Consider the following 144,179-nt stretch of genomic DNA (forward strand, 5'->3'; position numbering starts at 1 on the left):
TTTTTGGTGTTTCCTAGTCGTATCCTATTATTTTTTATGGTCTGTATTGATCCTTGTGCATGTTCTTGAAGATCTTTTGGGTCCGGTGATATTCTTTTTGTTATGTGGTATTTTTGGTGGTGTATTGTGTTGTGGTTGATCTTAGTGAGATTTTTGGTCATGGTGCACATTTTAAGAGTTGATTTAGGTCCATGATATGTTTTTTATGACATTATATTGGTGTGGTGGATGATTTATGTATTGTGTGATGTAATTTTGTAATTGAGGGTTGAGGGTTTGCTTGACCTTGTAGTCAAGGTTGATGAATTGTATAAATAGGTGTTATATTCATGTATTTTGGTGGTCGATGTTGTATTTGCATTATCAGAGAGTGGTGTATGTTTACATAAGTGAATATTATCCTTCTATATGATGTATTGAGATGAGATTATTATAGGACTGACAAATGAGCTTGACCGAAACTGTCATCAGACATTAGCAGATGCTATCTTTGTAGTTCATGTAATCCAGATTGTAGTCCAAATATTATTGTAAGGTAGGAACATTTCCTAAGGGTTGGAGCCTTCTAGGTCATTGTATTTTGAGCAGTGAGCTCTAGGTAGTGTGCCTAAATGCATGTGCATTTCCCATTGTAATATTTACACATACTATTGCAGAGTATTATCTCATTGTGGTTAGGTTCCTATCATGGTTTTTCCTTTACACATACTATTGTAGAGTATTATCTCATTGTGGTTAGGTTCCTATCATGGTTTTTCCTTTAACCAGGTTTTTCACATCAAAAATATTGGTGCAATGTGTGTTGTTTTTATTGTGTTTATCTTTACTCTTGGTGATGTTGATCAAATTTGAGATTATTCTTAATTTGTTTAATCCAATGAAAATTGATTCATCCCCCTCTCAGTTTTCCTTCATTGTTGTTGCCAACAATTGGTATCAGAGACAGATCCTTTGGAAGAAGCTTAAGCACTTGAGGAGATCCGGGATGACAACTTTTGTGTTCAAGGAGAGTCTAAGATTTGATGGAAGAAATTACACTATATGGAAGGACTAGATGGAAGTTATCTTGAAGTGTTTTGGAGATGAGTATTGGAAGATTACAAATAATTTTTACAATGTTCTTCAGAATGGACCGGTTAATGCTATTGAGATCAAGGATGTTGAACATAACATAAGAGCTAAGGAAGCATTGTTGAGTGTCTTGACCGATTCAAAGATGAATAAGGTGATGGGTTTTCAGACAACACATGATATTTGGGAGACGTTAGAGACCTTGTATGAAGGAGATGCACAAGTCAAAGTAGCTAAGTTTCAAAGTTTGAAAGGGAAGTATGAGGCATTCAAAATGGGAGACGATGAAAACATAACATATTTTATGGCTAAGGTGAATTAGCTTGTCGTGAACATCATATGTGCCAGTGGAAATCTTGAAGAAGATGAGATCATTTCTAAGGTGTTGAGGTCATTGCCTCTTGCTTACAAGCATAAAGTAGCTACTATTGATGAAATACGGAGTGTGACTACTGTGACTAGAGACATGTTGGTTGGTAATCTTGCTGCATTTGAGTTGAGTCAATTTGGAGAATCAAATGGTAAATATGAGATTGCATTCAAAGCCTCTATATCCAAGAAGCAGAAGAACAATCCCCAAGAAAGTTCATGTTGGGTATCTAGATTTGAAAGAGAAAAGAGAGAGATGGAAGAGAAAGAAAGAGAATTGGGTGATCTTGAAACCCTTATTGCTTGGAGATTGTCTAAGGGAGATGATAAGTATGATGGAAAGTTACCCTTGAAATGTGGTGCAGTCACCATTCTGGAGGGACCTCAAAGAGATCAATCTGGACAAGGCCGCAAGAGTAAACCCAACAAAAATAAGACGATATGATGGAGGCAATGCATAACTGAATGAATTATATCATGAAAATTGATTACAGACAACCCATAACATCGGTATTACAAGATTCAGCTCAGTGGCCTTCTACATACATGCTCAAATACATAATTGGTCAACTCGAGACCTCTAATTCTGAGGATCTATCTCTATCTTCTATCTCCTTAATTTCTAATGCTCAATTACAGTGATTTATACAATCCAAGGGGATCCGGTTGGCCAAAAGGGGATGAAATGCTGAAGAACAAGATCAAACATGTAAAATCAATAGGTCGACCTCCGCCAAAGATAATCCTCCATAAAATCCAAAGGATGAAGTGAGGATCAAAGAGAAGGTCAACCACATGTGAAGGAACATTGAAATCAATGAATTGGGCTTCACAAGCTATGAAAAGGATCTCATAGATTGACCAATGCAAATAGGTCCAAGCAGTTATGGTGCCAAAAAACTATCTCAGAATCCAAAATCAATTACTTGCCGGAAAATGATGCAACCGATATGTGGTTAAAGAATAAGGAAGATGATCATGTCCTCAAGCAAAATCTAGCTCCACAAGATCCGATGAGCCAATTTAAGAAAATACTGAAAGAAATGCTAAAACTACAGAACAAATAGAAAATAAGTATTTTTGGTTGATGCAAGATTGCAAAGAACCAGGGATGCTCCTACATGAGACATCTAAGGTTGTTGGATAAAAAGTGAGTCCCTCACTTTTTTGGGGTCAGAGGAAAACCAAGGTAGTCCACCTCTACCTGATAAATTCAAGATAAGTCTTCAACTAGTTTGCCCTTCCATTTCACAAGATACTCTATGTATTGACTGCTCCAAGAACTATTCCCTATCCTTTTGTCCAAAATATCTTCAATCTCTTCTGCTTCCTTCAAGGGCAACTATTTCTCTAGCTTCTAAATACTATCTTCACTAAATTCTAATTCATGATACTGGTGTAGATCTGCAATGTTGAATATAGGTGAAATATGCAAGCTATCTAGTAACTCCACTTCATATGTATTTCTAGAATTGAGCTTCCTCAAGATCTTACAAGGTCCAAACTTCTTCATCTATAAATTTTTATACGTTCAAACTGGAAATCTTTATTTTCATAGATATACCATCACTTCATCACTAGATATAAATTCCTTGTGTCTCCGTTTCTCATCTGATTTCTCCTTATACTTGTTGTTCATATCCTCCAAATATTGTTTAACCTGAATATGTAAGGCTTCCATGTGTTCTCCAAACTCTTTTGCTTCTGCACTCCTCTTATCTTCATTATTGATATCTCTCAATTATTATATACCTCTAGGGTGTACTTCGGTAACAATCTCAAAAGGTGTTCTTCTGGTACTCTTGTTAACTGAATTATTTTAAGAAAACTTTTCTTTTGAAAGAATCAAATCCCAACTTCTGGTTTACTCTCTGACTAAGCATCTCAACAAATTTCCTAAGCTCCTGTTTACTACCTTTGTCTGTCCATTGGTCTATGGGTGAATAGTAGAACAAAATTTTAAATCTGTCTTCATCTTCTTCTAAATTTTTTCCCAAAAATAACCAGGAAACTTAGTATCTATATCTAAAACTATGCTTCTAGGCAATCCATGCAATCTCACTACCTCCTTGAAAAATAAGTCAGCTACATGTACTGCATCTGACGTCTTCTTACAAGGTATGAAATGAGCCATCTTCAAGAATCTATCCACCACCACAAATATAGAATCATTTCCTCTTTGTGTCTTAGGCAATCCAAGTATGAAATACATGCTTATGTCTTCCCAAGGTTTCTCCGGTACTGTCAAAGGTTTATACAATCCCACATTCTGACTATTGCCTTTTGCAACTTGATTAAATCTACAACTCTACACAAATTTCCTAACATCATTATGAATTTGAGGCCAAAAGTAATGTTCACTCACCAATGCTACTATTTTATCAACACTAAAGTATCCGGCTAATCCTCCACTATGTTTCTTCTTTATCAAATTCTCCCTCATAGAACTCATAGGTATACACAACTAAACTCCTCTGAATAACATCCCATCCTGAATGAAATAATCCAACCACTTGCCTATATCTATGATAACCAGTTCTTTACATGCTCTGTAAGCTTCTGCAAAATCCGGGTCATCATTATACAAGGTCTTCAACTCCTCAAACCCTAATACTATCACTTCCATCTCTATCAATAAGTTCCTCCTTCTACTCAATGCATCAACAACTTTGTTTGGATTCCCACTTCTATGCTTCAAGACAAAGGTGTAACTCTACAAAAACTCTACCCATCTCATATGTCTCTGATTCAACTTACTTTGACTATTTAAATACTATAATGCTTGATGATCAACATAAAACACAAATTCCGTAGACAAAAGGTAATGTCTCCACTTCTTCACAGCTTGAACTATGGCATTAAATTCCTGATCATACACTGAATATCTCCTCCTACCATCATTCAACTTATTACTGAAATAAGCTACTGCTCTCCCTTCTTGACTCAACATGGTTTCAATTGCATTCCCACTTGCATCACAGTCCACTTGAAATTTTTTGTTGAAATCTGGTAAAGTTAACACAGTATTCTCAATGACCTTCTACATCAACAATTCAAAATTTTATTTTCTCTAGTGGTCCACTTGAATTCCATCCCATCTCCCCTCATTGTCTTAGTCATAGGACTACAAAATGAACTGAAATTTCTGATGAACTTCTGGTAGAAACTAGCCAATCCATGAAATGATCTTACATCTCCAATGCTTTCCAATTTAGGTCATTCAACAATTGATTTTACCTTCTTAGGATCCATCTTCCGTCGATCCACAGATATTATAAATCCCAAATAGACTAACTCTTCCTTCATGAAAGTACACTTCTTAAGATTTATCAGCAACTTCTCTTCTTCTCTTCTCAAGAACCAGAAGATATTGAAGATATTTTGGACACAAGGATTGAGTGTAGTACCCAGAGCAGTTAGTACATGGAGTATCTTGTGAAATGGAAGGGCAAACTAGTTGAAGACTCATCTTAGATTTCTTAGGCAGAGGTTGAATAGATTGGTTTTCCTCTGACCCCAGCAAAGTGAGGGACTCACTTTTTTTCCAATAACTTTGGATGTCTGATGCATGAGCATCCCCAATTCTTAGAAATCTTGCATCAACCAAAAACATTTTTTTTTTGTTTGTTTTGCGGTTTTAGCATTTATTTCTATATTTTCCTGCATTGGCTCAGTGGATATTTTGGAGCTGGATTTTTCTCGAGGATATGATCATCTTCATTATTCCTAAACCATGGAGCATTTGGATAATTTTTAAGCAAGTTATCAATTTCGGATTCCGAGACAATCTTTTGGCACCAAACCCGCTTGGACCTATTTGCATTGGTGAATCTACTGGATCCTTTCCATAGCTTGCAGAGCCTATTTCATTCATTTCAATGTTCATTGGCATGTGGAGAACCTTCCCTTTGATTTGCACTTCATCCTTAGGATTTTTCAGATGAATGTCTTTGGTGGAGGCCGACCTGTTGGTTTTGCATGTTTGATCTTTTTATTAGGCATTTGATCCCATTTTGGTCGACTGGATCCCCTTGGATCATATAAATCATTGTAATTGAGTATTATAAATTAAGGAGATAGAAGATAGAGATAGATCCTTAGAATTAGAGGTTTGGAGTTGACCAATTCTCTATTTGAGCATGTATGTAGCAGGCTAGTGAGCCGAATCTTATAATCTGGATGTTACCAATTATCTATAATCAGTTTTCATGATCTAATTCATTTAGTTATGCATTGCCTCCATCATATCCTCTTGTTTCCATTGTGTTTACTCTTTCTTCTTGGTCTAGATTAATCTTTTTGAGGTCCCTCCTAACCGATGACTGCACCAGATCTCATAGAGACAGGTAATCCGGATATTGCTGGTGCTAGTGGCAAAGTTCAAGAGATAGACAATCTGAATAATCAGAAGACTCCAAGGTATGTATGACTGAATCATTTAGAAAATCAGATTAGTGGTGATAAGAATAAAGGTGTGATGACTAGGAGAAGGATTGTTTATGAAGAGATATGTTTGATTTCAAAGATTGAGCTTAAAGATTTTGCAAAAGCATGTAAAGATGAAAATTGGATAAAAGCTATGGAAAAAGAAGTTAATCAGATTGAGAAGAATAACACTTGGGAACTTGTTCTGAGACCTAAAGACAAAAATTTTATTGCCACTAAATGGGTGTTCCGAAATAAACTAAATGAAGCTAGTGAAGTTTTAGAAACAAAGAAAGTTTGGTATGTAAAGGGTGTTCTCAGATGGAAGGTATTGACTATGAGGAGACTCATGCTCCAGTAGCTAGAATTAAAGTTTTTAGATTGCTGCTTGTATATGTTGTTTACAAGAATTTCAAGGTGTATCAGATGGATGTTAAGTCAACTTTTTTGAATGGTGATTTGGAAGAGGAAGTCTACATTGAGCAACTGGATGAATTTTCATTATCAGATGAAGGAGATATGGTATGCAAGTTTAAGAAATAGTTGTATGGATTAAAGCAAGCCCCTAGAGCTTGGCATGCTAGATTGGATAAGTATTTGTTGAAGTTGAGATTCTGTAAAAGTACTGCTAATAGTAATTTATACTTTAATGTTGATAATGATAACATGTTAACTATTGAAGTCTGTTAATGATATCATTTTGGAGGAGATGATGATTTGAGTATGAAATTCTCTGATGATATGCAAAAGGAATTTGAGATGTCTATGGTGGGAAATGAAATTCTTCTTAGGATTGCAGATTACTCAGACCAATAAAGGTAGCTTCACTTCTCAATCTAAGTATGTGAAGGAGTTATTGAAGAAGTTTGCATTAGATGATTCAAAACCTATTGGAACTCTTATGGTGGCTAGATGCAAGTTGTCTAAAAATAATGAATCTCAAAAAGTTAATTAGACTTTGTATAGATCTTTAGTTGGTGGATTGTTGTACTTAACTTGGGCTAGACCAGACATCATGCATGTTGTTTTTCTTTGTGCTAGATTTCAATTTGATCCTAAAGAGACTCATGTTGCTGTTGTAAAGAGGATTCACAGATACTTGAAGGAGACTATTGACTATGAATTGTGGTATCCGAAGAATGATGATTTCCTATTATGTGCCTATAGTGATGCTGATTGGGAAGGTGATGTTGATGACTGTAAGAGAACTACCTGTGGAACTTTCTTTTGGGGGAAGAAGTTGATTTCATGGTCCAACAAGAAGAAATATGCTATATCTCTATCTACTACTAAATTTGAATACATTGTTTTTGCTAGCAACTATACTCAGGTAGTTTGGATGAAGTAGATGCTAGAGGATATTAGAGTTGTTTATGATGAGCCTATTGTTATATATCGTGATAATACCTATTGTTATATATTGTGATAATTCAAGTGCTATAAATATTTCTAAGAATCTGGTACTGCATTCTAAAAAAAAGCATGTATCAATAAAGTATCATTTCTTGAGGGAGAAAGTGAGTAATGAAGAAGTCAGATTGGAATATGTATCTACAAAGGATTAAATTGCGGATATTTTTACTAAGCCATTGCCTATAGATACATTTATCTATTTGAGAGACACATTAGGAATCTCTGACCCTCCTGATGAGAATTATATGCATGGCATTGCATCAATCAGATGGACTTCAGAGTCTTATCTTCTAATCTGTGTTTATGAGTTGGTGTTGCTACTTAGACAAACTAGTCAGACACTAATTCAGATGACCACTTGTGAGTTTATCCTAAGGAGGAGAGATTGTACTTCTTATAGGGAGATATTATCCTTTAAAGGGGAAGAGAAACATGATTTGTATTCTATATTTGGCATTTCTCTCAAAGAAGGAGAGAAGCATGTAAAAAACTATTTTATCTTTGGGGGAGTTTGTTTGAGTTTGTTGGTATTGATTCACTCATTTTCATTGATTTTTTTTGATATTCATATCTTTCCATCAATGCCAAAGGGAGAGATTGTTGGATATTGTTGCTACTAGGATATGTTGTTGTCATTGATGTCAACATACTTCTATGTTTTTGTGTTGCAGAGAGTTATCTGTTGATCCCGTGTTTGTAGTGAGTTAATTTGGTTAGTTTATCTATTTGGGATTTTCAATCAACTAGATATACTTCATTCTTTATTTATTTCATGATGATATATGGTAATTTGATTGAGTTGTGGATTCAGGTATGAAGATTGTTCATATGTGCTCTGTAGTTGGCAGAGTCTAGTATTTGATTCGTTAGGCTCCGATATGACTATATCTTTGATTGCAGATTTGGAACAATGTTTTGGATGTTTAAGTATATCTTTATTTAATATGGTTCATGATTTGGTGCTCTGCAAGTTATCTTTTTAGTCTAAATTTCTATTGATAAGTGTTCTTGAGTGTTAGCATGATGATCAATGAATATTTGATTAAGTGGTGTTGTTTCAGCTATTGCGGATGGTTCTAATGAGCTTGTTGGTGTTTGCTAGTCATGTCCTATTTTTTTATGGTTTGCATTGATCCTAGTGTCTGTTCTTGAAGATATTTTGGGTCCAGTGATATTCTTCTTGTTATGTGGTATTTTTGGTGGTGTATCATGTTGCAGTTGATGTTGGAGATGTTTTTGGTGGTGGTGTGCATTTGAGGAGTTTATTTAGGTCCAAGCTATGTTGTTGACGACATTATATTGGTTTGGTGGATGATTTATGTATCATGTGATGTATTTTTATAATTGAGGGTTCAGGGTTTGGCTGACCTTGTAGTCAAGACTGATGAATTGTATAAATAGGTGTTATATTCATGTATTTTGGGGGTCTATGTTGTGTCTATATTATCAAAGAGTGGTGTAGTGAGAAAATATTGTTGCAAGGTAGACAAATGAGCTTAACTAAAACTTTCATCAGACATTAGCAGATGCTATCTTTGTAGTTCATGTAATCCAGATTGTAGTCCAAATACTATTGTAGGGTAATTAACCTTCCCTGAGGGTTGGAGCTTCCTTTTGGGTCATTGTATTTTGAGCAGTGTGTTGGCATTATGTGAACCGGTATGAGGACATAATGACATTGTATGTTGTCATTGATGTCAATATGCTGAAGAGGTGAGAACCGACATATGAGAGAACTGGTATAACACTGTGAACCGGCATGTGTACCAAAGTGAAGCGGTGTGCTTGTTCAAAGGTGAACTAGAACATGGTTATGGGAATCGACACATGGAAGTGTTGTATGACTACCAGTTGGTAGTCTCAACTTTAGGGTTTCCGGTTGAAGTGCTTCAAGCCTGTGTGGCTCAATCGGTGACTTTGTGTGATGAGTTAGCATGATAGCAAAGAACATATCATGTTGCCACGTAAGCCTTGTGTGCATGAAGGATCTTTCATGAAGAAGATTGTTCCTATCTACCTCAGGAATGTGCAAAGTCTGTAAAATGGTGATAACGTGTGATGGGTTATCAGCCATCATGAAATCGGTGGAAAATAAACGATGGAGATTAATGTAGTGTGCTCAATGATCAGGATTGAACCGTCTGAATTCCTTAACCTAATAGGTTTAGGGTTTAGGGTTTATGCTACCGACCTAACTGTTTTCCTATAAGGTCAATTTTGTGACTCTTTCTAGGGTTGTTGGCAAAAGTTGTGTGTGTGTATCCAAGAGAAGGGATACATGATTCTTACTAGACCAAAAGGAGAGAAGTAATACCTGCAAAGTGTAAGTGCAGAAGGTGAAGAGGAGCTTAAGTGGATCTGCATTGGCATTGAGTGTTGTTACCAGATCATTGTAATTCCTGTTGATCTCTAACCACCTCAACAGTTGGAAAATCCCTTAACAGGGTAGCCTTAACCGGCTTGCTGTAAATCCTTTAATAGAGTAATTCAAAGATGTTGAGTTTGAAATCCTTTAGCTATTGAGTTCTTGAAAAACTCTAACAAGGTAACCTTTAACAGGGTTTAACCCTTAACCAGGTATTGTAGCCATCCCTTAATCGGGTGATCTCTAATAGTATTGGTTCCTAGCACAACCTATTGTAATGTCTCTAACCAGACAAGGCTTCTAACATAGCAAACTTCTAAAGAGTTCAAAAATAGCTTGTGGGTATTCATCCCCATCATGGTTTTTCCCAGTTGGGTTTCCACATGAAAAATATGTGTGTCATGTGTGATGCTTTTATCTTGTGATTCTTTGCTATTGTCTATCAAGCATATGATGGTTCTGTGTTTTATGCTTGTGAATAAAACATGTTGAACTAGTTGTTATTATGATCTGATGATAGATTACCTGTTTATGTATAAGGGTAAAATGGTAGTGTAATCTTGAGTTGAGTGAAAAGCTAAGTGAGTAACTAGTTAATGCTTGTCTCAGTCATTCTTAGCTTTACTAGTTGCACTCTGTTTCAAACTAGTGTCACTGTTTGCTAGTCATTTGAAGTGTCTGCCATCAAACTAGTTTAGGACTATATTTTTGTCTGTATCGATTCACCCCCCCTCTCAGTACTGGGTTAGTACTATTTGTTCATCATTGAGTTATCATTTGGTATCAGAGCTCCTTCAGGTCCTCTGTGTTATAGGCTTAACTGCTTGAGGTAAAGATCCCAATCAAATGATGAAGAGGGAAGGTCCAAAGTTTAACAAAGAAAATTTCAGTATATGGAAAGATACAATGAAGATATTCATTAGAAGCATGGGTGCTCAACACTGGAGCTATGTTGAGAATGCCTATGTTTCCCCTACCGGTACTCTCACCAATGACCAGAAGAGAGAGATGCAGGAGAATGGGCAAGTCATGGAAGCCCTAATTAGTAGTTTATCTGAAATTGAGTTTATTGATGTCCAAGATAAGGTAAATCCCAAAGATGTATGGGATACTCTTGAAAATATCTATGGTGATGATGAGCATGTAAAACAAGATAAGGAAGAAAGCCTTAGAGGGAAGTTTGAAGATATGTGAATGGTTGAAGGTGAGACCATACAACAGTATGCAATAAGAATCAAAACTATTGTTGGAGATATCAAAAGTGCAAGTGGTAAAATAGAAGATTCCACTATGGTAAGCAAAGTCCTGAGATCCCTATTGCTGGTCTATGCAATAACGGTTGCTTCTATTCAAGAGTTGAGATCAATAGACAAGACTAATGTATCCCTAGACTCCATCATAGCAAAGTCGATAGCCTATGAGCTAAATAGTTTCGATGGCAGTGTTCAAAAGACTGAATCAGCTTTTAAAGCTTCTGCTATACCATCTACAAAAGGAAAATAAGCTAGCACTAGTGGTGAACCAAGACAGAGAAGAGAAATAGATGATGAGGAGATTTTGATGGCATTTGAAGCTCTCCTTGCTAGGAAACTTCCTAAAGGAACTGGAAAATACAAAGGTAAGCTACCTTTGAAATGCTTTTCTTGCAACCGGATAGGACACATTATTGTAATCTATCCTAATGGAGACAACAAGGACAAACTGGAAAGGTTTAAGAAATTCAAAGGAGGAAACCAGAGAAACTATTTTGTGGCAGTAGATGAAGGTGTCATAGATGAAGAATTAGAGGATGAAGAAAATGAAGATATTGTGTTTGTTGTTGTCAAAGAAGATGTGTCATACAAGAAGGCTCTTGTCTCCCGGTTTGATAATTCCAATGAGTGGATCATTGACAGTGGCTGTTCTCACCATATGACTAGTGACCAGAGCAAGTTTCTATCCTTGGAGGAGTATGATGGTGGTGTGGTTCGCTTTGGCAATGATGCACCATGCATGGTCAAGGGCAGAGGGTCCATTTCTCTGAATGGAAAGACTAGTGCCGATAATGTGTACTAGGTTGATGGTCTCGACACAACCTTCTAAGTGTTGCCCAACTGAATGACAGTGGGCTCTCTTTGGAATTCAAGAATGGGGTTTGTAGAATCAAAGGAAAGAATGGTGAATTGGTGGCCAAAGGCATGCAAGCCAAAGGTAACTTATCTCATCTGAATGCAAATATAACTACATTTCTTATGGCTAAATTTGATGATAGCTAGATATGGCATAGGAGACTTTGCCATGTAAACTTTGATAACATTGTGATGGCTAGTAAGATCAAGTCAGTTAGAGGGTTGCCGGTGTTAAGCAAACTGGATAATACCTTGTGCAGAGAGTGTTAATTGGGGAAAACATCTTCCTCAACCTTTAAAGGTAAATCTTTCACTGCTAACAATTTGCTTGATCTTGTGCATACTGATTTGTGTGGTCCTATGAAAACTAGAAGTGTGCAGGGTGATAGGTACTTCATGATTCTCATTGATGACTGCTCAAGAATGATGTGGGTCACATTCTTGAAAGACAAGTCCGCAGCCTTTGTAAAGTTCAAATCTTATAGAGCCTTAGTGGAGAAGGAAAGTGGTAAAAGGATCAAATGCCTGAGAACTGATCAAGGAGGGGAATTCACTTCCAGTGAATTCAACAAGTACTGTGAAGAACATGGCATCAAGAGGCAACTGTCTGCCCCCCAGAATCCACAGCAGAATGGCCTAGCAGAGAGGAATAACTAGACTATGGTTGAAGTAGCTAGAACCATGTTGATTCAAGGAAAGGTAGCTCACACCTTTTGGAGAGAAGCGGTGAGCACTGTAGTCTACACAATGAACTGGGTACTCATCAAGAAAGGTAAGGATAAAACTCCTTATGAGTATTGGACTGGTAAGACACTTGTGGTTAGCTACTTTAAGTGTTTGGTAGTTACATCAAGAGGAGTGAACACCAGAGCAAATTTGATGTGAAATGTGATGAGGGAATATTCCTAGGATATTCCACCAAGAGAAAAGCTCTCGAGTGTTTCAACAATAGGACTCAGAGAATTATGGAAAGCATCAATGTAAGAGTTGATGAAACCTCTGAGAAAACTAAGGAAACTGATAGTGAGCAAGCGGTAAATGAACCGGTTGCAACCTTCTGGGAACCGGTTGTTAGTCAACCAAGTACCAGTAATGGTGTTCCTACACCGACAGATGTAGATGTGGATACTAATGGAGATGAGGATGAAGAAGAAAAGCAAGAGGAATCTGTCAAGACCATTCCTTGGTATGTCAAGCTGATTCATGATCCTAAGCAGATCATAGGAGATAAGGATGTAGGAATCCTTACAAGAAGAAAAGTCAGAGAAAACTCATGTATGATCTTTGAATTTGAGCCTAAAACATTCAAAGAGGCACATAAAGATGAAGACTAGATCAAGGCAATGGAAGAGGAACTTGACCAGATAGAGAAAAATGGTACATGGTCCTTGGTACCCAGACCGGAGCACAAAAATGTCATTGGTACCAAATCGGTCTTTAGAAATAAACTGAATGAGGATGGCACAGTGATTAGAAACAAAGCCAGACTGGTGTGCAAAGGATATGTCCAAGAAGAAGGAGAAGACTATGGAGAAACCTTTGCTCCTGTAGCTAGATTGGAAGGAGTTCGTATGCTTCTTGCATATGCAGCTTTTAAAAACTTCATAGTATACCGAATGGATGTACAATCTGCATTCCTAAATGGTGTACTTGAAGAGGAGGTGTATATAGAGCAACCAGATGGGTTTTCCCTATCTGAAGATAGTGACATGGTATGTAGGCTACATAAAGCCTTATATGGCCTAAAGCAAGCACCTAGAGCATGGTATGAACGTCTACATTCCCATCTTGTGAAGATTGGATTTGAAAGAACAAGTGAAGATAGCAATATCTACTTGAAGTTTGAAGGAGATTAGATCCTTATCTGTGAGGTATTTGTTGATGACATTGTCTTTGGTGGAGATGACAAGATGAGTCATGAGTTTGCAGATGAGATGAAGAAAGAGTTTGAGATGTCACTCATAGGGGAGATTAAGTTCTTCATTGGACTGCAAATCTAGCAGATGAGAGATGGAATCTTTATCACTCAGTCCAAGTATGTCAAAGAGGTGTTGAAGACCTTTGACATGGAAGATAGAAAATTGGTTGGTACACCGATGGTGACCAGTTGTAAACTATCCAAAGAGGATGACTCAGCATTGGTTGATGAGAAGGAATACCGATCAATGATTGGTAAATTGCATTATGTAGTGCATAGGAAACCGGATATTGCACATGTACTTGGCATTACTGCAAGGTTCCAAAAAAGTCCAAGAGAATCCCACTTGGTTGCAGTCTTGTGGATTCTTAGGTATTTGAAGGGAACTGTTGACTATGAATTGTGGTATCCATATAGCAAGGATTTCAACTTGAAAGTGTTCACAGATGCTGATTGGGCTAGTAATGTAGATGACTGGAAGAGCACAACCAGTGGTGCATTCTTCCTTGGTGGTAGACTAGTCTCATGGATGAGTAAGAAGTAGAGTTGTATCTCTCAGTCTATAGCTGAAGCAGAGTATGTTGCAGCTTTCATGAACTGCACTTAGACAATTTGGATGAAGCATGTATTAAATGGCTTCAAAGTTCCTATATCTAAACCGGTAAGTATATTTTGTGACAATACTAGTGCAATTAATATCTCCAAGAATCTGGTTTTGCATTCTAGAACCAAGCACTTTGAGCTTAAGTATCATTTCTTAAAGGAAAAGGTTCAGAACAAAGAGATTGCACTGGAACATGTTTCTAGTAAGGAGCAGTTAGCAGACATATTCACCAAGCCTCTCCCAAAGACTACATTTATGTACTTAAGAGTTGAATTAGGGGTGTTGCCCCTTCAGGAGGTAAACTAAAAGCATATGCTCCACATCAATCAGGTATTGCATAGTCAAATTTATTTTGGATTGATGTGTTGAAGGATGCTACTCCTCAGGGGGAGCAGCATAATGGAATAGGGAAGCTTGTGCCTCCACTTTCGCATTGTTGTCAAAGGGGGAGAAGATGTGAAGTGGAGAAGATATCTGTAGAAATTTGGGGAGAAGATGTGAAGTAGAGAGATATCTTTGTATATTTCCATCAATGCCAAAGGGGGAGATTGTCGACATTGTGTGAACCGGTATGAGGACATAATGACATTGTATGTTGTCATTGATGTCAATATGTTGAAGAGGTGAGAACCAAAATATGAGAGAATCGGTATAACACTGTGAACCGACATGTGTGCCAAAGTGATGCAGTGTGCTTGTTCAAAGGTGAACCGACACATGGAAGCGTTGTATGACTACTGGTTGGTAGTCTCAACTTTAGGGTTTTCGATTGAAGTACTTCAAGCCTGTAAGGCTCAACTGGTGACTTTGTGTGATGAGTTAGCATGATAACAAAGAATAGATCGTGTTGCCATGTAAGCCTTGTGTGCGTGAAGGATCTTGCATGAAGAAGATTGTTCCTATCTACCTCGGGAATGTGTGAAGTCTGTAAAACAGTGATAACATGTGACGGGTTATCAGCCGCCATGAAATCGATGGAAAATGAACAGTGGAGATTAATGCAGTGTGCTCAATGGTCAGGATTGAACCATTTGAAATCCTTAACCTAATAGGTTTAGGGTTTAGGGTTTAGGGTTTATGCTACCAACCTAACTATTTTCCTATAAGGTCAATGTTGTGACTCTTTCTAGGGTTGTTGGAAAAAGTTGTGTGTGTGTGTCCAAGAGAAGGGATACGTGATTCTTGCCAAACCAAAAGGAGAGAAGTGATACCTGTAGAGTGTGAGTGCATAAGGTGAAGAGGAGCTTAAGCAGACCTGCATTGGCATTGAATGTTGTTACTAGATCATTGTAATACCTGTTGATCTCTAACCTCCTCAACTGTTGGAAAATCCCTTAATAGGGTAGCCTTAACCAACTTGCTGTAAATCCTTTCACAGGGTAATTCAAACCTATTGAGTTCAAAATCCTTTAGCTATTGAGTTCTTGAAATACTCTAACAAGGTAATCTTTAACAGGGTTTAACCCTTAACTGGGTATTGTAGCCATCCCTTAACCGGGTCATCTCTAACAAGATCAGTTCTTAGCAGAACCTATTGTAATGTCTCTAACTGGACAAGGCTTCTAACAGAGCGGACTTCTAAAGAGTTCAAAAATAGCTTGTGGGTATTCATCCCCACCGTGGTTTTTCCCAGTTGGGTTTCCACGTGAAAAATATGTGTTTCATGTGTGATGCTTTTATCTTGTGATGCTTTGCTATTATCTATCAAGCATATGATGGTTCTATGTTTTATGCCTATCAATAAAACATGTTGAACTAGCTCTTATTATGATTTGATGATAGATTACCTATTTATGCATAAGGGTAAAATGGTAGTGTAATCTTGAGTTGAGTGAAACACTAAGTGAGTAATCAGTTAATGCTTGTCTCAGTCATTCTTAGCTTTACTGGTTGCACTCTGTTTCAAACCAGTGTCACTGTTTGCCAGTCATTTGAAGTGTCTGCCGTCAGAATAGTTTAGGACTGTATTTTTGTTTGTACTGATTCACCCCCCCCACCTCTTAGTACCGGGTTAGTACTATCAATTCATCATTGAGTTATCATAGTGAGCTTTAAGCAGTGTGCTTGAATGCATGTGCATTCCCTAGTGAATATTTACACATACTACTACAGAGTATTATGTCAGTGTGGGTAGGTTCCCACCGTGGTTTTTCCCTTAACCAGTTTTTCCACATCATAAATATTGGTAAGATGTGTGTTTTTGTTATTGTATTTATCTTTACTCTTGGTCTAGTTAATCAGATATGAGATTGTGCTTAATTTATTTAATCTAGTGAAAACCGATTCACCCCCATCCCCTCACTCTAAGTTTTCCTTTATTGTTGTTTCCAACACCCATATGGATATAGGTTCTCCTTTGTCATGTTAAGAGGAAGTAGATAGAAGAAGGTACAATGAAGGAAATGATAGCCCCACCTAGATTATGTCAGAGGTTAAGGAGATAATAAAAATTAGTGGGACCTCTCATGTTTTAGGCTTATTAGGGTTTAGGCAGATCCAAATAAAATAAAAATTAACAATTATATGAAGATACAAACACAAATAAAAGTTCCTTAGGGGCTATGCCCCCAAACCCTTGCTTTCTCAACGGTTCTTCCTCTGAACCCCTGCTCTCGGGGGCTAGTGTATAGTAGTAGCTTGATCAGTCACCAGATATCAACTATAGCCCACCTAGAGACTCATCAGAATCCATACCAAATAATCTCCCACTAGGAGACTGATCCTGGATGACATTGCTAAACTTTCAACTTGCACTGGATAAAACCGTTGGACTCAGATGTTCCTTAATTCCATGATGTTCAATCAAGAATGGCTAGAAAAACTGAGGAAGAAATCAACTTTTCTCCTGGGACTACCTTCATGAACATATCTGTAGGATTGTCACTTGTGTCAATCTTCTTAAGCCATAACTGGCCATCCTCCAAAATAGACTATATGAAGTGGTACCTAAGATGAATGTGTTTTGTCCTCGAATGAAAAGCATAATTATTTGCAAGATGAATGGAACTATGGCTATTAGTATATAATGGGCTATCCTACTACATTTGGCCCAATTCCTCTTGAAAATATTGTCAACAATTCATCTCCTTGCTAGCTTTAGTAGTAGCTACATAGTCAACTTCAGTAGTTGAAAGTACAACAACCTTTTGCAGTCTAGAAATCTAATTAAGTGTAGTTCCCCCTATAGTAAAAACATACCCTATAGTAATCCTCCTTGTATTGGTATCACCTGTCAGATCAGAGTCAACATATCCTCGTAGAGAAGCATTTGATCCTTTGAATCATAACGCCTTGCTAGAAGTACCTCTGAAATACTCGAGAATCCAATTGACAACATTCCAAAGTTCCATTCCTAGATTGCTCATATACCTTCTCACAAATCCCACTGCATGTGCAATATTTGGCTATGTGCATACCATCAGATACATCAAACTACCAACAGCTGATGAATATGGGATATTAAACAATTTATGTGCATCTTCCTATGTCTTTAGACACATCTCCTTAGTCCATTTGAAATTACTAGCCAAAGGTGTAGCAACTACTTTTGCATTTTGCATGTTAAATATTTTTTGATGCATTCTTTATATAATCACTTTGGGAAAAAGTTAATGTTCTATTTTTCCTGTCCCATGAAATCCTCATACCAAGGATTTGCTTGGTTGCACCCAAATCCTTCATAGCAAATGAATTTTCTAATTTTTGTTTAAGTTCGTTTATATGTTGCATGTTAGACCCAGCAACAAGCGTGTCATCAACATAAAGTAATAGGATAATATAATTGTCATTATCCAATCTCTTAAAATAGAAACGATGATCAGAATGACATTTGTGGTAACCTTGTTCAACAATGAAACTATCAATTTCAAATACTATTGTCGAGGTGCCTGCTTTAGGCCATATAAACTCTTAGATTCAACCTGCACACTAACTCCTCCTTACCTTTGACCTCATATCCCCGTGATTGCTGCATGTATCTATTTCCTCCTCCAAATCCCCATGGATAAAAATTCTTTTAACATATAGTTGTTCAAGATGCAAGTCTTATGTAGCCACAAGACTTAGAAGAGCTCTAATTGAAGTTATTTTTACAGCTGGAGAAAATATTTTATCAAAATATATACCCTTTCTCTATGCATAACCTTTATCCAAGAGTTTGGCCTTATATTTTTTTGTCCTCCATCCTCCTCCTTTAGCCTATAAACCCATTTATTTGGCAAGGCTCTTTTTCCTACAAGTAATGGGACTAAGTCCCAAGTGTGATTCTTCATCAAAGAATCTATTTCCTATTTCATGCCTAGCACCCACTGCTATTTGGAATCCACTTGCATTGCTTCTTCATATCTTTCTGGTTCACCAAAATTAGTTAATAAAATAGAATACAAAGAAGGAGAAAATATTTCAGGAGGCCAACTTAACCTCGTAGAACGTCTAATACTTGCACAAATTTGTGGGATATTTTATTATTGTTGACCATAAGGTATGAATGGAATTTTACTTTTAGGAATCTCACCTAGCATCACATATTCCTTTTTGACCTATCCATCCTTCCTTTCATGTATTTGTTCTTTATACATGACCCTCTCATTGAATATAACATCTCTACTTCTAAATATTTTCTGATTTTCAAAATCCCATATTCATTAACCAAAGTCATCCATTCCATATCCAATGAAGGTAAATTTTTTAGATTTATCATCAAGCTTACTTCTATTTTCTTTATCAACATGGACAAAAGATTCACAACCAAAGGCTTTTAGAACAGAATAATTTACCTTTTTACCAATCCATGCCTCCTCTGGAATTCCACCATCCAAAGGATTTGAAGGTCCTATGTTTATCAAACAAACAACAATATGTACAACATCTACCAAAAATTGTAGGGTTAGTCCAACATACAATCTCATACTCCTTGTACGCTCCATGATGGTCCTATTAATTCTTTCAAACACAACATTTTCTTGTCGGGTTCTTGGAACTATTTTCTACCTTTAGATTCCATTGAAAGAAGAGCAATCTTCAAATGCTTTTCTGCAATACTCACCTGTATTATCAAATCTAAGACACTTCAAAATTTTTCCTATCTCATTCTCAACCAAAGATTCTCATTTCTTATAAGTTTCAAAAACATTTGATTTCTGTTTTAGGAAATATACCCATATTTTCCTAGTTGCATCATCTATAAAAATATCATAATAACAAGAGCCACCAAGAGATGATACCTAAGATGGTTCCCATACATCTGAATGCACAAACTATAATTTCTCACTCTTCTTATCTTTCCCAACCTTGAGAATCTAACTCTTTTCTATTTACCATAGACATAATTTTCATAGAATTCTAAATCAATCTGCTTCAATCCTGGCAACAAATTTTTAGAGTGAAGGATTTTCATCCCTTTCTCACTCATGTGCCCAAGTCTATGGTGCCACAATTTTTCATTTGTCATTGCAACATCTATTGTAGCTATCCCTGCAACAACTTTTTCTGTAGTAGCTAAGGTAGAATAGGTATTACTAGCACACAACTACAATGTTCCTACCTTTGCACCTTTAGCTACTACTAATGCACCTTTAGTGACCTTGTAGACATTGTCTATAAAGGTAACTATGAAGCCTTCACTGCCTAGTTGTCCTTTAGAAATTAAATTTCTTTTTAAATTAGGAACATGCCTTACCTCATGCAACAACCAATCATTTCCATTCTGAAACTTCATCTTTATGTTGCCTTTTCTAACAATCTGACTGGGCTCATAATCACTCAAATATACTTGTCCAAAATCACCTTGAATATAATGTAGAAAATATTTTTTATGGGGTGTGGCATGAAATCAAGGCCCTGAATCTATTACCCAAGAATCATTAACATTATCTAAACACATAATCAAGGCATCTTGTGAAGTATTACTTGCAACATTATCTTACTTATTGTCATCTTCATTTCCATCTCCTTGTTTGTTTTTCCTAGACCAACAATCTTAGTTTAAATGTTCTAGCTTTTTGCAGTACCGACAATCCTTTCTTCCTCTAGATTGAGAGCATCCGTTCTTTGACTTCCATCATGACTTCTCATGCCCAAGGCTTTTCCCCCTTTCCTTTGATCTTCCCTTATTCTCTACATTCAAAACAATGACGGATGATGTTGATGTCTCACTTGTGCTTTTCCATCGCATTTCCTCTCTTAGGATAACACTAACAACATCATCAAATTTCAAAGTATTTGAACCACAGACAGAGTTACTTGTAGCCGTAACCAAGCTATTCCATCTTTCTAGCAAATAACATAAAATTAATAGACCCCTAACATCCTCATCAAAGTGAACTTTAAAAAAATTCAATTGGCTAGTAACTGTATTAAATTCATTTAAATGATCTACTATGGATCCTCATAAGAAATACCTTATTCAAAGTTGGGGGTTTCTCATACAATTTAGCCAGTTCCACCATTAGATATAAAGTCATTATTTCTTTTGATATATTGAATATTGTAGACAACACAAGGCACAAGCGAATGGTTCCCAGTGCCTTTATGTCCAGAATATCCCAATCTTCATCTGACATTGTAGTCAATTTCTTTGACTTTCTTTCCAATGGCCGCCATAGATCCTTTTGATACAAGTAATCCTCCATCTGCATTTTCCATAACTGATATTTTGGTTGTTGAACTTTTTGACCTTGAATTTTGTTTCTTCTATTGCTCGCACTCAAATTTGAAAGTCCTTGCCAATTTACAAAAATACACAGCTCTGATACCAATTGTTAGGGTTTAGGAAGATCTAGAGAAAATACAAATTAACAATTATATGTAGATACAAATACAAAAACCCTGAACCTCGACAAGGATACATAACGAGTGTACATTACTAGCATGATCAGTCAGCACATATCAATAAGGCTTACAACATAAAACACTAAAAAAGGGACCTATATTGAAGCTTTTAAACATGGGTTGTAAGAAAGACTAGGAAAAGGTAAAATTAATTGGGGAATCCTTGGTGCAATCAAGGTTAGTGAAGTCCATTGACTCTCACTTTTCGCAGAATCAAAACTTATTGTGCTATCTTGGAATGTTAGAGGTATGAATAACATCCCTAGACAAAAGACTCAAAAATGATTGTGCTATCTTGGAATGTTAGAGGTATGAACTACATCCCTATACAAAAGGATATTCGAGATCTAATTAAGTATCATTTTCTTGATAGTATCTTTATCTAAGAAACTAAATTGTCTGCAGAGGGATTATTGGATAAAGTTGGACTAGGATTTGGCCTTCCAGCTTTTGTCAATGTGTGGAGGGCCATGGAAGTTCTAGTGCTATGGTATGTTTTTGGGATCCAAGAAAGGTTACTCCCCTCTGGTGGATTTGGAGTTGGTCATCCATTACTATGGTTGCATCCTTCTTGGATTCAGGTTAAATTTTTTTATTTACTAATTTTAATGCTCCCACAGATTTTGTGGGCAAGTTGAAGCTTTGGGAGCATATTAAATTTGTATGTTCTCTTGAACCCTTTCTTCCCTAGATTTTGGTTTGGGACTCTAATGTTGTATTTAGTTTGGAGGAAAAAAGAGGAGGGATCATTAGGGTGGATCCTTCTTTTAATGTCCTTTGAGCTGGTATATATATCCTGAATATTATTGATGTCAAAACAAGTAATGGGGTCTTCACGTAGAACAACACGAGATGTGGATTTGATCCTATCTCTAAAAGGCTTGATAGGTTTCTATTCTCATTTTATTGGTTGGCTGATAGTTAGAAAATCAACTCGGAGATCTTGGACTGGAAAGGCTCAGATCATTGGCTGATCAAATTTTTAGTAACTTCCTACAATGCCTCAAAGAACCCAACCTTTAAGTTCTAGTTCATGTGGCTTCATGATCCCTCTCTTTAAGACTTGATGACTAGTTAGTTGTATGAAAGAAGACCTACTCATGGTAGGGCCATGTACTCTTTTGTTAAAAGATTATAGTATGTGAAATATACACTTAGAAGTGGAATAACCATCTGTTTAGAAACTTTCACCTTAGCAAGAGAGCATCTCGGGACCGATTAGATGATATCAATCACTTGATTAGAGACCAATAAGTCACTCGGGAGCTAATTAGGGAAGAGGCCCTAGAAGTTAAGGATTTGGAGGAGTGTGATCTCATGGAAGAGATCTTTTAAAATAAGAAATCTCTTATTGATTGGCTCCAAGAGGGTGATACAAATACTACCTTCTTTCATAGTTTTGTTAAATCTAGGAGAAACGACAACTACATTTTGTCTCTTGTCTTTTCAACTGGAGTTCATCTCTGCTCTATTAAAGAAATATCTTGTGAGGCTTCTTATTACTTTTTGCTTTGTTTACTGAGGATTCTCTTGACGCAGATCAAGGTGTTGATGTTATTTTAGATTGTATTTCCTCTTTTAGTTTCTAATGAGGTGAATAAGGAACGTCTTCACCCTATCTCTCTTGAAGAATTAGAAGGCGTAGTTTTTCATATGAACAAGGGTAAGGCCCCAAGTCATGATGGGTTCCCTATTGAATTCTTTCAAGAATTATGAGAGATCATTAAGTGGGATCTCTTAGAGGTGGTTCAAGAATTTCAGAGGAATAAACAGATGTTAAAAGCCTTGAACTCCACTTTTTTGGATCTTATTCTCAAAAAAGAGGATGCAAATAGTCTTGATCAGTTTCATCCCATTACTTTATGTAATGTGATTTACAAGATTATCACCAAGTTGATTGTAGAAAGGCTTAAGCCTTTCCTGAAGACTTTGATTTCAGAAGAGTAGGGTGGATTTTTTCACTGGAAGAAAAATTATGGATGGGATTGCGATTGCTACAAAAGTTATTCATTCTATGGTGACCTCTAAGGAAAAGGCCATGTTCATTAAACTAGATATTGGGAAGGCTTATGTCAGAGTCAAATGGTCTTTTTTTTGCAAAATTCTCTTAATTTTTGGATTCAATGGGGATTGGGTTAATTGAGACATGAGTTGTATTACTTATGTTTTCCTGTTAGTTCTCCTTAATGGAGAATATTCTAGATTGTTTAGTGCCTCAAGGGGCCTTAGACAAGGGGATCCCCTTTCCCCATATTTATTTATCATCATGGCTGAGGGGCCAGACAAATTTATTAAGTCTCATGCTAGAATGGGAATTCTTCAGGGCTAGACTTCATGCAATAGTATACCCCCATATTCTCATATCCAGTTTGTTGATGACACAGATTTGATGTCCTTGGTCAGAATCAATGAAGCGGACAATTTTAAAATAACTTTAGATGATTACATGTCTACCTTTGGGGAAACAATTAATGAGGCCAATTCTTTTTTTTTTATACTCCTAGGCTTATCCAGAGTAGAAGTGCATGCATTCTTCAATTTTACATTATTTCTCTCCCTTTGATTTATATTGGGGTTCCTCTTGGAGTTTTCTCTCAATACATTTTGTACAAGGGTTATCCATTAGAATTATAGTTGTCTCTCCTCTTCCAAAAGGGTGAATCTCTTGAAGTCTATGGTTCAGGCTTTGCCTATCTGTAGAAGTTTTATGTAAATTCCCCCTACTAGTTATGTTAAAATTTTTGATGATCTTTCTCACCAATTTCTCTCGTCTGGTAACCTTGTCTTTTTCTAAGTGGAGTTTGGTGAGATGGGAAGCTATGTGAAGGACAAATATTTAGGGAGGTTTGGGGCTCTGGTCTATTGGCTTGATCACTTGTCATTTATCTACTAAATTGTATTGGAGGTGGTGCACCTACCAATACAAGGACTAGGCTAAAATACTTAATTAGAAAAATCTTGGTGGAATTAGTGAATTGTATGTGAATAATTTTATTAAGGGTGGTAAGGGGTCCATGATTTGGGAGACTCTCAAGAAAGGGGCCAAGCTCATCAAGGTCAATCTTTTTTGGATTTTCAATAAAGGATTTGATGCCCTTTTCTAGAATGTTTTTTGGGATGTTCATTCCCCAATCGTCTCCAACTACCATCATTTTTGTTCTCTTAGAAATATCTTGACTAATGTTGGATGGGAAAAAGTGGAGGATTTTAAGACTACTAAAGTTAAAGGTCAGTTAGAGGTGACTTGTTGGAATGACCCACAAGAATGGTCTCTTAGATGCACTATGAAAGAGTTCCAAGAGTTAGTTAATATCTTAGCTAGTAGGCCTTGTTGCTCCCTCAAGAGTATGGATATTCTTGCATGGGGTCTAAATTCAAAAGGAAAATATACTATGGCCTCAAGTTGCTTGGATTTAGATAGATAAATCTATGGATAGATTGAGGAGCCTTCAGGCAAGTAAGTATGGAACAGGTTCTCTTGGCCTAAATTGGATTTCCTCCTTTGGTTGGTGGCCCAAAATAAGTTTCTCACTTGGGAGAGTTTGATGAAAAGGGGTTTTCAGGGCCATTATTTCTATGTTATATGTAAGACTAGTGAGGAATGTACTTCACACCTCTTCTTTTAGTATCCTTATACTTTAGAGGTTTGGAATTTTAGGTGGGAGGCATGGAGCCACTCTTGTGTGAATGCAACTTCTCTTATGGATTTTTGCAATAGTTTGGGATGCCCTCCATGAAAGGCTCCTTTTATTCAAATTGCTTGGATTGTGGGTCCCTCCATCATTATCTAGAATCTCTATATTGAGAGGAATTAAAGGATTTTTTAGGATTCAAGAATGGAGAGTAAGAACATATGGCTTCAAATTTTTAGTAAGCTTCAAGAGACTATTTTGGCTAAATGTGATATCTCTGAGATTGCAGATGCTAGTGATGTGGTGGTTTTTAGATATCTTAATTTGGTTGCCACTGGCTTGAGTTCCCCTAATGGTAGAAGAGGTAGATAGGCCAAACAAAAGATTCAAAGAGTTGGTCATTGACTTCCTCCTCATGAGATTTTTTCTGAAGATCAATACAAATGGATCTTCTAAAGTGAACCTAGGACATGCAAGTATCGAGGGAATTGGTAGAGGCAGTGATGACATGGTTTCTTTCTTTTTCTCCTCTGATAAGGGTTATCATAATAATAATATTATAGAGGATCTTTCAATTCTTTAATTTGTGGAGAGAGGGTCCTCCCTTGGATGGAAAAGTATTAATTAGTGAATCTGATTCATAGGTGGTGGTTGATATGTTGAAGGAGGATAAATTGGATGGTGTTAATTGGCATTTTGTCTTGGTTGCTAGATAGTTTTTGCAGGTTTTCTCCTTCTTACAACACATTTCTTTCAGGCATATCCCCCATGAGTGGAATAGAGTGGCTGAGTGTTTGGGTAAATGGGCCTCAAAGAATCTTGATAGGTAGGAGGTGGATGATTGGCAGCTATTAACCCCAAATTATGTGGTGACATTAGAGAACTTAACTATGGAGGATACTTGAATGTAACATTTGGGGTTACTTTGAGTTCTTTCTCTTGGTTGTATGGTGGTTGTGGCTTTCTTTGGGCCTTTGGTTGGCTATTGCCTTGTTATTTTGAAATGTTTATTCTATTCAATAAAATTTTTACCCCTATTCGTTCAAAAAAAAGAAAAAATTGAAAAAAAAAAGAAATAAACATATACCATAATACAACATAATTATTTTAATATATAATTTCAAACATTCTTGTTAGAGTAATTGGGTCTTTACTTGATTAATTAAACATTATTTGTTTAATTCTTTAAGTTTCCAATTATCTTTTTACACTTAAGCTAACATTAGGTGCATATAATTAATTATTTTAATTAATTATTATGTGCAAGCCTAGGGTTTTCCGTTTTTAGGGTTTCTTGACCTATTAGAGGTTACTTTTTCTTTTCATTGTATTATCTTTTCACAATACTTTTTCTAGTGAATTGGAGCTCTCTTGTTTGGAGAATATTTTTTCTTGTGTTTTTCTTTTTCTTCATATTTTGCTTCATTGCTTCTCCTTGTAACAGGTTATTTGGCTTGTAGAAGATCTTTAGGCTACTGTGGGGTTGTATTTCTCAAAACTCCTATATGGTATCAGAGCATAGATCTGCAGCTACCTGTTCCTATTTTTTGAGAATTTTGCATTTGAAGCAGATCTGGGGGTTTAGGCATTTTTTGTGTGCTTAGGGTTAAGGTTTTTTTTCTGAGCACTTTGGGCCTAAACGGACCTCACCATCGTGCTTAGAAGACCCAAAAACCCCTATAGTCATATAAAATTTGTCCATTTTTGACCCCTGAGCATCTGGGTGATTTTTTTCTCCAAGCCAGGCCATACAGCCCTGGCACGCAAATCAAGAAAAAAAATTTGCAAAAAAAAAAAATTGCCTTTTTATGACATGCAGGCTGAATTGTTTTGATTTTAAAAAACAATTTACAACAAAAAATCAAACAAATAAAAAAAAAAGCATTCAAAAAAAAAAATTTATTAACACAATTTTTAGGGTATCGGACCTGACAGTCTGGTGCTGTACGGCCTGTCAAGCCGGCCCCACTCGGCGCCGCAGGCCTCCGGCTCTAGCTCCAACAACGCCCGTCGGATTTTGCTTTCCCTTCGGCACTGCCCGCCCGTGAAGTCCTCGCCGCCAGTCGAAACCTCCCTTCGGCGCTGCCCGCCCGTGAAGTCCCCACCGTCGGCCAAAACCTCCCTCTGGCAATAGCCCACTCGTGAAGTCCTCACCGCTGACCGCTGCTCCGTCTCCCACTGGCGACTTTCCCTCCGCTTCGGCCGCCACTCCGACCATCGCTCCTGCCCCACCGGCGAGCCACTGCCGCCAAGCTAAGCTTTTCTCCGCCAGGCTGAGCTCCACTCCGCTCCGCTTCCACTCCGCTCCGCTTCACCCCAGCACTTCCTGCACTCGGCCTGAGCACCACCTCCGCCCGGAGCACCACCAACCCCTCCTCTCTAGTCTTTTTGAGAGGGGGTTGGTTTTTTGGGCCTAGATTGTGCATCCGGAGTTGGATTTTGGCGAACGAATAGGCATTGGAAAGGTGATTCCGAGCCAGACCTTTTGGTGGTGATTTTTTTTTTTGGATTTGTTGTTTGGCTATTTTTTTTACTAGTCAAAGTTGGGTTTCTTTTTTGCACTTCGGGGGCCATAGAATGGGCAAACAGACTCCTTTTTTTAAAAACGAATAGGCATTGGAAAGCTCTCAGCATTCTCTATTTAGATTTGTGATCTTTTTTCTCAGAATTTGCATCAGGTACATGAGATATCAGTTTGAAGTTTTTTTGCTTATGCACTACTTCCTTCTCATTACTATGTACTAGGGTTTGGGTTTCTCAATTGTGGGGGGGTGTTTTATTCTCACTTTCTATCATTTATATCAGAAATCAGGAACACCTAAACTCTCAAAACAAACAAACCCTTCTGCATCTTTTGTCTATTCTAAAAGATCACATAATAAAAACAACCAACAAGTAGGTGTAGGTGCAGAGTTTTTTTCTTTGTTCTCATGGCAAATCCTTCAGTTGAGTTGTTGACTTCACACAACTATCACACCTGGAAGCCCCACATCACAAGGCTTCTCAGGTCACGAGGGTTGTGGGCTACTTTGGATGAGGTTCAGCCAAACCTTCACCGTCCTTATGAGGTTCTTATGTACCGGAACAAGCTAGATGAGGCCATGGGTTTGATCGCTTTGCATGTCTCTGACAGTCTTCTATTTCACCTTGATGAGTTGCTTACTCCTTGAGATATGTGGTTGAAGTTTGATTCTCTCTTCGGGAGGGTCAATGAGATTCGGGCATTATAGATTGAGGCAGAGTTGACTTCATTGTTACTTGATACCTTTCCCACTATTGAGGATTTTTTTAACAAATTCAAGACTACTAGATCTGTTCTTCAGGGATGTGGAAAGAACAAGACTGATACAAAGTGCATTCATTTGATTCTTTCAAAGCTTCGGGGTCCCTTTTAGTTTTTTGCCTCTGCTTTCTACTCCACCATGGATGGTTTGGGTACAAATTTCACCATGCCTAGCTTTGATGTCTTTTGTGAGTGCTTTTCTCATGAGCAATCTCATCTTTCTCAGTTGGATATGCTCTCAGGCTCCAAGAACAAAGCATTGGTTGCTTAGTCCTCTAAGGAGAAGGACAAACAGAAGTAGAAACCGAAGCCAAAAAAGCCTTTTGCAAGTAGTGAGAATTCCTCCAAGCCTACTCCTAAGTTTGATTCAAAACTAGTTCCTCCCAAACAAGGGAAATCTTCACAGTCCATTGAGTCTTCCTCCAAGACTAAGAAGAAATCATTAGACACTTGCAGTTTTTGTAGAAAGGATGGACATCCAGTTTCCAAGTGTTGGAAACGATTAGAGGCTTTAGAGGAAGCCATGCAGCAGCATCACATTTCCTCACCTCAGGCGTCTTCTCTTTCCATAGGGAAAGGTCATGCTCTCACTGCAAGAGCTTCAACCTTTGGGTTCACTTGGATTCTAGATTTTGGTGCTTCTCACCATATGACACACACTCAGTAGTTGGTTACTTCTCTTGCCTCTTGTGGTATTTCACAGATTGTAGTGGGTGACTCAGTTCAGCTTTCCGTCTTGGGTTTAGGTTCTGTCTCTTTGGATGGGGGTACTCTACAAGATGTTCTGGTTGTCCTTGACATCTCGACGAACCTCCTATCCATTTATCATATTTGCCACTTTGGCTCTAGTAAGACAGTTGAGTTCTCACCACATGATGTGGTTATTCGAGACCTCCATGACCCTAATTTGGTTGTGGCTTCTAGTAGTGTGGATTCTGCATCTCGTCTCTATAGATTTGATGAATTTGAGCCCTCTTCAGGTACAGGTTCATCTCTCATAGCACATGCAGATTTAGTGAGTAAGCTTTGGCATGAGTGATTGGGCCATGTCAATTACAAATATCTTCAGCAGATGAGTACACAGTCACTTGTTCTTGGGCTCCCAAAGATTTCCTGCACTGATGGTGTTTGTCATGGTTGTATTCTTGGCAAGCATCATAGAGATCCCTTTCTGAAGGGGAGAGCCTCTCGTGCTTTGGCACCCTTGGAGTTGATTCATAGTGACCTCATGTCATTTCCCACTCCTTTTTTAGGGGCCAAGTATGTACTCACATTTATTGATGACTTCTCTAGACGCACATGGGTGTACTTTCTTAAGTACAAGTCTGATGTCTTTGATTCATTTCAAATCTTCAAGACATTTGTCAAGAAGCAGTCTGGTTGTTCTATTCAGCAGATACGTATAGATAATGAGGGGGAGTATGTGAATCAGGCATTCAGAGATTTTTGCATTGAGCATGGTTTGCAGCATCTGTTTACTGTTCCCTACACCCCTTAGCAGAATGGTGTCGCTGAACACAAGAACAAAACTTTATAGGAGATGGCGAATTGTATGATTCAGTCTAGGTCCATGGATTCGTCTTTTTGGGCTAAGGCAATCAATTGTGCCAACTATATTAAGAATCGGATGCCTCACAAGGCTATTTGACATATGACTCCTGAGGAGGCTTGGTCTCATGACAAGCCTGATGTTTCCTTTTTTCGAGTATTTGGCAATGAGGCATGGGCCTTTATTCCTGATGCTCAGAGGAAAGCCATGGAGCAGAAGAGCCGACCACTCATTTTTGTTGGCTACTGTGAGAATGTTAAGGCATACAGGTTGTTTGATCCTGATTCCAAAGAGGTCCTATTTCCACGGGATGTTCAGTTTGATGAGCGTCTTCCCACAGTGGATACCCCGACTCCAGTGTCTACTCCTCTGCTTACTCCAGCCACTACACCACTTCAGGATCTTTTTGAGGATGATTCTGATGATGGTGCTGATGATCCACCATCCCCACCCCCACCATCCCCACCTCCACCTGCTCCACCTCAGATGCCCAAGTGGGCTTGCCTTACTATTGTAGCGACAGGTCCTTTGGCTGGTGATCCTTCACATACTCGTCGCACTCGTTCTCATACAGTGGGTTCTAGTCTTTTGAGTCATGCTACTTTAGATGATCCTCAAAAGTTTTCAGAGGCGACAGGTCATCCTGAGTGGGATTGTGCTATGGAGGAGTATTCTTCTTTGATGAGGAATCATACATGGGATCTCTATCCTCTTCCTAAGGGCAGAAAGATGGATAGGTGTCACTGGTTGTATTGCACTAAATATGCTGCTGATGGTTCCAATGATAAGTACAAAGCACGTCTTGTTGCAAAGGGTTTTTCATAGGTTGAGGGTATTGATTACTCCGAGACATTTGCCCCTGTTGCCAAGATGAATTCCATTTGCTTTGTACTATCTCTTGCAGCTTCTCGACATTGGCCTATTTTTCAGATGAATGTGAAGAGTGCCTTCTTGCACGGGGATCTATAGGAGCAAATCTACATGGAACAACCTCAGGGATTTGTGCAGGATAGTTCTTTGGTTTACAGACTTCGGCATTCATTGTATGGTCTCAAACAGGCCCCTCGGGCTTGGTATGAGAATATGAACTCTTTCTTGCTCTCCATTGGGTTTTCCCGTAGTCATTCTGATCACATAGTCTACATTCAGCTTCTTGACGGTGACATCTTGATTCTTGTGCTATATGTTGATGATCTTCTCATCACGGGTAGCTCATCCTCTATGATTCAGCATATTCAGCGTGCCTTGATGGATCAGTTTGAGATGACAAATCTCGGTCTATTGCACTATTTCCTTGGTCTTCAGGTGATTTAGTCTTCTGATGGGATCTCTCTCTACCAGCAGAAGTATGCTCTTGACATGCTTCAGCACTTTGGCATGCTTGATTGCAAGCCTGCTCCCACTCCATTTCAGTCACGGGTTGTTTTGACCACATCTTGTCCCACTCCTTCAGTCAATTTTACACTTTACAAGCAGTTGGTTGGCAGTTTGTTGTACCTGACTCACACCCGTCCTGATATTTCCTTTGTGGTTGGTCTTGTCTCTTGATTCTCCCATGATCCTCATGAGAGTCATTCGCAAGTTGCCAAATGTATTTTGAGGTACATTCAGGGCACTAGTTCTCATGGCATTCATTATACATCAGGGGAACCTCACATTGTTGGCTACACTGACTCTGATTGGGCTGGTGATGTCACTAATTGGAAGTCTACTTCCGGCTTTGTTTTTTGTCTTGGCTCTGGTCCTATCACATGGTCTTGTAAGAAGCAGACTGCTCATGCATTATCATCTACAGAGGCTAAGTACCACTCTGTTGTGCTTGCTAGTCAGGAGATCTTATGGCTTCGATAGTTGATGACTGAGTTTGGTTTTCCTCCTGATAGTCCCACTGTTCTTTGGTGTGACAATCAGAGTGCTATTCATATTTCCTGCAACCCGGTAGAGCATGAGTAGATGAAGCACATTGAGCTTCACATGCATTTCATCCGTCAGTTGATTCAGGATGGTGTTCTCATTCTGGAGTACATTCCCACTTCTAAGCAGGTTGCAGACATCTCCACGAAACATTTTGCATCGCCACACTATCTTCAGTTGTGCTCGATGCTTGGGGTGAAGGAAGTTGTCCTTGGGGGGTCTTTATGAGGCCTTTCTTCCTTCTTCTTCTTCTTTTAGCATTTTCTTTTATCTCTTTTTGGAGAGGATTTTTTTCCCACTGGGTTTTCTCCTTTGTCTACGTTTCATAGAGATTTCATTGTATTTGGGTACCTGATCAGGCCTTGTTGCTAGGACCCATCTTTCATGCTTTTAGTTGTTGTTCTAGGTTTTAGCTTCTCCCTAAGTCTAGCTTAAAGGGGGGTGTTAGAGTAATTGGGTCTTTACTTGATTAATTAAACATTATTTGTTTAATTCTTTAAGTTTCCAATTATCTTTTTACACTTAAGCTAACATTAGGTGCATATAATTCATTATTTTAATTAATTATTATGTTCAAGCCTAGGGTTTTCCCTTTTTAGGGTTTCTTGACCTATTAGAGGTTACTTTTTCTTTTCATTGTATTATCTTTTCACAATACTTTTTCTGGTGAATTAGAGCTCTCTTATTTGGAGAATATTTTTTCCTGTGTTTTTCTTGTTCTTCAGATTTTGCTTCATTGCTTCTCCTTGTAATAGGTTATTCGGCTTGCAGAAGATCTTCAGGCTACTGTGGGGTTGTATTTCTCAACTCCTATAATTCTAGTAATTATATTTAGTAGGTCTACCAAATATGTTGCCACATGCACCGATTGAAACCCTTTGAAACTTTTTCTTTAGATTCTAGAAATGGTAAAGCATTACATATTGCTCAATGGTTTCTTGAGAAATTGTTTTTCTTATGCATGGTACCTCTCAACCATCTATCCCTTTATTGCTACTACTAATCATATTAAAAATCAAGTAGATTACATGGTAGGTGTTGATCTATCTTAAAATCAATAGTATGAGTTCATCTATGGGGCCTAAAATACTATTATTTAACACCATACTTGGCTACAAATAAATAAGTAGCACAATTTTACCCATTAATTATTCACCTAAAATCATGACTCAAATATGAGGCAACCATAAATTGAAACATTGACTACAAAGAAAAATATATAAAACTTGGCCACCTTACAAAAAGTAACTCTAATTACATAACCACCTCTTGCATTTCTATTGCCAATTAATTATCACAAGCAAATTGTAGCATCAAATAACTGCCCACACATTTAATCTCCAAATCAACAACAAGTAAAAGGATAAATATAAAAACATCATAGGGGATAAATGTAAACGGCTCAAACAAATGTGATAAAATCCATATATAAGAAACACGAATAGTAATATAGTGTAAGATAGATAAAAGGATAGGGATACATATGAAGGACTAAAAGAAATGTATAGATGATCATATATACTTTGCATTTTTCATTAACACATTATATAGATAACAAGAATAGGGATTTTTCTTTTGAAATAAATGTCTAGAAACTAAAATTATTCAAGAATTATTGAATCCTAATTATTGAAAGATTAATTATTAATCACATTATTTATTATTTATTAATCAATCAATGATTATTATTTATTATCATTTATTTTATTATTTACTAACTATTTTATTTTTCAATTTATCTATTGAACTTGTATTTTTTATTTATTTTATCAAATCTAATTATCCATTTTTTATAACTAAATCCATTTTAAACTAGAAACTTCTTCTTCTCTAACTAGCTAACTTCAACATTGAAAAAAAAATTCATTTATCTATTTAATAAATTAAATATTTCATTATTATCATTCTAAACATTCAAAATAATAATTTTGCAATTTCAACTGAATTGACTCCATAATCAATCTAGTTAATTGTAAGTCTTCAATCTTATCCTTATTTTTCATTTGATTTCCCTTACAAATTTAGAAACAACATCATCCTCATCATTTTGATAAATGAAGTCTTTATGCAAATCTATTCTGAAAAAAATAGAATCAATAAATATAACCATGTGAATCCCATTCCCAGTCCCCAACATCTAAAATAGCCTCTCGATCATTAGGTTATTTAAAAAAACAACACAAATTTCCCACCACCAAAAGCATCCAGTTGTTTGAAATGCATCAATGTGAGTCAAGAAGTAATGGCTATTTATACAGATCAAAAGGAGATCACATATTTTTGCAACCACCAAGTTGACGGTAGGATAAGAACTAGTGGATTGGAGTGTGGAGTTTGAAATATTTAATAAGGAAAAATAAAAAAGAGCCCTTGGAGCCATTTTATCAAGATATTTTTTTTTATTATGATAAATGGGTTTTACAGGGACCCGAAACCCAAATCCAACAAAAAAATTAAACACAGTAACTAGAGTCTAACCAGTTGCTAACCAGCTATAGAAACAGGGGAATCACGCCAAAATAGAAAACCACAAAAAATAGACCTAAACAAGATGCACAAGCAAAAAAAAACAAACTAAGAAAGAGCTTTCATGATCTCAACATTCTTCTGGATCACTTTATTATTAATCTCTTGGACTTCCTCCATAATGAACCTCAAACTACTAGTAACCTGATGTTTGCTTCTTGTCTTGGTAGACGGTCTCGTGGATGCTTGCACCTCTTGGTTTATTTTAGCGAAGCTAATATCTGGGGATCTCTCAGGTCTGGTCATCTGCTCCTTCTCCATGGCGATTTCCTCATTGACTCTTTTGAAACCATCAACACTACTATGCATGGTTTCCTTGCTAACCTCCACCAAACCCTTTAGTTTACTTTTCAGTTTCTATATTTGTTTCAGCTACCTCTCAATTTTAGCTTCGTGTTTAGTCTTCATAACCTTAATATCTTTCATAATTTGCTAGGATAACTTTAGTAGTTCATTAGTCTTATCTGGAGCTAGAATCTTAGTGAAAGTGGGAATGAGATCCTTAATCCCCTCTTTTAGAATATTAATTTCCCCACAAACGTATTAGAAGAACTTCTCCTGATACATCAACGACTTCCTCAAGAGCTTATCAACATCCATTTAGTCCTCTTTGATCTCATTGGGGTCCACATTGAGGGGGATGTCAATTTTTTTTTTTATTATCCTACTTGTTCATAATCTCTACCTTTTTTCCATTCTTCTATTTTTCAGACTTTGCGAGCCCAAGGTGTGGGTCTATGAAATAGGGGTTTCTTTTTAGCATCTCATGTAGGAGGGCTTTTTATACTACTATAGGTCTAAGGAGTGGTCTTCTTCAAGGGACCCTCATCCTCCAAGGGCTTATAATAAGAGTTATCTGACACCTAGACATCATTCCAATCCATAGCCCTTCCAACCTTTGCATCATCAAACTCCACATCTAAAACCTCATGCAGCTCCTAGCTGGATAAAGACTTAGGGCTTTTTAGAGCAGGAGAGGGTTTAACCTCATGGGATTTCGCCTACTCCATGATAAGGAAGATTAAACCCTCATTCTTAGAATGCTTCGTAATAGATAGCTCCAATGAAGATAGAAAGTAAAACAGAATGGAAATTCTTTTGTCATGCCTAAAATCATTCAGAATAGTGAAATGGTAAGAAAAGATGCTAGCTAAGTTGCCATCAAGGGTTACATACCTCATTATGAATTTTTCCATGTCTGTCCAAAGACTCTGAAAGTCTAGCCTATTATAGTTGTCATCCAGGTTCTTCTTAACTCTTCTTCTTTCACTCTATTTTTCATATAAAACTGAGAGGGCTTCTTCTAAAATATTCCTTTCCCTCATAAAATTTATTGCCCTCCATATTGAGCCCAAAAATTTCATCAATAGAGGATTTGTCAATTCTAAACTCTGCCCCATACACATGTAGCACCCCATTATCCCAATTTCTCATAAATAGATTTGTGAGATAAGGGTTTTGTCCATGAAGTTTTGTAAAAAAGGGCTCCATACCCCCATCTATGATTTCCCTACAGACCTCCTCATTTTTCTCCCCCCATTACGATATTGCTTATGTAATTCTTTTAGATGACACCAAAACGAGACTTCAGGCCGACGCAAACCAAACAGATCCACATGAACAATCTGGAAACTTGCCTTCACTTCTTTCTATAAAAATTCCTACACATGTGATCTGTCATCATCAATGTTCAAGCTAAGAGAGATTTTTGGTATCCTTCCTCACCAAATCACACAACTAGAATGGGAAGGAATCCCCTTCCTGCCACCACTTTTCATCATCTCTAACCACACTGAGACTAGCCACTTGGTCAGTAGGCGTGTTACCCTCCCTCAAAACATTTGAGATTTTAATAGCCTCAAATTTGTTCATCATTTCAAAGCATTCCTGCATTAAATGGCTAATCCTCCAACTAGGAAGAGACTTTTTATTCAAACAATTTATTATATTTAATGAATCACTCTCCAACCATACCTTATAAAATCCTCTATGGCTAGCCATTTTAATCCCAATTTAGGTTGCATTTGCCTCGATAAAATGGTTTGTCTGTGTGCCCAGTGGGAGTACCACTACCAAGACAAGCCTACCATTTTAATCATGCACAACTCCCACATAGCCTGTTAGCCCAGGATTACCTTTGGTCGCCCCATCAACATTAATCTTGATTCACCTCCTAGGGGGAGAAATCCAAGCAATTTTGGGTCTTGTGTGTTTCATTTTAATAGTAGGTCTAGAAATATCCCAGTCAATGTGCCATCTGTTGATAATCTCCCAGTCCATTTTTGAAGAGCTAATAGCTGGATCATACTGTCACGAGGGGCAAGACACAATGAAATTTTCCTTAATAGAGGATTGAGTACGATGAGAAACCAAAACAGCCGGAGAATCTATGTCTCTAAATATGGGATTATTTGTTTCCTTCCAAATGCCCTAGGCCACACAAGGGAGCATAAAGTTCCAAAGAAACTTAAGAGCTTGATTTTCTAAGGGGCTCAACCATTGCAGCCAATATTCTAGCAGACTAAAGGGGAAGCACCAACTAATACCACATATGTTAAAGAAGTGGGTCCAAGTCTCCTAGCTAAAAGATCAATGTAATAAAAAATGAGCAATATCCTCAACCTCTCCCTTGCAAAGAAAGAAGTGATTAGGCAACGATATCCCCCTTGTAAAGATTTATTGAGCAACATTAAGCATTGAATTGTTAAAAAAAACAAAGTATTGAAAAATAGTTGGAATTCCTTAGCTTCCCTTTTTGTTTAATGTCAACATCTATGGTGATAAAAGAGACTAAAGTTGGTCATTCCATCTCCATATTTCTCAACTTCTTTCCATTACTGAAAAGAATACCTCTTTCTATTGGTTGATCCCAAATAATGGATGACCTATTTGATATGACAAATTTTATAAGAGAGAATACCAAAGTTCTATTTGACTCTACTGAGATGTAACAAATGTTGCTTAAATAATATTTATAGAAACCAATGAAATGAACACTAAGAAGCATTTTAATTGGGACACAATAAGATATTCTAGTCTTTGTTAGGTTGAACAAAGATTCTTATAGATATGGAGAGTGCTCCTAGATGTGAATAATTTTTTTTTTGCGTAATGAATTATAATAAAAGGTTATCTAATTTAGATAAAATTATGAAGAAATTAAACATAACAAAAAAAATTAAATAAGATAGAATGTTATTCAAATAAAATAATGATTATATTATAGAAAGGTGAGCGTAAATCTAATATTAAATATATTAGTTATTAACAAAATTATAATTATCATGCATTCATATTATTTTATTTTAATATTATTGAAATTACCTTCTATAAATTATTTAAGATCTATAAATACATTGTATTCGTCTTCATTTCTATTTGAACCTATAGATAATTTAATAAGGATTCCATCACTATATTTTATATAAAAAATCATTCTAATAAACTCACATTACTTCTAAGAGTTTTATCAAATTTGAAATTCATAAAAAATGAGGAGTAGAGGAATCCACCTAGTTCTAGATCTATCAACATTGGACTCACAATAAATTATGGATCCCCAAGATCATAGAGGTTTTAGGAAGGACCAATGCTTCAAGAATTCATTATCCTTGATCATGAATATACTTTAACTAAAATATTAGACATGGTGACTTCTGAGATCGAGATTTCCATCCTAAAGATTACCTATTCTAATTTGGAGAAGGGTTTTCTAAAGGTTCTAAACTTTCATTATATCCATAGATGAAAAATTATTAAAAATAGGTTGACTTTTCATAAATAAGTGAAAGATGAATTACTACATAAGGAAGCTTAACCTTTAAAAAATTATAGAATTTTATTAAGAAAATCATCTAGAAATTATTTATTTTTGATGCCTTATATTTGTTAAAATATTTTTTATGCAAGGAAATCTAAGAGGGGGTAATTTCCCTTGGAAGGAAAGAATTATTCTAACATTGATAATTTACAGCATTTGGTGAAGGGAAGAGTAAGAAAGTGAAATGTAGATCCTTATTTTATCAATAATTTATAATATAGATTTCATATCAACAAGTTCATTCTCCTTATTAGAATAGTGGATATTCCATTGAGATAATAGCTTGAAATGAATGATCTTCTTTAAGCTAAAGAGATAGAGAAATTGTCCCATAATAAATTTTTTAAGCTTTTTTAGAAATGGTCATTAGCAAAGATCACTAAACAATCTTTCACTTTAAGTCCAATTCTTTTAAAATTTTCACCAATAAAAATAGGATAATGATTTACTTTTAGAATAAATAAAGTGTAAAACAAATATTGGCTATTTAAAAAGTTACTAAAAACAATACTAATATTCATCTTACCATTCCTAGAAACTTTTTTGCATTATTTCAAATCATAATAGTCACACACTTTTTGCATAATATTGCATAAGATTATTGACAAAATAAAAGAAAATATAAATTATTTAAGTGGTGTTCATGATTATTATCAACTTAAGGTAAAAGATATGCTTAGTTAAGTTGAATGCCTACATAAATATGATTTTAACATAATTCTAAATACTTTATCATTTGAAGGGTGAAACGACTAGAAAATGTTACCTTGCTATACTATTTTGCAACTATCAACCCCACTGATTATATTTATGTCTTTTTTTTTCATTTTTCTTATGAGGACTATCTAAATTACCATAAGCAACTTTAGTTCTTTATGTTAATTTAGCATCACAGATTTAAAGGCATCTAGTCAGTCGTTCCTAAAGCTAAATTTCCTTGATTTTTCTACTGCATTCTTTATCAAAGTCTCCCACTTGGATCTCATCTTGTTCATTTAAAATTTAGTAGCCACAATATCCATTCTTTTCACAATTGAAGACACTCAAGAATCTCTTATAGCTATACAACAAATTTTAATAAGATTGTAATTAGATTTGTGATTATTTAGGCCTTTTAAGCTTTCTACCATTCATGGCATATGCTTTTGATAGAGAATTGGTCATGTTTCCCTTTGAAATATATTTAGATTTGGTTTGCTTATAGGATAGACATGGTTTTGTGCTTCTATTTGGTCTAATTTTAATATGTTTCTTTACTTGAAGCTAATTATTTCTCTAGTACATTCTCAACAACCTTTAAAAGATACCTTGAAGAGGATGGTATGTTTACTAGATAAGAATGAATTGATGAAAATTTTGTTTTTAGTAATGTATATGATAATCCTAATGATAATGACCATCCTCATGGTAGACATGTTTTAACTACTTATATTTTATGTTCTTCTACTCAATCTTGACCCTTTAAATTGTTAATGTTTAAACTTGATCCATTGTAATTTTTTAATGTAATTTTTTCCATCCCTCTTTCGATGAATATTATACTATTATATTTTAGATTTCATAAAAACTAAACAATACTTACTAAAGAAACATTTATTTACAGGAGTAACTTACGATTCTAACCAGATATATTGGAGACACGTAGAAGATTGAGGTGGATTTGCACACTTCATTTTCAAGGAATATTATAAAATATTATTTTGGTTCTTTGATTGTAATGGAATACCAGAGGGAAAATCAGTTTGGTCCACTGTATCGGAATAACTCCTCACAAATAATATTATAAAATATTATTTTTTAAAAGAGAAAATAGGAATGAATCTTTTTTCTCATTGTTTCACTCCAGAAACTGTTACATCTAAATAATTTCATCACCTAATAAAACCAATACTTTTTTCGAGGACTTTTCAGACAACAATAGTCAAGGTGTGTGTTGACTTGAAGATGAAGGATAGACAAAGGAGAAGGAGGAAGGAAATGTGATAGAGGGGAGGAGGAAGGAGGGTGACAGAGGAAGAAGAAGGAAAGGAGACAGAGGAGAGGAGTAAGGAGAATGACAAAGGTAGGCAAGAAGGAATGAGACATGAATAGAGAGAGGAAATACCAGCTGAAGTGAGCACCACATCAACTACTTCGAAGAAAACAGTGATCAAGAGATGCTAAGGCCTCACATTTGAAGGTGGTTAGGAGAGGAAAAGAACAAGGAGATGGAGAAAGGGAATGCTAGAGGAGATCAGTGAGATAAGGGAGAAAGAAAAGGCCAGAGGAGATCAAGTAGAAGAGGAGGATAGGGAGATTGGGGTAGAGAAGAAACAAGGAGAGGAGGAGGAAAACCGAAGGAATCCAAGGAGAAGAGGTAGATTGAAGAGGAGAAAGACAAGAAACAAAGAGCTATTAATGCCTTGAATTGACCTTGGGGATGGGGCCCTTCTTGTGGCCCCACTAGTTCAAAGCTCTAGTCAAAAGTGATTACCAATAAAAAAAATTTAAAAATTGTAGCAATAATATAGTAAATCTTTTGACAAATAGTATTAAGGAAAGTTTAGCCTTGAAGCATCTATATTTAAATGTTAAAACATAAAGTGGTTTTCCTTAAAGGTAAGTAAACAAAAGATGCAGTGCATCTAGTTCATCAGTAAAATCTATAACATAATGCTTAGTTAAACAACATTTTAACAATATAATGATTTCTACATGTAACAAAAACTAGATATGTATAGTAAAGGTTTTGTAAAAAACAAAGTATGTTAAATTAGAATTAAAGTTCCATGTACAATAATTTTTAATAATTAAATTAAAATTAATTAATATATAATAATAGCTATACAAATATTATTTTTAATTAATGAAATATAATAATCATTATGATAACTAATATCATGTATAATAATACATGAAATAATTAGTCTATATAATAATAATAATACATATAATAACCGCCTTTGGCTACTAAACTGACTATTATCCACTCAAATGACTACTCGAGTAGGGGTCTGAAGGATCTGCTTGTTGGTTTTAGAGTATGTGAATCACAGGTACTATGAGATGTTGGGCTTAGCCTAGGCAACTCCCACGCACACAAGGAAGTCCATTCCAAAGACTATCTTGGAAGTGGGGCAGAAGATTCTAATGTGGGTCTTCGAGGGGAAGAATCTCAGGCTTAGATTGGCAGGTCTCAGGCTCAGAGGGCTTCAATGGATGCTGAAGGTTGGGGGAAAACAACCCCTAATTTGATGACATGCTGCACCCCGATGATGTTTCTACTTTTGCGATGTTCTCAAATTTTGCTCTCACGTTTTATGCTCTTTAATTTTGCTTGGATGTATATGTAGATTGAGGGATACTCTCTTCTTTTACTCTTTTTGGTCAAATTTAGTTTCGCCAAGTAAGAAACTTGGTGCAGATTGAGCCTCGCTGTCTATCTTCATCGATTTTGTCTCAGTAGGGTGATTTTGTGAGTCTCGAGTTTGTAAGTGCTATGCTCTCCTCTTTTGTGGGTCTCGAGTTTGTAAGTTCTACATCTCTATTGTCTCACAGATAGAGCTAGGCTCTCTGTGTTTTTTTCATATTTCCAATTTCCATCATCTCTCTACATATGTTTTTTTTTATTAATATAATACTTATGTGCTCGCGCTTTATCTTATAATTTTTTTTTATAGTAACCTCTATTATTATTCATATTAATTATTCTATTATTTATTATTAATATATATAAATTATATTTCAATATTACTTATTAGTTACTATATTATTATCTAATAATTTTATTTATTATATAATATTTTATAAGAATTAATTATTTTATCATTATATAAATGAGTCGGTTAAAGTTATATATTTGATCTTTTTATATATTTGATATTTATAATTTTATGTATATTTTACATTATTATAATAAAAAATCAAGTGGCTTTAACACACATTGCATTGTCAAAAGAAATGGGACATAACTAGTTACTATTATATAATACTGAAATGACTATAGAATACTATTCATGAAAATGCAAATCAAAATACAAACTTTAGGAAATTTGGTCAGCCTATTTTAATTATTGCTTCTTAAAGGTTAATGCTTTAACATTTGAAATGCTAAAATTACCTTAATAAGCCTCTAGAGTACTATTATCTAATAGAATAATAGATAAAGCAATTTTTTATATTTTAAAGCAAATTTGAAAAAACTAGAAACATTAGGAAATAAATTTCTGGTGATGCCTATTCTTGTGTAGTTTGTTGGACCTTTGTGGTTTCCTAGTCTCTATTTTCTTTGGCAAGCCCATGATACTTTTTCTTTGGCCCTCCTCTGTAATACTCCTATTGAGGTGGAGAACCTTTGTGTGGGGTTGGCCAGGGATCTTCTTTCTTTCTTTTCTTCTTCCCTATTGGTTGTTCTTATTTAGGTGGATCTTGGTTTGGTGGGTGAATTTGGAAGCTACTTTAAAGGGGCTTTTACTCCTCTTATTTTGGTGGTTGGTTGCACTGGCTCTATTGACATCTTTTCTTTTTTACTCTATCCTTCTTCTACTATAGAGGTGGGGAATTTGGTGGAGTTTGAGGTTTTGGTGTTCGATGGGCTTGTGTTTCAGCACCAAGTGCAGGTGTTGGGAGCCTTGTTAAAACCTAGTTTTCCAATTTGTTTTGCATGCTTCATCTATATTTTAGTGGAGGTGGAGGCTATGGGAGCCTTATTAAAACCCATGTTTAACGTTAAGGAAGCCTATTAAAACCCTATGCTCATGTCTGTCTATCTAGTCTCTCTTGTTTGATTGCTTAGGCCTTGTGGGTGTTTCAGCCAGATCTTTGATGACTTTTTGCTATTGTTTGGTTGTTGGTTGTCTCCTATTAGTCTTTTTTTTATCTATTGTTAGCATTCTTCTTTTGAGTTTTGGATTCCCACTAAGTCTAAAGGGTTTCAAGTCCCTTCAAAACTTGTTATAAGGGGTTTCAGGTCCCCTCAAAACATTTTTGATCCTTAACAAAAAACATTGGATTCACAATGAAATATGGATGCCCTAGATCATAGAGATTCTAGGAAATACCAATGCTTCAAGATTTTATTATCCTTGATCATGAATATATTTTAACTATTTATATTTGAAAAAATATTGGACATAGTGACTTTTGAGATCGATATTTCCATCTTAAATATTACCTCTTCCAATTTGAAGAAATATTTTCTAATGGTTTGAAAATTTAATTTTGTCCATAGATGAAAAATTATTAAAAAGACGTTGACTTTTTATAAAGAGGTGAAAAATGAATTACTACATCAGGAAACTTAAACTTTAAAAAATTGTAGAATTAAATTATTAGGAAAATCATCAAAGTCAATTTCCCACAAATCCATTTCCTCTTCTTTCCCATAAAGAACTGATATAAGAGATGTAGAAATTCCTATTTTTTCATTCCTTTTCTTCGATAAAATATTTTTATGCAAAGAAATCCAAGAGAGGGTACTTTTGCGTATAAGGAATGAATTATTCTAACATAGGTTATGTAAAGCAGTTCGTGAATGGGAAGAATGAGAAATTGAAATGTATCCTTATTTTATGAATAATTACCAAAATAGGTTTTATATCAACAATTTCATCCTCCTTATTAGAATAGTAGATATGCCATTGAGATGATAGCTTGGAATGAATGATTTTATAATCTGAAGAGATAGAGAAATGGTCAAAGAATCATTTTTTAGGTTTTGAAAAATAGTCATTAGCAAATATCAGTACACAATACTTCACTTTAAGTCCCATTCTTCGATAATTTTCAGCAATAAAAGTAGGATAATGATTTACTTTTAGAACAAATAAAGTGTAAAATAAATATTACCTATTTAAAAATTAAGGGAAACAATACTAATATTCATCTTATCATTACTAGAAACTTTTGTGTATTATTTCAAATCCTAATAGTCATGGTCTTTTTGCATAATATTGCATAAGATTATTAAGAAACTAAAAGAAAATATAAATTATTTAAGTGTTGCTTATGATTATTATCAACTTAAGGAAAAAGATATACTTATCTAAATCAAATTCCTATTCAAAATATTAAACTACACTAATGTGATTTTAACATAATTCTAAATACTTTCATTTGAATGGTGAAAGGATTAGAAATGGTACCTTGATACACTGTTTTGTAATTATAAATCCTACTAATTATAATTTTGAGTTTCTTTTCATCTTCTTATGGAGGACTAGCTAAATTAGCACAAGCAACTTTAATTCTTTATGTTAATTCAGCATTATAGATTTCAAGGCATCTAGTCAGACATTCCTCAAGCTAAATTGACTCGATTTTCCTACTCCATTCTTTATCAAAGTCTCTCACTTGGCTATCATCTTGTTCATTTATTATTTAGTAGCCATAATATCCATTTTTTTCACAATTGAAAATACTCAAGAATCTCTTATAGTTGCAAAACAAATGTTAAGAAGATTGGAATTGGATTTGTGATTTCTTAGGCCTTTTAGGCTTGCTACCATTTTATGGCATATGGTCTTGTTAGAGAATTAGTCGCATTTCCCTTTTAAGTATACTTAGATTTGGTATGCTTAGAGGATACATATTCTCATTAAAATCAAGATAGATAGATTTTTTCTTGTAAGATTTTGTATTGGTGTTCATTTATCTCTCTATAAATATTTTATGATTTTATCTAATTTGCATCTCCATATTCAAGCACAAGCTAGCAAAGATTCACTTGAGGTTACCCCTTTGCATCAATTCATGAGCATTTGGGGTAGTTCCCCTAGAATTGTTTCAAGTGTTATGCCTCTTTCCTCTTCTCTTGCTTGAGGATATTAATGGGGTTGTATATAGTCTACTAAACAATTTTTCTAACTCTTATGATCCTTAGTAACAATTGTATAATTAACTCACTTAATCAAACCAATATTTTATGATTTTATCTAATGTGCATCTCCATATTCAAGCACAAGCTAGCAAAGATTCACTTGAGATTACCCCTTTGCATCAATTAATGGGAAATTGGGGCAATTCCCCTAGCATTGTTGCAAGTGGTATGCCTCTTTCCTCTTCTCTTGCTTGAGGATATTAATGGGGTTGTAGATAGTCTACTAAACAATTTTTCTAACTCTTATGATCCTTAGTAACAATTGTATAATTAAATCACTTAATCAAACCAATATGATCCTCAGTACTCCAGAAATAGAGATAATTCTATTCCTAGCTTTCCCAACCTTTACAACCATCCTCAACCCCCTTTCATAAGCAAGGAAGTTTTTGGTGGCATAACTCCTCTCATGGACGTTGTGCTTCTTGTTGACCTAATTTTAGTAATTTTCTCTACTTCAAGCTAACTATTTCTCTAGTACATACTCAACAATCTTTAAAAGCTATCTTGTGGAAGATGGTATGCTTACTAGGTAGGAATGAATTGACAATAATTTAAACTTTAGTAATGTTTGTGACAATCCTAATGATACAGACCATCTTCATGATAGACATGTTTTAGCTACTTGAAATTTTTGTTTTTTTACTCAAACTTGACACTTTAATTTGTTAATATTTAAGCTTGATCCATCGTGTAATTTTTTTTGTCCCACTTTTTGATGATACTATTATATTTTGGATTTCATAAAAACTAAAAAATACTTCAAAAAAACATTGAATTCAACTTTATGCGTACTACACTGCAGGAGTAACCTAGCTTCTAAGCAAAAATATTGGTGACACGTAGAACATGGAGTTGAACAAGCAAACGTCATTGTCAAGGAATATTATAAAATATTAGTTTATTTCTTTCATAGTAGTGAAATACGAGAGAGAAAATCAGATTTGTCCACCGTATCGGAATAAATTCTGACGAAGAATTGTTTGGTCGACATTTTCAACTGAGAAAATAGGAACGCGTCGTTTTTCTCATTGTCTCATTCCAATTGTATAATTAAACCACTTAATCAAACCAATGGTTTTTTTCTCACGATGGGTTCCTTTTCGGACAACCCTAAGATAGAAAACCTTATCTTTTCTGACATTCTATTGTAGATTTCTTACTTTCAAAGAAATCTCCTGTTCGCTTACATCAGAGAACTGTTCATCGAATTGGACTTGAGATTCGATATGCAGACACTTTTGTGATCAAATCTTTGAGAGAATTTTTGTAGATAAACTTGTCTTCTACTTTATGTAGAGAATGAAGAAAGTCGGTATCCATGCCAAGACCACTTATAGATAAGTGGGGTACAGCTAACTGAACATTTAGTTCAGATACATTGCAACTCTTGCCTATATATATTCCTCTAGCCAAATAACATATCACAGAAGAGCCAGCTAATCTCATTAAAAGATTTTAGCTATTGAGATCCATTGCATTGGAGGATGAAATATATGAGAGAAATGCTACTACCTCTTCCTCAAAGGCTCCCAAAATCATTGTTTTTCATGATTTTTGGAATCTTTGTGGGGAGATACCAGCAATTCATCTCACTTGGATTTGAACCCGTAATATTGAATTCTCATTTTCTTCAATAATTTTGACACAAAGAAGGTAGATTACAGTGTATTTGGTTGGATATAGACAATTTTCAAATGCTTTATTTTACATAGAACAGCTATGTTCTCTCTTCGATGTTACATTTTATTTTTATTTCTAGACAGTGCTTATGAATGATTGGAAGCTATTTCGTTTTTCAAAATTATTTTTTAGGAAAAGTATAACAAATTTATCTGTGCACATTTGTCTTCCAACTAAAACGGTTTAAACTGATTCATATATTCATGCTGCAAATCTTTTTAATTAATTTTTTTTCAAACTGCGAAGATTTTTGTTTATCTTGAATGAATAATGATATATCATTTATATGGATGTAAATTATTTATACAATATTTCATCCTCTTACTGGACAGCACCATTAAATCTCTCGTACCATTTTCCCTTGCTCCCTTTCTCCTTGAATGAGATTTTTTAGAAAAATATAAAAGCATCTCTCCTTATGAACAAAACTCACTCTTGTTTTGCCGGTTTATTTGACTGAACTGTTCCTAATGTTTCTCATATGTTTTTCACAAATGTATGCCACTTTGTGCAAGTCTACACTATTATTGCTATAAGAAGAGTGATCAATCAATGTGATCCTTTATGTATTTCATTTCATTTCAATACAGGAGTACATTGTAAATAAAATTTTACGTTAATGGGGAATATATTTTCCGTCTCGATATTGGATGTGTCTGTTCTGGTTTCAAAATGACAGTACGGATTGACTAACATGCATGTTAGTCGTGTGTTTGCAATGAACAGCTGCAATTGACTAACCTGTCGCTAACACGCTGTACGAAAGATCTGTGTTGAAACCAGAATAGCTTCAGCCCTCAATATTACACACAGTGAGATTATTATTTTGGGATGGCCGCCTTTGTGAAAAGTATCGTCCGTAGATTGATTGCTATCTCTGGTTTACTCAGATTTCTATAGTTATTTAATCTTTACTATTAAAAAGAGAAATAGTTTAACATTTTAGTGCTGCGTGCCCATGTGGAGCATCCGTTCAAATGATGGCAGCTGGTTATAGATAATAATATTCCACTTGGTACTCTAACCAATTAAAACAAATGTTGTACCGTTGGCCTTTCAGAGTTAGGAAGAGCCATAATTAAACACGAATTTAACTACTATTCCACATTGGACGCTCTGGCTTCTTATGACGTTTAAAAATATCGAGTCATAGTTTTTTCAGGTCATGATGGCCAAGATTATAATAATCAATGCTTATCTAGTTCTTTTAAACTTCATATGTATTTTTCTATATATATAAATATATTTCAGGTCACGGGTCTTTTGTCCAACCCAAAAAATATATATTTTTTGATATGAATATGTATTTAAGTTTTTTTTAATTATATATGATCTGTTATTCTGTCATGTCTTTAATTGAGATTATGTCATATATGTCTTATTAATTTACGAAGGAAAATTATAGCAATTTTTATTCTACCATGTCTATTACTAGTCTATGTTGTCCATGGCTTAAATTGTTTTTTCTTTCCACCATATTTATCATTTAGACTATGTCATACATGTCATATTAACTCATAAGTGAAAGTTATATTTATCATTTAGTGTATGCATACACATGCACAAACATAGAGAGAGACATAAGTTCACAAGAGCAAGATATTACAAACAAATAAACAACCTCCTTTTGTTATCACCTCATTTCTAATATTTCTCCCTAGAAAATGTACATCATGACTTATTTAAAAATGAAAATAAGTTATGATGTCTATTCCTTTTATAATATTTATATTCATATCTAAATAATTATAATTTTCTAGGGAAAAATATTTAAGGAATACACTTTTATTGTAACTTGTCCTTACAAATGATCAATATTCTTTTGGGGCACAATAAGCTCATATTGTTTAATACATTACTTAATTAAATTTTAGTGGTCATATGTTCTTCTTTTATTTCATGGCATATGAGTAGGTGGAAGGACATAACTATTTTGCATCTAATGATAACTAAGGTCAATGATGCAATGTTCTCATTCACTAAATAGCTCAAGGGGTTAACAATAGAGAAATATGTGCATAAATGATCATTGTAATATAACATTTAAAATAAAAATAAACATATAACACATTACAACATATTTTTTTAATATATAATTTCAAACTCTCTACCAATTGTACGTAGCAGTGATGCAGGAGCATCCCCAATCTACAAGCAATCTTGCATCAACCAAAAATATTCCCTTTTATTTAGTTCTTGTTCAATTCAGTGTGCAATTTTATGTGTTCCTGCCGGTATGTTCTAGTAGTTGCATGCTTTTCCTTGCAGATCATATTTTTGGTTATGAGGCTGGTTCTTGTGCTCAATTCTAGATTCGCAGTTCATTTTGATTCTTTTCCGACAAGATATTACTTTCGGTTTGACTATTTCTAGGTTCTGGTGTAGTTTTGGGCTTACCGGTCAGAGATTTCTTCTTTTTTAGAGCGGTTTCTTGGCATGTGGATCTATTTTGGGTCTTGCTAGATGTTCCTAAGTCTTTGGCCAACCTTCTTGTTGATCTGCACTTCTTGGTGGTTCTTTTCTGGAGAATTTACATTCATTATTTGGGCTGACCTATTCACACATTTCATTTTCCTATCTTGGTAAATGTAATCTTTTGTGGCTAACCCGGATATGTTCCAGAGGGTATATATATGGTTTTATGTGATCATTTGTAGGAAGTGGATCAGTATGAGATTCTAGATTCATTATTAGAGATCTGGAATACTCTGAGAGTTTTGGATGGATTGTAATCTAGCATGATAGCTTGCATGTAACTAGTTGATTACCGGATGTTCTATGATGATAACCGGTTGGTTACCAGAGGTTCTAAGATGATATTATGATCTGATTTTGTAATGTTTCAATGTTTTATTGTTGCTTCCATTGTGTTACTCTTGTTGCATGACTTGGTCAGTTTTCTTTGAGGACCCACCAGATCATGGCTACATCAATCGGGCCCACAAAATATGTCTCCACATGGACTAGTTGGAACCATGTGAAACTTCATCATTTGATACTAGGAAAGCTAAGCCATGACATATTAAACTTAATGGTTTCTTGAGCAATAATAAATTATTATGCATACTACCTATCAACCATGTATCCCTTTATTTCTACTACTAATCTTATTAAACATCACATGGATTTGATGGTGGATATTGATCAATCTTGAAAATAATGATATCAATGCATTGGTGAGACATAAAAATATGTTTTATTTGGAACCATCCTAGGCCACCAATAACTAAACAACACAATTTCACCCATTACTAATTCATTGAAACTCTTGACTTAAAGTTGATGCAACCATAAATTAAGACATTAGCTAGAAATATAAATCTATAAAACTTGGCTACCTCTCAACAAGTAGCTGCAAAATATAGGCAATTTCAAATTATGATGTTATAAGATATATATATTCAAGTGAGCGTGACATAAACTTGATTACCTTTAATGCACCCTTGTTTGTGAGTGTCTAGTATTTCTTGTCTTATGAATTATTTATCCTTTTAGGTTTCTTTAAAAAATAAATCTATTATAGGAGGATCTTAATGTCAAACAAATTTAATAGATTTGTCTAGAAAGGTTAAGAAATGAATTGTGACATATAATACTAGAAATATTTGGTGCAAAAACATATATATTTACATAGGCCATTTCAAGTTATGATGTTATGGAGCTACATAGTAATGTATGAGAATAATATGACCATTAATCTATATGAAATTTGTATCATTTTACATTTATACCATATGAATCATATCATACTATTCACTAGAGTTTACTTGTATTTGAGATATTTTCTCTATATATACAAATTTAGAATCTTTTTTAGTATCCCCTTGCCATATACATAGAAACACCCTTGCAATATAGATAATGCACATACTATGTCTCCATTACCGCTGTGAGACATGCACATACAAAAATTCCATGAAATATACTAGGGATATACTTCCTTAGGCAATATCTACATACAAATTTATGGGTATATAGTTCTATATGACAACACAATTATATAAACATGCATATATATGCATTTATGTCAATAATATACCCACTTTTCCATGGTACACATTACCCATAGCTAAAATTATAACTAGTTTATCCCAAATAGGAACTTTGACTTACCAATCCCTAGCAGCAAGTTGTATTGCATATGTGTCCCTTGAATAGAGGGGATGAATCCCCACTAGCCTATGGTTTTTAAACTACCTACCTAACATCTAGTCACATTGACAAATAGGAGCTAGTGTAGATGAGATCATAACCTAGCCCTCCTTTGAACTTTAAAAAAGACCTATCTATATTAAAATACTAATAAAAATTCTAATAGTAATTGAATTTATAAATTTTTACACACCATAGGAAGTTGGTTAGAAGTCAAATTTAGTAGATTAGCCAAAAAATTTAAGACATCAATTCTAAGATGCCATTAGATATAATAACATATAAGTGTATATTGCAAATGCTAAAAGGAACATATCCATAGCATCATCTAATGAAAACTTGCAAATTTTTACTTATCCTTTACCTTCCCATTAAAACAAATTGTAGAGCCAAATTCTAATTACATAGACATTTATGCTCAAACTAGCCAAGAAGAGCATTTAGTTAACATGATAGAACCTTTTCTTAAACAAGGGAAACCTAAAACTAACACTGAACCCAATATTATCTTCACCCAACGTGATAATTCAATGCATCCATCATATGACCAGTATACATTGCCACTAGAATTAATAAAAAATCCACACATTGTTTTCTCATTGGTCTAGTGTACATGGTAAATGTGGTTACAAAAGAATTCCCTTACACATACAAATTGTATCAAGACACTTATGATAAATATGAAGTCTTGATTAAGATGCATGATGGTTTCACTTGTCCCACTATCGGTACCATAAAATTTCATGTCTAGGTTGGATCTACAAGCTTAGATGTACCCTTTATTATAATGCCTACTTTAGATCAATTTCGTGTCAATTTGGTTCATCCTTGGCTCATCTCCATGATAAAAGAAATCCCTTGTATATTCGATAAGTGTTTAATATTTCCATTTAAATGAAATCTGTATAGTATAGTTTAGTGAAGGCACAAGCCTATGATCACAATGGCCTAGTGGGGGTTTGAATCTTGGAGGTCACAACAAAAAGAAACACCATTTAACCACCACACTATGGGAAGAATATCTTAAGGTTGAATCTATTAATTCTTAATATAATTCATAATTATCATACATTCACCTTTGATTTGAATGCTTTCGAAATTACCTTTTTAGCCTATTTAAGATCTGTAACTAGATTATTCTTCTTCATTATTTTTTTATCAGTCAAACTCATCCTAATAGACTCATATTAATTCTCAAGGTCCTATAAAATTTGAAATTCACCAAAAGAGGGATGGGATGAATTTACTAAATTATAGATCTACCAAAATTGGACTCACCAGAAGACATGAAGCCCCAAGATCCCAGAGGTTGTAGGAAGGGTCAATGCTTCAAATTTTAATTATTGTTGGTCATGAATATATTTTCCTAGCTACATTTTATAAAATATTGGATATGATGGATTTTGAGATTGATCTTTCCATCCTAAAGTTCACCTCATCCAATTTGGAGAAGTCTTTTCTAATGGTTCTAAACTTTCATTCTATCCATAGATGAAAAATTATTAAAAATAGGTTGAATTTTCATAAAGAGGTGAAAAATGAATTACTACATAATGAAGATTAACCCTTAAAAAGTATATAATTGTATCACAAAAAAAACATCTATTCTGTCCAAATTTCCAGAAAGCTAATTCCTCTTCTTTCCCATAAGGAACTCATCTATTTTTTAGCTTTCTAGAAATGGTCATTAGCAAAGATCACTACACAATCTTTCACTTTAGAAAAAAAAGAAAAACAACACTAATATTCATCTTACCATTACTAGAAATTTTTCTTCATTATTTGAATTCATAATAGTCACGCTACTTTTGCATAATAATGCATAAGACTATTGACAAATTATAAGAAAATATAAATTATTTAAGAGTTGTTCATGATTCTTATCAACTTAAGATAAAAGATATGCTTGGATAAATCGAATACCTCTTCAATATATTAAACTACATTAATATGATTTTAACATAACTCTAAATACTTTATCATTTGAATGGTTAAAGGATTAGAAATGGTACTTTGATACAATATTTGGTAACTATAGACCCCGGTAATTATACTAATGACATTGTTTTCATCTTCTTATGGAGGACTATCTAAATTATCACATGCAACTTTAGTTCTTTATGTTAATTTAGCTTCACAAATTTCAAGGCATCTAGTCAATCATTCCTAAGGCTAAATTGACTCGATTTTCCTACTACATTCTTTATCAAAGTCTCCATCTTGGTTCTTATCTTGTTCGTTTATTATTTAGTAGACTCAATATCCATTCTTTGAAAAATTGAAGACACTCAAGAATCTCTTATAGTTGTACAACAAATATTAAGAAGATTGCAATTGGATTTGTTATTTTTTAGGCCATTTAGGCTTACTACCATTTCATGACATATTGTTTTGTTAGAGAATTGGTCATGTTTCCCTTTGAAGTACACTTAGATTTGGTATGCTTACAGGGTACATATTCTCTTTAAAATCACGACAGACATATTTTTTCATTGAAGATCTTCTATTGGTATTCATTTATCTCTTTATAAAAATATAATGATTTTACCTAATGTTCACATCCATATTCAAGTGCAAGCTAGCAAAGATTCACTTGCCCCTTTGCATCAAGTCTTTGGTAATTGGGGTAATTCCACTAGCATTGTTGCAAGTTTTATGCCTCTTTCCTCTTCTATTGCTTGAGGATATTAATGGGGTTGTAGATAGTCTACTAAACAATTATTCTAATTCTTATGACCCTTAGTACTCTCAAAATAGAGATAATGCTAGGCTTAGTTTTCCCAATCCTCACAACCATCCTCAACCTCCTCTCAGAAGAAAGGAAGTTTTTGGTGGCATAACTGCTCTTGTGGACATTGTGCTTCTAGTTGGCCTAATTTGAGCAAGTTTCTCTACAACAACCTTTAAAAGATACCTTGAGGAGGATGGTCTATTTACTAGATAGGAATAAATTGATGATAATTTTAACTTTAGTAATGTACATGACAAACCTATTGCTAAAGAGCATCCTCATCGTAGACATGTTTTAGCTACTTAGATTTTATCTTCTTTCACTTAAACTTGACCCTTTAAATCTTTAATGTTTAAACTTGATTCATTGTAATTTTTTAATGTATTTTTTTCCATCCCACTTTTTGATGAATATTATACTATTATATTTTACATTTCATAAAAACTTATTGAAGGAACATTGATTTCAACCTTATGCGTACTACCTTATGCGTACTACACTAAAGGAGTAACTTACGATTCTAAACAAAAATATTGGAGATACGTAGAAAATGGAGGTGAATTTGCACACATCATTGTCAAGGAATATTATAAAATATAATTTTGTTTCTTTGATTGTAATGGAATACAAGAGGGAAAATCTATTTGGTCCAACGTATCGGAATAAATCGTCACAAAGAATCGCTAGGTCGACATTTTTTAACTGAGAAAATAGAAACTGTTACATCTTAATAATTTAATCACTTTATCAAACCAATACTTTTTTTGACGACTTTAGAAAACCTTATCTCTTCTGACCTTTTCGGGTAGATTTCTTACTTCCAAAGAAATCTCCTGTTCGCTTACATCAGAGAATTGTTCATCGAATTTCACTTGACCTTCAAAATGCAGACACCTGTGCGATCAAATCTTTGAGAGAATTTGTGTAGATAAACTTGTCGTCTACTTTACGTAGAGGATGGAAAAACTCGGCATCCATGCGAAGACTGTTCGTAGATAAATGGGGTACAGCAAACTACACATTTAGTGCAGATACATTGCAACTCTTACCTATATATATTCCTCTAGGAAACAAAATATCACAAAAGAGCTAGCTAATCTAATTAAAAGATTTTAGCTATTGAGATGTATTGCCGAGGAGGAGGAAAGATATGAGAGAAATGCTACTACCTCTCCCTCAAAGTCTTCCAAAATCATTAATTTCTGTAATTTTGGGAATCTTTGAGGGGACATAAAAGCACTTCATTTCGCTTGGATTTGAATCCATGATATTGAATTCTCATTTCTTTCAATAGTTTTCACATAAAGAAAGTAGGTTATAGTTTATTTGATTGGATATAGACAGAACAGTTGTACTCTCTACTTTTTTATGATTTTCTCGATGTTATATTTTATTTTTGTACTCTCTACTTTTTTATGATTTTCTCGATGTTATATTTTATTTTTATTTCCTATACAGTGTCTGTGAATGAATGCACACTATTTAATTATTCAAACTTATTTTTTAGAAAAAGCATAACAAATATCTCTGTCCATATTTGTCTTCCAACTAAAATGTTTAAACTCATTCATATCTTCAAACTACAAATCCTTTTAGTTAATTCATTTATTTTCGTACTGCAAAGATTTTTATTTATGTTGAATATATAATTATTTATAGGATATATCTAATTCATATAACCTCGTAAAATATTTCACCCTTTTAGTGCACAGCATCATTAAATCTCTCATACCATTTTCCCTTTCTCCTTGAATGAGATTTTTGAGAATATGAACATAACTCAGTCTGGTATTGCCGGCTTATTTGACTAAGAGATCCTCCTGTTTCTCATAAATGTTTTATTTGTTTTTCAGAAATGTATTATTTGATTTTGCTGGTTGCCACCTTAGCCACTTTGTGCAAGTCCACGCTATTATTGCTATAAGAAGAGTTATCAATGAGTGTGATCTTGTATGTTTTTCATTTCATTTCAATAAAGGAGAACACTGTAAAAAAATTCTGCTTTAATGGGCAATATATTCCCTATCTCGATATTACACACATCGACCTTATCATTTTGGGATGGCTGCTTTTGTGAAAAGTATCGTCCGTAGGTTGATTGCTATCACTGGTTTTCTCGGTTTTCTATAATTATTTACTCTTTACTATTAAGAAGAGAGATGGTTTAACATTTTAGTGTTTCGTGCCCATGTGAACCATCCGTTCAAATGATGGCAGCTGGTTATTATTCCACCTGCTGCTCAAACCAATAATAATATATGTTGTAGCCTTGGTCTTCCGGGATTGGGAAAAGCCATAAATTAAACATGAATATTAAAATAAAAATATATTTTAACCACTATTCCATATTGGACGCTCATGGCCTTTTTATGACATTTAAAAATACCCAGTCAGATTTTTTCAGGTCACAAAGGACAATTATAACAAGGTCGTGTTGTTAGGAAGTTGCTGTCAAATGCGGTAGGATGACTTTGTTTTTTGATATGTAGATAGTATTTTGTTTCTTGATATGTAAAAAGTTGAGATGGAAATCATTGTTCATTTTTTACTAATTAATATTAGCACTTTTACTTACAATGCTTCTTGGATTCTTGGATTTTTGATTGTGCTCCATAAAATCTTGATTTGTAGAAATCCTTGTTGCTAGTAAGATGTGGAATGAGTCTACTTCAATTATTGTTAAACTAAGATTTAGATACAAGATAGTTTGAAATTCAATGAAATTTGAAATACAATTTTTAATGTGTTGTCATTGATGTCTTTAAGTAAAAATGAATAATGCCAATTTAAAAAAAAAAAAATTATTTGTGTTTCTAATAATTTACAATTTGTTTCTCTAAAATATGCAATTTTTTCTTCTTCCCATAGGTGGTAAATCCTAAGGGTAGGGGGTTGCTCTAGGGATATGTAGATGGCAAGAATCTAAAACAACTTGATAGCCAAAATAATGTCTGCAAGAAAATATTTTGAATACAATGTTTTTATATTCATTCCTATACTTGACTTCCCTTTGTTAAACAACAAATAATTTTAGAGCCTTGACAATTTGCCTAGTCCACTCTATTTCTCTATTGATAACAAAACTCTATAATTGCTACTTCTAGATACCTTTAATCTGCCTTCTATATATCTAATTTTTTATTTTATATTGTGAGATATTTAAAATCATCTACACATGCTTATCTTCCTCATAGTCTTCTATTGTGATTAGTGTCTCCATAAATCAAAAGTATACTATCACTTTTCATCCCAAATGATTAATGGTGTGTGCAAACTACATAACCCAAGTTTCTCACTCTTCTCATCCTCACCTACCCATACATTCCTTAACATCTTTTAGCCTCTATATTTGCTCAATAAATGAAGAACAAATCAAGAGGCAAGTGAAGGGTAAGTGCAAGTTATAGCTTGAGAAGAAATCACATCAAGGAGTAAGAGATGCATGCATATCCATTCATTCAAAAACAAAGGTCATATGCATTCTAGATGGCAAAGCCCTACAAGCCTTCCCTCCTACTCAATCTAGAGGCCAAAATAGAAGAGAATCCCCTAGAGGATATCTCCAGGACACTTCCTTATAATACAAACACTATGCAAATCTCAACCCAGCAAGGATACCACTCTAATAAATCCCACACATTATTTTCAACACAATGCCAAATTGATGGGGAAGATGCATGGCATAAAAATTCAAAGCAAGATCAACTATGTCTTTTGCGTCTTTAAGAAAAGCAAGCATCTTTCATGAATTGGATTTATTTATACACATAAAAAAACTAGATCCTTCATTCAATCTCTTGTTGATGATACAAAGATACTCAAGATTCTCTTACAATGGAGTTGAAAATTGAATTCATAGAAATCAATGGTTGTTTTATAGTATTTCACCTCTATTTAACTTTTTCAATATCTTGATTTAATTGATTTTTATATTTTAATTCTTGTTGTGTAATTAAACATTAGTATGCATTTAAGGTTTGTAACTTTCAATTTGTAAAGATCATGGTATGTTTCAAGATCATTTCACTATCAAGGTTTAAAATTGTGGTGGTGCAACTGGGTTATGTTTGACCTTAGGGTGACTTCTATGGACTTGCTCTTTTGACTCATGGTAACTTAGCTAAATGGAAACTTGAGTTAAAATTATAACTAATTCCCCTTATTTTATTTATGCTATATTTGGAGACGGTTATTTTTCAAAATAAACACATTAGTTGTTAGAAAGGAAGCACTTTTATTTATTATAAGTTGAGATCTCTTTTGTTTTACATTACTTGAAATCATAAGGAAAAGGTCCCTTTTGATGGTTATGAAAAATAATTTTTTACAATCTTGCCTCTATATGGTTAAGTAAATGGTTGGGTAAGATAGAATTGTTTGTGAAAGGCACTTAGATAAATGAAATGGCTATGAAAAGAGCTCAGATAACTACACAAAATGAGAAGCACATTCTTTCTCAAGGGCTTATATTGCATGTGCACTCTTCCATGGAAGAAATATTAGAGATACTCTAGATGATTATGCAAATTTCTTCTCTATAATGTAAGGAAGATAATGTGGTGGACTTGTCCTACAAATTTGAGGAAGGAGAGAGTGAATAAATATAATGAGAAGTTTTTTTGTTACCAGTTGGATGATTAAATACAAGGGAGAAGTTAGAAAAAAAATAACAAAAGAATGGGGAAAATTTGATCCACAAAGGATTATTAGGTTGCAATTTAAATATATATATTTGAAGGACCAAAAAATGCTTGTTGAAAACTTATTTATAAAATTTTGGTTTACATAAATAGTACAAATCTAAATAAGGATTGTTTTGTTGACATGACAGTTTGTGTCATCTATGTTTTACATAGTTCACACATGGAAGCACAAATATAAATAAACTTTGGGTTTATTTTACTCTTAAACTATACATTGGTGAATATAAACCTTTCTCACCTACTATTATTTAAAATATTTTTAATTGCATGCCATTGATAGATGATAGCGTTTAATTGTTCTTCACTAGATTGATAATTGTTCTAACTATATGATATATTTGTAGAAAAATCCTTATCATGTACCCACATTACATATTCTAAAAAATCACATTTATAACAAAGGCTAGTTAATTATGGAGTCCCATAGTAAAGAATTATTGCTTCAAAAGATTGTGCAAAGATTTGCACTATTTAGAGAAGTCTTATATTGTCATTTTCTCTTTCTTTATAAATCTTCGAAACAAAGAAGTTAAAATGATAAAAGAATCTTAATCTTCTTGAAATACTAGCTAAAGAAATATAAATTTATATTTATAGAATGATACGAAAAATAGTTATTAAAATTTCACTAATTTTGTAACTATTTCAATAGGGGATGAAAACTATTCATTCAATCATTTTTCATTTTTAGAAAATTATACCCTTTTGGGAAATACAAATAATTACGGTTTGAAAAGTCTTATATAACCTTTTTTCTCGCATTATAAAGCTCAAAGTCAAAGAAATTCAAATGATACGAAAAGCTTATAAGATAATATAAATATATTTACAGAATGATACAAAAAATAGTTATTAAATCTGCACTAATTTTGAAACTATTTTAATAGGGGACAAAAAAGGTTCATTTAGCTATTTGCCATCTATAGATAGTCATACCCTTTTGGGAAATGCAAAGAATTATAGTTTGGTTACATGTATTAAAAGTTGTTCTATTGATAATAAAGATGACTTGGAAAAGATAATGTAAAAGATGGCGAAAATTCAAGTTCATCCAAAATCTGATCCTTAAAAAAAACATCATATACCTATATATCTTGCGAAAGGAGTGATTATGTAGGATTTCATGGACTTTGTTTGCAATGTCAAGGTAAAAATAAACCAATTGTAGATGAATGTCATGACATCAGCATTTAATATAATCTTACTAGAAATTAAAAATAAGACAATTTAAAAGTTTTTACCCTCCTGTTTGGGTAGAGCTAGTTTCAACTTCTTGTATTATGCATATCTTGAGGGAAGTTCCTTTTTATTTTGGGTTGCAAGCATGTTTACTATCACATTTGGTTGAGGTTTCATAGTTTTACAGGAAAATACTAAAGAGATGAATATCAATCATCCTTACACTTCAAATTTAGTTCAAGGATGACTTATATAATTAATGAATAAGCTAACCATTTAGTTTGTATTTTTTTTTTAATTTGTTAAGTACATGCATTACATCCATAATTCTTGAGTTGGTCATTTATGGCTAACTAAGTTAGTACTTAAAGCTTCAAAATACTATGCCAATATTTGCACTAATTAGAGAAAAGTCTCATAAAATCCTTTTTCTTTCTCTGTAAAGCACAAAAATAAAGAAGTTCAAATGATAAAAGAAGTGTAATCTTCTTGAAAGACTAGCAAAGGAAATATAAATATGTTTAGAATGATATCAAGAGATTAAAATTTTCGTGAAATAGCTTTCAAAGTTGTGAATTCTTATGATTAAGTAAAATATTCCTATGATGCTAATGAAGGAGAAACTATGGGAAGGATCTATTTTACCAAATATTATGAAACAAATTTGGAAAGGGTTAGACGATATCATGAACTCTACCATTTTTCCAGGAAAAAAAAACTTTTAATTGAGTCATTTGCCATCCCTAGATAGTTATACCATCATGTGAAATGCAAAGAATTCTAGTATGATTACATGTATTGAAAATGATTCTATCGATAATAAAGAATAACAATAAATATTCTCATGTCTACAAGTATAAGCCAAATCTAATGGGTAGAAAGCTTGTATTCTAAGCTCCAAACTCAACACCATTCACAGTTGTTCTTTTTCTACAAAATTATTTTCTAAATAATCGCACAGTTTGAAGAGCTCACTACCCACACATTATCTTCTACCCAAGAAATAGTTGCCAATAAATTTATTTCAGCTACCATTACCATCATTTAAGAAATGGTGGCACATTGATTGTTCATATTAGGTCAATTACTTCAGCTAACAAAGTAAAAGAAAAATCATTTTTGAAATATATGTTTTCTTTAGAAAATTTTAGTTTAAATTTTTAGGAAGAATAAATAATTTTTGGCATATAAAAAATATCTTTAATATGATTGGTCAAAAAGGTAAACATTAATAGCATGTTATGTACAACTCAATTTCTATAGTCCTAGGTAGGAATATGTGTGTGTGTGTGCACGCATGCACACATGTGCTTAGGTTTTTTGAATCTATCATGCCTTTCATTTCAACTATGTGGTACATGTCTTAATAGTTCATGAAGGAAAATTATAGCAATTTTTATTCTACCATGTCTCTTACTAGTCTATGTGGTCCACACTATAAGTTATTTTTTTTATTTCATCATATTTATAATTTACACTATGTCATACATGTCATATTAACTCATAAATAAAAAGTATAGTGATCATTTAATGTATGCATACATTTATGCACACACACACATGCAAAGAGAGAGAGGGGTTCACAAGAAAAAGCTATTAGATACACATAAGCAACACCCTTTTGTTAGGACCTTGTATCTAATATTTCTCCCTATGAGATATACACCATAAATTATTTAAGCATGAAAAGAAGCTATGATGTATACTCTTTTTATAGTTATTATTTTTTTATGCTAACAAATTATGATGCATATTTTTCTAATAAAAAATGCTTCAAGAATAACCTTTTTATCAAGATTTTTTTTAGGCACATAAGATCATTCTATTTCATACATTTCTTTATAAGACTATACTATTAATATGTTTTTATTTTATTTTATTTCATAGCATATGAGTAGGAGGAAGGACATTCATTTTATGTCTGATAACACATGAGGTCAATGATGCAATGTTATCATTCATTAAATTGCTCTAGGAACTAATAGTAGAGAAATTTGTGCATAGATGGAAATCTCATTACACCTTTTCAAATAACAGATAAACATATAGCGCATTAGAGCATCAATATTTTAATATATAATTTCAAACTCTCCACTAATTGTATGAAGCAAGGCTACTAAATATTTTGCCACATCCACTAGTTGGAACCTTGTGAATTTTAGCGTAATACATATTTTGGTGTGCTTGTTGGTCCTTATCATTTCTAAATGGTATACCTATTTTTGTTATGTATTTAAACATGTCTTCTTGCTGACTATAATTATTCCATTGACTTTGTCTTCTGAATTGTTTCATTTCCTATCAAAGTGGTCTACCTCAACTCAATATATATGATAATAGGTTGAGTGTTTGCTATACTGGTTTGAGCAATGAGTGATGCAAATATTTGTGTGAATGTCTATTTTGAATAATTGCAACAGAAGAGATTTGAAGTTGCATGTAAGATTAAAGTTACATGTGAGATGATTTGCTTTACCCCTACCTAGCATTTGTAAATTTGATCACCCTTGTTTCAATGGAAAGGAACTTGAGTTATCAAGTTTGCAACGCTATGACCATGTGAAGAAAGATCCATTGATCTATTGAATATTTTTATGATAATTATATCATATGTGGGATCTTCCATTGAATGCATTTGGTGTTGTATCAGCTTATAACAATAAAACCTACAACTAAATGAGTTGATTTGACAAGGACTATTGGAGTATTTACTTTTTCAAAGATGCTATCAAGCAAAGAACATATATGTACAACATGAAGAAGGCTATGGTGTTCATGATTAAGGTGAGGTATAATGCCTACATAAGCATCCTTGTCTCACTAAACAATCCTATTAAGCTCACTGCAATGTTTATTTTGGTCCAAAAAAGAATGTGTCTACCCAAATAAGTTATGTATTTCATTATACCATTAATAATAACTCTTTTTGTTGTGGTACATTTTATTTTGGTGTTATCATGTCTATTCCAAAGATAAATCTTTCATATGTGCAACTCCTTGAAGGGCCTAATTATGTCACATGAAATACCAAGATTCACACAATTACTCCTTTTGAAGAGATATGGGATATTGTTACTATTGTTATAACACATCCAAATGATGTTGATTAATGGAAGAATTTTGACAAGGATGACTTCAAAGCCTTGATGTTCATCACACTTAGCATATCCAATGAGGTTAAACCACATGTTTGAGATGCAACAATATCAAAGGAGTCTTAGGATGCCATCTCTACCATCTATGAGGTGAAGAAATAGACCAAGATTCTTCATCTTCAGTCCAAGTTTCATACACTTAATATGCAATCTAGAAATAAAGTTAAGGAATTTTTGTGTTGTGTGTTTGCACTTCAAGTAGAGATTCTCACAATTGGAGAGTAGATCGACGATAAATTTATCATCCTAGTTACTTTAAGAGATCTTTTTTATGGATCAACTAGCATAACAGGACAATCCATGATGCAATCATAAATAACCCAACATAATGCACCATGTTGTCTAGAGGAATTCATGGTTTAAAACTCCTCATGAAATCATAGCATATGTTGCTATTTGTTGGATTGTGGCTTCTTATCTCATTATTTAGTTTATTCTCTTTATCTTTCTATAAGACCATTTGTACTCTTGTAATAACATTTCAAAACATTTATATTAGCAATTTAGACATTTTTATTATTTGGATCTCTTCAACTAGTTGACTTGGAGCCTTGGTGTTTAGTGCTAACTCTTTTGCATTTTTTTATTATTTTGATTTCTTTTTTCCCTTTTTATTGTTTTGTCTTCAATTTTGTGTGTCCTTACTTGGATGTTGTTTAGTTAACATCCTAACCTTGGGGGGCTTGTTATCTCATAGTTAGTGTCATCGTATCTCTTGTTAATCTTCCCCTGGTTTGGTAAATCTCTCTCTCTCTCTCTCTCTCTCTCTCTCTCTCTCTCTCTCTCTCTCTCTCTCTCTCTCTCTCTCTAGTTTACCATGACTATTAGTGTAAGTTCAAATTCTTGCTAAATTGGGGGTTAAATGTAGTGTCATAAAGTGTAACCCCTTAAAATTTAATACTCTTTTTTGGGCTATTTCTTTAGTCTTCCCTCTTATAGCTCATTTTCAACTTATTTATAGCCTTGTCACTGCCAAACTATCATTCTATGCTCATGAAATAAATAAATACTATGTCATATGACCTTCTACTATCCATCTATGTTTATTTTATCATTTCAAAGGTAGACTATGGAACCTAGCACCATAGTCCATGCCAAAAATGCGCAAAATCAAATGTGTTATAATGTCAACACCCACCATTTATTATTTGATCTTGATATTTTAATATGGCCATTGGAAGTCAACCTAAAATAAGTTAAATTGTGATCCCTATGTAAATGCATCGACTCTAATTCATTTTGACATATCCATATTTTAAGAAATTTCATTGATAAAGTATATTAATGAGAAAGTGTCTTTAGGTATAATTGTTATGGAGTAGCAAGCTACAACAACCTACATGCAAGTGTGTTTCTCATGATTGATCTTTTATTGTCATTCCATATTTGTTTTTGTTCTTGTCATATCATTCTATGGCATCAACCCTTAAAGGTCTTATCTAAAGACAATTACATCATTATAATCATCAATCTTAATATAATATTATTTCATTTTACCATTTGCTTAAGGTTTTCAATGTCTAGCATACCAGAGGTAAGCTATCTTTTCTAATCATCATAGCTATAGTGGAAGTTAATTCCCACATGGGGTTTGGCTTAGGAAAACCTCTATACAAAATAACACTTTTGCTCCTTTCTATGTTCAAGCTATAGATCTGATAACTGAGAGTTGTGGAGTTACAAAGTGTAGATTAAGAAACAAAGTTTTAGATTGTGAATAGGAAAAAGACCATAGTCCATGGTTATTTGCGCATGTGATTAACACTTTTTTGGCTAAATTTTGGAGGGGTTCATTTGTAGGCGATCTTGATCTAAAATCCAATGTTTTAGCTGGCAGAAATACCTTCATGTCTAGGATGTCTAGCACAACTAATTAGTACTTTATACTCCATATTTTTGTGATAGGTTAATCTTTTTGTCGCATTTCTAGATTCATACTTTTGAGTTGTTTATTTTTGTATATTTTTATTTATGTTAAATCTTGTCCTTTTCATAGTAATTCACTTAGTTCTTGCATCATTTCATATGCAATCATATAAAATCAAAAGAGATCAGCCAAATTTTATAGCTCTCCTAAGGAACTAAAGTTGGGCCTAATTGGTTATTCTCAAGAATTAGTATGGGTATTTTGTAGTTTAAATGTTTAGACTAGTTAGCACTAATTCCCTCTTCTCAAATTAGTAAGATAGATATATCCAAAGCCTATCAATATAGTGTCTTGAAATTTTAACTGAAAATTATGAAATTGATCTAGAGATTTTCATATTCTCTCTAATGTTTTCTATTCTATTTAATGGATTTCCTCTAAATAACACAAGTGAACACTGAGAGGGGGGTTGAATCAGTGATAATCATAAATTTCAATCTAGTGTGTGTGAAAATAAAAATGAAACTAGAATCATACACACACAAGGACACATCACATAACACCAGTAATTATGAGGAAAACCCAATGTGGGAAAAACCTCAGTGAGAATAGTTGTTGGAGTATACTACTCCAATCCAACCTCACAAGTAAATCACAGTTACAATATGTTTTAGGGTACTGACCCAAGGAGAACCAACCCCTAAGACTTTGAGCATGAACTCAAGGAGCACCTACCCCTGCTCTGAGCACCCACTCAGAGATACATAGCGATTCTATAAAAAATTAATTACAATTACTGAAACCTTGTTACAAATGCATTTTGTAACACCTATATGTTTCTTTGAAATATGTACCTTAATGATACTTCATATTTGTCTCTTTGTCTCTACCTTCTTGTCTTTTCCAAAGTAGTCTTTTGTTTCTGCTCAAATTTTTGCCTCTTTCTTTTGCAATTACTTCTCTGATTTTGGCTCTACTTGTTTTCTCAGATTTACCTCTGCAAGAATTTCTTCTCATACCTGTTCGGTAATCACTTAATCAACTCTGCTACTATTTCAACACACTACACTATGTCCACTCCTGAGTTCATAAAGCACACATCACCTCCAAATAGTCAGTTGGAGATAACTCATCACACGTGGTATAACCATTGTTCTTCCTCATTGTCATGCCCCATGATCTATACAATTTCCAATGTACCTTGCAGATTGTTCACTTAGTCAGTTTGTATTTGGCTAGCAAACAGTTCAAGTTTCCAGATGTGCCAACCTATGTTCATGATCAACTTTGAATCTAAGTTGTTGATCTGCTAGATTCAACCAATAGGACTTGATCATAATCATCATCGTGGTAGTACCACGTGCCACATCATCTCTATGTTTGTTGGCATGCAATGTTTACTCAAAGTCTTTTTAATCTCCTCAATCTGCATCTAAGTCACTTGATCAAACCAGGTCAATCATCCACATGGACTATCAAACTGCAGTCATTGCATGCTCTACAGACATGTTGCATGTATTGGGTTGACTCCTCAAAGCTCTACTGGTATAGATTTAACTGTCGAGCTAACATCTCACATCTACTCTGCCTTAACAAATTATCCTAAAACACAATCTCCATGGTGACACATTCTATCGGCATAAGTTACCCTAAATTCAGAGACTTCAATCTAAACAACCACTCATCAAGATCATCATAACTATCCGCATAGTAAAAACATGTTAGAATGGCATAACAAGTCATTTCAATGACATACTATTAACTCACCTTTATTGGCATAGGTATACTGAAATGCATACCCATCAGAACAACCAACACTATCGGATTAACTACTATACTCTAACCCATATTCGGATGACCCAACATGAAAAAGCATAGGCATAGCTATTTTGAAATCACATATCCATAGTCCTTTAGTATATCGACATATGTTATTCTAATAAACTTACCAAGGGGTCTTCTCTTCATTTTCCTTTATCAGAATAGCTTGGTCTATCTAGATAATATTTTGATTTGTCCCAATCTTGTATGTCATCCCGATGGTGTCCGCATCAGCATAGGGTATCTCGATAGGAAGATGTCAGAACAGTTTAGTTCTATCGCCATTGTAAGTATTTGTCATTCCGCCTTCAATAGTTATTTGACAACTATCCTGGGTTTGCTAGTTGCCATAGCTATTCTGATACAATGATATCAAAGTAGTTACCTATATAGGCATAACACAAACTTGTTATGCCACCTTGATTAGCTATTGCAATATGTAGCCCTGCTTTGGTATTCAACATTGCTATCCCGATTTGAAAAAAAACAAAAGAGACTCCTCATGACCCAAGATCGGCCTGACTTACGCCGATCACACATACTAATGCCTAACTTCTTCATCGGCCGAGTTATCCCGATATGATCACTTCTGCAACCTACAACACTTATTTCTCTACATCCTCTTGGCATCCTTGTAGCACTTGTTGACATCAATAACAATAATTCCAACAATCTCCCCCTTTGGCATTGATGTCAACACACAAACCAGACATGTCTTCTCTCCCCCTTTGAAAAAAATGGCAAAGGGCATTCTCCAGCTGAGAAAGATGAACCATTATTAGAATATATAAAAGGGAAGGCCACTACTTCTTATATGAATTCAAATCTCCCCCTAAGAATAGACACGAGGTTCAAGGATAGGAATAAGTAAACTATTGAGCTCCCCCTGAACCACAGATTGTTGAAAATTCTTAAGTACTAAAATAAATTAGGACAACCCCCAATTTGAGTCTCAGATATTCAAATGTGTCCTTAGACAATGGTTTAGTGAAGATATCAACAACTTGTTCACCGATGCATAGATATTCAACTTTTACTTCCCATTATGCAACCTTTTCCCTGAGAAAATGATATTTGATTGCAATGTGATTTGTCCTAGAATGTATTACAAGGTTCTTTGATATATTTATAACACTTTAATTGTCACACATGATAGGAATGGGGCCTGAAAACTCTACCTGAATGTCCTTTAAATTTTGTTTCATCCACAGAACCTATGAGCAACATGTGGCGGTAGTTATATACTCTTCTACAGCTCTGGATAGAGAGATAGAATCTTACTTCTTGTTGTGCCATGAAACCAATCTATCACCAAGGAAGAAAGCTCCACCAATGGTTCTCTTTCTGTCATCTATATAACCGGCCCAATCAACATCAATAAAGGCTTGTAAAGTAAAATATCGTTTCTTTGGATACCATAAGCCATAACTAAGTGTTCCCTACAGATACTTGAAGATTCTTCTAGTTGCATTCACATGTGATTGCTTTGGAACAACTTGGAATCTAGCTACCATGCAGACTACTTGCATAGTATCAAGCCTTAAGGCAATGTGATACAATAGGCTATCAATCATGGATCTATACAAGGTCTGATCTACACTAGGTGACTCATCATCTTTGCTTAATTTTCATCTTGTCACCATGGGAGTACTAATAGGCTTGTCGTCATCCATTTAAAACTTCTTCAACATATCCTTAGCATACTTGGTTTGTGATATAAATATACCATTTTCTAACTGATAAATCTACAAACCAAGAAAATATGATAGCTCTCCAAGCATAGACATCTCAAACTTAGACTGCATTTAATCAGCAAACTCCTTGCATAGGGAATCCTTGTTTCTTCCAAAGATGATATCATCTACATATACTACCACAATGATCATGTGATTGCCATCTTCCTTAAAATATAAGTTGCTATCAGCCTTCCCTTTTCTGAATCCTTGTTGTTGGAGATATTTGTCTAACCTGGAATACCATGCTCTAACCCATACAATTCTTTTCTCAACCTGCATACAAAGTTTTCACTCTCATGCAATTGAAAACCTTTAGGCTGCTTAGTATACAACTCTTCCTCTAGATTTCCATTTAGAAAAGAATACTTTACATCCATTTTGTAAACCTATATCCCTTATATGTTGAGAATGCCAAGAACATTCTAATTGCTTCAAGTCTTGCAATAGTAGAAAATTTTTCTTCAAAATCTATGCCCTCTACTTGAGAATACCCCTTGAAGACTAGTCTTTCTTTATTCCTTATCACCTTACCTTCTTCATTCATTTTGTTCCTATAAACCCATTTGGTCCCAATGACATTCTTATCAGCAGGTTTAGGAGCCAATTCCCATGTTTTGTTCTTTTCAATTTGCTACAGCACTTCTTCCATTGCCTTCATCCACTTATCATTATTGTTGGCCTCATCATATGCTTTGGGTTCCATCTCAGTCATAAGGCATAAGTTTACTTGTTCATTATTTCTTGCATAACTTGTTCTTGTTTGCACACCTTCATTTTTGTCTCCTATAATTTGACCCTCGGGATGATTTTTTTGAACATACTAATTTGGTGTCTTATTTGGTACCTCTTATTGTTCATTCTTAGATTGTCCTTCATCTTCAACATAAGGTTCTTCAATCTGATTTACCGTATTTTCCCTTCCTTTGTGCAAATTCTCATCTATTCTAACATTTACACTCTCAACTGCTCTCCTTAGTCTTTTGTTGAAACACTCGTAAGATTTTCTATGAGTAGAGTAGCCCAAGAAAATACCCTTGTCGCATCTTGAATCAAAACTACCTCAACCATCTTCATCTCTTTTGATAGAGCATTTACTGCCAAACACCTTGAAGTACTTGACTAAGGGTTTTATATCATACCATAGCTCATAGGGTGTCATTTTGTTGTTCATTCTTAGTTGAACTCTATTTAGTGTATATAAAGTAGTATGGACTGCCTCCTTCTAGTATATATCAAGCAGATTTGCTTCATTTAACATAGTTCTTACCATCTCCTTGATTGTCCTATTTTTCCTTTCTACAACACCATTTTGTTGTGGCATCCTAGGAGCTGAATATTTTCTTCTGATTCCATGTGTTTCACAATAGTCTTTGAATTCATTTGATGTGAATTCACCTCCACAGTCTGATCTGAGACATTTTAGTTTATAACCACTTTCTCTATCAACCAACCCTCTGAAAATTTTTGATCTTTCAAATGCCCATGACTTGTCTTGCAAGAAGGTAACCCATGTCATTCTTGAAAAATCATCAATAAGCAACATGAAATATCTCTCACCATTTAGAGCTCATGTCCTAGTAGGACCACATAGATTAGTATACACAAGTTATAAAGGCCTTGTGGTTGAGTACTCATTTTCTTTTAATCTTACTTTAGTCTACTTTCTTCTTAGACACTCATCACAGAAGGTATTCGTTGGTTTGATAATCTGAGGTATGTGCCTAACATACCTTCTCTTGCTCACTTTGATAAGATTGTAAAAATTAATGTGTCCTAGCCTTCTATTCCATAGCTAGCTCTCATCAACTTGTCCCATCATGCATTGTGTTTCAAAAAATTCTTTTAAGTTGGAGACATTTCCATCAGTCCTTTTTCCTTCTGTAATCAATTTACCATTGCTCTCCTTTCTAATTTGACATCCTTTTGAATGGAAAGTAAACTTGTATCGTTTGTCACACATTTGACTAACACTCAATAGACTGTGTTTTAAACCTTCTACATAGTATACATCATGAGATTTTAATTTCTCATGTATGATAAGAGTACCTTTTCCTCTAATTTTGATTGATGAATTGTCTCCAAACCTCACTAAGCCTCCATTCCAATCTTCAAGATTGATAAATTTCTTCTTATCACCAGTCATGTGATTTGAGACACCACTATCTACTACCCATAAGCTCTTCCTTTTAGCATGTAGGGTAGTTTGAACAATTAGATTTGACTCAGCCTTGTCCTTATCTTTTTCAACCCAAACTTGTTTGGTTTCTTTCTTCTTGTCTGTTGTTATTTTCTAATTTGGATTGGCTTCAAGTTCCAAGGTTGTCATTTTATTCTTTTGCTTAGTTGTTCTAATTTTACAATGCTTTGCTATATGTCCAAGATTTTGACAATGCTAACATTTGACATTTCTATTGAATGATGAACTTAAGGGACTGTCATTGGATTAAAAACCATATCTTCTACATTCATAACTTCTATGACCAATACCATTATAATGGTAACAAATAATATTTACATCTCTAAGAACAACAAAAAGATTTCTACTTTCATATTTAGGAGGAGACCTATTAATTAATCTACAATCAACAATTCTATGACCATATGTATTACATTTTTAGAAGTAGCCACGGAACTAGGGTGCATAGCAATCATTGCTAAAGTTGTTTCTCCTTGGAGCAGCGTAGTTTTGTCTTCTTGATTTCTTACTTGTGTCTTTGAATTTTATGAAACCATCATTATCCATCTCGGTCTTTCTTTTAGGATCAATAAGTTTTCTTTCTGTAGCATCAATATATTCTTTGTTCATATCTTTAGCAGTTGTAGTTAGATCTATTTTCTTCCTTGGTGCATCCTTGACTATGAAGGTTTGCCTATTATTATTATTACTTGAAGTAGCGAAGTGTATTTCCTTTCTTGATAAGTCTTTACTTGTAGAACACCGAACAACATCAAATCCAACACCCTCTATGTCTTTGGAGTGCTTTTGTTTGTTCAACATTTTATTCAGTGCATTTAAGTTTCCCTCATACTTGATTCTCACCTTGAGTTCATCTTTGCACTTTTCAAGATCCTTTCTGAGACTCGCAATTTATTCCTCCACTTTTTGGTACTCCTTCTCCTTATTCTCCAACTTTGTTTCAATTACCACATACATTCTTTTAGCTTCATCCAATTGTGTTCTCAGATCTGAAATGTTTTGTTTGGACTCCTCAAGAGATTTGTTCAATCTATCTTGTTCTTCAACAACAACATACTTAATCTTTTTGTATCCTGTCCTTCCTTTTTTGAGTTATTCAAGTGCACTCACAAGTTCACCTTCAAGATCTACCTCAACTTCAATTTCCTCTTCCTCATCAACAACACATTCATGATGCAACTCTCCTAGTGCCATAAAGAGATTGACTTCTCTGTCATTCTCACTGCAACACTTATCAGACATACTTTCTTCATCAATGGCATCTTCTTAAAATGTGTAAAGGTTGTTCTTTCTCCTAAAGTTTCTTTTCCTTGGCTTGGAAGAATTCTTCATCTTTTCTTTACCATAGATCTTCACATTTTTCTTCTCATCTTCATCCTTCTCTCCATAAGGGCACTTAGATGCAAAGTGTCCAATCTTAGCATAGTTGAAACATTTAAAAGGGAGCTTACCTTTATATTTTCCTGAACCTTTCTTGAGTTTCCTTGCAAAGTTGGCTATAGTAGCATTAGAGTCATTTTTCTCCACATTGAAAACATATTCTTTTTATTTCTTTGTAGTATTGAAAACAACTTCTCTTTTTGAGGTTTCACTACCAATTTTCCTCTCCCCATAGGCTAATAAGGAACCAAATAACTCATCCATGGAGATTTTTTTTATATCTTTAGCTTCTTCTATTGCAGAGACCTTTGTGTCATACTTTGAAGTGAGTGATGTCAACACGTTTTTAATAGTGACTTCATCTTTGACTTCCTTTCCAAGTCCTCTTATAGAACTCACAATATCATCCACTCTTGGTAGATAATCCACTATCTTTTCCTCCTCTTTCATTTTTAGGCTTTCAAATTGAGCCCTTAGATTCTATAATTTGGCTTCTTTCACTTTGGTATCTCCTTCATATACTTTTTGTAGCTTATCCCATGTTTCCTTTGCTGAAGTGTAGTACAAGACTTTGACAAACTCTATACCAGACAAACCACTTAAGATTGCATTCTTAGCTTTGGCATTGTTCTTATATTCCCTCTTTACATTAGGGTCGGTAGTAGGAACTTGAGGAACAGTATAACAATTTTCACTGACATCAAGACATCAAATCCTAGAGACGACAAGTAAGTTTCCATTCTTTCGCTCTAGAAGGCACAGTTAGTGCCATCAAACATAGGTTCTTTAGAGGAGGATTCATTCCTAGCCATTGTGTTCACAAGATAGGATCTACTCAAGCTAGAGAAAGCTTTACAACAAGGGAACCTAGGGATCTGATACCAATTGAAGAACACAAGTGAATACTGAGAGGGGGAGTGAATCAATGATAATCTAAAACTTCAATCTGGTGTGTGTGAAAGTAAAATAAAAAACTATAATTGTACACACACAAGGACACATCACATAACACTAGTAATTATGAGAAAAACCCAATGTGGGAAAAACTTTGGTGAAAATAGTTGTTAGAGTCTACTACTCCAATCCAGCCTCACAATTAAATCATAGTTACAATATGTTTTAGTGAACCAAACCAAGGAGCACCAACCCCTATGATTTTGAAAACCAACTCAAGGAGAACCTACTCATTCTTTGAGCACCCACTCATAGATACACAGTGATTCAATAAACAATTTATTACAATTACATGAACCTTGTTACAAATGAGTTTTGTCATAACTATTTGTTTCTCTGAAAGATGTATCTTAACGATACTTCATCTTTGTCTCTCTATCTCTGCCTTCTTGTCTTTTCCAAATTAGTTGTTTTTTTCTGCTTAATTTTCTACCTCTTTCTTCTGCAATTACTTCTCTTACCTATTCGGTAATCAATTAATCAAATTTATCCTTCTCTCTACTTCTATTTGAACAATCACACTACCCTATGTCCACTGCTGAGTTCATAAACCACACATCACCTCCAAACAGTTAGTTGGATCATAACTCATCACACATAGGACAACCGTTGTTCTTCCTCATTGTCATGCCCCACAATCTGTACAATTTCAAATGTAGCTTGCAGATCATTTACTTAGTCAGTTTGTATTTAGCTAGTAAATAGTTCAAGTTTCTAGACATGTTAACCTATGTTCATGATCAACTTTGAATCTAAGTCATCAATCTGCTAGATTCAACCAGGAGGACTTGATCATAATCATCATCGTGGTGGTTCCACACACCACATTATCTCTATGTTTTTTGGCATGAAATGTGTCCTCAAATTATTCTTAATCTCCTTAATCTGCATCTAGGTCACTTGATCAAACTAGGTCAATCATCCATATGGACTATCAGAGTGCAGTCATGGCATGCTCTGCAAACATGTTGCACGTATTGCATTGACTTCTCAAAGTTCTATTAGTATAGCTTTAACTATTGGTCTGACATCTCGTATCTACTCCACCTTCACAAATTATCTCAAAAGACAATCTCCATGGTGACATATTTCATCAATATAAGTTACCCCAAACTGAAAGACTTAAAGCCGAACAACCACTCATCGAGATCACCATAACTATCGGCATAGGAAAAACATGTTAGAATGACAAAACAAGTCATTCTGATGACATACTGTCAACTCAATTTTATCAGCATAGGTATATCAAAATGAATACCAATCAAAACAACCAACACTATCAAATTAACATCTGGACACTAACCTATATTTCGATGACCCAACTTGAACAATTATTGGCATAGCTATTCTAAAATCGCATACCCATAGTCGTTCAGCATATCGGCATATGGTATTTTGATAAACTTACCAAGGGGTATTCTCTTCATTTTCCTCTATCAAAATAGCTCAGTCTATTTGGATAACATTTTTTATTTGTCCCGATCTTGTATGTAATCCTGATGGTGTCCACATTGGCATAGGGTATCCTGATAGGAGGATGTCAGAATAGTTTATCTCTATTGCCATTGTAAGAATTTGTCATTCCACCTTGAATAGTTATTTTGATAGGTATCCTTGGTTTCCTGGTCACCATAGCTATTCTAATATAATGATATCAGAGTAGTAAACTCTATTAGCATAACACAAACTTGTTACAACAACTTTATCAGCTATTCCAATATGTGGCTCTCTTTGGTATTCGACATTGCTATCTCGATCCAACAAAACACAAAAGAGACTCCTCATGACCCGACATTGGTATAGCTTAAGTCGGTGGCACATATTGATGCCTAGCTTCTTCATCATCCAATTTATCCTGACATGATCACTTCTACAACCTACAACACTTGTTTCTCTGCATCCTCTTGACATCTCTGCAGCACTTGTTGACATCGATGACAATAATGCCAACATCCTCATGGTCAATTCATGTTCTTAGGGGTGATTGGCCAAAGGGAGGAATATTTAAGATATAGTTAGTTGAGGATTACTTTGTTGCACATATGCATCTGAATATCACAGTACGATTCTTCAGTGCGAATGTTAGAGTATGATCATTCTTTTAGTCACTATTCACTCTTGGAACTCTTTTCTTGTGGGTTTTAAGATCCCCTTCAAAGATATCTGGCTCAACAGTGCATGACAATTTGTATGAAGATACTTGCTTTAAGTCTATTTGTTTCTAATATTTTGTTGGGGAGTTATAGTTTTGATAAGTTTATTTTGTTGAAAAAGTTACCTTTTGTCTTTCATGTCAAAAGGGGAGAGATCTTGATGACAGGGCAAGAAGCTTTGAGGAGAAATATATTTTTTTGCCATCAATGAGAAAGGGGAGATTGTTACACATACACATATTTGTTGTCATTGATGTGTCAAACCTATTATTGGTGGTTTGGTTAATGGTCCAGTTTTTAGTGCTAATATGGGTAATCTATCTTAATATTGGTTTGGTCTAGATGTGTTGTGATGTATTGTTATGGTTTGGTAGTGATGTACAATAGTAATGTAAGGTGCAATATTTTGCCTTGCAGTTTTATGTTCCAGATGTCTAATTGTATCTAGTTTATGGTTGGGATGTCCATCTGATTGGTTATATGCTATTTATAAATTTAAAAATTAATGTTCTCTCTCTCTAGATGGTTTAGGATGATGACATGAGGTATTTATAGAGTAATTTTCCTTGTTTGGTCCAAAAGAAGTGGTGTTAGCACCGTTATCTATTTTCCTAAATAATATCATAGTCGAAAATATGTGTTTGCACTATATATATTTCAGATGGCCATGTTTAGTTTTTATAGAAATGTTTCTAGAAGCTTGATTTTATATTCCTAGTTGATTGGATAAGTTGTTATTAGGCAACATTGTTTCTTATAATATGTTCTTATGTTGTTTAAAGAGTGTGCAAAGGTATGCACTACTTTCTTCATCTTGATATTGGTTCAAGGATGTTATAAATTAGATGCTATTAATCCTTAAGGAGTTGTGCTTCTTGTGTGGTACACCACATATTCTATTATTGGGTTTGGATTAAGATAATTAGTGGAAGACAAATTGGTTTGTATCGTTTGTTCGTGTGGTTTTGCATGGTATGTATAGAATTTTTTTTTAAGTATCAGTAAACATGGTGTAGGTCCTTACATGATTTTGTGGATTATGTATTTGTTGTATTGATTATTTTTGGTCAATGGTAATATACATGCTACATCTATTTGTGGCCAACCTTATGAAGAATAGTGTAGATTTGGATGGTATATGGTATATAATGAATAATTCATTTGGGTTATGATAATAGAATAGTGTGCAATCAAATGTATGTGACTATAAGTTGATTTATGGTCTGATTTTGATTAAAGCAATAATTTGGAAATGTTGTAAAGTACTTAGATGAGTATTTATCCATGAACTATCTTTCATATATTGATAGATGCTATATCCTATGTAGTTCAATAATTTCATATTGTATGTGGAGAATTATTTTTTTGTATCTTGTCCTAGAGAAGTGATCTTCAGTTGAGAAATTCCTTCTACTATATCTTGCACTATGGTAGTAAACATTGGCATGCAAGTCCAGAGTAGTGAGCTCCCTGGGCTATGGCATAAAATATTGTACACAGTTAATACATATTGTGAGTTAAAATCTCACTGTGGTTTTTCCTAGTTTGGGTTTTCCACATAGTAATCTTGGTGTTCTTTTGTGGATGCACTTTCTATTTCTATTGTTTAGTTTCATACACATTGATTTGAATGGATGTCATGGTTTCAAAAAATTTAATAATTATGTGTTTTAGTGTATTTCATGATTTAAGTTCATTAATGACACCATTATTTCTTGGAGGGGTCACCTTGGCAGAGGCTAAAGAACCAATTGTCATTCTTTCGAATCACACTTTTTTTTTATGAAAAAGAATCAAGTTAGAGAAAACTGCTATTTATTTTGTATTTTTTCACCCTACTTTATAGAACCATATTTTGAAATTTTGAAATACCTTAAATTTTAATAAAGTTGAGAGTACTATGTGGTCTTCTTCTAGAATGGATCCAAAAAATGTTGGTGAGATGGAAAGTGGCCCTTATTAGTAATAAGAAATATCTATCTACTCAAATCCTCCTTTCAAAGTGCTCTTAATCAACCTCCTATCCCTCTTCTGTAGGCCTTTGATGTGGAAGAATAAATTGGACCAAATTCAAAGACAATTCCCTTATTCTTGAACTAAGGAGATGAATTGTCTCTCTTGAGGACTAAGATACTATTTGTTCTTAAAAATAGAATGGGGGTATTGACATCAAATGCTCCAAAAATTTATACCTGGCCCTTCTATCTAAGCTTAGATAGAGATTGATTACATATTTCATGAATTGGATCAACATAGTGAAAGATCAATATATGAATGGTTGATATTTTATTTCTTTCCTCGACCTTAAACCTGTCCCTAAAGGATTTTGCATCTAAAATTTTTTCATCAAAACTAAAGCCTTGTTGAGCTTGGGAATCCAATGGTAGATAGGAAATGGATATTTGACTAGATTTTGGAAAGATCCTTGGGTTTATTTTGTCCTATTAAAATGTCACCCCATCTTCTATTCTATTTAGTTGGACTTGACTAGGACACTTGAGTTTTTTATCAAAGACTATTGGCATGCTTTCTTCTCTCCTCCTTCTTGGAGAATTGATCCCAATTGGTGTTGGAAATTGGAATAATGCTCTATTGTGTTGTCACAGATGTTGAATTTGTCTGATGTTTTTCATAATGAGTTGACGTAGATGATCAAATTCAAAGATGTTGAACGTGGTCTACCTGTCGGGTGTTTGTCTAGTTTTAGATCCAATTGATGATTTGTCTGATGTTTAGTTGATGTGTTTCAGTTGAGGATTTGATGATTTTTCTAATGTTTAGTTGACGTATTTCAATTGATCATTTTCCTAGTGATCAATTGATATGTTTGTCTAATTATTCAATTGTTGATCAATTGTTCAATGCTCAGTTGATGATCAGTTATGTAGACTACATGGTTTAGATATATTATTATAGATGTTTCTAATTATGGGTTCACATGTTGATGCTTTATCGATGGTGGTGTTGTTGTCTATGTGTGTGGCTTTCCTGACATCTACAATCATGGATGTCTTAGTACGGAGAAGAGAACTGGTATATTGTTTGATTGTAATTTTGAGTAATCTTTAATATGTTGGTACGAGTATTTATATCCTAAGTGTAGAAAATCATAACCTGTCTAGTTTTTCAAAATTTGTTGATGTATAATCTACAACAAATACTTAGTTATGATAAGGATGTATGGAAACTTGGAGATGATGATTGTTGATGCATTGTGTTATCATAGATATCGGTCTTATATGTTATTCTAGATTTTTGTTTAACTTTATTCCAAGTATTCAGTAACGCATATGATCCAAGATTAGATGTTTTCATGTTGTCATGTTTCCTATTACTTGTGTTTTGCATACATAAGTTGGTTTCATAGGGTTACACTACAAGAAGTTTTAATATGCTGAAAAGAGTATAGTGGAAGACAATTTTGCATCCTTCCAGATTGTGAATATCATGATGTGTGGATTTTGATATAATTTTTATATTATGTGAATGATGTACTATCAGGCATGCATGTCTTTGAATTACTCATATGATGGGGTTAGTTATTGTTATTTTCTTATTGTAAGGTTTTCCATCAAATTGGTCATAAAATTACATGGTGGCTTCGAGATATATGGATTGAAGGGTTGCGGTTTAGATGGTATGTTCTCTTATTTTATGTAGTATTTTAGATTAAATTTTAAGTTTTCATTTTATTCTGCAAGTTAGTAATGTTGGTATTTTCTCAACATGCTTTGTTGTGTTGATTCTCAATTGTTTGGATTATGCTATTTTGTTATGGATAATATTTAGAGGATTAGTTGAAGTTTTAATATGGATCTCACCATGGTGTGTGGTGATCCGCACTTAGTAATTTGCATTGGAAATGTTTTTGGGCTGATCGATTGATGTGTTTCATTATCTTTCTACATGCTTTATTGGGTGTTGAAACTTGATCTTAAAGACTATGGTTAAGTGTGGTTCATTGGAATCTACTTGAATGAATGGATTATGATTTCCTTGGGTCCCTTTTATCTCCTAGAGAGGACCAGAGTGATTTTTTAGGTCTGGATGAGCAATTTATGTAATATTGCCTCTTCTATCTTTGGCTAACCTAATTGAGAGTTTTGATAAAGAAATTTGTATATAAGAATGTATGGTTGTATTTGTTGAGGCATGGAATGTGCATGAATCATTTGTGAAGTGGATGAGAATACTTTCCAAGTAGATTTGGTGTTGGTGATTTGTGAACATCAGTTGAGAAGTTCTTTAATAGTAATAGCTTTAAGATGACACTGATTAGAGATAGTATTTATTATCAGATGTTTTTGTCATGGTATTAGTTGCTTCATATTGAGATTCAAGGTTAATTTCATCATCAAGAGATATCTCTCATTTTGGTTTCAAGTATTTCTCTAGTCTACCATCAGACAATGAGTTTGTTGGTAAAGTGTTATATCTTTCTCTAAGATAGTGCATCTCAGTTCTGCAAGTCTCTTTGTATCTTACTCGAAGGTTGTACACCTTAGCATTGCAAGTCCATCAGGTGCATATTAATCCTTGGTAGTTACAATAAAACCTTGTAATCAATTTTATTATATTGTGAGTATGATTCTAACCATGGTTTTTGGCTTAGAGGGTTTTCAAGACACATAATTCTAGTATTCATGTTTTTAACATTCTTTGTTCTTTCATGTTTTGTAATTGCATATAATATTAATTGTTTAATAGATCTGGAAAGAATTTATTCAAACTAATTCACCCCTCCCTTTGAGTCTTACAGTGTGTTCAACAATTGGTACTAGAGCAAGGTTTGTCTTAAAGAAACTTAACTACTTGAGGTAGATCCACAATGGAATAGGAGCCCAAAGTCAAAGAACCAAAGTTTGATGGAACAAACTATTATTTTAAGGAGATGATGAAATTTTTTTTGAAAACTTTGACCAATAAAATATGGAAAATTGTCAAGATTGGCTATACCATTCTAGAGAATGGTTCTCAGACTCTGGATGAGGTTAAGAATCATGAGAACAATGTGAAGGATAGAGCTACAATTCTCAACTTTATAAGTGACATATTTTTTGCTAAACTTACATGATTAATAATTGTCAAAGATGTCTGGGAGAAACTAAGCTATGCATATGAAGGAGATCCAACAAGCCAATATAATAAAACTAAAGCACAAATTTGAGAGCTTGAGAATGTTTGATGATGAGGACATTGAATACTATATACACATAGTGAATGCAATAGTAAATTCTATTAAGGGTGTTGGTGGAAATATGAAAGAAAGTGAAGTTGTGAGAAAAGTGCTGCTAACTCTACCAAAACCCTACAAAGCCAAGAGATGAGCTATTGAAAAAAGATGATTTGGATAAGCACACAATAGATCAGCTCCTTGGTTCACTCCATATCTATGATATTGACAAAATGAATGATATCAAAAGGGAAAGGAAAGAGACTACATTCAATGTGTCAAGGAAACCTAAAGATGAACTAGAAGCAAGTGAAAATATGGATGAGATTGAAGAAAACTTTAAGATGAGATTGAAGAGAGGAATTAGAAGGTAGAAAGGTATTTTACCCTTTATATGCTTTAATTTTAGAATAATTGGTCGTTATCCTTTTAGATTTATGTATAAGGAAGACTATGTAAGAGATCATGTGATGGTGAGAAGAAGGATAGATACAAAATAAATGATAGAGACAAGAAGTATTGGGAAAATGGTGTTGTACACCTTGCATAATAATGTTTCAGTGTTTTATTATTTTATTATTGTGTGAGGTGGACATGGAATTATATTGTAATATCATATTGTATTGTTGCACCTAGGAGCACCTAGATGGATATGCAACATGTAGAGATTACCTTGGAATATTCTTGTAACCATTTGATGAGTTGTATTGACACATTAGTATTATTATATTATATTTATTTAATATTGGGGAATGTAATTGTGGTGAAGCACCCAATATTAAACGTGGGTCAAGGCTAGGTAGGAAAAATATTATATTTATTGTCACATGGTTTTGGGCACATGGTTTTGATGTAATACCACTTGGTGGTTTTGTGGGAGCTTGTTTTTATAAAAGCAACCATAAGGGTAGTTGTTTGGGCTGGTCAGTTAGCCAAGTTAGCATTTGTGAAGAAAGCATGGCATGGGATGTGTGGATTCATGCTTGGTCACATGGAGTGCTTCGTTATGGCTAGATTTTTTAAGGCTTTCCATAGTTGAATTGTAATGGATGCATTGTTGATAATACATGGTGGATGATGCTTTTGGAGGCTGGTTTTTTCCCTCATGAGGATTTTCCCAGGATATATATTGCATCAAATTTTCATGGGTACCTTGTCTATTCTTTGCATGTGGATTATATGTGTTGATTTGATTAAGATCAAAATTGGGTTATGTGGAAATTTTCATAAAGTTGGCTGCAAGTTTCCTTACAAGTGGTATTAGTGTTATATGGTATTTATGGTGTTTATAACCCTAGGTTGAATCAATGAATGCATGAAAGAATGAAAAGGCAAGATAAGATATGAGGGTTTGTTACAGGTTATGGGTTGTATAATTGTGGGCATTTGCTGCAGATCAGGTGTTATATAAATTTCTTTCAAGATGGGTTTCCATTGATTTGGATTTTGGGGATTTTTGGGGTGGAGTTACAGATGTGGCCCCATCAGACAAAACAGACCCCATAGTTGTGATTAGAGAGGTAGGGAGACAAATTTTGATATCTAACTTGTCCTAGTTTCATGATAGCAGCTTGAGTTTGAATTTTTTTTAGCCCATATGATCGTGCCCTATTTTGATATCTAACTTGCAAGGACTATCGCAAGTGTCATTAGAAAAAATATTCCCTGCAATGAAAACTTGTCGGCCTTTTGAAAAATTATAAGATATATATATATATATATATATATATTAAAAATTGTGGGGCCCATGAAAATTTTTAATGAAAAATAAACAAAATAAAAATTAAGTGTTAGTGGGGGTGAGCCACAAACCCCCCTTCCCCCGTACCCCCGCAAAGGCATGATAGACACTGCCACCATAGGTTTATTGGAGTGACAGTCCCTACTATGGTAGGGGTTGTCGGGCCCCTCCCACCTCCGTCAGTGGTGTCAGGTCGACAAGGCTTAGCCCGTTGGTGATAGAGCCATGACCGAGGGTGGTGGGGACCACCTGCCCCCATGGGGTACGGACCCAACCCCCATGGTGGGTTTAAATAAAAGTCAACAAACAAATAAAAAAATTATCCACCATTTTAAATGAAAAATTAAAATTTATTTTTGTAAAGTTTTTGGCATAAAAACTTTGTAATAATTTATATGCCATGTATTACTTATATGCCAAGGTTTGTATGGTGTGTGGGCCCGGTGGGGTCGAGTGGGCCCCACTTGAAATTATTATTAGAAAAAATGTAAACTCTTTTTATGGCATATTGGAGATTTTTTGGAGTCCAGTTGTTTGCATATAGCCTAATTGGCCATTTTTCTTCCACGGAGTATAACTTGGTCATATGATGTCAACTTTTTGACTTCTTATAGTCGTTGGAAAGGTGGTTCAACGCACTTCAATGTTGTATGATTATTTTTTCTAAATTTTGTTGTTTGTGTGAAATGTCAATTCGAAGTGACCATTACCTTTATGGCTTTGAGAGGTCATAACTTGAGCATACGGAGTTTGATTTTCGACTTCGAATAGTTGATAGAAAGCTCTTGGAGAGTAATTCAATTTGATACTAGTTTTGAGCATATTTGACATGATTTATATGTTGATATTTTGACGTGAGTTGATTATGGTTCATTTTGACTATGGTGTCATTATGAGTTTATGGCATGCTACATATTGGAGATTTTTTATTTGATGTTATTGTTTACTCAGTGTTGTATCTCATATTGCTCTTATGATGACATGGATATCAATTTTGTTTGGGTATGTATGTTTCATTGGTTGGTCTACAAGTTGTATAGTTTTGTGAGTTGTCTTTAATTATAGGATTCTACCTATGACTTGGATTTGGGTTGTCTATGCCCATTGATCTTTCATTGTTTATGAATATTCAGATTTGGTGGCTTGTCTTAATCATTGGTTTGATGATATGTTATCATGTTAAGGAGGGGAGATGTTGTTACTAGTTACAGTCATGATGGGGGACCTACATGGTTGACTGTGATGCTGATAGGTTGGACACCTTGAGTTAGATGCTTGGTTTAGTGGACATGATCATGGTGCTATGGATATTTCTTGTGTTTAGATACTCTGGCATGACATGATTTGATTTTGAAAATGTTGATTTGATTGGATTCCTGATTGATATGGCAGTGTATCTTCCTATTTGAGGATCATGGTTACTTTGACTTTTGAGAGCTCATGATGCATTCTTTGAGTTCTTTGACTGTTAGATGCCTTTAATTTATTCTCATGCTAGATGATGGTTTTTATCATGATTTCATTGATAGCTTGGATATAGTTTTAGTGGGATATTTTTATAGTGATGATGTGGTGGTGTAGGATTGGTTCTTGATTGTTTGTTAGTGGTTTTGTATCCTTCTTAGATGGAGTTCATGTTTTACTTGATATTGATGACATTTTAGTTATATATGTGTAGACCTAGATGATCTTCATTTAGGATATGGTTAGCATGATGCTATGGAGAGATTGGTATCACGGTTTAGTGGGAGCTTATAACAGTCATGTGTATTTACTATTGGATGGTGGATGATCTTATTAGTGTGCAGATGTTTGGAGGATACCTTAGATCCTGTTGCTATAGAAGGATCTTCTACATTTACGCATATAGTGGTAGGAGATGCCGATCCTCATGATATTTGAGTATGTTGACATCTTGAGGGCTCAAGAATTCCTTGGTTGAGGTGTGATTTTATGCTTTCATTTGACATGATTATCCTTGCTTGATAGGATTGTTGATATTATGTCATGGTACACTCTTGATTCTAGATTAGAGTTTTGCATTATATGGGTATTTGATATGTTCATATGGATCATGTTATCTCTTTGGAGGAGATGATTAGATGGTGTTGTCATGTTTATGCTCTCGATTTTTTGGTTGGAGATTTGAAATTGATCTTGGTAGTTCTCTTTGTATTGGGTACATGATAATTTGTTTGGTTACTTCATGGTGATGCTATGTTATATTTGGAGTTTGGCATGGATTAATTGGTTATAGGTACTCATGGATACTTTGAGGATGTTGGTGATTTTAGTAGTCTCTTGTGATGTGTTGAAGTAGTTTCTTTTTTCAATAGGAAGATCGAGGAGCATTAACCTGGTATGGACTTGAGAGGAGAATATTCTTAGATGAGTCATGATGAATTGGATATCTTGATTGAGCATTATCATTCCCCACTCTTGGTCTACTCATCATTTTACTACTTGAGAGGTATCACCCATTATTTCCTTTTAGGTGCCATATGTTTATGCTTATATTTCATATATATGGATCTTGAGCTATGTAGATGTTTAGTTCTCAAGGATTCAGTTTGAGATATGCATGGCATTGGTTATCTTGCATTTGAGTTATTATTATGATAGTGACAGTCATTGTTATTGAGTTTGGGAGATGGTTTATTGAGTGTATTCCCTAGGCTTCGGAATGGATATTTAGTTTGATCTTCTTGGTTATTAGAGGCTTACATCCCTATTGATTACATGTTATATATGCTAGTTTAGTCCAAGGGACTGAACAGTGTTTGGGTGTCGTTATTATTTTCATGTGAGGTTTTATGGAGGAGATCATACTTGACACAATTAGCATTTAGAGGTGTGTGTGGAAGGACATACTACAGGATTTGATTTGTAGTGTTTCTCTTCTGAATGTTCGTATTTAAATTACAATGGATTTGAGGTTGTTTGGAGATATGTGTTCACTAATTTTGTGTTCATGTGTTGTCATGTGGGAGATGGCATAGAGGTTCCTTTATCTCTTTCTTTTGTTGCTATGGAGAACATGGGAGAATGTTGGATACATGGTGCGAGAGTGGTACTTGCAGGTTATCGGTTTACATGATTTTCATATTGATGTGGATGTTTTTGATACTATATGGTTACACTTATATGATATTTTCTTAGTGGATTCATTTCTGATATTAACATTACCTGTGTAGTGGGAGTTCCTTGGTGTACATACATGGTAGGTATTGCACTTGGGGCTTATGGTTGCATGTTACAGGTTGCATATGTTGATGAGATGTTATTCACTTATTTTGTATGCCTTGGAGGCATGTATAGTTGATGTGTTAGCACTTGTTGTAGGTGTTATTTCACCTATGTAAACAACTACCTTTGCATTGGATACCTTTGGATTAGTGTTTGTGTTTGGATATTAGTTGGTGTGGGACTTATCATTTGTTACAACAGATTGTGTCTCTTTCTCTTTGGATGGATTTTGCATGTCCAATGACAATGTCATGATGGAGGGTGGGAGCATTCATGTATGAGATAGTGGTCACTTTGTTTCTTGTTGTAGGTATCTTGATGGAGCACATGGAGAACTTGGATTTCATGATGGTATATGTGTGTGGAGAGATCAATCTCTTGTTCATGAGACATATTACTTCTTGGCCCTTCTGCAATGTATACAACAAGTGGGAGAATGTTGGGAAAATGGTCTTGTACACCTTCCATAATAATATTTTATTGTTGTGTTCTTTTGTTATTGTGTGAGGTAGAAATGGAATTATATTGTAAAATCATATTGTATTGTTGCACCTAGGAGCACCTAGATGGACGTGAAATATGTAGAGATTCCTTTGGAATATTTTTGTAACCACTTGATAAGTTATATTGACATATTTGTATTATTATATTACATTTATTTAATATTGGAGAATGCAATTATGATGAAGTACCCAATATTAAATATCGGTCAAGGGTAGGTACGAAAAATATTATATTTTATTGTTAGATGGTTTTGAGCACAAGGTTTTGATGTAATACCACTTGGTGGTTTTGTGGGAGCTTGTGTTTATAAAAGAAACGACAAGGGTAGTTGTGTGGGTTGGTCAGTTAGCCAAGTTAGCATTTGCAAAGGAAGAATGGCATGGGATGTGTGGAATCATTCTTGGTCACATGGAGTTCTTGGCTATGGGTGGGTTTTCAAAGGCTTTCGAAAGTTGTATTGTAATGGATGCATCGATTGTTATTTTTTACATGGTGTATGATTCTTTTGGAGGCTGGGTTTTTTCCTGATGAGGGTTTTCCCATAATATATCTCGTGTCACATTTTCATGGGTATGTTGTCTATTCTTTGCATGTAGATTCTATGTGTTGATTTGATTAAGATCAAGATTGGGTTATGTGGAAATTGTCATAAACGTGGCTGGAAGTTTCCTTACAAGAAGTTGGATGACAAAGATAAAGTCAAAAGGGGGTTTTTGTCAATGGAAGAATATTCATCTAAGGATGAAGATGGTGATGGTGCAAATGAAGAGTTTGTTGTTTTTGGCTATAAAGGAGAAGGATAAAGAAAAATCCAGAAGACCAAATGGTGGAAACCTACTAAAAAAGAAACTCATTTACATGCTAAAATTGAACCAAAGGATTGCATTATTGACTTTAGATGCTTAAACCATATGATGGGTGATAGAGGGAAGTTCATTAACCTTGAGAAGTATGATGGTATATTAGTAAAATTTAGAAGAGAAGAGGTAGATCCTATTTGTGGAATGGAGGCATTGCAATTGATGGTAATCTTAAGACTAATGATGTCTCTTATGTTAAAGATCTAAGATATAATTGACAAAGTGTTAGTCATTTGTGCATTAGAGTTTATGAAGTTACATATAAAGATACTTGATGTGAAATCAAGAAAGGAACATCCAAAAAACTTATTGCAAAAGGAATAAGAGTTGACGAAAATGTCTATTGTGTGAAAGATAAAAGTGATGGCAATTTCCTGCTGACACAAGTTTGTGGAGATCAATATACAACTTAAATTGTACATGAACTTGAAACTGAACAAAAGGTTACTCATAAACATAATACTTGGATAAGAATAATAGAAGTAGAACTGAATCAGTTAGAAGATAGTAGGAGAGTAAAACCAATGTCCACCTTGACAAAAATTAAGTTGAATAAAGAGAAGGAAAAGGTGAAGGTTGAATTGGCTGACACTAGTAAAGATCAACAAGTCTTAACTCTACTTCAAAAGAAGAAGAATGTTAGAAGTTCTCACACTGCTCAAATTAGGTATTCAACTTTCAATGGGAATAGTTTTGCTTGCATCAAATTCGAACATAGAGCTAGTAAATGTAGAAGTCAAATTAGATCAAAATTATTTAATGGACAATGTCACAATTGTAATAAATTTGTACATAAGGAAAATATATTTAGAAGTAGGATGAATATGAGTAAATATGGAAACACAAGTCATAGTAGAAATTTTTGGTCTTTCAATGTATATTGTCATGAATGCAACATATTTGGGCATTAGGATATTAAGTGCAAGATTAATACAAGAAGGAATATAAGTATTAGAGGTAATGAGATGGGAACAAATGTACAACAACAAGGTCCAACATGTTATAATTATAACAAATAAGGACACATTCCTAGATTTCAATAGATTGTTGCAGTAATTATTTCATGAATTCAATTAGTTAACAATAGAAATAATGTTTCTTTTAATGTTAAAAATCTAAACATTTATCTAAATATCAATATTTGTGGATTTGTCATATTTCTTTTGTGATTGTTTGAGCTTATCTCTTGGCAAAGTTTAAAGTTTCATATTTTTGGCAAAGATTTAATTAAAGGAGTTAAAAGAGATTTTAGATGTTAAAATTTCAAATTGATTTGGTGAATATTTGATCAATTCTATGTTATGATAAATATGTTACATTTAATGAGTATTTAGAGCTTATAAGGAAAGACATTCTATGAGAAGGAGATGCTACTGGGAATCTTTGAGGACGACATTTTAGTAAACAATTGTGAAGTAGAAATTGATAAATAGGATGTGAGAAGAAGAAATAATGAAGACCATTTTGAGGTGGAGGCATGTCTTTTTTCCAAATATAGCTTATTTTTTTAGTTATTCTTTATGTTTTTCTATTTTCTATCAAATTCTATAATTCTAATATAATTAACCTAGATCTTATACACACACAAATCACAATGTCATTTATTTTGGAAGAAAGAAATAGAATCCAAGCCCCTATCTCTCCATTTAGGAATGTAGTTAGGCCTATTCATATTCCCATGTTACACAAGGACTTTGAGATATTTGGGTTACATTAATTTATCTTAGACGTCTCAAATCTCTTATTTTTAGATTTCTATAGTACAATTGTACATTTCTCATTCTTGGGATGTGCAACTATAGAGTGGCCTAATAAACATGTTTATATTCTCAATGTACAAATACAATTCTTTTTCAAATTGGTATTGTTGGAATAATATTATTTCTAAAATTATTTTCAAAGAAAATGCATTCCCCTTTCTTCACCAACACTTTGTAACCTCTTTGGACCATTTGTCCAATGCTCAATACTAGGACAAAATGGATATTCTTTATCTCCTTTTTATCACCTTGATTGGTGGAGATCATAAGAGACCCTTTACCCACAACAATAACTATTTCATTATTCTCTAAATTTTATCCTATATTTAATATTTTTATTAATAATTCCACTCATGTGGTTGTTGCAACCACTATCCAAATACCTAACTTTAGTGCTTCCCTACTCACCAATATTTCACATGATGAAGGCATTTGGAAAATCACCTTCAACTATATTTCCATCAACCACTTTTAAACTTTTCTTTGACTAATTATGATAGTTTTTCTAGCATTCAATTTCATAATGAGAAAATTTTCAGCAATGACATTGTACATTTATCTTAACATACCTCTAACTAGAGGTATTATTGGTCTTCTTTTCTCTAGAGCTATACTAAGAGTTTTTATATCTCTCTTTTTTGTGTGTTCATCCAAAGCTATCTACTCCAGAATTACCTCACCCAAAGTTTCTTCTACCTCTACCTCTCAAGCTCCATCCCTGGCTATTCCAACCTCTCCTTATGCCTCTTTTGTTGGCATGATTTTTATAATATTTCTCATGGTAAAAAGGTACAGACCTATTAATGCATTTATCATGGATTTGAAATTAATCCATCAACTGATCAACTATTAATGTTTAGAGGTCTTTTTCCTCTTCAATGATAATCACTCCTGAATTGAACTTAGAGGACAATCTTCTGATATTCTTTTCCACAATCCATTACTCTTCCATGGTTTCTCTATTTTCCCTTAGCTAGTTTATAAAACATGAGAATCTTGATTGAAATATCAATGGACTCACTGGCTTTGGTTTGGATAGTTTCAAATTCTCTAAAGAATCTAGAGATTCACCAAACTAACTTTATTTATTCCTTTGTAACTCATTTGGAAGATTTACAAAGGCTCCTTTGAATATTTAGAAGTTCATATTCTCGGAAATATTTTCTTCATCAAACCTACCTCTATTAAAATCAACGTGTTTGAATATTTCCTTCTTGTTTCCTTCATTTGGGCCTTTTGGGGAATTCTGAGAACTGCATCCTGTGACAGGTCATTCAAATCTATAAACCAACTAAACATGATATCACATAAATTATTTGCAACCATAATGATCTTCATATTTTTTATTAAACATCACAGTTATATCTACTAAATGATGGTGAGTTTTTTAAAATCTTATTGTCTTCTCTAGCCATGAGTGAAACTAATATTTAATACCCATAAAAAGAAAATGCTTCACTAACTCCAAGACTTATGGTCTTCTAGCTATAATATGAATGTTTTGGGATAAAATGTGTAGAGATCAATACTCTAATACCAAATTTCTAGATTTAGCTCCCAATAAAGCACAAAATACAATAATCTAATAAAAAAATGTTGGGATAAAAATTATAAACATAATTCAGCTGTTGCTCTATTTCCCAAATAGTTGGAAATATACAAAAAATTAAAAATAGATGTGGATGGAAACAAATTAGTGATCTATATTAATCATAAAATGACATTTACATCATACTTCAAACTAAAATTACAAAACTAATTGCAAATGAATAATCTATAATGTTGGAGCTTCAACCAATAACTAACTTCTAGAACAATCTAGAGGTTCACTGAACTTCTTATTCTTCTACTAATCTAGAGATTCCTATTGTTTTCTTCATTAATTTGGATTTTCCTATTATTTAACTTTATTCTCTATTATTCTCTATCATAAACTCTATTGTTGTTGCATCGTTCTTTCTACTAGTCTCAAATAACTCCCTCTTCTACCCATCAAACTTCTATGCACCCATCAAATTTTCATTCTATATAACTATTGCAAGAACCTTCTTCCTTTTGTTTATTAGTGTCATGCTACCAAAATTCAAGTTGACCAACCAAACTAAATTATTGCTATTATGCATCAAGAGGAAAGAGCGATAAAGATTGAAAGAAACCTTCAAGAAGATGTCTTTGATAGGTGGTATGCTGGAGCGTTTAAGAGTAATAAATTATAACAAATTCATCCTAAACATATATAGAGAAATTCATAAAAGTTATGAAAAAATTATTCATAAAGCCACAAAATTGGGCATCCTTTCCCATTAGTAATTAGTACAATTAAATATATTTCAATAAATACTTCTCCTAGTGGTTATGTGGGAAGGAACTTAATGTTGAAAGTCAAACAAGAGAATTGAATTAATATATAACAATAGATATCCTTCAATTAAATAATTGATGAAAGTACATTCACATCCATGTGAAAACCATAGGTATAATCATGTTTTCAAAAGTTGGTAAGCTTGAAGATCACCTCAACTAAGGGAGAAGGAGGATGATATGTATTCAAAATTATACCCTCTTGAAGAATAGTCTTAGAATTGTTCATAATAACTAATGGAGGAGAAAATTATTTTGAATCTTCACTTTCAATAGTTGCTAAACTTATTGGTTGCCTTGTTTTCTTGTTTTATTGACTAATTTAGTTCTAGAATAGGTTTCATGGTTTGGTTTTATGATATATAATGAGTTGGGGCCCTTTCAAACTTATTTTAATAAAAAATAATTGCTAAGTTTCATATAAAATATACTCTTTTGTTGGCTTCCCTATAGCACTCACCATAACAAAAAACTAATGCAAAATATCAAATAGAGGCTGGATGGATTAAATGATATAGATAAATATTAAATTAATTATGCTTTGGTTATTAAAATAATTTATCATTATCATAGATTAACCATTTATTTGAATATTATTAACATTATCTGCATATTCTTCTTCATTTTTGTTTGAGCCAGAAGATAACTTTATAAGGACATAATTAGTATTTGTGATCACGCAAACTCTTAATAGAGTTGAATTACCATTCAAGGTTCCATCCAATTTGAAATTCACCAAAGGGGGTAGAGGAGGAATCCACTTAGTTTTAGGTCTAATGATATTAGATTCACAAAGAGATGGAATTTCCAAAGATCATGGAGGTTTTTAAAAAGGGGTAATGCTTCAATATTTCATTATCTTTGATCATGAATTTACTTATCCTAGCTTCACTTTTAAATAAATTAACATAATGAATTTTGACATTGTTTTTTCCATCCAAAAGTTTACCTCTTCTGAATTAGAGAAGGATTTTCTAATGGTTTTAAAATTTTATTCTATCCATAGATGAATTCTTTTTAAAAATAGGTTCGCATTTCATAGCTATGTTAAAGATGAGTTACTATATAGGAAAGCACAACCTTAAAAAATTAAAGAATTATATTAGGAAAAACATCTATCTACAATCTTCCCACAAAGCTAGTCCTAGAATTTATTTTTAAAGTTACAATTTAACCAAATGTGATATGTATCTGGTGTAGGAGCACCCTTCCAAGCTCTGCCTCCTTCTTGTTTTGTTGGTATTATGCTTCTTATGAAGCCATTGTATATAAAATAATGAGCCAAGTGCTCATAGGTCCTAGTTAGGGTCCTAGAGGAGATCTTAGGGGTCATAAGTCAAGATTGAGCTTTTCTTGAAAATGGAGGGTATGTGTCCTTGTGGTGTTTAGGGGTCCTTCATAACATGGTGGTGTGATTAGGTTGGCATAATGTGGGTTTAGGAGTCATGAGAAGCAACATTTAGAGAGTTGCTCAAAAGTTGCAAAAGTTGCATGACAACTTTTAAAAGTTGTCAAGCAACTTTTCCACCAGGAGGTCTAAATTCTTAGTTTGGCATGGACAACCCTAATATGGGCACACAAACCAAGGAAAAGGTGGGATAAGTAATTGCAAACCCTAATTGGATGGGTTGGATGTCAATGATTGTACGACTCAAGCAAACTGAATTGACTGTGACTATTTTGTTGGTTACTAGTCAGTTTGAATGAAGCTACCGAGCAAGTTAATGGATTGATTTGCATGAAAAACTATGTGAAATGTATTATATGGTGTAAATACTTTCATTGTGAGTGATTATATTAGCTTTCTGTTTACTGGTTGAGTGTGTTTGTAAATAGTTTGTAAATTGCAGTCTCACTATCCATTTTTGGACTGGTTTGTGCAAATGAAGTCTTTACTCCATTCCCCATTATGGAATCACCATGAAACCATGGGGAATGAGAGTGAAGACCCTGTACTATAGTCCCATACAAGCAGGGCCCTTGAAAATGCAAGGAAGCCATTTAGGCGAGACTAGACAGTGCCCAGTTAGGAATGGTTGTTGGTGCAGAGGTCTTGGAGAGCAAGGTTGGTTAGTGGGGAGTGCATCCTTTGGAGGAGGTTTAGAGGAGTGAGTGAAGTAGCATTGGTGTGAAGGAGGATCCTCCACCAATCCAAACAAGGTTTCTAAAACCCAAAACACTCACTGTGACCTAGGCAGGCCCTTGAAACCATCACAAAAACCCTTGAAAACCTTAAAATCCACCTAGGACAATGTACGGACACTTGGAGGCCTAAAACCTAGAAAATCGTTGAGTCCTTGCCAAATGAATGGCAGTCCATTTTGGGAGTTTGGGTTGGTTGTGCATTGTTTGTGAGAGGAAGCCCTAAAGGACCGGGTAGGAGGCCTAATTGGTCCTAATCCTTGTAGCCCTATTTGAAGGCAAAAACACAAAATAGTGAAATCGGTAAGGGGTTGAAGGCTTGAAACCTCTTGGGGGCACATGAATGGGTGGAAAAACTATGAAGTTGACCTGAAACAACCTTGTGAAGACCTTGGAAGGTGTGGAACAAGCCTAGCCCTTATTAGCCATAGTAAGGGCTTTTGAGTCTCATGAGTAGGTGAGACCTCAGGAGAAGCATTGCAACTCATTGGTGGGTGAATTGGGCAAGGTCAGGGGATTCCTCAAGAAAAGGAAGTCCTAGAGACCCTAGGGTGTGAGGAGAACAACAGGTGATCCAGGAGCGTAGACTAGGCTAGTCTATCCCTAACCCCATCCCATCAGTATCCACCTCTTCTTTCTCACAAAGCACTAACTAAATAAATTTAGATATTCCTTCTTTTTGAATCCTTTTCTTGGTTAAAATATTATTATGAAAAGAAATCCAAGAAAGATTACCTTCTTTTGGAAGGTAAACATTATTTCAACATGGGCTATATAATTCATATGGTGAAGGGGGAGAATGGGAAAGCATCATGTATCCTTGTTTTATTAGATGATTACCAAATATAAATATCATGCAAACATGTTCACACTCCTTATTACAATAGTGGATATGTTATTGAGATAATAGCTCAATATGTATGATTTTTTAAGCAAAATGAATAGAGAAATGGTCCTATCATGTTGATTTAGCTTTTGATGAATAAATTTTAGCAAAAGACATTATAAAATCTCACTTTAAGTCCCTATTCTTCCTAGAGCCTTTGATTAAGGGGAAAACAGGTTTTGAGGGGACCCGAAACCCCATACATGAATTTTGAAGGGAATTTAAACCTTTTGGAATTAGTGAGTTTCCAGAACCCCTACAAAGAATGCTACAAAAAATACATTAGGAGTTAAAAACAACAACCACACATCCAAGTCAAAACAGATAGGCATCAAAGAATTGGTTGAGCCTACACTAAATCCTATGCCATTAATACCTTAGACAATCATTAACGGAGGGTTTTTCCAGGATGTCTTAAACTTAAAGATGGGTTTTACCAAGGCTCCCATAACCATCACTTCTAAGAATATTAAAATGTTATAAACTAAACTACTAGAAGAATGGGTTTTGAAAAGGATCTTATAACCTTCATTTGGTGAAAGAACGTGATCCTTGTAAATACCAGAATCTTTAATTCTACCTTGGTCTCCAACTTCATAGGAGATGAAAGAAAAAGGAGAAGATTGAAGGTATGCACACCATCAAAGAAACCAAAAACCACCAACAATTCAGCAATAGCCCCCTCCAAGCAACTTCTAACATCTCCCACAAAGTCATTCTCTACCTCAATTAGAGAAGCCACTACCTCAATAGGATCCACAAGAGAGGAAGAAAGAAGGAAAGAAGGCCAAGCCCTTTCCAAATCCAAGAGGGTGTTCTCCACCTCAATAGGAGAAATCAATCCCTCAAAAAGAGAAGACCAGAGGAAAGCCAAGAACAAATCCATAGGAGCCCACAAATCACTACAAGAACCATGAAACCTCAAAGCTCTAGAAAGCCACAATGGATTAGATAACACCACAAAGTTCCCCAAAAAACACTTAATTAGAAAATATGAACAAAAATGGAAATGGATCCACAAGAAATGCAACCCAAAAGAAAAAATAGGGATGAAATGAAATGCCACTTACAAAAAGAGGAGAAAACCAAACCATGGCTTTTCCATCCCAAAACAACCAACACCATAACATCCTAGAAGAAGAAGGCCATCCAGACACCCATCTCTAGCAAATGCAAAAGGGAATTGATAATAGGGGGCAGCCACCACTTAGCAAGGCAAAACACGGGCCGGACACTCGACTAACCCCACCCACAAGCCAAAAGCCACATGGGAGAGATCAACAAAGAAGACCATTTCTCTATCCATGCAAAACAAACACTAATCAACATAAAGGACCTTGAAGCCAACACAAAACCAAGAGGAACAATCACCCATCGCATGAGGGGGTAGGGAGAGAATGCCACACCCAAAGAGGGGAGCACACCACAATAACTAAGTAGGACAAACCACCTTACCAAAAATGCAAAAACAACCCCATAAACATATGAAGCCCTAGGAAAAGAAGACCTCAAAAAAAAGGGATAGCAAACCAAACCCTCCAAGATAAAATACGTAGACCCAAAGGGGAAAAAATCCAAATTCACTCAAAGACACAAATAATCGAGCATACAATGCCCAAAGGGGGCTGACAAAACCAACCAAAACAGTTGCCAAGCAATCCAAGAAAGACCAAACTGGACAACCACCCAACACTTACAACCAGGGAGAAGAAGACAAAGAGAAAGTTTGCATCTCTATTTCTCATCATCATCTACTTCTGAATCCTTGTCTTCTCCATCACCGCTTCCCACACCTAAAAGCCTAGCTCCTCCACCACTCCCATTCTCCATTCTTTCGGAGGTAATTTGCCTCTTGTTCCCATTCTTCCTAGAGTTTCGCCAATAATAATAGGATAATTATTCACTTTGAACATAAATAAAAGTGTATAATTAATATCACCTATTTAACAAATAAAGAAACTAATACTAGCATTCATCTTGTCATTACTAGAAACTTTTCTATAATAGTCAAATTCCTAATATTCATGCTCCTTTTCCATAAGATTATATAATATTGTTAAAATATTAAAAGAAAATAGGATTGACTCAAGTGGTTCTTATGATTATCATTAACTTAAGACAAAACATATGTTTATCTAAAATGAATGGTTATTCAATATATTAAACTACATTAATATGATTTTAACATAATTCTAAATATTTTATCATTTGAATAGTCAATGGATTAAAATGGTACTTTGATACACTATTTTGTATGTATAAACCCCTAAAAGTATATTTATGATTTAGAAAGTATATTTATGTCTTTCTTTTTATCTTCCCATGGAGGACTAACTAAACTAGTATTGACAACTTTAGTCCTTTATGCTATTTTGGTATCACAAATTTTATGTGAGCCAGTCAATAATTCCCAAGAATAAATTGACTTAGTTTTAATAATGTATTCTTTATCAAAGTTTCCCACTTTGGTTCTCATCCTGTTCATTTGTAAATTTACTATCCATAATATTTATTCTTTTGATAGATGGTTGCACTCAAGGATCTATTCTAGCTCTACAACAATGTTTAAGAAGATTGGAATTGAATTTATGATTTTGTACAATCTTTTAGGTTTGCAACCTTTTCATCATGTATGATTTTGTTAGGGAATTGGTCATGTCTCCATTTCAATTATGCTTAGATTTGGTATGCTTATAGAGCATAGATTTTCTTTAACATTTTGAGAGATAGATTTTTGTGTATTATTTTCCAATGACGTTCTTTTCTCTCTTTACACAAACCCTATGATATTCCCCAATGTGATTATCCATATTCAAGTGCTAGATAGAAAAGATACACTTGAGATTACCCATTTGCATTAACTCTTCCGTAATTGGGATACTTCCCCTAGCATTGCCACAAGAGTTATGTCTCTTTCCTCTTCTCCTCTTTGAGGATATCGATGGGATTGCAGCTAGTCTAGTAAACTATGGTTCCCATTCCTATGACCCTTAGCACCCCACAAACACAGATAATGATATACCTAGTTTTGAGAGGGTTACCTAGTTTTGGGAGGCATGATAACCACCCCCGTGCCTCCTCTTATGCATGAGCAAGTTTTTTGTGGCATAACACCTCTCATGGATATTTTCCTTCTAGTTGACCCAATGTTAACAAGTTTCTTTACTTTAAGCTAGCTATTTCTTAATTACATGCTTAACAACCTTTAGAAGATACTCTTAAGGAGAAGGGTGTGCTTACTAGGTAGGAAAACAATTAATGATAATCTTGAGAAACTCTTAATGATAAAAACAATCCTCATCGTCGACTTGTCTTAAGTACTAAGACTTTATTTTGTTTTATTTGAAGTTGGCCCTATGACTTGTTAATGTTTAAACTTGACCCATCTTAATTTTTTAAGTGCAGCTTTTTACATCACACTTTTGATCAATACTATACTACTATCTTTTAAATTTCATAGAAAGTAATTCAAAAAAGAATTCACGTTGAATTAACTTTATTCGTACGACACTACGAAGTAGAACATGGAGGTGAATTGGCACCCGTCAATGTGAAGGAATATTGTACAATATTATTTTGTTTCTTCCATAGTCATGGAATACGAGAGGTAAAATCAGTTTCATCCACCCTATGGTAATAACTCCTCAAAAGAATTGTTCGTTCAACATTTTTTAATTGAGGAAATACGAACGCATTATTTTTCTCGTTTCATTCCAGGAACTGTTACGTCTGAATAATTGAATCAACGAATCAAACGAATATTTTCTTTATTTTTTCTCCCTAGTGGTTTAATAAGAAATGGGGATTTTAATCGTTCATATAGATAATGAAGAATATTTGAGTATTCAGATTCCTTTCAGGCAAACCCTAAAATAGAAAACCTTATCTCTTCTGACATTCTAGGGTATATTTCTTACTTTCAAAGAAACCTCCTGTTCGTTTTCATCAAAGAACTGTTCATCGAATTTGACTTGACATTCAAAAGGCAGACACTTGTGTCATCAAATCTTTGAGAGATCTTGTGTAGATAAACTTGTCTTCTACTTTATCTAGAGGATGAAGAAAGTCGGTATCCATGCGAAGACTGTTTGTAGATAACTCTTGCCAATATATATTCCTCTAGCCAAATGACATATCACAGAAGAGCAAGCTAATTTCATTAAAAGAATTTAGCTATTGAGATCCATTGCATAGGACGAGGAAAGATATGAGAGAAATGCTACTACCTCTTCCTCAAAGGCTCTCAAAAATCTTTATTTTTATGATTTTCCGAACCTTTGTGGGGAGGCAACAGCATTTCATCTCACTTAAAATCGAACCGATGATATTGAATTCTTGTTTCCTTAAACAATTTTCATACAAGAAAGTCAGATTATAGTTTATTTGATTATATATATACGATTTTCTGCCGGTGTACAACACTTTCCCAGATTGATATATTTAGGTTCATTCTTGGTACCAATGTTGACCTTTTTATAACCTCCACTATCCTGGGCGTCTCAGGACTTGTCATTTTTGTTATTTTTGTAGGCATCATTACGGTCAAATAGACGCTCCAAAGAAATCAGTCCTTTAGGAATCTTGTTTCCTTTCAACTGCATGATTCCATCAGGCAACTCCTTGGCTCGTTCTGGTGAAAATTCTTTGCACTCTACATCAAAACCTTCAAAATACATGGCAGAAAATATATCTAAGCCTTGCATAAAATTATTTTTTGGTTTATCACTCTCGAATACCTACCACGAGTTAGAGTTTTTTGGGACACTAGGCCAATACACCAACTGTACCCTATAAATTTCTTCAACAAATTTAGGATGTGGGACAAGCAATGAAGCTTATACTGCTAATGAATCTTCTTTTGAGTTCAATTCCCTGGGTATTGCGTCAATGGAGAATGCATCGAAACCTTCAATTTCGTCCCAAACCTTATTTCGATAGTGCTTCAACCTCTCATTTTTAACAATAAACAACCCCCTGACTTGCTTTACAATAAGTTCAGCATCCCCTTTAACGGACAGGAGATTCACTCCCAATCTCTTGGCTTCAACTAAGCCTAACAAAAAGGCCTCATACTCAGTCGTATTCTTGGTATTTTTTAACTCTAGCTTGAAGGAAAAAGGAATAGGGTTTCCAAAAGGTGGTATTAACACTACCCCTACACTAGAACCTCACACTGCACAACTGCCATCGAACTCCATTAGCCACAAGATTTATTTTCCCTCATTTTGAGATGAATCCCCCTCCACCTCATTATCAGACAAAATCATGTAGTTCCCAAATTGACAATGATGATACAAAATATGGGCCTTAGGGTCATCAGATGGGAAAACAATGAATTCGGATGTTGGTTCAGGCTGCAGGATGACTCACTGCTTCCCAATAGGAGTTGTGGCTTGGGATAAATCCATTTTAATTTCACCACCTAAGTCCCTACAGAAAGTATGACTTAACAACATGCCATAACTAGCTAGGATATCAACTATTAGAATCATCAAATTGATCCTTTTATCCAGGTGGGAGGCAAGAACTACTTGAGCATCCTTAATTTGGCGTAGAAGAGGAATTTGTTTTGAATCCATAGAATAGCATCTAAAAAAATTTTTGGTCAAGGATAACCCTAATGCTTTGGCTATAGCAGAGGGCATTATATTATTGGATGCACCTGAATCTATAATACAATTATTCAACCTATGACCATTTATGAATAATGATATATAAAAGGGCTCTGGTTTCGACTTAAGGAGGGGTGCGGGATCATTTGTTTGAAGAGAAGTTATTTCAGGTATCTTTTCACAAACTGAGGGATGAACCAACCCATTGCTATGTGAGGGAAATATGGCATTTACTGACCACTGCATTCCTTTAGTCTGTTGTGCATTATTTTCTTTCACAAATTGTACAAGTCTGTCTAGTTCTTTAGGATTTAGCTTTAGGTACTCAGTACGTGTGATTTGAATTTGAGAAGATTTGCAAAATTATATAATATTAAATGAAATTTTTTTTTTCAACAGGCTTTAAAAATAAGGGTTCTTGCAATTTTTGATCATTATTATGCAATTTTGAATCAATCCCTTTACCTTTGAAGGCCAATGTAGATGATGAAGAGGACATCTGGGGTTTCACATTTTGTTGATTTCTCGCGAGCACAACACATGAAGGATCCTCTAAAGTAACCAAAATATCACAGCCTCTTCCGAATCTAACTCGTACTCAAGAAAATGGGTTTTAGAGTCGCCAGGTTGCTTTGAAGATTCTTCTTCACCCCACTCATTTGAGGTATCTTTGAAATTCATCAATTTTGCATAATGTACCATCTCAGGATAGTAATTGCCATCATGTTCATAAGCTAGGTGAAATACATACATATTCCCTTTAGCAGGAGGTGCTTCAATTGCTAATCTTTGCTGAGCAGGGGATAGTTGCATGGTCTTATTCCCATAGCCCAAAGACTAGTTCACATTCCTTCTAGGTATATCTTGGTAGGGAGGTAGGTATGAGGTACTGGCTTTGGGGAACTATCTTTTAAGGGTAATCACATCATTCATTAACCACTAGATGATAGGATCAAAAGAAGAAGTTGAAGGTTGAGCATTAGGTGTCTATACTCCCCTTTTCCATTTACCTGTTGTGATTAAATCATCTTATAATTCAACTGGAAGGGTTTTAGCAGCATTTAAATCTGCAACTCTTTGCCTACGGATCAGGAAACCTATTTTGGAAGGCATAGAATTAATAAAGAAACACTTAAGATTGTCATCTGAGGGCTTTTGATTAGCTGGAATCTTGTGCAAGATCTTATCAAATTTTGCTACAAAGTCCCTCATAGATTCAGGAATTTCCTTCTTTAACTAGGCTAATTGAGGTAAGAGGGAATGTTTGTCCTCTGCTACTTTAAATCTTGCCTCAATTCTCATTTTTAGATCTTTCTAGGTTGTTATCACACTATTTGGTAAGTGATAAAACCAATCGGCTGCTACCTCGATTAGTGTCTGGATGAACAACCTCACAACAACATTCTCATGTTGAACCACTATTATCCCACAGGCTAGATTAAAGGCATTCAGGTGTTCATCAATAGTGATCTTTCCATCACCACTAAATTTTGGCAAATGATCCCTAACACCTTTTGGTAAGGGGTTAAGATTCAAACCTAAGTTCAATGGGCCTACACGGGTCAGTGCAAGAAGATGAGTCCACTTTTTGGCCAAAAGTGGAAGTGTTTTCCCTGATTTTCAGATTTTGTCTCATTTGAGCTTAAATTTTGAAACACTTAGAGATTGAATCTTGGAAAAAGTCAGTAATATAAAAGATAGCCCTCTGAGTGTACTTTCCAAATATCTAATTTATTTTAATACCTACGTAATAAAAAATAACTTTTTGAATGGAGTTTTGAAAACTATGTTTTAAAAATGCCTGTTTCAGGACCATACCATGCATGTGTACGACCCACACTTTTTGACACAATTAAAATTATTTTCCCAAACCGTTTTGGGAAATGGTTTGTAACACACTGAAGATTGATGAGCATATTTTTCTGTATTTTTTTTTCTAATATTAATTTTTTAATGGCCGTAATTATCTTTTTAAAAATTTGATGTGTACGACCCACATAATTTGATGTAAACTTAACAATTTTTGATTTTTTTTTTTTTTTAAATACAAAATAATTTTGTGTAGATTGATGACATATAATTTTTTTTCCAAAATTCTTTAAAATAAAAAAGTTATTAAATTAACAAAATTAGTTAATATTTCAAATTTATGGACCCGATTTAGTATAAATTAAATGAAAAATAGTTAAAATAATCAATTTTTAAATAAATTTACATATTTAGAATCTAGACAGTATAATCTAGAATGGGTTTTAATTTCGTATAAAAATTCTCTGATTAGAGGCACGTAAACTATTTCTGAAGTTCATATTTGTGCTTTCATTCATGGAGATTTGAATTTGTAGGTCTATGTCTCAGGTGTGGCCATCCCAGGCCTATCCCGGGCCTAATCCCGAGCCAAGTGGCGGGTTGTGGAATCAACTTCCACAAAATGGGCCCCCGTTTTCAGACAAGGGCGGCTTGTGGAAAAAAAAGGAAAAATACCATTTAGAAACGGGGGCCTGCTTTTAAACAAAACGGGGGCCCGTTTTGTTTAAAAGCGGGCCCTCGTTTTAGAACAAAATGGGGGCCCATTTTTTTTTTGCTTTGGACCCCCGTTACCTTTTGGCTTGGGAGCCCGAAGCATAAACGGGCCCCCGTTTTTTGAAAATGGGCCCCCGTTTATAAGAGTGCATTTTCCAATGCACGAACTTCCATGAATTTGTGACTCATTACCTTGCACTTGCCCACACCTGCCCCCCAAGGATTATTTGCTTCCATTGGAAGTATGATATTGAGGGGAGTTAGGTTGATTATATTAGGTAGAGAAACATCGTTCAAGGTCAGAGCTTGACAAACTGAGGACACGGGTGGTGATGGCGATGGGTAAGGAGGCCTACTTCTTACCCTTCTTTGAGGTGAGAAAGAGGGTTGAAAATTTATGTTCTATAACTCCTGAAAGACAGAATCAAAAACCCCTTCCCTTCTTTGGGACCTAGTATATCTCCTTGACTCGAGTCTTGCAACTAGGCAACCAGTCTTACAATTTGACTCCCCAACAGAGTCACCAAAAATCCGTTGGCTAACAGATTTGTCTCCTTTTTAAACTTCTAACTATGATCTCCTTAAAGAAAAATGTGACTCCATTTTTCCCTTTTAAAAGAAACAAATTTACCAACAGTTGGAAGAATTAATGAAAATTCAACCTCTGCATTTGAGGGTAGCTCCTTGTATGATTTGCAATGAATTAATTGTACAATTGATATGCTACTCCTCGTATGATTTGCAACGAATTAATTGTACAATTGATATGCTAACACTTTTAACCATAAAGTATTAAAAAGGCTTCTGTATTTATCCATCAACACAAATAAACGCCTAAATTTTTCTAAAAGAATGTTAAAAGGGGAGTTCACAAACTCTGATTTATAACATATTTGTTGCATACATTCAAAACAAAATAGGGACTCAACAAGAGAAACTAGTAGCTTGATTGAGACTCTCTCATGCCTGACAGGGCAGGGGGGATCAAGTAGATCAACACCATGTGAGTCATCGAACAACTTATAATAAAAATGAACTAAGAAGAAATACAAAGATGACTGATTACCAGATTATATCATGCCCACATAACAACTTAAGAAAGATTACGAATCTTAGAATGCACAAATTCAAAGATAACACAACATTCCATTAATAATCAGCCATTGTATCTTTCCCATAAAACTTTTCTATTGCTTCCAAAATCACAGTTTTAGAACCCATTCAAAGGTAGTCTTTTTAGCTTAAATAGCCACCAGGCCATAGTTTTTACATGATTAACAAATAACATTTACTTTCACTTCGGTGAAAGAAATAGTTAAAATAACATAAAAAAGAACTAAACTAATAGCCACTGAAAGGCTGACATTTTATTTTAGAACAACTAAACATCCACCGTAGCTAAGGAAGTTACGGGCTTGTCCTGCTTTGTTGCGGATCCACTCCATTCTAGGTGTGCTGCTGAAAAGTACAGGATGACTTGGAAATAGGGCAGGCCAATGTGCATGATCCTCTGCTTCCACACTTCTTTGTCTATATTCACCTGTGTGACCTTTGCTTTATGAACCTCTAAGTGATCCAAACAGACAATGAGCATTCATTCAATCCTTGCTACCTTTTAAAAGTCATCGGTAGTCAAGGATTTTGTGGTCTGAATGGAATGAAATATTTCTTGAAAGACTTTAGTCATGTTTGTAACTTACTCAATCACCTTGGCTCCCTCCTTCATGAGCTGGATATCAATACATTTAAGGTCTTTTTGTATAGTGTCAATCAGGTCAGTCGGTCCTCTGAGTAGCTTGGTGGACTCTTCATGGCCCTACCCGATTATTGAATTGTGCCATTCCACATTTTTCTTTAACACGTATAGCATATTATCATCTAGGTTCTCCATCGGTTTCTTAGCTAGGAACTTCACCACTCCATGCTTTTGGACATCATTCATTTGTGCGAGAACCGCTACCCACTTAATCCTTCCCTTGTCCCAGGAGACCATCTCTAGCTCAAGCTGTTTAGTCATGGTTTCTACATTCTTATAAACCTTAACCGGATTAATAATATATTTTGATCCTTGTTGAATTATCAAGTCCAACCACTTGTTAAACATCTCCGTCATTACCCTATTTCTTTGAACTTGATCAAGCATCTTCTTGTTTGTTGGAGACTTAGGGTCAAATGACACTAGTATCTACGACAATGGTTGAAGATCTAGGTTGTCAATAGAGTTGATGTATTCTACCATCTGTGTGACCATTTTCTTCATTTCTCTCTTGTCTTTTTCATCTTTCCAAGTCCTTGAGATTATCCTCTTTGTAGAGGATTCCAGATGTTTTACATCCATGGCCCTTGATACAACCCCCAAATCTATTTTCTCCACAGTAAAATCTTCCTCTGTGGCCTTATCTATGTCTCTCCTAGGAATGGGCTTGGCCACTTTAGCTGTCCAATGTCCTATGGTGTCATCCACATCAAGAATTGCTTGTGTTTTGAGCTTTTTGGGATTCAGTGCTTTTCTCAAGCATTTAATAACCATGTCCTCCAGTGCAATGGTGATTGGCACCATGCTCCTCTTCCTTCCAATGGTGGCTTCCAGCCATCTTGGTGCATGGGTAGGTTCTTTAGGTGGCAGGGTAATCTGTGCATCTAAGGAGGTAACAATTGCCAGGGTATTAATGGGATCCTATTGATTTTCCACTTCTTCATTTGTATCCATTACTACATCCCAGGCTCGCTTTGATCCTGTGAGTTCATTGTTTGTTCAGGCTCTTCACTGGGGTCTAAGTCCACCACGACCTGTTGCAGAATAGGCTACCTACCCTTCTTTTTGCTTCTTGGCCGAGCTACTCGGGCAGCTGTAACAACAGATGGCAACCATCCTGACCTTCTTGGCAGTATTTTCTCTACAATGGGCTTTGAGACACCTGCAACATCAACAATTTCATTAGTGGCAGAAACAGGAGATTAAACTACGATGTGTGAATCACTTCTTGATTCGTGTGAGGACATGTGAGGACCCTCCTTGAATTTCAGTTTCCTTAACCATCTCTCTGTTCTCCTGACAACATTAAAGGTCCTTGTTTGGATGCTATCATCTTCTTTTTTGTTCCAGTCAATTTATGGAATCAGTTTCCCTTCAATCTCAGTACCAACCTCAGGATCCAAGACGTCTTCCTCTGTATCTTCCAATACACCTGATGTATTAATTGGGAGCCTCAAGATAGCTATATGTCATAAAGTGAATCTTGACCACAACCTCTTTCTTACTTCATGCTCATCCTTGCAGTTTTCCCAATAATCCTCTATCTGAGGTTCATGGCAGAAATGACTATCTATATTAAGGTTCTCCCTTGCATAACCTTTGCTATCAAATCTTCGCCTAGCCACATATGGCTATAGGTTCATCCTTTTGAACTCCAGTTCCAGATTCAAGGCATCTGATACTGATTTCCAACTGTAATACCCAAGTTCAACGGGAAATACAACCCCAGATTCACCCTATGCCCCTAATATTTTATCTATTTAAGCCAACTGCCTGCTCACTTCTATAAGCACACAACTATCAAAGGCGTACCTAGGTAATTTCAATGGTTGGCCTTCAAAACCACCTACTCATATGTAAGTAAACTATGGAAATTGGATAAAGAAACTCCCATATATACTCACAAATTCCATAGCCTCAACGGACATTCTCATGTTTACATCACCTTGAAGCTCAAAGGTTAGTCTTCCCACAAAGACTTCATTACATCTATCAATTTGTTCAACATGTCTATGTTGTTGCAACAAAGGGTAATAATTGTAAACCCTCATTCCATCAATCCAGGGTTCATTGGGTAATCCAGGCCAATCTCTTGTGCAAGCTAAAATATAAAACAAGTAAGAAGACATGTAAAACTCATTCATCCCCACAAAATTGCTTAGTCCTTCATGAAGTCTCTCCATAATTACCTAAGACCAATCCAGAAATCTGTCACCAGATAGAACCACTTGGATGAAAAAGTACATCCAGTCCTCCCAGTAGAAGGAATGTGAATTCCCCTTTACTCTGTTCAAAAGCACAACAATGTCCCACACCTCTGTGATGAGGTGTTCTTTGGTTAGGGGTTTGGTAATCATGATCCTCCTCCTTTCTGAACCTTCAAGAGCCAATTTCTTGCAATTACACTTCTGTACTTGCTCTTCTTCTTAGAGAAATAGGCATATGAATTCCCAATTGTCCAATCGTCATACTCCTCTTTATGCAGAATACCTGTTGTCGCCATCACTATTTCCCTATTAATACTGACTAACACCTCACCATCACTGGTTCTAATACACCTATTCTCAGAATCATATCTATTTATGCAGGCTAACACTAAATCTGGACACAACGCGATGAGTGGGAATGCAGCAGCGTCCACAAGACCACTCTTAACTATCTTCTCCATTAATGAACCATCCTGGGGGTTCTTAATCCTTTAAAGGAAATCCCCCAAATCTACATGAACTAAGGGGGTCTCTTCCATTTCCGGCAAGATACTCACTAAACATGAGGTTCGGCCAAGCTTTGGCAGCACTGGCCTCATTTTAATTATCTATTCCCTTAACCAAGAAATTCTAATAGCAATACAATATGCTACCCCAACAATTTTCAAATTTCCCCCTTTTTAACACTGACAAAACTTCAGTACACAAAGAATCACAACTTAGGAGAAAGCAATTAAACTTACCCGATAACACCATGAAAACTAGAAATTCTTCCGGAGAACGGAGCTAGATTTACCTTCGGTGCCTCCAAATTATTGAATTATGGCAACTATGACCCTCTTAGATTTGGAAATAAACTCATACATTTTTCTTTTAATCATACGGGTAAATATCTATAAGACCACACACGCTTCGTCATGATTTAACCAAGCGTGCGAAGTAACGGTGAAATGAAAAACCTGACACCTTAATTATCTATCACTTCCGCATAGGCAATTTGATGTTTGCATGATTACTTTCCACATTTAGAATTTAAAAAAAATGAATAAGGGAATATTCCTTCTTGTCATGCCACTTTTATTTCCACCAAAAAGCTTTCGGGTTAGTTTTGAAATGAACCTATGAGCCTTGAACCACTTGATCAAAAGGTTCAACGGTTCAAGTTCACTTAAGAAATATAACACTAACGGGCGGCACATAAACAACACCGGGAACGGGCGACAAAAGAAAAGGACTATTTAAAGTGAACCTTGAACCTTCTGAACCGCTTGAAATTTGGTTCAAGGTTCAAGACCGCATATCAAATCAACGTAAAAAGACTCATGTTCGTTATATAAAAATACATTGTCGCGACTCACTAAAAGGCATTTCGAACCTTGAACCTTGAACCTCTTGAAATTTGGTTCAATGGGTTCAAAACTTCAATGACTAAAACAAAACAAAAAAAACGCGCTTGTTCACATGGTGACAAAGACCGAAACAACTTTCTTTTTAAATCACGCTTTGAACCTTGAACCATCTGAACCTTTTGACAAAAGAGTTCAACAGTTCAAATACGAGAAGAACAAATAACCCAACAGAAGTAAAGGCTCAAAAGACAACCCGAGAATTGAAATATTAAAAAGGAAAAAATTACGGGTGGACTAACATTTAGCCATGCCGTTTCTACCTTTCTTTCAATTCTACAACTACATTATTACCGGTATAAATTAAAAAAATTGATCTCTATCAATACATGTAGTTGGTACGCCACATAAAAGGCAAACGATTCTAAGTTGCTTTTGAGGGAGAGGTCACAACTGTTCGTTAATCGACAGTGACTAATGCGAATTGCTCAATCTCTTGCTGGAATTTTATTACTGTAAAGTGCTTTCCACTAAATCTTTAAAACCCAAAAGGGCTCTAAACTGTAGCTGGCCTCTCGCTAAAGCAGAGGACAAGCTTATCCTAATAGAACTCCCGTACATTGAGTCACACAACTTATCTAGTTGTATCTGTTTAATCTTTATCTTTGATTATCTATGATTCACCATAACTTATTGGAGTATGCGTATGAAAATTTGCGATTAAGAACATACAAAAATGTGGGATGGATCAAACATTTAGACAATCCACTTTAATTAATAGAAAACCTCACAATTATTCTATGATTGGGATAGTTTCATTACATTGTGTGCATAGATTCTGAGCTTTTTAAATGTGAAAAACAAGCAGATCTCAAATGCTTTTTATCCTTAAAATGTTCTTTCTTATCTGCCAATGACAAGATTTTGTTCATGCCTGCCATCGAGAGGGAACCAAATTCAGTATCACAATCACGTTGAATGGAAGATATTGACTACGTCAAAAAGGATTTCTTTTACTGCTCAAATGCTTTATATATTCTACCTCAAATTGTTTATATACCGGTAATAACTCATCTTTCGATATTGAACTTCAGTTTAAAGTCTGGAAGTTAAGCATGGCTTTTCATATTGTTTTGTAAATCTTATTTGGGCCTTCAGAAGCTTAGTACTGGATCAAGTTGTTCTTACCTCTCCCTCAATGGCTTCCGAACTCTTACTCTTCAAAAAATGGAGTAAAATATCTTGCAGGAGAAGATTTCTGACGCCATTGAGGAGAGGTCAAAAGCAACTATGGTCCCTGAGTCATTTTTCTTAAGAGAAACTAGACTCATTGAATTCTATAGTTTTTTTTGGTTTTTTATTATTTAACCAGGGAAAGGGTCTTTGATCTGTCACAATTTCAGATAGTGAGCAGCAACAGAAGACACACAAAACTCATGAAGCTAACTTACCAGTAAGTAACAGAATATCCCTAGCCCCTACCATACCACAAGATCTACCAATTAATAAAGAAATTATTGTTATAGTTATTCCTATTAGCAGATTAGTTATAGCTTTATGATGCTTGTTTAAGCGAATTTATTAGATTGGTATCATAAAATTATTTTCGTAATGTGATTGAATTCAATATAAATTTGAATAAATAAAAATATGATAAGTATTTTATCATATTTTAATAAAAATCAAGTGTACCTCATTCAAAAAATGTTAAAATAAAATAAAATATTTTTTTAGTAACACTGATATTTCTAATAAAAATAGTAAATAATTAACAAAATAATATCAAATAAAAATAATGTTGTTAGGTAAAATTATTCAAATTATATCTTTAATTAAATCACTCTTATTAAATTTAATTTTGGTTGTTAGTCTCACACATTTTTCATGGAACTATATAGATAAATGTGAGAATAGTCCAGACAATATATAATATATTTTGATTTCAATTAGTGAAACATTGGCACTATAATAATTCTCATATAAATTACTAAATAAGTTCAATTGATGATCCACTATAGTTATTGGAATAAATATTGTACTCTTAGAAAGTGAACTGCCAATAGTAATATACTCATTATTTCATATGTTTTCAACAATTTATATACATATACTAATAAATTTTTTAATATACATATAATCTTCTTGTTAATCATTTAATCTTCTTTATCAATCTCTACGTGGAAACATCTTGTACCCTTTTGTTATATCCACTACTTGGATATCTATGTACTATTGCACATGAGGGTTATTGACTAATTTCATATGAATGCTATTAATATCATTGACCATTTATACTCCATTCTTATCAAACTATGTAAATTTTCTTCTTGACCTAAAGGTTTACAAATGGCTAAAGGCATTAAATTAGTGGATGTGCTAGAATCAACTACACAATTATGAAGACTATTCTTAAATCTCCTCAAAGTTAGAAAAAAAATAGGAGGAGATTATTTCTTTCCTTTGTATAATGTCATTGGTCTTAAATTTAGGATTTTTCATAAATTCAAGCATCTTCTTAATCTCATTAGCTACACATGTGGTTGATTTGCTACCTATAGGCATGAAGGAGCCTTGAATTGTTCTTTGTGTTTTGACCTACTAAAAGTTGGTAAAATTTGTTAGAATGAATAGATCTAGTAAGGGACTGTTGAGCTCAATTGTAAGATCCTTTCCTAGGTTGTTAATTGTTGTATTGTAAAAAATCTTGAATCTCTTTTGTCTCAACATCAGGTTCATACTCATCTTACATAAGAAAAGTGTAATCATTCAAGCTCATAGTAATATCATACATCTTAGTATTTATGTATGTGGCACATCTATTTTTTTGTGTAATTAATGCAAGAATTGTAACAATTATCGAAAATTATCAAAGCTAACTATATAATTGCTACATAAAAACTTATAGAACCATCAACAAGCTCAATTCTCTCTGCAAGTGGTGGTGGGCAGGAAATGCTCGATTTATTCTGGGTTAGCACAGTAAGGGAGGTAGGGAGCTTGTTTGGATCTGGATCTGACCGATGGTTAAGGACGGCCTGGTGTATAGCACATTCCTATTTTTGGAGATTGTGGGGCACAGTTTGATTCTTAATGATGCACCTCTTGTCTTACTTACATATTCAAAGGTCAACGTCTTTGGAGATGTGATCTCCCGCATGGAGATTGAGGTTACAAGCTCTCAACGAGATTTTGCTGCCTCGGGATTGGATTTCAACGCCTTTGTGGGGCCCCATATTCTGTTGGCTGGCTCTAGCATGTCTACCTCTATGGGTCCTTGGAAGGATATGTTCTATGATGATCAGTTTATGCCTAATGGGTGGAGTGACTGTCGTGAAATTAGAGAATACCTCCTAACGAAGAATTGCTTGTTCCACTTTTTTTAACTGAGGAAATAAGAACGCACTGTTTCCCTCGTTGTTTCATTCCACAAATTGTTACATCTAAATAGTTTAATCACTTCGTCAAGCAAATATTATTTTCTCACAATTAATTTAGTGGAAAGGATTCAGTAGTTGAGCGCATTCCAATTCTTGTGATAGAAGTTATTGATTTAATACCACATACTTGCTGATTTAATGTCCAACTTTTATACAACATTGCACGGATAGTTGTATGATAAGTACCAATAATTTAATGAAATGTACCATTTGTTGTGAAATATACCATTTATTTTACTAAAATAATATAAATAATATATAAAATAAAATAATTTTTAAGTATATTTCAAATAAATAGTGTGTTTTTTTCTTTCTTATAGCTTTGGTAACTCCAATGGATATTAAAAATGATATTCATATAGAAAGTAAAAGAAATTTAAAGTTAATCATTTATTTTCAATTAAATTTTTGAAATGTTGTATGTGAAGTCCAGGGGGTTGAGCTTAGTTGGTTTAAGCATTGAGTTCTCATTGTGGAGACCCAATTTCATCTCCCATGAGGGACATCTTTGTGGAATTATAAGTTGTGACTCTTGGTCTCCCTTTGGTTGTATTTGTCACATTGTTTAAAGTGATTTCTAAGTTGTGACCCTTGGTCTTCCAATTATTGTTACTAGTTTGGGTCTCAAAAGGAGCTAGGACTAAAGTAAATGATTATGATGATGGTGGTGCTTATATAGGTCATTTTGTTTATGGTTCCTTAAGAAATTATCTCACATATTAGACACATGTCATTCTATTCAAACATTAAACTCTTTAATGGTAAAAAAATCAATACTAATTATAGCTTATTTCTATCCAAAAATGGTAAATAATTATCAAATTTGACTTTTGACTATTGAATTTAGTGGATTCTCTATTTAAAAATCATACTCTTCAACAATTAAAGAGTAAATAGAAATTTTATATTCCAAAAGTGGTAAATACTTGTCTTTCATTGCTCAAATTTTATTTTTGACAATTGAATTTAGTAGACACTCCATTTAAACATCATAGTATTTAATGGTTAAATAATCAATAGAAATTTCTAGCTTATTCAACAATCATGAAATGTTATGCATTATCCAATTCAAAGAAATATGTTACCCTCATCCCTATCTCCATTAGTATACAAAGCTAAGAAATTTTTGCAAATAAAATAATAATTTGACTATTAGCATATACCAATTTTCATGAAGTTGTAGATCTCTTCCATTTCAAAACTCACAAAAAAATATTGGTAGAATATCAACATCTTTCATTTGTATAGCAAGTAATTTCTCTCCACGAGAACAAGATTGAGTATGTAAAGTGAACCCATGGATGACAACTACCCCTATTTTGAAGTAATTTCATTTGTGCTCCTTCCTCTCCCTAGTCTTGTCTAATTGTTTTAAAGAGACCAAGGGTCATAACTAAACTATATTTTGTTCAACCCATTGGCTACCTTGATTAATTAAACTTGACAAAAGTAGTGAAGCAACTGGACATTTGACATCATACATGTGAAATGAAGGGTGGTGGAAACAACCTCCCTATAGTTGAATCAAACACTATTTTTAGAAATTTTAGAAGGATTGATATCAGAAAGAGAGGTGCTAGTTTTAGAATTTTTACATGGGTTTCCCAGGGCCATCCACTTATTATAAATTACATATACTACTAAAATTGTCCTTTCATGAAGCATGGAATGGAGATCATTTTCTATAAATGAAAAGGAGGTCTTGTATAAAGCATCTATTTGTAAAATAGACATAAAACCATGAAATACTAAACACCTTTATAGCCTAAGTAGGGACTTAAGAATGTAAAACTTTTAAAAAGTATTCAAAAGAACACTTAAAAGTTTGACTGTAATACTATTAGAAATAGAATACCATAATATAGAATAGAAAAGTATTTACTTTCATGTGGGAGATGTGCATGCAAAATCAAATCAAATAAAAATAAATAGATGTAATTTTTGTTCTAAGCATGATCTTCAAATCTATGAAAAGCATGGGGGTTTCACTGGCTATGCAATATTATATCATGTGCATTCATATTGGGGGTTTCGTACCCCAAAAATGAGGGTTGAATATATTACCTATCAGTGAAAATAGGGGGCTTTTATTTTAGGCTATGAAAAAATAAAATATTTGGTGAAAGCAAGGGGTTTTTTAATTCAAGTTGGGTATTAGGATGGGGTAACAAAAAAGGAGTTTAGGGCAAATTATTTTAAAAATACTGGATTATTTAGTATTCCATAAAAGCACATGCTATAACCTAGGTTCACTAAGTGAAGTCCCTGTGATGAAAAGGAGCATCTTTCCTCAAAAAATGTGTTTCATGCATTATGACATAATATTATGTTGTTTATCTATTCAATTTTACAAGTATTTATTTTGATAGAAATAAGCTATATAATTTATATTGACTATTTAACTATTGAAGAGTACGATTTTGAAATAGATTGTTCATTCAATTCCATAGCCAAAAGTAAAATTTGAGCAATAAAAATAGGAAAATTATTTACCTTTTTGATAGGAATAAGTTATAAATTTCTAATGATTATTTGACTATCGAAGAGTATGATGTTTAAATAGATCATCATCATCATCATCATCATCATAGTTATCATCATCCTCATCATCGTCATCATCATCATCATCATCATCATCATCGTCATCATCATCATCATCATCATCATCATCATCATCATCATCATCATCATCATCATCATCATCATCATCATCATCGTCATCATCATCGTCATCATCATCGCGTCCTCGTCATCGTCATCGTCCTCATCATCATTATCATCATCGTCATCGTCATCATCGTCATCATCATCATCATCAATCATCATCAATCATCATCATCATCATCATCATCATCATCATCATCATCATCATCAATCATCATCATCATCATCATCATCATCATCATCATCATCATCATCATCATCATCTTTTGGGTGGCAACCGCAAAGAATTTTTTATTTTTAATAGATATTTAAGCTATCTATATAATTATAAAATTGCATAGTTGTTACAATCATATATGTCAAAAAATATTTTGAGATATATATAAAAAGTGCTTATAATTAATTTTTAAAATAAAATATATGTCAAAATATGCATCTTTTAAATAAATATGTTTAAGATTTTATACTAGTTTTGAATATACATATTATAACATATCACTTCATCATTTATAATCTTATGATTTAATATAGATTGAAATTTTTACAAGTCTCTGTAATATTCTGTTAATATTATTAATATTATAGTATTAATATGAATATAAATAAATAAGTATATAAATAAATCCATATTAAAATTTGAGAAAAATCCAACAGTGTAGTTACGAGTTATGGTCTCTGCACCGAGACCATTTTGACTGTTATAGAAAAGACAAGAAATTTGCATTCCCAATCTGCCTAGGGCATCAAATATCTCATGAAATACTTAACCAATCACATTGAAACTGAATTCATTTGAAATATAATTCAACCCTATATCAAACACAAAATTTACAACAATTTCCAATGGTGCAATCAAAAGATTTTAGTGAAACTCTCCACAAATCCGAATTTGGAGGGTTTTTCGACAATTTCCACCAAATCTTGCATAACTTGCTTAAAAATGATTGAAATTAAATGAAACTAAATGGAAAACAAAGTTAACTCATGCCATTATCATATCCAATACATTTCCAATGGATACAAATGATTTTTCATAAAGAAAAATGTGAATGATCAGACTGCTATACCCAGAAAATAATGTGGAGTGTGTAAAAACTTCAAATGTTATTCATTTCCTTCTTCCAATCTTACACACACCCATTGGATTCGACCAAATGATGGTTTTTATAACCACCACACATACATATGGTAGTGACAACTACCCAAGACCAATTACATCCTTGGTTTGCAACTTTATAATGCAATTTGTGCTTGACAACATTTTTTTGACACAATTGACAATTTTGACATTTTGATAAATATGACCCCTAATCTTTGCATGTGCACTTGAAATACATTTAGATGGACTCAACAAAAACTTTTACATCTTATTTACCCTTCCATGGAAATATTTGCACAATGTGACCTCCTAAACCATATTAGGACTCAAATACACATCTTGAGCAAATGTCTTACAATGCTTCACAAAATGACTCAAAATATATTAAAATGACCATACAAACTCAAATATGAGTGAAATGATTCATGGAATGATCTTTAACCTCCTGGTGTATGTTTGGGTTAGGTGCTCCTACACCACTGAGTCTCCTGATGTTGTTTTTATTCGGGAAACCAAGCTTTCAATGGATGGTTTGGCCAGTTGTGCTTGCCGTGTCTAGCCCCAGAGCCTTTGGCAGGGAGTGAACTCTCATGGTAGTTCAAGGGGGGTTGCTTGCTTCTAGAACCCGAGGAAATTTTCCCCTTTGTGGTGGTTTTCTAGCAGGTCTTCCATTTTTATGGTCACTTCTAGCTTTGAGACAGGAGAAAGATGCCTCTTCTCTAATATTTATGCTCCTACTGATCTTGTGGGTAAGTCTCATCTTTGGGCTCACATAAATTTTGTTCGGGCTCAGGATCCTTTTCTACCCTGGATTTTGGCTGGAGATTTGAATATCATTATTAATTTGGAGGAAAAGCGAGGTGGGTTATTCAAGCTTGATCCTTCCTTAAATTTACTCAGAGATAATATTGGTCTCTTGAATCTCATTGATGTGAAGCCAATTAATGATGTCTTTACATGGAATAATAGGAGGAGTGGTGTTGAGGCTATCTCTGAAAGGCATGATAGGTTTTTGGTTTCCTTCTTTTGGGTGCATGATAGGTGGTCCACCAGTTCAAAAATTCTTGATTGGAGGGGTTCTAATCATTGGCCTATTAAGCTTTCTATCACATCTTTTAGAACCTCCAAAAATCCCTCTTTCAAATTTCAATTGATGTGGCTTCATGGTCAGTCGTTGAGGGATCTTATGGTTGATTGGTGGTATGAAGGGGTGCCTGCCCATGGGCGGGCTATGTACTCCTTTGGGAAGAGATTACAACATGTGAAATATAGGCTGAAGAGGTGGAATAAACAATGTTTTGGGAACCTTCATACACACAAGATGGCAGCTCCATCTAGGTTGGATGAGGCTACGCATCAAATTAGGGATCAAGGGATGACTATGGAGCTTAGTATGGATGAGTCCCTTGCTCTAAAGGACTTAGAAGAGTGGGAGTTGTGTGAGGAGATTTTCTGGGAACAAAAGTCTTGTGTGGATTGACTCCAATAAGGTGATAGAAACACTATTTTTTTTCATAATTGTGTTAAGGCTTGTAGGTATTGTAACTCTATTACCTCTCTCATTTCTTCAGAAGGGGTTCATCTTTCATCTAAAGAAGAAATTACTACGGAAGCTATCAAATTTTTTTCTAATTTGTTTACCAAAGAGGATCCTAAAGCTATGGTGGAAGAGAGGGCCATCCTGAACTATATTCCCCCTCTTGTCTCCGTTGAAATGAATGATTCTCTCTTGCACCCCATTTTGTTGTCTGAACTTGAGGGGGTTGTGTTTCAAATGAAAAAAGGCAAGGCTCCTTGCCCTGATGGGTTTCCTATTGAGTTTTTTCAATAATTTTGGGAGATTATAAAGTATGATCTTCTAGATGTGGTTTAAGAATCTCATAGGAATAAACAAATGCTCAAATCTATGAATTCTACCTTCTTGGCTCTCATTCCTAAGAAGGAGGGGCTAATAGGTTGGATCAGTACAAGCCTATTGCTCTATGTAATGTTGTCTACAAGATAATCACTAAATTGATTACTGAACGACTCAAACCTCTCCTCTGCACTTTGGTTTCTAAGGAGCAAGGTGGTTTCATTAACGGAAGACAAATCCTTGATGGATTTGTGATAGCAATGGAGGCTATTCATTCAATGGCTTCCTCTAAGGAGAAGACTATGTTTATTAAGCTTGACATGGCCAAAGCTTATGATAGGGTGAGTTGGGATTTCTTACAGAAGATCCTTTTGGGTTTTGGTTTTAGAGAAGAGTGGGTGAATTGGGTTCTTATTTGTGTGACTTCTACCTCTTTCTCAGTTCTTATTAATGGGGAACCCTCAAATTTGTTTAGCGCTTCGTAGGGGCTTCGACAAGGGGACCCTTTATCTCCCTATTTATTTATTTTCATTGCTAAAGGTCTTGGCAGATTTCTCACTTCCCAGGTGAGACATGGTCTTATTTAGGGCTAGAGTTGGAAGAATGCTTTACCTACCTACTCCCATCTTTAGTTTGTGGATGACACGGGTTTGATGGGCAGGGCCAGAATCAATGAGGTAGTGAATTTCAGGAGAGCTTTGGATATCTATTGTAAAGCCTTAGGTTAGAAAATTAATGAAGATAAATCATCCATATATTTCTTTAATACCCCTTGGCTTATTCAGAATAGGATTGCCAAGATCCTCAAATTTTAGATGGGGTCTCTTCCTTTGTTGTACCTTGGGATTCCTTTAGATTTTGGGGTTCAGTGTGGAGATTTTTGGCAAGGAATTTTGGATAAATTTCATTGTAAGGTTAATCATTGGACCTACAGATGGTTATCCTCTACTAGAAGAGTGATTCTTCTAAAGATTGTGGTGCAAGCACTTCCCAATTATAGGTGTTTTGTGCAAGTTCCCCCTCCAACTTTGTGAGAGAGTTTGATGCTCTTTCTCATCAATTTCTTTGGTTTGGTAGTTTTCTTTCTTCTAAGTGGAGTTTAGTTAAATGGGACTCTGTTTATAGACCGAGACATGCTGGGGATCTTGGCCTCAAATCTATTGATTTGGTTAGTAAGGCCTTGGTGGCTAAGCTGTATTGGAGGTGGTGTAATAGTAAGGATCAGGACTGGGCCAAGATTTTAACCCACAAGTATCTCCCTGGTGCTAATGATCATGAGGTGCCTCGTCTTAGTTTAGTGGGTAGGGGCTCTTGTATCTAGGATACTCTTAAAAAAGGTGCCCAACTTATTAAAGATGGTCTTTCTTGGATTTGTAATAGAGGCTCTGAAGCTTTTTTTTGGCAGGACTCTTGGGATGGTCACCCTCCTAATTTGTCTAGTTATCCACAGCTTCGGCCTCTTTCCAACATTTTCACTAATGTTGGATGGGTTAGGATGGAGAATTTTAAAACAGTTAGGCACATTGGACAGGTTGAGGTGACTTGTTGGAAGGATCCTCTTGAATGGGCCTTGGGTGGTTCAGATGAAGATCGTGTGGTGTTGGTTAATATCTAGGAGGGTAGGTTATGTAGTTCCCTCAAGGAGAGAGATATTTTGGCTTGGGGTCCTAATCCAAAAGGCAAGTTTTCTATTATTGAAGGTTATACTCAGCTTGATAGGCAATTGCATGGCCTAACAGATGTTCCCTGGTGGAAGAAGGTTTGGAATAACTTTTGTTGGCCGAAATGTAATTTCTTCATATGGCTGGTTGGTTAGAGGAAATGCCTCACATGGGAGAATCTTCGTAAGAGAGGCTTCCAGGGACCATCTATCTGTTATTTTTGTATGCATAATGAGGAAGACTGCTCCCACTTGTTTTTTCTATGCCCTTTCTCTAGGGATATTTGGAACAAGTGGTGGGAGGCTTGGCAACATGCTTGTTTTCATGCTACCTCCTTAATTGAATTTCAGGATAGCTTGGGCAAACCCCCATCAAAGATTTCTTTTCTTCAAGTGGCCTGGGCTATTTAGCCAGCTCTTATTATCTGGAATTTACAGTTGGAAAGGAATCAGAGGGTCCTTTGTGATTCACATATAGGGAGTTCTTAGCTATGGCAGAAGATAGTTAATAGGCTTTAGGAGACAATCTCGGCTAAATGCAATTTGTCTGAAAATGTTGATCTGGGTGATTATGCTATTGTAAGGAATCTGCAATTGGAAAACATTAAAATGGACTGTGCTGTTGGAAATAGATCTCATCATGCAAAGTAGTGGATAAGTAGAGATGGAAGGTGGATTCCCCCTCCTGTGGGAATCTTGAAAATTAATACTGATGGCTCTTCCCATGGGAATCCTGGACATGCAAGTATTGGAGGTATAGGTAGAGGTGATGATGGTTGTGCAGTTTTTTTCTTCTCTATTTATACAGGGCAGCACTCTAATAATCTTATGGAGGCCCTAGCTATTAAGATTGTTGTTGAGTGAGGTTGTTCTTTGGGATGGACGAAGATTTTTGGTGAGTCAGACTCTCAGATTGTTGTGGACATGTTGAACAAACAAAATTTGAATGATGTGAGTTGGCAATTAGCTTCTATGGCCAGAAAGATTTTACAAATGTGTAACACATTGGAATTTGTCTCCTTTTGTCATATTCCCTGGGAGTGGAATAGAGTGGCTGATTGTTTGGCCAAGTGGGCTTTAAATCATGTTGATGGTTGGGATTTTAGTGGAAGGGATGGTATACCTCATGATTATCTTGAAACTTTAGACAGGTTAATGCTTTAAGATAGGATGATGCAAGAGCACCTTGTGGTGTAGGATCAATTTCCCTTTTATGTTTGTTTCATTTTCATTGTCATTTTTGAGGCCCTTTGAGGCTCTGGATGAGCGTGGTTTTTTGTGTAATTCGAAAGTAGTTGGCCCTTTGGCCATACTTTGTAAAACATCATCTTTCTGAGGGCTTTCCGAAAAGGTATTATCATTGGAAATCTGACGGTCAGATCTATTGCTATGGTCATTGGTCTTTGTAGTGGTGGTGCTGGTGGTTCCTTTAGGATCCTTTTAGTTAGTGTTGTTGTCTTTGTGGGCCTGAGGCCTCTTCTTTGTAATTCTATGATTTTTGAATAAATCTTTACCCACTTTTTTCAAAAAAAAATAATAATATGATTAATAAAATAAAATTTATTATCATCTATTGTAAACAATTTCAATTTGATATAAAAATTTTAAAATAAAATATAAATTCTTCTTATATTAATTAAATTTAAACACTTTCAATGATATTTCATTTGAAAATATAAATATTATAAATATATATGTTAGATATTGATGAGAAAATAATGTATTAATAAACACTCTTCATAAATTTGATAGTTTGTTCTTATTTTGAAAGCCAAAACCCAGGTGTAGTTGAAATTGAGTTTGCCCCTTACAATGAATATTTGTTAAATATTGATGACCGATTGATTTTGAAATATAATTAAAAGTGAAACCATGAACTGTTACTAATGTTCAATTATGAAATAGGTTGGAGAGGGAGTAATAAATTCCACAGGTATATTTAAAATACCTATACTAATTTCTATTATATATTTTCTAATGTAATAAATTTCATAGATATATTTAAAATACTTTTACTAATTTCTATTATATATTTTTTAATTTAATAATTTTTTCAATATTTTTTTTATAAAATTATGAATTTACATATGATATAATTAATATTTAGAAAAATCTATTTTAAACTTCTAGATACATATGAAACAAAATAATATCTTATTTTTTAAATAACATGTAATTATGAACTTTGTATTTAATTTTTAATATTAATATATGTCAAAGATTTACATTAATTTATATTTTAAAATAACAATGTGTGATGCTATAGATATATATACAAATAGAAAAACAAACAATAAATATTTAAAAAAATTAAATAAAATAAAATTCATTTCAACAATCTGATTATATATATTTATTATTAAATTACATTTTTTATTCATTGATATTTTAAAATATATATATAATTTCAAAGATATTATTTTCAATTATTAAATTATATTTTTAATTCATTGATATTTAAGAATTTAAATTATTTCAACACTCTTAAGATATATAATTTCATAAAATTCATATTAAAAAAAAAATAGTAATATAACTTAGTTATAAATTTTAATTGAAGGACCTTTCACATCAAACATCGATAAACAAAAAATAATGAATTATTTTTTAATTTATTAATATAATGTGTTCTACAAAAAGGCTTGGAATATATCGTTTGAGGCTGCCGGTTAAGCCAGGCCGCATTTTAATGGGTCATATAGATCATGGAAAATATTTGACTATTCAGTTTCCTTTTGGACAAACCGAAAATAGAATACCTTATCTATCTCTTCTGACCTTTTCGGCTAGATTTCTTACTTTCAAAGAAACCTCGAAGAACTGTTCATCGAATTTGACTTGGCATTCAAAAGGCAGACAGTTGTGTCATCAAATCTCTGAGAGAATTCGTTTAGATAAACTTGTCTTCTACATATTTATCCATGCGAAGACTGTTCGTAGATAAGTGGGGTACAAGTAAGTAGATATTTAGCTCAGATACATTGCAACTCTTGTCTATATATATTCCTCTATTCAAATAACATATCACAGAAGAGCCAACTAATCTCATTAAGAAATTTTAGCTATTGAGATCCATTGCATGCGAGGGTGAAAAATATGAGAAAAACACTACTACCTCTCCTTCAAACGTTTTCAAAATTTTTGTTTTCTGTGATTTTCGAAATCTTTGAGGGGAGATAACAGCATTTCATCTCACTTGGATTTGAACACATGATATTGAATCTTAATTTTTTTCAACGATTTTCACATAAAGGAGAAAGATTATAGTTTATTTGAATAGATATAGACAATTTCAAATTTATTTACTTTTATAGAATATTTGTGCTATTTAGATTTTTGTTTTATTTTTATTTCTTAGACAGTCCCTGTGAATGATTTGATGCCATTTAGCTATTCAATTTTTTATTTTTTTAAAAGTATAACAAATTTCTCTGTGCACATTTGTCTTCCACCTACAATGTTTAAGACGATTAAAATCTTTAAGCTATAAATTCTTTTAACTAATTCTTTAACTAATGTTTAAGCCTCCATTGTCAAGGCGATCTCTATTCGCTTGATACTTTATATATATGCAACTCATTGTTTCCTTGTTTACCCCCCTCCCAAGCCTAAGGTTTGTCATCCAATGATAAGTGCAAGTCAAAACACGTGCATGTTATTTGAATAAAAAATGTGTATATATTATTTGAAATAAAAATGCATACACGTTTTTATGAGAAAAAAAGATGCACACATTATAACATGTACACATTATAGTAAACAAGCAGAACACGTATGCATTTTGTTAATATAAAGTTATAAAAAGAGCATGCCTCTAGATGCCAATGCCTTTGGTCTTCCCTTAGTTTTTTCAGTAGGGTATATTTATAAAATATAAGCTATATTTTATTAAGTTATATTTTATGTATATATTGGCTAGATGTTTGAGAATGGTATCAAATCTCTAGGAGTCATCATGCAGATTATATATTTTATGAGATCTGATAATTTTTCATACTTAGTCAAATCTTAGCAACTAGTAGACTCCTATCATCATTGTCTTGTTATCTCTCTATCTCACACTCCTTGTGTCCCCTAAGCTCTAGACCTATCTATTTTCCTATCTCTCTCCTTCTCCTCCATCTCTACCTCTCTCTATCTCACTCTCTCCTTTCTCCCGGAGCTCTAGATCTTATTATTTCTTAGACAGTCAAATTTCCATAATTACTAAGCTCCTATCCTCATTATCTCTCTATCCTCATTCACTCTCTATCTCCCTCGATCTCTAGACCTATTTCTCTTCCTATCACTCTCCCTCTCCACCCCTCTCCCTCGTCTCTCCCTCTCGTCTCTCTCTCTCTCTCTCTCCCCCATCTCTCTATCTCATTCTCTCCTATCTCCCCAAGACCCATCTCTCTATCTCATTCTCTCCTATCTCCCCAAGATCTAAATCTCTCTCTAATTCTTCTATTTTTAATCTCCCCTCTCTTCTCTACCTATCTTGTTGGGAATTAGTGTTCACATGGGTGCTATAAATAAGTGTCATAATATTAATTTTTTGAGTATTAAATTAGATGGATGTGAAGATTTCATTTCTTTATGCAGATCTACATGAGGAGATTTACATGGATAAACCACATGGATTAATTAAAAATTATTCAATGGTTTGTCAATTGACAAAATCTCTCTATAACCTCAAACAAGCCCCAAGAGCTTGGTTTTCCAAGATGGATACATTTCTTCTTTTTTTTCTTTTGGGTTCTCAAGATTCCACTTAGATCAAAATGTCTATATCTAATGACAAGAGGATTCTCTTCTATTCTTTGCTCTATATGTTGATGACTTGATTGTAACTGGGAGTACTTCATCCACCATTGCAAGTGTTAAAATTTCTTTGTATGATATGTTTAAAATGACCAAATTGAGTCTACTCCACTATTTCCTTAGGATTGAGATCACTCAAACATCTTTTAGGATCTCTCATGCACAAACCAATTATTCTCTTGATCTCTTGGCACATTTTCATATGACTCATTGTAAACCTACAACAACTTCCTTTCTCTAAATAATTAAGCTTGAGGTGAAGTTTTTTACACTAATAGTTTATGCCACTTTGTATGGTCAACTTGTTGGTAGCCTCATCTACTTGACTCATTCTCGCCCTGAAATCTCTTTTGGAATTGACACTTTTTTCACACTTCATGATAGAGCCACATGAGATTCATTGGAAAGATTTCAAATCTATATTGCACTATATCAAGGGCACTCACATTTATAAAATTCACTATACATTAGGCACAAGTTTAACTAGATTGGATACAGAGGATTTGATTCCACTAGTGATCTTGATGATTTCAAGTCCATATTTGGCTACAATTTTAACTTTGGTTCAAGCTATATTTGATGGAAGGGAAACAAACAACATGTTGTTTCTCTCTTCCTATTGTAAAAGAATGGAACAAAGTGGGCAGGGCAGGAGGAGCGAGAGTGCTAGGGTTTGTGGAGGAAGTGATAATAGTGAAGAGGTGGAGGAGGGATATGGAGATGGCGATGCAAAGTTTTTTGTGTTTGATCTAGGATTGTGTCCTCTTCTCTAGATCCTTTGGTGTTTTTTGCCTCCATCTTTGTTTTCCCTACCACGGATGGGTGTGGTAGTTAGGTTGTCCTTATCATGCCTTGTTTTGGTTCTAGTCTTTGAGATCTCTTTCTTTTGTGGGCTTTGCATTTTGGTCTATGCTTGGGAGTGTTTCTTTTCCTTCTAGTATGTGCATTCTTTGCTTGGATTTCTCTTGCATTGGGCATTTCTATGATGGTGCATGGGCTGTAGGTGGGAGGGGTTCTTTTCCTCTCTTTTGTTTGTGGTGTGGCTTCTTTTGGTGGTCCCTCTGCTTCATTTGACATGCCTTAAGGGGAATGCTTTTTAGACCATTGTTGTTGTTTGTGGATCTATCTTGGAGGTGGGCTTCAAGGCTGGATTCTCCCCTTTTTTGGACTACATGTTGTTGGTTGGAGATTTGGTGGCTCTCTCCCTTGTGGGTTTGGGTTTGTTTTGTTCTTCTTTTGGCCTTGGCTTGGTGGACTTCATGTTCTTATCTTTATAGGATTCTTTTGGTTTTCCTTTTGTAGTGATGTACCTTGACTCTTATTTGAAGTGGTGTTTCTTAATGAGGGAGTTTTTTGCCCTTTCTATCGTTATTGCCCTAGTCTCTCCAATCGATGTGAAGTTGGCCTAGTTGAGCTTTCCTCCTCAGGCTGAGTGCCTTATGGGTATGATCTCCAATGAACCTCTTATTTTTATAGTTTCTTATTTGAATTAGTGTTTCTTTATTATTGCTTTCTTTTCCCTTTCTTTCCTTTCTGCCCCAGTCTCTCCTATAGAGGTGGAGAGGGTGTGGATGGGAAATTTGGTGTTTATTTATCAGCATCAAAGATTTTCTTTATATCTTCCTATAGAGGTGGTGTCATTTTCTATTGAGTTGAAGATGGTTTATTCAAGAGATGTTGTGTGTTGTTTCTTGAGGGCTGTTAATGCATTATTTTTTAGGTGGTCTATTTTTCTGGGCCTTGAGGTTATGGGTGCCTTGTCAAAACCCATTTTTTCAGGTTTTGGGAGCCTTTCATAACCCTCTATCTTTGTATCATCAAGTTATGGGAGCCTTATAAAAACCCATGGTTTCAAGTTGTGGGAACCTTGTAAAACCCTTAGTTCAGGTTATGGGTGTCTAGCAAAACCCTTTGACTATGTATCTTTGAGGTCTCTTATTTGATGGCCTTGACTTCTCTGGTACTTTAGCTGGTTCTTCAATGTTCATTTTTAAAATTTGGGTTGTTAGTGTACTATTGTGTAATGTCCCTACTTTGAAATATAATTTAATAATAAATAATAAAAAAATTAAAATACAAAAGAATAAATATAAAAATTAAAATTAAAATATAAAAGAATATAATTAAATATTATTTAAATTTGATTAAACCTAATGAAAGGTCAAAAGGCATGAAATGATAAGTTGTGACTCCCTCAAACGTGAGATATAAAAGGGAGAAGAGAAACTCATTTGAGGGGGGCGAGAATTTGAAAAATGAGAAGAGCAGATCTGATTTAAATAAGAACTGCAGATTTGATTATGAAAGGTTGTGTCCCTTTCAAAGGGTAGAAATAATGAAGAGTTGCACTCTTTCAAAAGGTGCTAATGTGAGAGGGTGTGTCTCTTGCCAAAAGGCATGCATGATGAAGAGGTGTGACCTCTCCCTCACATTGAGAGATATAAAAGAAAGGAATAAAAGCATTCAGTAAGAGCACCATCACGCAGATCAGATTAGAATTGTTATTATTGAGTAATAGGAAGTAACATCCTTGTTCTTGGTGGTATGCATGGGGATATGTCTAATAAGTATGCTTAAAATATGAAGCCTGATAATGTTTTTATGTAGAATTAATACTAACATTAATATGGACTGCAATATGTATGACAATCATACTTAATTTCATATATATTCATAATACATGAGAAATTAGTATACTTATAGTCTAAATCATGTTACTACTGTTAGTATTTAAGAAGATGGGAAGGACATGTTCCAAAGAGGGGCAGTCTAAATCCAAGCAATAGATTAAGTCCCAAGATAGGGTGGGGATCAGGGACCCATAAGCCTTGAGGGTATAGACCCAAGATAGGTAAGGGCTTGGATTTATAAACTTTAAGGGAACCTATTGTATTTGGTCTCTAACCGCTTTGGTAACATACATAAACCCTTTTCCCTTAAAACTGAAGTAGTAGCAGGGCCTGATAACTATATTAAGAACTATAAATAATGAAATTAATCATCTAAGGAGGAAAATAAATAAGAACTTGTTAATAACTAATTGAAGAATATCAATCAATTTTAGTATATTGAAATAGATCAGGTAGGGGACATTACATATTGATTAGTCTTAGTCATATCTAGTTGTAGAAATGTTCCTTTTGTCAATTGTGGATCCTTGTAAAATCCTTCTATATGTGTTTTAGAGTCCCCTATAAACCTGTTATTGTAAAGGTTTCTCGGTCGCTTCAAAACTTGTTTTCCCCTAATAAAAAACATGTCATCGCTCTCTTTTTAATTAAGACAGAGTAATAAGTGGATGTGAATGTTGTAACTGAGCCTATTTGGCTTTAGAATATCCTCAGTAAACTTGGCATCACTTTTAAGTGATCTCTAGTAATCTAATATGACAACCATTGTTCCATCTAGATCTCAAAGAGCCCAATCCATCATCAACGGATTAAACATATTGATATTTGTATGCATTTTCCTTGGGAGCTAATTCAAGAGAAGCTCCTTGATTTGTACTACTATCCTACAATCAATTAGGTTGCAAATATATTCACCAAACCCTTTAGTGAGAGAAAATATGTTTACCTGTTATCTCTTTTATGGGTAGATATCTTTTTAAAAGGGTCATCCAGACCTTCTTCATTCATCCTCTCATATAAGGGAAAATTTTCTACTAGGTTTCTCGTTCATTTATTTTTTAAAGGAACTTTCGTACATGGTTTCTTCATTAAGAATTATAGTTGGGACCCATGTTTATTAACATTTTATCTAAGTTACACTTAAGGGGGGGTGTTAGTATGAATAGGGTACTTTGTCTAACTAGTTCATCTATATTTCCATAGATCCGTTTCATGTCTTATTACTTAAGTTTACTTAGGTTCCACATGAGATATTTACCACTTTTTGTCTCATTTCATAACATTAAGACACTTGTCACAATCTTATTATATATATCTACTTTATGTCTCATTTCATAAGATCAAGACACTTGTCACAATTTATTTATACTTATCTACTTCATGTCTCATTTCATAAGATTAGGATACTTGTTATAATCTTATAATACCTTATCTCTTTTCTCGGCCTAAATAACCAAAGGGTTTCCTTTGTATATTGATGTCTAAACCTCATGTTAAGCTTTGCATTCTCTTGAATAGAATACAGTTTATTCTTGCTTGTAATTGTGTTTCTCTATTTGTTTTCCTTCATTCATTTGCATCTTGGGTAGGGTTTTCAGCCAAATCTTACATTACACTTGCTACTATTTCACGGAATATGTTTTTGTTAGAGAATTGGTCCTATTTCCCTTTCAAGTTTAATAAATTTGATATGCTTATATGATACATATTCTCTTTAAATTCTAGAGATATATATTTTTGTTTTTTATGTTTTTCTATTGATGCTCATTTCTCTCTTATAAAAAACTTATGACTTTCTCCATTGTGTGTATCCATATTCAAGTGCAAGCTAGTAAATATTCACTTGAGGTTATCAACTCTTTTACAACTAAGGTCATTCCCCTAGCATTGTTGCAAGTGTTATCCTTCCTTCCTCTTCTTCTCGAGGATATCAATGGAGTTGTAGATAGTCTACTAAACTATTGTTCTGAGTCCTATGGCAATTATGTGATGTCCCAAAACTGAACCTCATCAAGTATTATTAAGAAAGCACCTTGTATCATCTTTAGAAATGATACACTATATGGAAGAGCTACAAATCAGCCCCTTAAAGATATCCGCATGATGAGAGGATTAGCGACTAATGAAAGGCTACGAATTGTCTCCAAGGAATACTTAAACAAGGACCAAGTATAATGATTAAGGGAATACCGGTCTCCACTAGATATTCCATTCAACACCTATGAAGCTAAAGATAACTAAGGCATCCATTAAAGATAACAAATAACAATAATTACAAAAGGGTGTGGAGAGGTGTCTATTCATTCAACAAGATATAATATGGGAATCAAGTCCCGTCCATCAGGGCATCTACCATCTTTCTTATTCATCCTCTGCAGATTCGATTAGCCTGAGCCAAACACTTTGGCTTTAGGGAGGAGGAATAGATGGGAGATTTAGAACAGGGAATAATGAAGAGATATCGCCTTTCAAATATACATATACAGGGAACAATACATCCATTCCCGGAATATTACAAGAAAGGAGGATTACGACGCATCGTTATGGATCAGAATAAATAGATAGTAATAAACAAAGACGTGAACATAAGGGAGCGTGATAGGAATCTAGAATCCTTGTTTTCATGAAGGAGAAACATTAGCATAGATGTGAATGCGAGATTGTAAAATATGATAAGAGAACAAACAACCACCATCTATTACCCTCAAAAGCAATGATTAATATTAGCAACTGCAAGAGGTGCGATAATTCATAGATATAAAGGCCCAATACATGATCGAAGTTTATCCTTGACACAACAATCTCAAGGAGTGAATCAAGATAAGTCTATCTTTTCAACTATTTTATAATAAATCTAAATTAAATATCATAATGAAGTGTCTTCAATTTGGGTAAATTTTATATTACAGTTCTTACTTTAAGTTTCAATTCTTGTTCAGAATCAAATTAAGGAAATGCTCAAATGAGGACATTATAGTGGTATCAAAGCATGATCCTGCCATCCTGGAGGGTAAAAAGATAAATCAGAGGGAAATTTTCATATTTACAGACTATACTTGATTAGACAACAATTTACATGATATACAAAGACAACAACTTTATCAAGAATGGTCGATTCAGTCAAAGATGATAAATAGTATGGATGATATGTTTTATAAAAACTGACATAATGAACAACATGTTCATTAACCACATTGACTTACACAATATCAGTTATGTGCATCAATCTTGCAAACTTATGAAATTGAGTTAAGAATGCCCGATCATCCCTCACACAACTCAAAAGATATACTCATGTAAAATAGGACAAATGTTGGACGATTTTGACAAGTAGCGATTGTATGCAGTAACTCATTATTAATATCCAATGATTTAAGGCAGCAACTTTATTAAATAATAATAAAGTGGCACTACAAACAAACAACAGTTAATATAAAAAATAAAAAATAAAAAATAATATGGATTACATTTTATAGATAAAGCAGTGATTAAGTTTGGTTTATGAACAAGTATCAAAAGGTATCAAGTTTCTCTTACAAGGCAATCAACAATATTGAGGTAACTATTATAATTTAATTAAGAACAAGAAACATTTACTGCGATTGGTCTAGGTGAAGAAGAGTTTGTTTATTGAGTACCTGTTATCAAGAGCTACATTTCTTAAAAGATGCAATTATGAATAGTCATATTTTGTTGATCAAGGAGTCTGATTATTAAAAAGAAGCAATTTTGTTAAAGAAGACTCTTCATTTGTGAAGAAGCATGTCCTTAGCTGATGAAAATGAAAATATAAATAGTGATTGATAGGATCGATGGTAGGAAATAGAGAAGATTTGTTTTCAGATTTGAAGTGGTCAAGAAGTCATTAAGCAATCAAGTATGGTGATATTGACCAATCCATCTACAAGGCTATGAACACATAATTGTTGACTAGGAACAATGTCAAACCAATTGCATGCCTATTAGGTCATATGTAGGGAAGGCAATCAGACTATTACCAGAAACTCAATCAGATTAGTGAGAAATCCTTATATACAAACTTATATTTTCTCAGATATAAACAGGCCCATTACTACATAAAACACAGGGATATAAAGATACAACTCAAAAAGAGGAATTGGAGCTGGTTGTAGATTGAAAGATCATCATTAGTGTATTAATGAAACACTACATGAGAGACAACTATGTTTAAGAATGTATAGCTCATTAATTAAATTGCCTAATGAGTTTATAATGCATATGAAATAAGAGTAAAAATTAGAATGATCAGTATGAATGACTTAGGAAGAGGTCCTTCAAAAAACATTCAGAACCTTAAAGAGGTAAGCAATGTGGTTACAACAACCAGGAAAGAGGCAAGTAAGAATGTGGATAGCACACATGAGCCGCCAAGTAGAGGAAAACAACCACTCTTAAACTTGGTGTAGAAATGGCTCCAAATAGGCTACCCATCCTTTTCCAAAGAAGGGAATGAGAATGGAATATAGGTTGACCTGAGTCGCCAAGTAGAGCAAGTAAGTCTCTTAGGCCTAGTGTAGAAATGGCTCAAGGGAAGTCCCCATTCCTTTCAAGCATAAAGAAATGTAGGGGGATTATGGCACAAAGAAGGCAATTCCTCTCAAGATTGGGTAAGCTAGCTCAAGGAAGCTAGCCCCCTCAAGTGAACAAAAAGGCTTAAGGAAGCCAATGGGGGGCGACATGGCTCAAGGAAGCCAACATACTGCCTAGATGAGTAGGATGACACAAAGAAGGTCAATCCTCTCTAAGTATAAGGGCTCAAGGAAGCCAAAGGTGGGCAACTTGACTCAAGGAAGTCAACACCCTAAGTAAGAATAAGGGCTCAAGGAAGCCAAAGATGGGCAGCTTGACTCAAGGAAATTAGCACCCTAAGTAAGATAAGGGCTCAAGGAAGCCAAATGTGGGTTGCCTGACTCAAGGAAGTCAACACCCTTGGTAAGAAGAATGACTCAAAGAAAGTCAGTCCATTTTAGTTAGACATAGATGGCTTAAGCAAGTCAGTCTCTCTCAAGATTAGATAGAGATTTCTTTAGGAAGCCAATCTCCCGCATGTGGACAGAATGGCTCAAGGAAGCCAGTCCCTCTCAAGTTGGGAAATGGCTCAAGGAAGCTAGTCCCTCCAAGTTGCAAGAAATGCAATAGAAACTAAGTAGTAATTTTTCTATCTTTATCATTACTTTCATTTATATTATTACATGTTTGGTAATACTAATCTATGTGCATGTTTGTTTGGGAAAGAAGACGAGGAAGGAAATTGCTTGAGGACAAGCAAATTCAAGGAGGGTAGACTATGATGTCCCCAAACTAAACCTCATCAAGTATTATTAAGAAAGCACCTTGTACCATCTTTACAAAGGATACACTATATGGAAGATCTACAAATCATCCCCTTAAAGATATCTACATGATGAGAGGAGTAGTGACTAATCAAAGGCTATGAATTGTCTCCAAGGAATACTTAAACTAGGAGCAAGTATAATGATTAAGGGAATACCAGTGTCCACTAGATATTCTATTCACCACCTATGAAGCTAAAGATAACTAAGGCATCGATTAAAGATAACAAATAACAATAATTACAAAAGGGTGTGGAGAGGTGTCTATTCATTCAATAAGATATAAGATGGCAATCAAGTCTCGTCCATCAAGGCATCTACCATCTTTCTTATTCATCCTCTGCAGATTCGATCAGCTTGATCTAAACACTTTGGCATTAGGGAGGAGGAATAGCCAAGAGCTTTAGAATAGGGAGTAATGAGGAGATGTCGCCTTTCAAATATACATATATAGGGAGCAATACATCCATTCTGGGAATATTACAAGGAAGGAGGATTACGACGCATCGCTATGGATCAGAATAAATAGATAGTAATAAACAAATACGTGAAGATAAGGGGTCGAGATGGGAATCTAGAAGCCTTGTTTTCATGAAGGAGCAACATTAGCATAGATATGAATGTGAGATTGTAAAAGATGATAAGAAAACAAACAACCACCAGCTATTACCTTCAAAAGAAATGATTAATATTAGCAATTGCAAGAGGTGCGATAATTCGTTGATATAAAGGCCCAATACATGATCGAAGTTTATCCTTGACACAACAATCTGAAGGAGTGAATCAAGATAAGTCTATCTTTTCAACTAATTTATAATAAATCTAAATTAAATATCGTAATAAAGTGTCTTCAATTTGGGTAAATTTTATATTACAGTTCTCACTTTAAGTTTGAATTCTTGTTCAGAATGAAATTGAGGAAATGCCCAAATGGGGACATTACAACTTATCACCCCACAAATAGAGATAATTTTATGACTAGTTGTCTTGACCATTAGAACCACCCTCAGGCTCCTCTCACAAGCGAAGAATTTGTGGCGACATAAATTTTCTCATGTACATTGTGCTTTTGGTAGACATAATTTTAGTAAGTTTCTTTACTTGGAATAGCTATTTCTCCACTACATGCTCACCAACATTTAAAAGATACACTTGAAAAATTAGGTGTGCCTATTAAACATAAACGAATTGATAATAATCATATGATACAATCTTAATATTAAAGACTATCCTCAAAACACATAGATTTCCCTTTTATCTTGTTAATGTTAAGCTTGATCCCATCATAACTTTTGAATGCAGTTTTTTACATTCCACTATGTTGTTGAATATTATAGTATTATCTTTTAGATTTTATAAAAGCTAAATAATGCTTATTAGAAGAAAACATTGAATACAACTTTATGCGGAACAACCTATGGTTCAACAAAAAAGTAATGGTGAGATGTAGAACATGGAAATGGATTCGCACGTCGTCATTGTCAAGGAATATTAACAATATAATTTTGTTTTCTCCATCGTGATGGAATACCGAAAGGAAAATCAGCTTCGTCCACGGTATTGGAATACCTCCTCATAGAGAATTCTTAAGTGAGGAAATACGAACGCATTGTTTTTCTCATTGTTTCATTCCACGAACTATTTCACCTGAATAGTTTAATCACTTAATCATTCGAAATTTTTCTTTTGGGTCATATGGATCGTAGAAAATATTTGATTATTCAGTTTCTTTCGGAATACCTTATCTCTTCTGACATTCTAGGGTAGATTTCTTACTTTCAAAGAAACCTCCTATTCGCTTACATCAAAGAACTGTTCGTCGAATTTGACTTGACATTCAAAAGACAGACACTTGTGTCATCAAATCCTTGAGAGAATTTGTGTAGATAAACTTGTCTTCTACTTTATATAGAGGACAAATAAAGTCAGTATCCATGGGAAGACTGCTCGTAGATAAGTGGGGTACAACTAAGCGGATATTTAGTTCAGATACATTGCAACTCTTACCTATATATGTTCTTCTAGCCAAATAACATATCACAGAAGAGCCAGCTAATCTCATTAAAAGATTTTAGCTATTGAGATCCATTGCAAAGGAGGATGAAATATATGAGAGAAATGCTACTACCTCTCCTTCAAAGGCTCCCAAAATCTTTATTTTCTGTGATTTTGCGAAGCTTTGAGGGGAGATAACAGCACTTCATCTCACATGGATTGGAACACATGATATTGAATTCTCATTTTCTTCAATAATTTTTGAAAAAAGAAAATAGACTATAGTTTTATTTGATTAGATATAGACTATTTTGAATGGTTTACTTTTAGATAGAACAGCTGTGTTCTCTGCATTTTTTTAATGCTTCTTTAGATTTTTTTGTTTTATTTTTATTTCCTACACAGGCCCTGTAAATGATATAACAAATTTCTCTGTTCCCGTTTATCTTCCAACTACAATGCTTAAGCGGATTAATATATTTAAACTACAATTCCTTCTAAATACGCAAAGCTTTTTATTCATTTAAAGGAATTCATTTCTATTCAAACTGCAAAGCTTTTTATTCATTTTCTATGGATAATCATTTATATAATGCTCATACAATATTTGACCCTTTTACTGCACAACATCATTAAATCTCTGATACCATTTTCCCTTTCTCCTCGAACGAGATTTTTGAAGGAAATATATAAGCATCTCATCCTTATGAACATAACTCAGTCTTGTTTTGTTGGCTTATTTGATTCAAGAATTCCTAATGCTTCTCATAAATATTTTATTTCTTTTCCTAATGCTTTTCAGAAATGTACTATTTGATTTTCTTATACCAAGAGATGTCTTTGCCGGTTGCAAGAGGTGATCAGTCAATGTGACCCTGTATGTCAAAAAAAATCTACATTAGTGGGCATTATTTTAGGATAGCTGCTTTTGTGCAGACAGTGACGCATCTATAAAGAATCGTCTGTTGGTTGTTTGCTGTCTGTGGTTTTCTCAAACTGCTATCATTATTTACTATTTCAAAGAGAATTAGTATAACATTTTAGTGCTGCGTGCCCATGTGGACCATACATTGAAATGATTGCAGATGGTTATAGATAATAATATTCCACCTTTAACTCGAAGCAATTAAAATATATGTTACAGCCTTGGCCTTCCGGAGTTAGGAAGAGCCATAAATTAAACAAAAATATAATATAACCACTATTCCATTATGGACGCCGACTTTTTCAAGAGTTTTTGAAATATTGATTCTTAGGTTCTTATAGTTCAGGAAGGAGACTTAATAATCATTTAATTTATATATTGGTTTAGATTATTTCGTTATTTGATTATGTCTATATTATAGATCATGTAATTTGGGGACTATTAATTTATGAAAGAAAAGTATAATAATCATTATATATATATATATATATATATATATATATATATATATATATATATATATATATATATATATATATATATATATATATATATATATATTTCTATTATGTTTTTCATATAGACTGTGTGATCTATAGCATATTAATTCATAAATGATTATTTTAACAACCATTCAATGTATGCATACACACTCTAGCATAGTGTCAGTGAGAGATTCACAAACTAGTTTTTGTTTACTCTTTCTATAATTTTTAAATAGTTACATTGTATATATTTTAGAGAGAATTGTTTAATGTTCATAGCATTTTTTTATTGTAACTTAACCTTACAAATTATCAAGATTTTCTTTTGGCCATGGTAATGTTATAGATATTAATATTCCAACTTTCGGAGTTAGGAAGAGCCATAAATTAAACAAAAATATCATAATAAAAATATAATATAACCACTATTCCATTTTCAACGCCCAGGACTTTTTAAAGAGTTTTGGAAATATTGATTCTTAGGTTCTTATAGTTTAGGAAGGAGAATTAATAATCATTTATTTATATATTGGTTTAGAGTTTTTGCTATTTTATTATGTCTATCATATAGATCATGTAATTTAGGGATTATTAATTTATGGAAGAGAAGTATATTAATCATTAGATTTATATAGTTATTCAATTATGTTTCTCATATAGACTATGTAATTCATAGCATATTAATTCATAAATTAGTATAACAACCATTCAATGTATGCATACACACTATAGCATAGTGTCAATTAGAGATTCACAAACTAGTTTTTGTTTACTCTTTGTATAATTTTTAAATAGTTACATTGTATATATTTTAGAGAGAATTGTTTAATGTTCATAGCATTTTTTTATTGTAACTTAACCTTACAAATTATCAAGATTTTCTTTTGGCCATGGTAATGTTATTTTCTTAGAGGCATTGTCTAAAAATTTTAGTTTTAAAATATTTTTCCTTTATTCCTAGCATATGAATAGGTGGAAGACTGTTTCTATTTTGTATCTCATCATAAGTGAGGTCATTGATGCAATTTTATCATTCACTAAATAGCTCTATGGATAAATAGCAGAGAAATTTGTGCATAGATGAGAATCTTATTACACAATTTCAAATAAGTAACAAACATATAGAATAGGGGACCATAATACTTTGAAAAGATAATTTTAAATTCTCCACTAATTGTATGTAATGGGCCTACCAAATATGTTGCCACATGCACTAGTTGATAACATGTGATACTCCATAATTTGATAATATAAATACTAACCCTCTTGAAATATCACCCGATTGTCTCTGGATAAAGAGTATGTGATTATTTATTTCTACTACTAATATTATTAAACATCAAGCAGATTAAATTGTAGGTATTGATCTATCTTAAAATCAATTACATTGATGAGACCCAAAATTTTATACAATTTGACACTATACTAAACTAAAACTAATTAAACAACATAATTTCACCCATCACTCATTCACAAAAAAATATTTACCCAAAGATAAGACAAGCATAAAGTGAAAGATTAGAACTAGAAATACAAAATTTGTAAAATTTAACCACCACCTAAAAAGTAACTACTAAATATAAGAACACAACCACCTCTTGCATTATAATTGCAAATTATGAGTCTAAAGAAAAGGCTAGCACTACATAGCTGTCCACACATTTTATCTCCAAACCAATAGCAAGTTAACGATAAATATATTAAAACTATAAGGGATAAATGCAAAGGTCTCAAAGAAATGTGGGAAGATCCATTTAAAAGAAACAAGAATAATAAGTCAATGTAATAAAGATAATAGGATATGTATAGATATGAAGGACTTAAAGAAATATATAAAGGACCATAAAATTTTTGTAATGCATCATAGGTGAGGTATTGGGCATGATTTTTATTATTAAACCATTAGAGACATAACAATCATAGTGATTTTTTCTTTTTTAGATAAATGTATAAAAATTAAATATTTTTAATAATTGTTGAACTACAATTATTCTTAAATTAGTCTTTAATCGAATTATTTATCATTTATTAATCTTTCATTGTTTATTTTTTATTATCATTTATCATTTATTAAGTATTATTTCTCTTATAGATGACAACTATCCTTAGTCATGCCTAGCATTAGGCTATCTAATTCAAGAGTATATTCTAGATTATGTTCTTAAGGCTAAGTCTACCAACTCTCTTTTTCCCCTTTGAATGTCTTGATTGAGCCATGATGTGATTTTTTGTGTGTAATTTTCTTGACATCACCAAATTTTTTGGTTTCTTAAATTATTATGCATTGTTATTTTTTTTTCATTCAATAGTAAGATTTAAAAGTATGCTACCTATGAAAAGTATTTGAGATACCTATCTAATTGAAGTTGACTAGATTTAAATTATTGCAATTGTTGCTACATTTGAGCTTATTTTCGTTTATGATGTTTCTATAAAAGTTATGTAATGAACCTTTTATGTTTCAAGAGGCCTTTTCTTTATTACTACTACTTGTACATGTAGAATTTTATTTATATAAATAATTATGACCATATTGGTGAACACAATGAGATGTGTGGGGAAGGATAAGGTGAATGGATATTCCTATAAGGTGTTGCGGTTTTTGGATATATATAAATAGAGAAAGATTGTGTCTTCCATACATTAGAGTCTTAATGGTTTACCCAATTTTATATTTAGCTAGGGAAATGTGTTATCATGTCCTAACAAAATGGGTTTTGGATAGTTCCAAAATAATTCTTATGTTAACATTCTAATTACAGGTTAACTTATCTATTGGTTGTGTATCCTCACCAGTCAAGAGATTATTATTGGAGTCCCATCACATAGCATGGATCCATCATAATTATTATACTCTGAGTTCTCAAGATGAAATGATATACATGTAAGATAAGTACCAAAGGGTGAAGTGTTTCTAACATTCTTAGGAGAAAATCATGTTTGTTGACTTGATGCTTAAGGATAGTTCCTTGTTAACTAACTCATAGCATGGCTATTAAAATGAGTCATAACTAATAAATAGTGACAACTGATAAGTCTTGCATAAGGATATCATAAACTAGTGAAATGTTCGTATATATATTTCTATAATATGCATAAATGCCCTTAATAGTTGCATTACACCATAGCCCTATGCACAACTCAACATCTTATAATATTGTGTGCATGTGTAAGTTCTTTGAACTCACAGGGTGGAGAAAATATTGGTGAACAAGTTTATTGACCTTAAACATAGGCTTCTGATTATACACATTTCTTAACTATAATCACTTAGGAAGAAAAGACTTTTATCTGAACTAATTCTAGGGATTGATGGGCCTAAAGTCCCATGATTTTAGGCTCTTCCTAGGCTCCACTAGTACTACAAGTTTAAATTCTCCTATCAAGATCTCTAGAAGTTTAGACCTATATTTTTACCAATCTTCTAAGGATTACATTTATTTATTTATCTATGTATTTTTTAATTTTTTTTTCCATTAGGATTATAGGTAATTTAGTCTAGCAATAGGATGCCAAGGTCTTGAGATGGAAATTATTGTGTAATACTCACTCCTATCATATTATTTTCAAGGATAGCTGACCCTTAAGCATCTAGATGCTAGATTAAAGTTTTAAACACCTTGCTTTAGTAACACAACATGAGTAGGAAGGAATATTTGGTTAAGCATTTAGGGATGATGGTTCAACCCTATAATAGGAGGAACATCAAGCTTCATTATATGTTAAATTGACTATATATCATAATCAATTCTATTTTAATGGATCTCCTTGGCCAAATGACTAAGTGTTAGATTTTAAGAACTTCTAGGACTAAATCCAATCCCTGGAGGAGGGTGTGAGGCCCAACACCTAAGATAGATTTGCATACTTATAGTACAATCATTCCTTCCATCAATATGGGACAATGATGATATATTTTGTTACCATATTGTTATGAACCTATGGTTATGAGTATTTTATTTGGACTAATGCCATTTCATATTTAAGAATGGTACACTTGATAATAGATTAGATGAATCTATACTATGCTTATATGTGTGCACATATAGTTGATTATCCTAATGATCTTGATTAATTGATTTACGCATGGTAAATTTTAGTGTTCAAAATTATTCTAATTTTATGTGTTGAGTAGCCATCACTCTTAGTTAAAAATGATAAAACTAATGAATGAATATGATGAAATTTATAGTAAGAGATGATATATGTGATTTTATTACAATGGACGTTTCTCAATTTTCTTGAGCTATAAATGCTAATATTTTGGACTAATGCATGCTTGACCATGTAGGATTCACATGGCTAATGGGATCAAGGAACCTACATCGTGAGATAATCTATAAAAACTACTTAAGTTGATCAAGCTCATTTGGAGAGGGTAATATCTTTTGTTATGTGCTAATTGTTGTGACGTGGAAATTGTTATGTCATGTAAATTGTGTACTTGTGTTGTGACATATGTAAGTGTTATTTATAATTGTCTATGTATGTAACAATCAGTAAGTAAAAATTTCTAATGTGTCTATTGATGTGTCATTTTGAAGTTTTATATTTTTCTAATGTTAGTATGGGTCTAATGGCTCATTTTTATAATTTAATGTATGATCTAAATCCTTAATTCCTAGAACAATGGGTTGGGATACTTAGAAAACCTCAAACATAATTTAATGAGAATTTTAACCCCTTTTCTACCCTATTTTCCATGAGTAGTAAATTTTATCATTTGTCACAGTTTAGTTATGTAAGCATGGGTGTAGTAGGACATATGGAAGGATCTTGAGAGATAATTATTCCCACTATCTAACTTGCAAACTTGAGAGACCAATCCAAGGTGATAGGAATCTCATGGGGTTTGTGTGAGCAAGTAGTTAGGATTACCATGTGTGTTATAGAGAAGGCGATAAACGTCACCTTCAGAATGAGAGATGGGAGAAATGGGAACTTTTATTTCATCTCAAAATTCTTAGAAAGAGGTGTCCTTTAGGTTTTGTAAAGGAATTTGACAATTTTATTGTAAGATATTGAATGTGAGTCTCGAGTTAAGGGAAGAAAGGCAAGAAGAGGGGTAGCAAGGTAGAAGAAGGTTGCTTGGTAATCCATCTACACCCAAATTATTTGAGTTTGATGGGATGGTTCATGGTAGGTAGCTTGCAAATTTCCCTTGTTGTTTGTTAAACATGTAACATGCACTTGAAAGGGGAGCCTTAAGTTGTTTTCTTGTTGTTAAATGTGACTATACATATTAATTTAATATGAAAAATATGTTAAAGGTTGATATAACAGCCTTGCAATTAAGTGTGTTGGAGTAGGCTCTCCCAAGTTTGTTGAGAGACTCCATGTGAGGTGTTAGAATGAGTCTGACGCTGTTTTGGGGAGTTTTCTTTTGGGTTTTGAGTATCTGTACAAAATTGTGGGGAGATTCCTTTTGGGTATGACTACCCATACAAATTGACTACATTGGCTAGTTCTAACTTATGCACGTGAAGGAATGGTGTTTTAAAAATGGTTTATGAAATTTTGAGTGGTAGGTAATAGTGGTTGAAAATGGTATTATGGAAAACACATTTTATTCTAGTGCTACTCCCACAATACACTATTCCACACTCCCCCCATGTTTGGTTCTTGAGAGGATCTTTATGTAGCATGTTTTCCTTGGGGTTTTGGTAGATTCAAGTTGTAAAAACTACTACATCAAATTATGAATATATATGTGTAATGTGATTGTGAGTTGTGTGTGAAATGTCACCTAGCCACTGTGGTGTGTCCCCAAGCTTGAGGGTGCACTACACTACAACCCTAAGGTTGACAGGTGAACCCAAATTGGTCTTGGAAAGAGTGGTTCTTTTATTGTCTATTTTGTCCAAGAAGCTTCTCATGAATAATATAGAAACCAGCATGTGAGGAGTATTTCTGAAATTTTAAGTTGAAAATAGTTGAACTAAGATAATTACTCATAGAAGGAAAGTTACACTCCCACAACTTGATTTAAGAGAGCATTAAAGCTTCACACAATAATTCTAATCTAAAGCTCCTTATTCAAATTGTTGTATTATTTAGTAAGGTATTAATTTCTAAATCGTTGTCATAATATATAGTAATTTAACTTCTCCATGTCCAAATGGAAGTTTAATGTATAAAGTCAAAGGAGTATCTTGCATAGCTGAAATTTCTCCTTTTCTACTAGTGGGATAAATTGTTAAAGAGCTATGTGGTTGTAGTCCAGTCATGTTATTGATAAAATTAATATATATCTAGGAAATAATAAGAGTTATATGTTTGATTCATACAAATTATAATAAATAATTTTTTATTTCACTCTGTTATGCAAATAAAATGCTCAAATAAAAGAAATAATTTTTACTTAGATTTTTTTGTATTTTTCTACTATAAGCCTCCAAATACATATATATCTGTATATCTGGATACAATACAGATATAGAAGATGTAAAGGTATCCAAACTTTAGGGTTTGGCTGATTAGTAGTAGAACTATGGGAATATATATGCAATCCTATGAGAAGAGATAGTACATTAGGTATCAACCTCAAGGATGATAAAATCTTTCAGAGAATTTGTGTAGATAAACTTGTCTTCTACTTTATGTAGAGAATACTGTTCTTAGATAAGTGGAGTACATTTCATTGAGATACATTGCAACTCTTGCCTATATACATTCCTCTAGCCATATAACATATCATAGAAGAGCCAGTTAAGATTTTATCTATTGAGATTGGAGGATGAAATATATGAGAAAAATGCTACTACCTCTCCCTCAAAGGTTCCAAAAATCTTTACTTTTCTGTGATTTTCAGAACCTTTGTGGGGAGATAACAGCATTTCATTTCACTTGGCCGGATTTGAATCCATGATATTCAATTTTTATTTCCTTCAAAAAATTGTACATAAAGAAAGTAGATTATAGTTATTTGATTAGAAAGACGGTTTTAGAATGCTTTATTTTTGGATAGAATGGCTGTGTTCTATGCTTTTTAATGCTTCTTAAATTTTATGTTTATTTTAAATTATTATTTTTTGAGAGAAATATATAGGAATCTCATCCTTATTAACATAAATGTTTCTTTACCGGCTTATTTGATTGAAGTGTTCCTAATGTTTCTCATAAATGTTTTATTTGTTGCAGGTAAATTGCTGTACAAGGAGTACATAAATCTATGCAATCCTGTATTTCATTTCAATACAGGACTACATTCTGAAAAAATTCTACATTAAGGGCAGTATTTTCCCTGTATTGTTAATACACACAGTGACCTTATCATTTTGGGATGGCCGCTATTGTGAAAAGTATCATCCGTAGGTTGATTGCTATCCTCCTCTCACAACTCCTCTAGTAAAAAGAGAAATAGTTTAACATTTTAGTGTTTTGTGCCCATGTGGACCATACGTTCAAATGATGGCAGCTGGTTATAGATCATAATATTCTACCTTTTGCTCGAACCAATTAAAATATGTGATACAGCCTTGGCCTTTCACAGTTACGAAGAGCCATAAATTAAACACGAATATTGTAATAAGAATATATTTTAACCAATGTTCCATTTTGGACGCCCATGGCCTTCTTAGTACATTTAAAAATATAGAGTCTGAGGTTTTCTCAGATCATGAACGACAATTATAATAATCATTCAAGGTATATATAGGTTTAGGCATATTTAATTTATTTGACTCCATCTATTATTATTTTATAATGTCTTTCATTTAGATTATGTGGTCCATCTCTTATTAATTCATAAACAAAATTTATAGCAATTTTTATTCTATCATTTCTCATTTAGAGTATGTGGTCCATTTCTTATTAATTTATGAAAGAAAACTATACTAATTTTTGCTTTACCATGTCTCTCATTTTATCTATGTGGTCCATGGCTAAAGTTATTTTTCTATTCCGTCATATTTATCATCTGGACTATGTCGTATATATCATATTAACTCATAAATGATAAGTATAGTGATCATTTAATGTATGCATGGACATGCACAAACATAGAGAGAAAAGTTCACAAGAGCAAGATAATAAAAAATGTATAAACAACCTCCTTTTGTTATTACCTCATATCAAATATGTTTTGGTAGAAAATATACATCATAATTTACTTAAACATTAAAATAAGCTATAATGTCTATTATTTTTTATAAATTTTTATTTTCACAAATAAACAAATTATGATATATATATTTTTCTAGGGAGAAATATTTAAAGAATAATCTTTTTATTGTAATTTTTCCTTACAAATTATAGATATTTCTATGAGGCACAATAAGATAAAGGACTAATAGTAGAGAAATTTGTGCATAAATGATAATCTCATTACAACATTTTAAATAAGAAATAAATATATGACACATTATAACATAATTCTTTTAATTTATAATTTCAAATTCTCCACCAATTGTATGCAATAGGCCTACCAAATATGTTGCCACATGCACCAACTAGAACCATGTGAAACTTTATCATTTGATACTACAAAAGCTAACCCATGACATATTACGCAACGATTTCTTCAGAATTAATGTTTTTTTTTGCATGCTACCTATCAATCATGTATCCCTTTATTGCTACTATTTTCAATCTTAAAATTAAAAATATGATGGTGAGACCTAAAACAATATATTATTTGACACAACAATAAACCAAAAACAATTATACAACACACTTCTTGACTTAAAAATGAGGCAACCATAAATTGAAACATTAGCTAGAAATTAAAATCTATAAAAAATAACTACAAAATATAAGGACATAAACTTATTGTAATTAATTCTCACTAAGGAAAAGATAGCACCAAATAAGTGTCCATACACTTTATCTCTAAAGCAATACCTAGTGAAAGCATAATTAGAAAAAACACTATAGAAATAAATGCGAAGGGATCAAACAATTGTGGAAAGATCCATATATAAGAAGAAATAATAATAAGACAATGTAAGATAGATAAAATTATAGGGATGCACATTAAAGGTACAAATTAATTTATAAATGATCATATATACTTTGTAATGCATCATATGTGACATACTAGGTGCATGATTATTGTTCATCAAATCATTATGGAGATAAAGAAGAATATGGATTTTTCATTTCTAAAATAAATATGTAGAAGCTATAATTTTTTATTAATAGTTAAATCTTAAATATTGTTAGATTAATTATTATTCATATTATTTATCATTTATTTCCTTATTTATTATGTATGTTATCTTCTCATTTATGTAATTATGTATTATTTATTAATTTATCAAACCCAATTATATAGTTTATAAGAAATAAATATACTAAAATTTAATTTTTCATCTCATCAAGTTAACTACATTTTAAACTAGAATATTTTTCTTCTCTAACTAGCTAACTTCATATTTTATCAAAAGCTTCTCATTTATCTATTTAATAAATTAAATATTTCATTATTGTCATTGTAGGAGTTAAAAATGATAATTTTAAATTTCAATTGAGTTGACTCCATAGTCAATCTAACTAATTGTAAGTAATAAATCTTATCTCTATCTTTTATTTATTTTTTCACTATAAATAAACTCACCCTCTCATCATTTTGATAACTCAATTCATTATGCAAATCCATTTTGTCAAAATTAGAATCAATAACTATAGAATTATACTATGAATTTTTACTACATCCATCAAAATAATCAAATGGTTATAGTAAGATTCATCTAAGGTTTGTAGGAACATAATGTCATGTTTCTTGTCATTCTAAGCACTTCCACTATTTCAAAATCATAATTATATTCTAGTGAGCTTCACATATATATGACTGCATTTTATGCGACCTTCTTTATATGTGTTTGGTATTTCTTGTATCATACATTACTAATCTTGTTAGGTTTCTTTAATAAATATTTTATATGAGGCTCCTAGCATGAAACAAATTTCGTAGTTGCATCTAAAAAGACTAAGAAATAAATTGTGACATTTAACACTTGAAATTTTGGTCAAAAATAATTATATTTACATAGGACATTTTAACTCATGAGGGTTTGATTATCCTCATCATGGAGTATGCAAAATGTATTTCTGTTCATAAGACCCCTGCTCATATTTATAAGAAAGTCACTGATCATAATGTTAGCCTCGAGGTTACCTAAGTGATGCAAAGGATTCACCTTTAGATGAGGATGTGGGTGTTTATTTAGGGAAACATAAACAACCCAAAAGGGGTTCTTTGACCCACCATAAAACTATGATTTTAGATGATGAGGACTCCAAGTATTCTCCCTTAGAGGAGTTTGTGCCCAATTATATGGCCCCTAGCTATGAAATTAAGGGTAAAATTAAATTGGGGGGTCCCTCTCTTAGGTTGGTGAAAGCATTTCCCCATTTGGCCGATGGCTCCCCCTATAAAAATAAGATGAAACCACAAAAGGAATCAAAGCCTAAGACTTGTTTGCAATCCCTTGCTACCCACCCGTTGCATGTCGATGGTATTGATGCAGTTTTCCATGTGGAAATTAATGTGGATATTGGTAATGTTACCTCTCTAGAGAAAGGCTCTTCTCTTATTAACTCTAGCCATATGATTAAGAATGTGAAGGATGCTACCAATAGCTAGAGTACCTTATTTTTATGGATGGTATCGAAGATTAAGACTTTGAAGGATAGATTTGTCCAAATTTCAAATGTGCAGAACATGGATTAAATTTTTGCCACTATTTAGGAGCTGGCTAAAAGAATAAAGGATCTGAAGGAAGGGCATGATCAACACATTAAAGACCTGGAGAAATACCTTG

The sequence above is a fragment of the Cryptomeria japonica genome, chromosome 5 (genome assembly GCF_030272615.1).
Source record: "Cryptomeria japonica chromosome 5, Sugi_1.0, whole genome shotgun sequence".
In the NCBI taxonomy this organism is placed as follows: Eukaryota; Viridiplantae; Streptophyta; class Pinopsida; order Cupressales; family Cupressaceae; genus Cryptomeria; species Cryptomeria japonica.